The sequence below is a fragment of the Phyllobates terribilis genome, unplaced genomic scaffold, assembly GCF_046119375.1.
Source record: "Phyllobates terribilis strain yellow unplaced genomic scaffold, ASM4611937v1 Scaffold_3__8_contigs__length_932513732, whole genome shotgun sequence".
NCBI classification, from domain to species: domain Eukaryota; kingdom Metazoa; phylum Chordata; class Amphibia; order Anura; family Dendrobatidae; genus Phyllobates; species Phyllobates terribilis.
In genome coordinates, this window is record NW_027362763.1 from 743,557,775 (window position 1) to 743,701,953 (window position 144,179).

The 144,179-nt window shown below is 43.5% G+C and overlaps 1 protein-coding gene across 4 annotated transcripts; it reads right to left on the reverse strand.

The window, feature by feature from the left end:
- Positions 1 to 8,103: 8,103 nt before the first annotated feature.
- SERTAD2 (SERTA domain containing 2) lies at positions 8,104 to 115,244 on the reverse strand. Of its 4 annotated transcripts, XM_073672166.1 has the most exons (3): positions 114,634 to 114,946; positions 54,752 to 54,806; positions 8,104 to 17,060 (listed from the first exon to the last, which is right to left on the reverse strand). In XM_073672166.1, exon 3 carries the CDS (start codon positions 17,054 to 17,056, stop codon positions 16,121 to 16,123), a length of 936 nt encoding a protein of 311 aa, XP_073528267.1. In that variant the 5' UTR covers positions 17,057 to 17,060; positions 54,752 to 54,806; positions 114,634 to 114,946; the 3' UTR covers positions 8,104 to 16,120. The 4 variants fall into 4 exon arrangements, with proteins under 4 accessions (XP_073528267.1, XP_073528264.1, XP_073528265.1 ...); XM_073672163.1 differs by lacking the exons at positions 54,752 to 54,806; positions 114,634 to 114,946 and adding an exon at positions 115,112 to 115,244; XM_073672164.1 differs by lacking the exon at positions 54,752 to 54,806.
- Positions 115,245 to 144,179: the final 28,935 nt, after the last annotated feature.

Here is a 144,179-nt window from a genome sequence, read left to right on the forward strand (position 1 = left end):
AGCACAGACACTCGGTGCACCCTCGGCGTGATTGAGCAGTTCAGACCAATTCACCTGTTTTTTTTCACCCTTTTCTTCCTGGATAGACACAGGAACCAGAGAAGGGCTGGAATAAATGGAAAACAAGTAGGAGGGAAGGTGCACTGAGCTATTTGGCTAGGCCAGGGGTGCACAGAGTGTCTGTGCTTGGTTTGAATATTCATTTTGTGATGACATATTTTCTTTAAAATCTCAGTAGAAAACCAGCTGACAAAGTAACTAAGCCACATTGGTCACATTTTATTCACTGATCTATTAAACTAAATCTTTTCTTTTCCATCCGGTTTACATTTCAGAAATCTGCCCTTTATTTAAGGGGCATCCCACCCACGAGACTTCATTTAAAAATGATGTCAAAGACATTTTGAAGCAGCGCCTCGTGAATTAGCAGGTGATCTATTCCAGGACCGCTGCCACATTTTCCTTTCCTCAATCTGTGCCCTACATATCTCCAGCCATTTGTTCCCAGTGCTGAGCAACAGTTACAATGTTACAGCTACAATGTTAGCAGCAGCTGCTATGACACAGAGTTGCAAGATTGTCGGCTATAGCTGGCTGTGAATTCTGAGACACTGACCGCAGTGCCATCACTAAAGAACATGCAAGACAGGTCCATGCAGACTATAAAGCCCCCACTACAGTGCATATGGCATTGATGCTCTCCTTTACTTATTTCTGAAATACATAAATATCTTCTATTATTACATAAGATTCTGCAAAAAAAAAAATCAACAAAGGACGACATGATGTGCAGAGATGTGCAGCAGCTTCTATATTTATAAAGGGACCAGTTATACGAGTGTTTGGCTGAAAAGTATCTAACGTCTATGATGGGCCTTAAGGCCCCTATATATGTAAAACAAAGATGATCCTATGACAGTTCGTCTATGGTAAAAAAAAACAAAACAAATAAAAACCATCTCAGACTCAGCATCGGCCGTGCTACATATTTTCAGGCCAATGTTGCAGCCAGTGCTTATCACTGACTGCAAAAATGCAAAAAAAATCCAACATGCCCAATTGATGTTTTCTACAATAACGATTATTAGTTGATCAGTCATCGGTCAAAACAAACAATCGTTCATTTCACAGAAAGAGTCGACAATCATTCTTAGGCTAGGGTCACACTGATCAGACTCTGAATACATGTGTCATTAATCACACCAATGTCTGTGCTAAGACATTAGCTCAGAGCAGGGTCTCATTACATCTCACACAGGAGTAACCCAGCACAGACAGGCTCCTCCTGTGTGAGGTATAATGACAGCCCTGATCTCAGATGCAGAGCAATAACAAGTTTCTAGAGCACAGCAGACATAAATGTAATTACTGACACACTCAGTAATCATAGAAGCTGATAGAAGTTGTAACTGCGTGCGCATCTACTCCCCCTCCAACCTCCAATTGGCTGTCATTTACTGCCCCCCAGGACCAGCCACCACCTTCTTTGACCACTTCACCACCTGGCTGCTTCACTTCCTTTCCGTTGTCATCCCCACTATGATCATGGGTGACTTCAACATCCCCATTGACACTTCCCTCTCCGCTGTCTCTAAGCTTCTATCCCTCACTTCCTCTTTTGGCCTTGCTCAATCGTCTTCCGCAGCCACTCACAAAGATGGCCACACTCTGGACCTCATCTTCACCCTCCTCTGTTCCCTAACTAACCTCTCTAACTCACCTCTCCCTCTTTCTGACCACAACCTGCTTACATTCTCTACCCTCTCCTCTCCAGTTCTTCAATCCCCACTCCACAAACTTGCACACCCTTGCAGAAATCACCTACACTCACTCTCTGAATCCCTTCTCACTCCTACAGACATTAGTTCCTTAGACGATGCAGATGTTGCTGCCGCTTTACACAACACAACAACAGCTGCAGCTCTCAATTCGGTTGCCCCCCTCACACATACCAAAGCTCGCACAACAAACAGGCAACCCTGGCACACTGGCCTAACTAAAGTACTGTGACAGGCCTCCAGGGTTGCTGAGCGTAGATGGAAAAGGTCCCACTCCAACGAGCACTTCATCGCATCCAAACAGTCACTCACTACCTTCAAGTCCACACTCACTGCAGCAAACAAACACATACTTATCTCTCATATCCTCCGTCTCACAACCCTAAACAACTATTCAATCCCTTCAATTCTCTCCGTCCCCCAGCTCCTCCTCCCTCTCTTCTCAGCCAAAGACTTTGCCTCATTCTTCAAGCAGAAGATTGACACCATCAGACAAAGCTTTTGCCTAAAGTCCCCACAGCCCCTCATCACATCTACTTAATCCTCCTCCTCCAAAACCAACTTCTCCACCATTACGGAAGATCAACTTTCCTCTTTACTCTCTAAATCACACCTCACCACCTGTGAACTTGACCCAATCCCATCCTACCTCACCCCCACCCTTACCACAGTCTTCATCCCAACCCTAACCCACCTTTTCAACCTGTCACTAACAACTGGTGTCTTCCCCTCATGCTTCAAACATGCCTCGATCACATCCATCCTCAAAAAGCCTTCCCTTGACCCATCCTCTCTGACTAGCTATCGCCCCATATCACTCCTCCCCTATGCCTCAAAACTCATGGAACAACACGTCCATTGTGAGCTGTCCTCCCTCCTCTCCTCCTGCTCCCTCTTTGACCGCTTACAATCTGGCTTCCAACTGCACCATTCTACTGAAACCGCCCTGACTAAAGTCACCAGCGACCTATTAACCGCCGAATCAAAGCAGCACTACTCTGTCCTCCTCCTCCTGGACCTGTCATCTGCCTTTGACACAGTGGACCATTCCCTCTTACTACAGACTCTCTCATCTCTCAGCATCACGGATTTGGCCCTATCTTGGATCTCCTCATACCTAACATACCGGACATTCAGCGTCTCTCACACCACCACCTCATCTCATCCCCTATCTATCTATTGGTGTCCCCCAGGGTTCAGTTCTAGGACCCCTGCTCTTCTCCATCTACACCTTCGGTCTGGGACAGCTCATAGAATCTCATGGCTTTCAGTATCACCTCTATGCTGATGACACACAGATCTACCTCTCTGGATCCGGTATCAGCTTACTAACCAGAATCCTACAATGTCTATCCGCTATTTCATCCTTCTTCTCTGCCAGATTTCTAAAACTTAACATGGATAAAACAGAATTCATCATGTTTCCACCATCTCATTCAACCCCCCCATCTTACCTAACTATCAATGTCAATGGCTGTCCACTCTCCCCAGTCCCGCAAGTTCGCTTCCTTGGAGTAACCCTGGACTCTAATCTCTCCTTCAAACCACAAATCCAAGCCCTTTCCACTTCCTGCTGATTCCAACTCAAAAATATCTGCTGGATCCGCACATTTCTCAACCACGAATCTGCAAAAACACTAGTGCATGCCCTCATAATCTCCCACCTCGACTACTGCAACCTCCTGCTCTGTGGCCTCCTCTCTAACACTCTTGCACCCCTCCAATCTATCCTAAACTCTGCTGCTCCACCTGTCCCCTCGCTATTCCCCATACTCTTCTCTCTGTCAATCTCTTCACTGACTCCCCATTGCCCAGAGACTCCAGTTCAAACCCTAACCTTGGCATATACACTACCGTTCAAAAGTTTGGGGTCATTTAGAAATTTCATTATTTTTGAAAGAAAAGCACATCTTTTTCAATGAAGCTAACATTAAATGAATCAGAAATACACTCTATACATTGTTAATGTGGTAAATGACTATTCTAGCTGCTAAAGTCTTGTTTTTATTGTAATATCTACATAGGTGTATAGAGGCCCATTTCCAACAACCACCACTCCAGTGTTTTAATGGTACATTGTGTTTGCTAACTGTGTAAGAAGGCTAATGGATGTTTAGAAAACCCTAGAAAACCCTTGCACAAGTATGTTAGCCCAGCTGAAAACGGTTTGGCTGATTTGAGAAGCTATAAAATTGACCTTCCTTTGAGCTAGTTGAGAATCTGGAGCATTACATTTGTTTGTTCTATGAAACTCTCAAAATGGCCAGAAAAAGAGAACTTGCATGTGAAACTCGACAGTCTATTCTTGTTCTTAGAAATGAAGGCTATTCCATGCGAGAAATTGCCAAGAAACTGGAGATTTCCTACAACAGTGTGTACTACTCCCTTCAGAGAAGAGCACAAACAGGCTCTAACCAGAGTAGAAAGAGAAGTGGGAGGCCCCGCTGCACAACAAGACAAGTACATTAGAGTCTCTAGTTTGAGAAATCAACGCCTCATAGCTCCTCAACTGGCAGCTTCATTAAATAGTCCAAGCAAAAAGCCGGTGTCAACATCTACAGTGAAGAGGCGACTCCGGGATGCTGGCCTTTAGGGCAAAGTGGCAAAGAAAAAGCCATATCTGAGACTGGCAAATGAAAGGAAAAGATTAATATGGGCAAAAGAACACAGACATTGGACAGAAGAAGATTGGAAAAAAGTTTTATGGACAGACGAATAAAAGTTTGAGGTGTTCCAATCACACAGAAGAACATTTGTGAGACGCAGAACAACGGAAAAGATGCTGTAAGAGTGCCTGACGCCATCTGTCAAGCATGGTGGAGGTAATGTGATGGTCTGGGGTTGCTTTGGTGCTGGTAAAGTGGGAGATTTGTACAAGGTAAATGGGATTTTGAATAAGGAAGTCTATCACTCCATTTTGCAACACCATGCCATACCCTGTGGACAGCGCTTGATTAGAGCCAATTTCATACTACAACAGGACAATAACCCAAAGCACACCCCCAAATTATACATGAACTATTTAGGGAAGAAGCAGGCAGCTGGTATTCTATCTGTAATGGAGTGGCCAGCGCAGTCACCAGATCTCAACCCCATTGAGTTGTTGTGGGAGCAGCTTGACCGTATGTTACGCAAAAAGTGCCCATCAAGCCAATCCAACTTGTGGGATGGGCTTCAGGAAGCATGGGGGGAAATTTCTCAAGATTACCTCAGCAAATTAACAGCTAGAATGCCAAAGGTCTGCAATGCTGAAATTGCTGCAAAGGGAGCATTCTTTGACGAAAGCAAATTTTGAAGGAGAAAATTATTCTTTCAAATAAAAATCATTATTTCTAACCTGGTCAATGTCTGGACTATATTTTCTATTCATTTTGCAACTCATTTGATAAATAAAAGTATGAGTTTTCATGGAAAACACAAAATTGTCTGGGTGACCCCAAACTTTTGAACGGTAGTGTAAATCCATCCACAACCTGTCTCCTCCATACATCTGTGACCTAGTCTCCCGGTACTTACCTGCACACAGCCTCCGCTCCTCACAAGATCTCCTGCTCTACTCCTCTCTTATCTCCTCTGCCCACAATCGCCTACAAGATTTCTCCCGTGCATCCGCCCTACTCTGGAACTCTCTACCCCAACACATCAGACTCTCGCCTACCGTGGAAACCTTCAAAAGGAACCTGAAGACCCACCTCATCCGACAAGCCTACAACCTGCAGTAACCACCGCTCCACCATACCGCTGCACAGCCAGCTCTACCCTCACCTACTGTATCCTCATCCATCTCTTGTAGATTGTGAGCCCTAGTGGGCAGGTTCCTCTCTACTCCTGTATCAGTTGCCGTCAAGTTTTGTTCAAGATTATTGTAATTATTTTTGCTATGTATATCCCTTCACATGTAAAGCTCCAAGGAAAAAATGGCGCTATAATAATATATAATAATAATACATCTGACACACTGAGAAATCTGCTGCAAGCTATGGTGGGGAGGTGTCCTTCTTGTGTTGTTCCCTGCTTATGATTGGTCAGTATCAGAGAGAGAAGTACGCGCCCCCAGATACTTTGATAGTTAATATGTCCACAACGGAGAGGCGAAATAAAAAAAAAAGTTTTATTCTGCTCTTTAGCCACTATTACATGGTGTTTACAGTTCAACATGATCAATTTGGTGAAAGGTCCACTGTAAGATTATCGTGAATGGGAATGCTTGTGCACAATAATCTAGCAGTCTAAACAAGCTGGCAATCACCCAACCAACAAAATGGGCTGCACAATTGTTCTCAGCAGTGCATCATCCTGCGAAAACAGGACGAGCGCTGCTGAAAACAATGGAAGCCTTTGTGCACTGAACACTATCTGAAGAGGGCTCTGCCTGTGCAAACAGGCTACTAAACAACTATCAGGAAATATTTTATGATCGGCGGTCGTTTATTGATCACTCCCCAACTCTTTGATTGACAGCCTGCTCAGCAGTATGTATGTGCCGCTGGGGCTGTCAATCAAAGTGCTGCGGAGTGACTACAGCAAGTGCACTGTAGAGGGCACTGAGACTATAACAGCTCCCTGCAGCGCCCCAATGACTGGAAATGAGCACCTGCAGGATGTACCTTAATTTTCTCCCCGTATTCTCGGCTGCAGTAAAACAGGCAGGCATAATTTAAATGCTATTTACCTGCAGATTAAATCTATATCTGCAGGTAAATGGCATTTTTGGACATGACCGGTTCCCTTTAAAGGACAGAGTGCAAAACCATTCTTCAGATCTCATACATCTACTAGCGACACCCTGCAAGAAGTGTTTCTTGACATGGGGATGTATCTCCTTAATCACTCGGACATTGCTGCTCACTCACGTCATTCATTCGGCATGTCGCATCCAACATTCCATATATCTTTTGCATATTTTTTTGCAGGACACACATAATATATTGCATTTTTTTTTTTAGGTATAGTGCTGCTGAACATACCAAACTAGAAAGTTTAAGGTTCAGGTGTCGTCAGTCTTAAAGTTTGTAAAAGTTTGAATGACTGCAGATTTCTTCCCTCTTACAAGTTGCTGTTCAATCCTTAGGAATACATGTAGAGACAATACATAACAGAGTTGCCCCAGTTTGTCACTTTAGTGGTTAAAAGTTCTTCTGAAGAAATTCCTTTGACACCCTTACATGTTGCCAATACTGTATGATTTGTGGTTGCACATCTGGGCATGGTTTGCGGTCTTGAGCTTTTTGGCAGAATGGAACTTTTTTGAACAAGTTACATTCATTTCACAGAGCAATTCACTTAGTGTTGAGCTTTATTACAAATTATATTGTCTTTTTGGGTGAACTAAGCAACCTTGTAATAGTTAATCCTTATTGCTCATGTCCCCCTAGCTACCCCACCATTTTAAAGAGGAGCTTTAAAAGGAATAGGTCATCAGGTTTTTGCAAAATAATCTGAGAACAGCATAATGTAGCTGCAGAGACCCTGATTCCAGCGACATGTCACTTACTGGGCTACTTGCTGTAGTTTTAATAAAATCACTGTTTTATCAGCAGCAGTTTATCACTATAGGACTAGTAAACCGGCTGCCAGGTAGTCCTCCATATTCATGATCTTTGTATAACTCCGCCCCTACCACTGATTGGCAGGTTTCTGCCTATGCACAGGGTAGGCAGAAAGCTGCCAATCAGTGATGTGAGCAGGTTATGCAGAGCTCAGCATTCAGAGAACTGCTAGATCTGCAGCAGAGAAAAGTGTGATTTTATCAAAACTTCAGCAAGCAGCCCAATAAGAAACATATGCCCCGACATCAAAGTGGAATAACAAAACCCTGGTGACCGATTCCCTTTAACTTGATTTTTTAATTTAAACTCCAGAATCAGTGGATCAGCAACAAATGGAGGAGAGACTCAGTTTCCTCTAATTGCTGCTACTCCACTACTTCTGGAACAGTTTGTCTTATTTTTGTGCCCCTCTACTCCAAAAGGTATGATAAAAAAGGAATGCTCAATATGCCAATTTTTCGTTCAACCAACTGGGTGTTTACCACAGAACTTCTTTACGGATGTTTGCTTTTTCTCCATTGCTAGCCAATCTAAACGCAGCTACAACATAGAGGGGAAAAAGGGAACGCCCACAAAGAAGGTGGCAGCTGCAGCCTGGCTCAGCATCGTCTCCTGACATGAGATTTATCTTACACACTGAAGCACAGAGGAGTACACCTTTTTTCTTACAGCCAGCTTTGCAAAAGCTTGACCAAATTTTTTTTCTTCTTTTTTTATAAAAAGCTCAAGCGTAAAAAAATACAAGCAGCAGAACAATAATACAACTTACAGAAATGTTTCTTTTAAATGTTTATTGTATAATATAAAACTACAAAAAGACTACTCATTTCCATGTACATTTGCCCAATTGTTTTGCTTTACAGCCCATACCTACAAGTGAATACAGTAATTTGATATCAGACGTGTCTGTCGTATTGCATAGAAAAGGCACAGCTGTAAGGTCTGTAGGAGGAAAATGCGGCCTTCATTTAGACAGTGAAAGATTCATGCATTGCCCAATTTAAAAAAAAAAAATTGTACATTTTCTGCAAAGAAAAAAAAAAAAAATTTGCATAAAAGTCAGAAGTTTGGTGTTCTAGAATTCGAAAAACACGTAAAATTATGGAAAACTTTTTTTTTTGTTTTTTTCTATTGAGGGATGTGTCACTCAATGATGATTGCAAACAAATCAACCGCCCGGGATTAGAATTTTTTTTTTCCCCCAAAAAAACAGCGCCATTCTTGTGGCTTTGTCTGGTATTGCACCTCAGCTGCATTCACTTAAATGGGGCTGTAATAACAGGCACTGCCCATGGGGAAAAGTGTGGCATGTCTGGAAGAAAAAAAAAAACTTTTTTGTAAAACAAGGCACAACTTATAATTTGATGTTTGTTATAGATACAGTAATACATATAAGGGTAAACTTAGAAATATTTAAATAAATTTGGGATAAATTTGTAAGTGGTTTTGGAAATATAACTAAAATCCAGTAAAGGGCAGGCACAACGTAATTTGATTTATTTCATACATCATGTATAGAAATGTAATAAAATATTTTTCTATTGATAATTAACAGTTTATTGTGTATAATACCTTAGGCTTCATCAATATAAACAAACAGTCACCGAAAAAAAAGAACCAAAACCGCTAATAAGGCTCCATTCATGATCTGACTTAATGGTTACTATAAGCAACAAGTATGCAAATTGCCTCTTCAGAGAGGAAGACTTGAACTTTATAGCGCCACCTGTTGGAAGCAGCAATCCTACAAGTCACTATCGACCCTTTAACGAGCAATATGACTTAGGATAAAAGCCAAATCAGAATCTCAATTTGCAGACATGGTGTTTCGGGGTTTTGCTCCTCGTCAGTGCAAAGTATGAGAACTGTTTTGGCTAGGTAACCAACAAGTTAAGTTTTTCTAAGACAGTACTTCAAAGTACATCCTGATGGGTTACTCTCGGGCTCTGATGTCAAAGGACCCTCTGCCACATTAGATGACACCAGAATTAAAAATGGCACATAAGAGGTGAGGGGCCAGCTTAAATTAGCAGAAGTCAAGCCGTGGTATTCCCAATGTCAACCTGCATTATTAATGGGATTTTTTTTTAAACATATATTTGGGTAGATCATTTATTAAAATAAAAATGCAATAAAAGCTATAACAATAAATAGTGTTAATATTATATTTTACAATAATAATTTTAATAGCGGAGCTGTTTTGGACAATAAGCAACCAGTATGAGAACTTTTGTAATACTTTGAAAAAGTTTAATAGTTTTAAAATCAGCTGTGTACACATTTGGAAATTCCAACTGTCAAGAAAAAAAACAAAACTTAAAGGGCTTGTCTAAAATAAAAAAAATACATAAAAAACAAAATAGTTCTGCTTTCTTGCAGAAACAGCACCACCCCTGTCCATGGATTGCACCCCAGCTCTATTGAAGTAAAGTTTAGTAGGCAGGCGTGGAGCTGTATTTGACAGCAGCCATGGTTTTTACAATACAGGACAACCCCTTTATCTCTGGGATTTCGAATACTAGAACACCAAACTCTTCTTTTTTTATTACTTATTATTATTTTTTTATTTTAGTTCTGCACCAATGGAAGGGTATGGCAAACATTTTCCTATCCTTGCCTCACACCCACTTTTGAAATGGACTTGCATTCCTAAAACACAGTACATTCCTACCATACATTCTGTACATGTTACAATCCAGATGTTAGCTTCACAATAAAATAAATATATTTACAAAAAAAAAGAAACAAAAAACAACAACAAATAAAAAAATAACTTAGGGAAACATCACTTCAAAATTATAGCTGATCGGCTCTGCTCAGTTCTTGTCATATCATTGCACGTGAGTGTGTATAACATCTTTTAACCCTTACACTGATTTTTCTCCTCAAATAATTTTATATAAAAAAAGTATATTAAAGTAAGATGCTCTTAATGGACTGGATTCGTTCATGTGGCATAAAAGTTAAAAAAAAAAAAAAACAATAAAAAAAATACATATATAATAATTAGAATTTGCCAAGTATCAGAAGAGTAGCCATTTTGTATTTATTTCTTTAGTTTTTATTATTATGTAAAAGAGTTTTCACATAGGATATGTTGGAGAAATGCATTTTCCGGTACAAGGTAGGCAAAATGTCCACCAATTTAGTTTTTTCTTATCCGAATAGGTCTGAAATTCTGTGCAAATAGACAGGATCAAAGCTGTTTTTTTTCTGTTACACCCACAGCCATAATGTTAAATGATACAATCCAGGCTACCTTCAACCACCACTAGAGGGAGATAAGGAGCTTACTGCATACAGCTCCCAGTCTGAACTCCCCCTGGTGGTGGCTTCAGGTAAGCGTAGAAAAATGTTATTTCCTCTATAGTGGTAAATCTCCCATCTGTAATGGGACTGATTCAGAAGACACAATAGGATATTGCAATTTATTTATAGAATATTTTAACTGGCTTTAAAAATGTAGCTTAAATGCCCATTCATCCATTATTGCATATTGCCATAAATGTTGAACTCTCTCCAGTTTATATCACACCATTGTTAGAAAATTTGGAAAATAATAAATATTATAAATTATAAAATTTCATTGCCTTGAATATAAAATTAAAACAAAAAAAAACACTATTTAAAATAGTTTTAAAAATTGAATCATCTATACAAAATGGCTATCTTTCCGGGCCTCAGTAGAAAAAAAAAATATACATAACATAAAATACATAACCATATCACCTTTATTATATATTTACATATTTCAGCATGGTGTTGCCCGGTTGTAAACTCATTTTGTAACTTAAAATATGTCCCTTATATAATGAAATCATACATGCTATAAAATAAATAAACTTAAAAGAAATCTACACGTTTTGTTTAGCAAATCATTTGCAGCTGAGTAATTTCACATTTCCCATGCGCACATATATATATATATATATATATATATATATATATATATATATATATATATATATATATATATATATATAAAAAACTTATCAAGCAAACGTTAATACAAGCCTTTCACAATCATATACTCCGCTCGACCGTAGCCATTTCGTAGGCTCCTTTGTAAATGTTGTCAGTGTGGTGCCTTAAAGTGCCTATCACAGACAAAGCCAAGCTGAAAAGGCAAGAAGTGAGCAGAGACCGCTTTATAAAATCGCCGGATGACATAAAACTTGATTTAAAATTTCTTAAATAAATTAATATAAAAGTAATCAATACACATATAAAATAGTAGGTTGCGATCTGTAGTTAACAGCTAAAAGTACCATACAGAAAGCAAAGAAATACTGCACAGAGTCTGGAGAAAGGTCTTGATACAGTTTTTTTTCCTTTAAAATCAGCAACACTCTTCCAAAAGTTGCATTTGTTTCTGATACATGATTCTTAAAGAGGAGCGTTCACCAGATCAGTTTTTACTTCTATTTTTTATTCCTGCTGCTCTCCTGAGTATGCCATTTTTAGTTTTGTTCAAATCCGACATACGGTTCCGGAGATATGAGCCTTTTTCATTAGTGCTACTTTTTATGGTCTTCCAATGGGGCGTGTCTCACAGGGTAATTATGCAGAGCACGCCCCCAGAGTATCCCGTGAGCCACTCCCCCTTAGTAAAGACCATAAACATTAGCAGTAAATAAAAAGGCTCATATCTCTGGAACCGTATGATGGATTTGTAAAATACAAAAACCAGAATACTCAAGAGAGCAGCGGAAATAAAATAAGTGTGAAAACTAGTCACTTTTGACTTTGTTATCGGTCCCCTTTAAGATCTTGTAGTAAGAAGGTGACCCATTAAAGACGGCCGCCTAATGACATTTTTGACTTGCATCCACCTTACAAACATAGAAGACGACACAGTTTTCAAAATTAAATAGGAAGGATAAATTAAAGAAATTAATATTTTTGTTTACACAAAGTATTGGTAAGAGTGAACAAATATACAAGAAACTGATGTAAAAGTATTGAAACAGCAAAAGACAAGTGATGATGTCACTCTTGACAAACCCATTAAATATGGGAAGATTTGACTTCTTCCTGCTTACAGACAAAATCTCATATACAATGGAAAAAAAGTCTTCTGCAAAGTGACCCAAATGAAGGCAAGGCATGTACTGCAATGGTAATAGTGTGTTGAAAAGTAATGTGTTACCCTATAACAACCAGTACAATTTTTTTTATTTTTCAGTTTGACCACAAATATCCACTGGCTTCTTACAGCATTTTCCTGCTAAAAATTTACCACCAATGCTTTTAGCATCAGATGCGGAGTCACTTCATAAATTTGGTGGGAACCAAAAGAAGAAAAGTTTTTGATCGCGCAAGCCCATTTTATCATTAATAAGGACGATAAATTGTATATAAATTGCATACAAACCCAGTTATGGGCAATTTATGATTCTGACATTGGTTACAGAAGCACAATGCCTGCAAGACATGGAATACAATGTCTATGTTGAGAAGAATGTTGCCTGCTAAAGTTCATCTGTGCCCCTTTTTGCCCTACAAAAATGTGAATGAGGCATATTCAAGACTGATAGAAATATATAAGGGTTTCCCTATAGAATTAAATCAGCAATGGTTCTTATGAGGTAGCTGGGATGTTTATATGCCTAAGAAGACCGAACAGAGTTTGATGAAAAAACATCCAACTAGACTGGTCTGAAGAATTTGCTTTAAATGGGTTCTCCACAATTTTGAAGTAAAACAATCTCAGTTTTGTGGTGGGGAGGAACTTAAAGGGTTATTCCCAACTGGCAAGTGATCATCAATCCACAGGATAGGTGATAATATGCTGATCGCTGGGAGTCCGAATGCTGGGACCCTAAAGAACAGGATTCTGAAATGTTCTGTTAAAAGAATCCCGGGGTGGCCATATGTGCATGCCACTGCTCCATTCATTGTCTATGGGACTGCTAAAGTACAGCGATCAACTATCACCGACAGTCCCATAGACAATGAATGTAGCGGTGGTGTGTGGATAATAACACCTAAATTTACCACCAGTGGCGATAAACTATAAAAGGGCAGATATATTCCCTAACTCCACTATAAACATACCCATATAGGTCAACAGGATGAATTTTGAATTACTTAAGGAAAGCTATTTTGCATACCTTTCCCAGGGAGCATTGCCTTAATGACTCTCTACCTTTAGCTGGATCTTCATATAGCATATAAGTACCTTTTGTGATGCCGGATCCTTATCTCCTCCCAACATCATCTGTCATGGAAGAATTGGGAGGCCTCAATACAAATTTGACTGTCGGCCAAGCCCACCAATATCGGCCAGGCCCGCCAATATCGTCAGATTCGGCCAACGTTAGTTTAATGTGTATAGGGAGACTTAAAGTCTCAAGCCATGTTTTTATTGGAGCTCGCATACAATGAAAATTAATATATGAAGAAAACACTGATAAAGAGTCACCAATGGCAAGCTACAAATATGGAGGGGTAATATTTTTAGGTCATACATGCTCACCATTACAAAAGGTGTATGCTTTATCAGAACTACAGATACAGATGGTCTTTGGTCCGAATTCGGAGGATACTTGACTGGTTACAGCTTAGGTTGTGTCCCTCGTAACACATTTGTTCACTTTGGAGATGAATGGAAAGGCACATGTCTGATGAATAAAAAATGGAAAAAAAACACATGGAGGACATGGCTGTATTTCCCCTACATTATATAGTTGTTCAGGCTTTTCAAGATCAAGGCAAGTAATTATAATTTAGTTGTGTCATATGGCGCTGGACTTTATAAGCAAGTACTTTATTCTGTCAGGCATTCAATGAAGGTGGAGAAACAAAAAGTTGGTTGTGATAACAGTAAAAGTCGGTGAAAACTCTATTTCTTGAATGAACAAACCTTGCCAGATAGCCTATCAAAATTTTAATTTGTGTAACCATTCAGGTTACCTAAACACAGTAGTAAAAGGGTGGTCATGTTTCAAAAACCCAAAGTGTCTTGTCTGGTTTTGAGTTACAAAGGCAACCTATTGATTTAAATAGGCATGATGCAATTTTTAAAGTCCCCTGTGGAGGAGCTGTAGGGAAAGTGAACACTTATCACCCGGCTTGTTCACTCATTGCAGCTGGCTGCTAGTGGTCTCAGCTATTGGAGGCTTCGAGATCTACTTGTTGTGAAGTCGATTAAAATGGACAACCCATTTAATAGCAGAACCACATTGCGTATCATGACTGCCTCTACATATTGCTTATGAAAATTGTCGCAGTTTCCTTGTAACTTGATAACTGTATTGTATGCACTGATATTGATTCAGTCACCAAATGGGTATCAAGAGTGTAATGGTGACAATAGTTCTTGCGTATACATTCATACCGCTATAAACGGGAGATAATTTTAACTTTTTGTTCAGTAAAGAGGGAAGCTATCACCAGAAAATGACCTATTGTTTAATTCATGTTTTTGTGTTCTATTACATGTATTTTTTCTTTATTTGGCAATATTTTTATCACTTTACTAATGTAGTTTTTTCTTTTTAATAATCTTGCAATTTTCACAATGACCACTGGGGCTTTTTTAGGCTCACACTTCCTGTCCTTTCAGGAAGACTTTTCAGCAAGGTTATCATCTTTATCATCAGAGGCAGTATTACAATGACAGGTAATACACAGCTGATAACAGGATCCACCATTCACAATAGCGATGTCACAGCTGACCCTGATTTCACAATGACCTTTGCCCACATTCACTAGACACTTTAATACAAAAACATAGGGTCGGAGTCTGACAATTGTGGCTATGTACATGTGTTGTTTCCTGAAACTACAGGAAGTTAGAGCCAAAAAAGCCCCAGTGGACAGTGTGGAAGTTGCAAGATTCCTATTTTTTTTTTTTTTATTAGATTGTGATATGTAAAAAAAATGCCAAAATTAAAAAAATAAATGAACACAAAAACCTGATTTAAACAATAGGTCATTTTCTAATGATATATCAGGGAAACTGGTGGAAGTCTGTGACCCAGTCAAGTGGAGTCAGGCAAGTGAGAAAATAACACTTTTCACAGGGCGAGCAGAATATTTGCCATTTTAGCAACTACCTCAGTTTCTTTAAACTACAGCTTAAGAGAACCCTACTTTTTAAATTTGCGCTGAACTGTAGAACCTAGAGCTAAAAGGTATGGACCGATATTGTACATTTCAATTGGGAAGGAAATTCATACGCAAATCCCTATCAAAATTACTTTGTCGTTTCAAACATTACTTGTCTCAACACATTTTTTTCTCTTTCTTCTTTTCTAAAAAAATCAATATAATAAATGACAGAATCTGTACAAAAATATAAAAAAACAACATTTGGGCAAGTTGGATCTAAGCAGCCAGGTATATGCAATTCTTACTGAAAAAGCAGTAATTAATGCCTCAAATTTTTCTTCCCAAACTAAAATGCCAAACGGGGGGGGGGGGGGGGGTAACTGATTAGCTAAATAATAAAATTTACCTCTTGCAATAACCCTAATTGAAAAAATAGACAGTTATGCACATGCAATTTACAGCGTTCCCCAACGTAATTTTTGTGCTTATATACGGACAACTTAATTGACGTTTTAAGTTGTCGCTTGACAGTTTTGTATGAAATCTTCAGTGGACTGTGGTACGACCTTCTTTGGAGACGGACTTATAAAGGATCTCCAAAGTGGTCATACGGAAGGCACTCCAATACAGCGTAATGCAATATCTAAACAGGATCCTTGTTTTCCAAAAAAAGGCAAAAGTATGCATGCACAGTGCTGTGAATGTGGGGTAAGGAGTTGAGGAGTATGTAGAGTTCTTTTATGACCCAACCAAAACTTCCATTATGTGATCTAATTCTGTGAGGTCCATCTTAAAAGGCTGATTTGGGGTTACCGGTTGGTTGCTATAAGGAGACAAAGTTTTGAGGAGTTCATCCGGTGCCATTTTCGAGGCTGCTCCAGCATTGGATGTGCAAGGGTCAAAATCGTACATGGACGTGTCAATGTCAGAAAAAAGGATGTCATCTAAAGTTAGGTCAGTAAGAAAGCCGGTGGAGGTTGTTAATTCAAAATTCCCTGGAAGAGAATCCATTAGTTTTGGCTCACTGGTTCTATTCTCTTGCGTTCCCTCAGGCTTAAGGGTTCCTGCTGCAACAGGTTCATCTTTTAGATGGACGGCTGCTTCTACAGCTGCCTCTATGGAGGTAGACGATGGACATAGCTCCTCAATTTCATCCAATGCTGAGGAGAAACTGTCTTTTACTGGCTGGACAAGAGGCGGTGGTGTTAATTTGCTGCTAGAAATATTCTGCTGGACTGTTTGGGAAGTGCAATATGTGTCCTCCTCAAGCAGAGAGGCAGGAGTGAGGCAAGACTCTAGTGGTGTAGTGCTTATTAAGTCAGTGGGTTGGAGAGGCTGGGAGTTGAGATGGCTAAAAGCAGGCTGAGCCTCCTGGAACGTGTCGCCAAGAGGATCAGAAGACTGTGAAGTGCTAATAAAAACAGGCTTCAAGCTGCCTTCTTGTTTTAGCTCCTCCTGTATCCGTCTCAACATGTTATTAATTAAAACTGTTTTCTGCAAGCTTGGCTCCGTCAGTGGCCTGTGGTTGTAGAGTTTCATAATGGAAATGTTGAAGATAGTCTGGCGCTGTAAAGTGTAGGATACTTTCGATGGCCCGTCTGTTGGAGACACCACTTTGCCTTCCAGCCCATCTTCATGCTCGTCAAACTTTCGCTTTCCCGGTTTAGCCAACATATATCTAAAAAACAAGGGCAGAAGAAAAATTAAGCTGTGAATTGTCAAATTGTGAGTGTCTTCTCAAAACAGCCAGAGTCAAAATTAATTTGGTGAAATTAATTAACAGCATATTATTGTAATACAGTCAACAATCGGCCAAGACATTAAATGGGTTGTCCACTACTCTGACAACCCATTCTAAATCCCTTTGTCCCCCCCCAGTAAAATAATAACACCTATACTAACCTCCGATGCGGACGCTGTTCCAGCAGTGTTGGTACTGGCTCTCCTGGTGATTGCATGACCTTGTTATGTCACAAGATCCCTGTAGCCAATCAGCGATTGGTTCACTCTCCCCTCCTTCACCCAAATCAAGACATCTGGAGGAAGTGAGAGAGCCACTGGATGTCAATTACATCTGTAGGATATAAGACTGAAGCCAGCCCTGATTGACAGCAGGGATAGCATGACATAACGATGTCATGCAAGTCCCAGAAGAGCCAGTGAGTATAAGTGTTATGAAAAATAGGGTACTGTCGGAGTAGTGGACAACCCCTTTAAACCACTCACAGGTAAAGAACGTACATTGATCATCTTCTTACAATTGCACTTGACAGCAAATTATGGGAATGGTCACACGACGTCTTTGAAACAGAAGAAAATGCCAGCAACGTTTTTCCTGCAGCATCTGCTTTGTCGTATTTTGCGTCATTTTTGCTTTGCTGCTGGTGTCTTTTTTATTTTATTTTAGATTTTATATATAATATAGTGGCAGCTGGTGGGTGAAGAATAATCAAGTAACTCCTTTTAGCCGCTTCTCAGCTTTTAAAGCCTGAAGGGGTTAAAAGAAGTTACAAAAGATGGAACATATCTACAGCAAGTTGTTTTGACATTGCTGTGCATTATATTTATTATTTTTTAATGAATGCGAGTTACAGGTGTAATCTGCCTGAAAAAAACACTGTGTGCACATACCCTAACAGTTTTTGAAGCAGATGTGTGGAAGCAGGAAAAGTGGGCAAGCGTAAGGACTTAAGCAACTTTGACAAGTGCCAAATTGAAGGTGTTCTGACCCAGTCGTATATTCCTCACAAACAGAGATGTATTATGGGGTGGCCTGCTACACAGAGTTAGCACCAAAGAAAAGTGGTCAAAGAAATGACAACCCAAGGATAGCTGATGCATGTAAGGAATGAAGGCTATCTTACCTAGTAAAGGTCCACATAAGAGCTACTGTAATATAAATTTCTGAAAAAGTTATTGTTGGACACATTTACAGGTCTTGTGGAGTCCATTCCTTGATAGGTCAAAACTTTTTCAGCGCCACAATGGGGACAGTCACAATATTAGGTAGGTGGTTTTCATTTGACAGCTTAAATAGGTTATAATGCGTTAAAACAAAAAAGCGTTGTATTTTTTGGTCTATGAGTAAAAAATTCCAGGGGTGTGATCATACTCAAATTCCAAGAAAAACAGAATAATTACCCGATGACTTTATCTGGTTATGTCATGTAATACAATTTAGTAGTGAGCTTGTTTGTTCTATAATCTGAACCAAGTTATATGTCAGCAAAAGTATTTGTATGCAAAATGTTTGCTCAGACAGGCTCTTCTGGTGTCGACAGGGCAAACGTTTCAAACTCCTTGATGATGTTTATGATCATACTTCTGTTAAGGGAATGCACAGGAGGTATTCTTCTTCTAGTGAAAGCTTTCACAGTGGTTCTGACACTTTACTTGTCCGTCCCCCGAGAATTATGAAGAAGATTAAAGGAGTTTGCCGCTACGTTACTCATCCCTCCCGGGTTCAGCATTGAGTCTCCGCCACTGGTCCCAGTGTTGTCTGCATCGGTGATGTTACGTCTACAGCGCTGAAGCCGATAACTGAGCACTGAACAGCTTACACCGTCGATCTTGCAGAGCCGCTTAGTTACTGGCTGCAGTGCTGTAGACGATATGTCAGTGCTGTAGACAAATAATGGACACTGGGAGCAGAGGCGGTCCTGTGAGCTGGACCCGGGGAGGGTAAGCAAATCACAGTTTGTCTTTTTTATAAACAAGCTGTAGCTGAGGGACATGGGTTTTCCAAAGCCGCTATACCCCTTTAATGCAGAGATTGTCCTCAAATGATATTCTATGGGGCTGTGCACATGTCCAATTTTTTCCTTGGACTGAGCGGTCCGCGGAAAAAATGGGGAGTCCTGTCCAATTTTGATCTGGGGGATCTGATCAAAATAGGCAATGCAAGTCTATTGGTCCGGGAAAAAAATCTGACCGCACTCAGATTTCACCGACTGTAGTCGAATTTTCATGGACTGACAATATGGAGAAGGTGGACAAACTTTATTTTGTTCTCTCCACGTACAAGAAAAAACTGATGCCAGTCTGATCACACTCTAATCAAAGTCTGATCAGAATAAATTGGTCCGTTTTTTATGTATGTGGAGAAATCGGTTGTGTGAACCTATCCTTACTAAGAAACTAACATGTAGGGACTGAACATGACATTAATTTTTGTTTTCACTGTTAATTGGATTTACAGTGCTGCACATTTCTAAAAACCAAAAACACTTGAAATTTTTGCCAGTTAGTTCTCATTTTTTTATTTGCATTAGAGAAAAAAATGGGGCGTTCATCAGTTTAGTGAATCCAACTTTCATCCGTTTTGGTCATTGTGTACATTTTTGCCATCAGTATAGCATCAGTTTGTCTCATTTGCAAAAAAAACAACCCAACAAATCCAGTCTTCTCTTACCATTTTTGAGTTTATCCAATCAGCAGTGCCCCTTCGTGACCTACAACCCCAGAGTGTCCATTTTTACATACAAACAAGATAACACTAATAGGTATTTGTGACTTAATCCATACAAAAATAGCAAATGATTGGTTCTGAAGTCAACTCTAAATGTGCCAGGGTCTAGGTCCACTGGATGACCCTCTGGAACTTTATCCCCTACAGCTATTCTACTATGCGCTTTTCAAGTGTTTTTGCTGCGGAATTTCCGCAGCGTAAATGCTTGCAAAACGCTTGGTAATACGTGCCCCATGAACCCCAATGAAAATCTGCATGTTCTGTGCCCATGCTGCGGAATTTTCCGCAGCGGATTTTCCTTGCGTAAAAATCCGCAGCATGTCCATTATTTGTGCGTTTCTGCATGCGGATTTGAGGTCCCAAAGCATTTGAAAAACGCAAGTCAAATCCGCATGCAAAAACGCTGCAAAAATGCGTGTGCAATCCGCAAGCGTTTTTTACTGCCAAGAACATGCAGAAACGCTGCAGAAATTTTCTGCTTCAATTCTGCATCGTGGGCACATAGCCTTGCTTAGACTTTTGTTGGCCCCAGTCATGTGGTGCCAGTGACGACCTTCAGGGATGCCAAGACTGCTGAAGCCAGCGATTGGCTGCAGTGGTCACAGCATTTACAGCCAAAATAAACAGAGACTGATACTGACCACTGGAGCAGCTATGGGGGGAGGAGAGTGTTGCTTATTCTTTTAATTGCTAGATATTTTTTTCAATCTTGGACACCATATTTTCTTGAAAAAGTAATTAGTGTTGGAGAATTTTTTTTCTTGCATGTCGCATTCCATCAGCCACGACAGTAATCTATGGGCACTGCAGAGGAGAATGAGTAACGCCTCTTACCTCCTGACCGCGGCTCTTCTTTTGATTAGTCGGCCTGGTCCGACGTCATATTTCCATTGAGATGACGTCATGCTAGCCAAGATAATCAAGAAGGAAAGCCACGCATGTCAGCATCCATCTCCTGTGCGACGGCCACAAACCATGTCGTGGCTGGAAAGGGACGCGCAAATTGATTCTAAAAGTAATGTTTCTTCGGGGAAAATACTTATAATGGAACATCAAAGCTTTAGGAAAAAAGAATCTTCATTGTATCAGTGTATTAGATTGGAGGGACCTTAGCAGCCCATAGGTGCCATGGTACACATCCTGTTAGAACCCTCCTGTTAGTTTTTTCTATCTTGTGTTTTGCGGTCACGTGACCACCTGCCTTTATGACTCACCCCCTGGGCCAGTGCTGTATTGCGGCGCGCGTGCGCGCGGGGGATACCCGGAGCCGGATCCGATGGGGGTAGTAGTCTTCGTGTGGCGGTGACCCGGTCCGCGCCCAGGGTGGTCAAACTAAGTGGCGGTTATTGGTATGATGGTATTAGTGTCCGACTACGCCACCCGTTGAATGCGGTTATGAAACCACCGCTGCAGGGCAGACCGCTGAGGCCGGTGGTATAGGTGTGCAGCAATGTTGATATAACCCCCAACGGGAGAGGTATGGCCTCAGGGCAGCGGATGTGGATGATGTTGGGAGTGATGGTGTGGATGTCCCAGCACTAACGGTGCGACAAGGAAGCACGGAAACGCGAGGGTACAGTTCAGGGTCTTTACTGATGGTACAAGGCAAATTCCCCCGGGAGTACTGGCTAGTAGTTGGGGCCTGGTTAGTCTGCGAGTAAGCCGGAGTTCCCCTGGCCAGGTGGAGTTGTAGGCCTTCCCGTTAGTCTGTACCCTTCCTGGCTACCCTGCTTTCGGCGGTTACAAGTAGCCCACGTCCCTGGGTATACCGTGTGGTGCTCACCCGTATGGCTGGTGACCTGGGGCCTCCTGTTAGCCTCCGCTCCGGGATGGCAGTGCTGGTCCCTTCGTTGTGACTGAGCCTCCGGGCTTTTATGGCCAGAGGACCTGGAATCCCCTGCCGGATGGATTCTGCTGCTGGGTATATCTTAGTCCCCACAGCCTCGGACTCCTGTGTCCGGTTTTTGTACCTTCTCCCAGGGCGAGCTCTGCACAGCTCCAGCCCCTGGCGCTTCTCCTTGGCTCCTACAGAGCTCCTGATGTCTATCTGTCCCTGTTTCTGCGTGTCCAGACCAGACTCCGTCTCTGTCTGGAACTCCTCTCTCTAACCCTGCCTCAGCCCCAGTTTATATAGGGGAAGTTCTTCCCCTCCCAGGACTGGGCAGGAGGTGTGGCATGCTTAGGATTCCTGCCCAGGAGACCTCCCACCTGCTCACAGACGTAATACTGCTATTACTGTGGAAACCAGACCCCTGGGGTGCCACATTCCCCCCTAGTGAAATTTAGTACTCCCGGACTAAACATAACAGGGTATAAACAATAACAATTAAATACATGAGATGGTCACTGCGTGTCCGTAACCGGGAAGCAATAAGGGTGTCCATTTCACCAAAGAACAGGGAGCCGTAACCAGGTAGGGGTCTGTCCTGCCCCGAGTCTTTAACAGTCTGTAGTCCATTCCTGGGTTACGCTCCAAACATATTTACAACAGAGTTCCGGTTACTCACTGTCCATAACCTGTCAGTCCATATAAAGAAACCTGTAACTGAAAAACATAATTAGCAACGGCTACAACAAAACAGGTAAACATAAAATAGTTAAAGCAACTAGCCAACTTAGATTCTCCAACGTACGGGCATCTGGCCTCTGGTAACCCTAGTGGACCTACGGAGCTCACTAACTGGTCCTGCACTACAGGGTGTAGGAGGTGTTATGGGCAGGCTGGGCAGCTTTCTGCGCACTCTTTGGCTCACTAGGGGCACGGCAGGCTCACTAATAGCAGAGGGTTGATCCTCCTGTACTGCTGGTGTGGACTCTTCTGCCTCTTGGGTCGGCTGCTCTTCCAGCTCTACTGGTTCTTCTGTAGGCACTTGCGGGGCTGGCTGGAGAAAGGTGAGGACGGGTACCACGACAGCACCGTTTACTTGTGTCCAAGACCGGGGGAAGTCTCCGAGTACAGTCCTGATCATTTCTTCCCTTTCCTCTGCGGGTCGAGGGTTTTCTTGATCTTCTTCTTCAGGGCTTTGCAGCTGCTCGGGACACTTCTTCAGGTGGTCTCTGGAGACAACGGCTGTGGTTTCTCCTCCATCCTTACTGATCACGCAAATCTTTGGGCTCTCATGGCTTGATGGCAGTACGGTGTACGGGTCCTTCTCCCACTGGTCGTCCAACTTGTGGAGCCGTCTTTTCCTCTTCAAGACCTGCTCTCCAGGTACCAGGGGAACAGCGGGAGCATACTGATTATAAGCCCTCTCTTGCCTTTCTCTAGCTTGAGACAGACTTCGCTCCACGCTCTCCTGCACTTTCCGATACTGCTGCTGCCGCCCTGTATCCCAGTCTGCCTCTGGCGAGGTGTCCTCGGGCGTCAGGACTCCCATATCCAGGTCGATAGGCAGCTTACCGGGTCTCGCTCTCATTAGGTAAGCCGGGGTATAGTTGGTAGAACCTACAGGGATGTGGTTGTATAGGTCCACCAGATCAGGCAGCTTCTCAGGCCACATACTGCGTTCTTCCAGGGGCAATGTTTTCAGGAGGTCTATCACCACCTGGTTCATCTTCTCGCAGAGTCCATTAGTTTGTGGGTGATAGGGCGTTGTTCTTATCTTCGTGCAGCCATACAGGTTGCAGAACTCCTGGAAGACTTCCGCTTCGAAGGCTGGCCCTTGGTCTGTCAGCACTTGGTCCGGGTACCCGTGTGGACGGCAGAAGTGCTGCTGGAAGGCTCTAGCTGCTGTTTGAGCTATTAAGTCCTTGACCGGGACCACCACCAGGAACCGGGAGTAATGATCTACGATTGTGAGGGCGTAGACATACCCAGATCTGCTTGGAGCCAGTTTCACATGGTCCAGGGCTACCAGTTCCAGTGGCTGTCGGGTGATGATGGGCTGCAAGGGAGTCTTCTGGCTGGCACGGTCCTTCCTTCTTAGGTGGCACGGTCCACACTCTCTGCACCACCTCTCGATGGCTCCTCTCATGCCTACCCAGTAGAACCGTTCACGCAATAAGAACTCCAGCTTCTTCCACCGGAAATGTCCTGCTCCGTTGTGGTACGCCTCCAGAATCATAGCCACGTCTCGTCTGGGGACCACTACCTGCCAGGTCAACTCATGCGTTCGAGAGTTAACCATTCTCCGGCACAACTTCTCCCTGTAGAGGAACAGCCTACTTTTCTCCTTCCACAGTTGCTTAGTCTCCTCTGGGGCGTCTGGGTCCAGACTGGCATCGGCTTGGGTCAGCATTTCCTTCACCAGGCGGACTGCAGGATCACTGTCTTGCGTCTCCGCCCAGTTGTAGTGGGGCAAGGGATTGAACGTCGCGGAGCGCCTGTCCTTCACACGGTTGGAATACAGGGTAATCCCATGACGGTGGAACGCAGGGAGCTCAACTTCTTCCAGATCTTCTGGATCTTCCCCTATGTCCGGTAAGTTCGGCATTCTAGACAGGGCATCCGCGTTGGCATTTGAGCGTCCTGCCCGGTATTTGATGGTGAATTCAAAGTTGGACAGGCGAGCCATCCATCTCTGTTCCAGAGCACCGAGCCTTGCAGTGTCCAGGTGTGTCAACGGGTTGTTATCCGTGTACACGATGAATTTGGAGGAGGCAAGGTAATGCTTGAAACGTTCGGTCACTGCCCACACTACTGCCAGGAACTCCAGCTTGAATGAGCTATAATTCTCAGGGTTCCTCTCGGTGGGTCGTAGCTTTCGGCTAGCGTAAGCGATTACCCGTTCTTTTCCTTGCTGGATCTGGGACAGCACGGCTCCTAGCCCGATGTTACTTGCGTCCGTGTGGAGGATAAAGGGCTGGCTGTAGTCTGGATATGCCAGGATTTCATCCCCCTGGAGGGCCATCTTCAGCTGGCAAAAGGACTCCTCTTCCAGCTTTTCCCACCTGAAGGGCGGCTTCTGGTTTTTGGCTTTCCGAGATTGACCTATCAGGAGGTCCTGCATAGGGGCTGCCATTTTGGTGAAACCGGGAATGAATCTTCGGTAGTAGCCTACCAACCCGAGGAACTGCCGCACTTCCTTTATGCTGGAGGGTCTTGGCCAGTCCTCAATTACGGTGATCTTATCAGGGTCGGGAGCCACTCCGTCAGCACTCACCACGTGTCCCAGGTATTGCACCTTTGGTTTCAGGAGGTGACACTTGGAGGGTTTCACCTTTAGGCCGTAGTTTGCCAGAGCTTCGAACACTTCCGCCAGGTGTTTCAGGTGATCCTCGTAGGTCTTGGAATAGACGATGACATCGTCCAGGTATAACAGGACCGTCTCGAAGTTCCGGTGTCCCAGACAGCATTCCATCAACCGTTGGAAGGTTCCTGGTGCGTTGCAGAGCCCGAACGGCATACAGTTAAATTCGCTGAGACCCATCGGGGTGGTGAATGCGGTCTTCTCCCGGTCCGCCTCTGCTACAGGAACCTGCCAGTACCCGCTAGTGAGATCCAAAGTAGAGAAGAAGTTAGCAGATTTTAATGCAGCTAAGGACTCTTCTATCCTTGGTAACGGGTACGCATCTTTGTGTGTGATACGGTTGACCTTCCTGTAGTCTACACACATTCTCATAGGGTTGTCTTTCTTTTTCACTAAGACTAGTGGAGCTGCCCAGGGGCTACAGCTGTCCCTGATTACCCCGGCCTCCTTCATGTCTCTAAGCATCCCCTTGGCGTGTTGGTAGTGTGCAGGGGGTACGGGTCGGTATCTCTCCTTTATGGGAGGATGGTCTCCCGTGGGGATGTGGTGTTCTACCCCCTTTACTCGCCCGAAGTCTAACGGGTGTTTACTAAACACTCTCTCGTACTCTTGAACCACCCGATAGACTCCCTGTTTCTGGTGTGAGGGAGTGGAGTCAGTACCCAAATGTAGTTGCTGACACCAGTCCTCCATTGGTTTCTTAGAGCCGTTACCTTCCTCTGGTTGAGATGGAGGCAAGGGTTCCACGGCCTGTACAGAATTCTGGTTTATGGTGAACAATTTGGCTAGCGTGGCATACCGGGGCAGGTGTACTTCTCTCTCCCCGATATTTATGATGCGAACGGGCACCCTCCCATGGCGTACATCGACCACCCCCCGTGCTGTCAAAATGGTGGGCCTACTGTCTGAGTAGACGGGTTCTACCATTGCTTGGTAGTCTCTACCTCTTAGACCAATAGCCGCCCGGCACCAAATCATCATCTCACTTTTTGGGGGCATGGCAATAGGGAACGGGTCACACATTCTCACGCTACCTATCTCACCACCAGATAGTTCCACCTGTTGCCGCTTCATCAGTGCCCGGATCTCTTTTTGGAGCACACGCTGCTGGCCGGAACTGGCGTTCTTGGCCACCTGCTGTAAAATGAGAATCACCTCTGCAAGACAATTTTCAATTACATTGGTTCCCAGGGTGATTCTAGGGTGACTCTCATGACGGTCTATGTCCACTATAATCAGTCCTTGTGCCGCCAGTTCGACTTTACCGATCTTAATGGTCACCTTTTTGAATCCCACCTGCAGCACGGGCTGACCATTGCTGGCGATGATACTCAGGTCGTCATCTGGGTAGCGGGTTATGTCCGAGTCATTCCAGTACTGCTTGAAGAGCACGTACGGGATGGTGGTGATCTGTGACCCGGTGTCTAGTAGGACACTCATAGGAATGCCATCCAGTACCACAGGCAAGATTGGACGTCCCCCTACGTATTTATCACGCCAGTTTGATGGGCCTGATGGTCTTATGCCTGGGGGTTGGCCCTCTACCCCAGGTTGTGCCCGTTTAAATGACAGTACCTTGCCACATGTCCGGGTTGATTGCAGCGGCGGCAGATGGGTCGTCCATCCTCGTTGTATCTGTCGCTGGGTCTTCCTCTGGCCGGTGGGGTCCTCCTCAGTCGGCGCCACGGGACGTCCTCCGGTCCGGATGCCAGCTGGATCTTTCCTGGAGAAGAGACCTGTAAAGACTGCACAGTTCTGGTTAGCGCGGCAACGCTCTTAGTCAGCTCTTGGACCTGATGGTGCAGGTCTGTAGCCGGGTCACTGTTTAAAGCCTGCGCATCAGCTCCCACAGGCTCTGCAGACAAGGGCGCCGTCCCCTGGTGGTAAGTGATAGCAGGGTGCCTGTGGGTCACAGCGCCACCTGGTGCCGGTTCTCGGAGCACCCGGATGGCTCTGTCCTTGAATTGTGCAAAGTCCAGGTCAGGGTCCTGTAAGGCCATTGCCCGCAACTGGGTCCGGTGGGCATTGCACAGTAGACCCTCAATAAATTGTTCAGTCAACAGCTTATCTTCATTTCCCACGCTGTCAGGGTCTGCCTGCTTAATGGCTCTCAGGGCCTCTTGTAGGTTTAAAGCATAATCTCTTATACTCTCATGTGCTTGCTGTTTGCACCCGTAAAATCGGAGCTTTATTTCGGCTGAGGTGCGGGTGTCAAATGTGTCTTTCAGCCGGGCTAGTATCTCTCTGACAGTCCTCTTCCTCCCAAGTGGCCAGGACTTTACCTCCCTTTGGGCTGCCCCGATTAATTGGGCCACCAGGATGCTCACTTTTTGCTCTTCTGTGAGGGGGTACACCTGGAAGAGGCTATCCAGTCTTTCTCTAAAGTCATTTAGGGTATGTGACTCCCCTGAGTACTGGGGTAGCCAGGCTGCCCCCGGGATATAGGGCATGGTGAATGGCATGACTGCTGCAGCGGTTGCGCTGGCGGTGGCTGTGGCAGTGGAGCTCCCCTCGGTGTCCGGCATCCTCCTCCCCCCTAGTGGACCGTGGCCTACCTTGCGATGCTCTTCTTCCGTAGGCCGCGGCTCCGCAGTCGATCGTCGGGGTTGAGGACCTGGCATCGCGCTCCGATGACGTCAGCGTCGCTCTTCCTCCCTTCCAGGACCTTGCGCAGCGTCAGCGTGGGGCGGAGCTTCGGATCTCGCGCGCTTTCGGCGTCCACGCCCCTCTTCTTCCTGCTCGGCGTCCCGAAGATGGCGTCCGATGGCGGGAAGCAGCTGCGGATGGCGGGAAGAAGGCAGAAGACGGCGGGAAACGGTCCAAGATGGCGTCTGATGGCGGGAATCGGCTCCGGATGGCGGGAAACGACTCCGGACGGCGGGAAACTTCACCACAGGTAAGTATAAAAGTCTCTTTTTCAGGCACGCAGTACCCGGTGGTTGCGGGCATGAAATCCTGCCGACTACGCCAAAGTTGACTCACCCCCTGGGCCAGTGCTGTAGTGCGGCGCGCGTGCGCGCGGGGGATACCTGGAGGCGGATCCGATGGGGGTAGTAGTCTTCGTGTGGCGGTGACCCGGTCCGCGCCCAGGGTGGTCAAACTAAGTGGCAGTTATTGGTATGATGGTATTAGTGTCCGACTACGCCACCCGTTGAATGCGGTTATGAAACCGCCGCTGCAGGGCAGACCGCTGAGGCCGGTGGTATAGGTGTGCAGCAATGTTGATATAACCCCCAACGGGAGAGGTATGGCCTCAGGGCAGCGGATGTGGATGATGTTGGGAGTGATGGTGTGGATGTCCCAGCACTAACGGTGCGACAAGGAAGCACGAAAACGCGAGGGTACAGTTCAGGGTCTTTACTGATGGTACAAGGCAAATTCCCCCGGGAGTACTGGCTAGTAGTTGGGGCCTGGTTAGTCTGCGAGTAAGCCGGAGTTCCCCTGGCCAGGTGGAGTTGTAGGCCTTCCCGTTAGTCTGTACCCTTCCTGGCTACCCTGCTTTCGGCGGTTACAAGTAGCCCACGTCCCTGGGTATACCGTGTGGTGCTCACCCGTATGGCTGGTGACCTGGGGCCTCCTGTTAGCCTCCGCTCCGGGATGGCGATGCTGGTCCCTTCGTTGTGACTGAGCCTCCGGGCTTTTATGGCCAGAGGACCTGGAATCCCCTGCCGGATGGATTCTGCTGCTGGGTATATCTTAGTCCCCACAGCCTCGGACTCCTGTGTCCGGTTTTTGTACCTTCTCCCAGGGCGAGCTCTGCACAGCTCCAGCCCCTGGCGCTTCTCCTTGGCTCCTACAGAGCTCCTGATGTCTATCTGTCCCTGTTTCTGCGTGTCCAGACCAGACTCCGTCTCTGTCTGGAACTCCTCTCTCTAACCCTGCCTCAGCCCCAGTTTATATAGGGGAAGTTCTTCCCCTCCCAGGACTGGGCAGGAGGTGTGGCATGCTTAGGATTCCTGCCCAGGAGACCTCCCACCTGCTCACAGACGTAATACTGCTATTACTGTGGAAACCAGACCCCTGGGGTGCCACATTTATATTCCAGCTCCGCCCTTTTGGCTGTGCTGGACTTCAGTGTTTGACTGTTTTGCTAGCCTTGTGCTTCGGTGCCTATCTCTTTCAGTTCGCTTGGTCCTCTTGGACCTCTAGTACTTTTTGTCAGTTTGTCTTTTGTTTTCTGCAACAACTTCTGTTTAGGAGGTGTATCATTTTTGTCCCAGTCCTTAGTTCTTTTAGGGACCCCTCCCCTTACGCTATATGTCTTCATTCAGACTAGCCGAGGACTAAGGCGGGTCTGTTCGCTAGGAACAGGCAGCCCGCTACATCGTAGGTATTCAGCTTAGTCTAAAGCTAAGTGCCCATGTTGCGGAACTGAAGCATATTTTTTACGCTTCTCCCTGGCGGGAACATCGCATGCGGATTTTACATGCGGTTTTCCCGCCAGGTAGAAGCGTTTGTGAGGCGTCTTTGCATGCATTTCCGCATGCGGGTTATCAAGCACTTCTCCAAGTGATTTAAGCATCACTTGGAAAAGTGCTTGACAACTTGTTCACACTATATAAATCCATGCAACCAGCATGGATTTATATAGTGTGACCAAGTAATAGTTAAAAAAAAAAGAATCAGAATGGTAAAAAATAAAAAAATAAACTTTATACTCACCTTCTGATGCATTCTCTGCCCCGTCCGGAGTCTTGAGCGGCTCACGCTGTTGTGTGCAGGACCTGCGGTGAAGTCATTGAGTCATGTGATGGGTCACATGACTCAATGACGTGGCAGGTCCTTCACACAACAGCGCGACGGAGGGAAAACATCAGAAGATAAGTATAAACTTTATTTTATTCTTTTTTTTACAGGTTCTTTGGTACCCAGGTCTGGATGAGAGTCTCCTCTCATCCAGACTTGGGTACCATCTGCACATTGATTCCGCTGCGCTTCCGCAAAATTAATGAACATGCTGCGGATTTTTGAAAGCAGCATATACGCTGCGGAAAAATCCGCAGCATGGGCATTGACACTGCGGAATGCCATTGGGGACCATGGGGTGCGGATATACATGCGTTTTCGCTGCGGAAATTCCGCAGCATATATGCTTGTAATACGCAACGTGGGCACGCAGCCTTACTGTAGGGACAGCTTTCCCCTATCTTTCCTTAGTACTTGTTGCAGATCATAACACATCCGCCATATGCTTTTTTTTTAAATATTTTTTATCTATTTTGCAATCTACCTGCCATTGCCCAAATCTAACACCACGTCACTTCAGTTTGAGAATGTAGCCTGGTCACACTTACTATTTTAATATTTTAAATCAATTCTATAATGAGGAAAGGAGAAGAAATCCGTTTTCAGTCTTGATTATTGTACAAACATGTGGTAGGTAAGAGGTTAAAATGAAATGCTCTGTAGAAAAGGGACTAATATCTTCACTTGACAGAGCCGGCTCTACCAAGGTTACATTCAGTCTTAGTCAGCACAGTACGATTTCTAGCCCTAATGCACAATCGTTTTTTCCCACCACCGTACTGAACGGAAGTCTGAAGTTCCATCGAAACCGGTAATTGCCTACTGTGATACTGCTCTTGCAAATGCAAAAAATCACTGCCGTTAACGACAGATTTAGTGATACCATATCACCCTTACAATTTTAGCTCAAAGTGATGTCTAGTTTAAAAAATCATTTTCATGTTCCCTATGAGTAAAATCTCTCCTATCTCTTAGACAGATAGGAGAGCAGTTAATTTCAGTAGGCACGGTGTAATGCCCAACATCACCTGTGGTGGCGCTGCAGGGAAACTGAATACTTACTGCCAGGGAGTCCCAATCCATTAAGGGTGATCACTAGAGATCCTAATAGGGAAACACTGCTTATTTTCAAGGTAATGTCTAATATCTAAGGCGGGCAGCACTATTGATAATCACAGTCATTGGTAATCATTCTTAGCGAAAAAAATTCCTAAAACAAGGATTTTCCTTACCAAAGAAGAGACTCATAGAAGTACCCAAAAATAAGTTATTGTGTTACTTGCATATTAGGAACAGGAAAGAAGCACAAACCATAATTGTTAGTCTGTAATCAAACAATTGAGATTTTTTGCTTGAAGGATATGCAATGTATTAACGAGTAAGGTTATGTTCACATGAGGAGTCATTCTCAAAAAAACACTTCAAAATCTCCCTATTCATTTCTATTGGAAATTTACTTTGCAGTTCAAGTGAATTTTTTTTTTCATTTTTTCTAAAGAGGTTTTGAAAAACACCTCATGTTGAAATAAAAGTGCATGTCACTGATTTGAAGCGGATCCTGTTTTAATCCGCCCCAAATTAAGCACTGTCAAATCAAAAAGCTGCTAAAAAAAAAGCGCTTCAGAAGAAAAACCTTTACAAAAAGAAAAACTGTTCAACAAACTCCCCAAAAAAGGAAAGTATCCTCAAAATGTTTTCCACTTGAAAAAAAAGTCTAAGACTATGTTCTCATGATGAGCTTTTGGTGCGTTTCTGACGCAGCAAAAACACACAGCGTCTTATAGTTCTAGCAAAGTGGATGGATTTATAGAAATCTCCTGTCCACTGTGCTTCTTTTTAACGCAGGGTAAACTAACCTGCTTTGCTTTCTGTGCGGATTTTCTACATAGACTTACATTAGATGCGGAAAATCCGCTACGTTCCCACGATGAGATTTTGGTGAGTTTTTCAAGTTGCAGATTTTCTGCACCCATTTTTTTAGAAAATTTGCAACATCAGAAACTTACCAGAAACTCATCGTGGCAACTTAGCCTAAAAGTTATATGCACAGAATGTCTTTTTTCAGGCAGATTCCGCCTGAAACTTGACTAAAAAAAAGCGTTAAAAAACAATGAACATAATACACTACAATGTCAAAACAACTTGCTGTGCACATGTTCCGTCTCTTGTATCATCTTTTAGCTGTTTCAGGCTTCAAAAGACGTGAAGCAGCTAAAAGAAGTGACCGGTCCAATATTCTGTCTCCCTCCAATTGAAAACCAACAATATGTTACATATGAAATAAAAATAAAAAAAATCTCTTATCTGCACTGCCTCATTGAATAACAGAATAACATTGATTCGAGTGCGGTCTGGTTTTTCCGCCGACAGCACCGAAAATAAGGGCAAAAGATGGACTGAAGAGAAGAAGACCGAAGCTGGAGGGACAGGGTCAGTGGTGGACAAGGAGAGTGGTGAGGGGAGTATATTTTTTTTTATATTTTAAACCTTTCATGGCCTAAAAACAACCAAGCAAGATGGCAGCAGGTTACCATTTTGCTAGATTGGAAGAAATTGAAGTACAAAAAAAAAAATCAGAAATCCAAATTTTTGTGAAATTTATTGTGAATTCAATTCACTTCAAATTGATTTGCTAATCTCTGTTTAGACCGTTCACCAGTAAGAGAGCTCTGCTGAAAATTAGGCCAGGACTTTCCTCAAGCAGGGTTCTGTGGTCAGGGGTTCCCCAGAATACAGCAGCGCCTAGAACTTTTTACAACACAGATGGGAGAGTTTAAAAAGTTCCCCGAGAAAAAGAAAATTGCATGAGCTTCACTATAATAACCTATAGAACAAATGGAGTTCACTAGCACACAAGTAAGAAAATTGTCCTTTTTCTATTAAATGCAAATAGGATTAAATTGAGATCACAAAGGCACAATGGACACAACATTAACATCCCAGGGACAATGACTGGAGAGTAGAACAATGTTCTAATAATGATAACGCAATTTATAGGGATGGGAAATAAATATTGGCATTATCATGTGAAATAGAACTTATTGTATCAAGTAAACCTTAATACAAAGAATATATAAAGCACAAGTGCGTGTGTGTGCTACATGCTAGTGAACTCCATTCGGTCTATAGATCGCACTCGTCATTATACTGTTTATTCCATCAGTGCTATTACTGTGACTGAACACATACATATATAGATTTATTTTTTAATGCATACTATTGTTCTTTATTCTTCTTCACCTTGTCTCCTGACATCACATCTGCATTATTACAAAATACCAGTGATTGTCTTTCCGCTGTCTCTAACATCATGTCCTCCCTCTACCTGGAACTGAACCTGTCAAAAACTGAACTCCTTGTGTTTCCTCCCTCCACTAACCTACTTATGCCTGATATTGCCATTTCCGGGTGTGGCTCCACCATTACTCCCAAGCAACATGCCCGCCGTCTTGAGTTCATACTTGATTCAGATCTTTCATTCACTACCTACATCCGATCACTCGCTCATGTCAGCTACACCTCAAAAACATCTCTATAATGAATTCAACCTTTTCTTACCTTTGACTATGCAAAATCTCTTACTTTGTTCTTATTCATTCTCGTCTGGACTATTGCAACTCTCTGCTAATCGGTCGCCCTCTTACTAAACTCTCCCCTCTCCAATCTGTCCTGAACGCAGCAGCCAAGATCATATTCCTCGCCAACCACTACACCGATGCCTCCACCCTGTGCCAGTGATTGCACTGGTTACCCATCCGCTATAGAGTTCAATATAAACTCATCACCCTCACCCACAAAGCGCTCCATGCTTCAGCACCGCCCTACATCTCCTCTCTCGTCTCAGTCTACCACCCTACCCGTGCCCTCCATTCCGCTAATGACCTAAGACAAATATCCTCAATAATCCCAACCTTCTATTCCCATCTCCAAGACTTCTCGCGAGCTGCGCCAATTCTCTGGAATACATTACCCAGGACAATTCAATTAATTCTCAATACCCACAGTTTTAAGCGCGCCTTAAAAATGTATTTCTTTACACTGGCCTATCGCCTCAACATACTTGTCTAACTAGCTCTGTTTTTCCTATACAACATTTTCATCAAAATCAGGACCCTCGTATCATCTGTTCACACCCCCTCATGTACTTAATAAACCTCTGTGTCCGAACACATACTGGTTGGTGACCGGTTAATTCAGAATTATGTGATTACCCTATTTATTACATTGATGGTTGAGAACATACAATACAAGCTATATTTGTTACCATCCACCTTTCGTGTCTCCCCTATTTCCTCCTAAGTTGTAAGCTTGCGAGCAGGACCCTCACTCCTCCTGGTATTTATTTATTTTACTCACTTATATAGTGCCATTAATTCCACAGAGCTTTATGTGATTTATGTGATTATTGTTATTCTGTAATGTCTGTACAAGTCCCCTCTAAAATGTAAAGTGCTCCAGAATATGTTTGTGTTATAGAAATAAAAAAATATTATTATTATTCATTGGAGTATATATGAGCTTCACCATAGTAATGAGGTTAGATTGGGGATTGTCTGAAAGTATACTAAGCCTTCAAATCTTATAATAAAGACCATCAAAATGCCTAACATGACAAATTTTTATTGGCCAAATAAAACAGTTAAAGGGAACCTGTAATGTCCCTAAATGCTATTAACCTTAAGGTATAGGGTTAATCTGCAAGTTAATAGCATTCCAAAGCTGTGCGGCCATGATACTGAAAGTGCAGCCACTGGGTAGAAATGTACTTTTTTCCTCTCGCCAGCCTCCGGCTTTCAGTCATAGAGGTGCGGCTTTAGTCGCTGCTCAGTGCATAGTGACTGGCAGCTGTAACCGCACCCCGGACACATTCACTGACTGCTGTCTCTGCACTGATACACTGCAGAGGCGACTTCCAATGTTCTAGGGTGTGCTTACAGTCGCCACTCACTGCATACTGAGCGGTGACTGAAGCCACACCGGCCGCGCCATATGACTGAAAGCTGGAGACTGCTGGGAGGAATAAAGTTCATTTGCTCCCAGTAGCCATGCTTTCAGTATGGTGGCCACACAGCTATGAAACACTATTAACCTGCAGATCATCCCTTCATCTCCATGCTAATTTTGTTTGGGGACATGACGGGTTCTGTTTAAACTTCATCCACTACATTGGGTCATGCAATCAGTTTACTGATAAGTGCACGGGATCTAAATGTATATTTACATTACTTTTAAAATATGTGCTGATACCTACTAACCAGTCTGGATACACTCATGACTGGTAAACGGCATATAATAGTACAGCTAAATGAGAAACTGAAAGCTCTCACATCACTGTCAAATGGTATAGGGTTATTCACAAGAAGTTAATTAGTACTGCCTGACCAATATAAGCAGCATTCACACTTACAAAAGAAAAGGTAAACAGAGCCAAACACACTGAACTTTTTAACATGGTTTCACGCATTTCACTGCAGGCTTTGATGCAGTTTTAATTTTTAGCCAAACCCAAAAATGAATCCATAAAGAAGTTTTAGTGCCTCCCGCTTTGGTTTCGACTGAAAATACTGCATCAAAACCTGCAGTAGAAAAAAAACCCTGCTAAGAGTAAAACCACCCTAAGGTCAAAGTGGTAGTCTTATACCTAAAATGCCCTTTAAAAATATCTATTTTTACACCCTAAGCACTTTTGAAATTTGTTTCATTATACAATATCCTACACTTCTCTCTATCCTGCTAATCCCTGCAGCTCTATCACCCCATCTGGAACAGGACATCATCAGGAGGCGGCACTGCAATCACCCAGTTCCTTTCATTGCCGTCCTCTGAAGATGTCCTGAATTCATGGCACGGATAGAAGCTGTCGGAGAAGTGATCGTTGCACTGACTCTCTGCTTCTGTCCCGGCCAGCTGAAGCTTTTTACTGTGAAAGGAAATGTCATCAAGGTGCGGAGATAGAAGCAGGATGAGTGACAGCAATTCCACCTCACAGTTTCTATCAACAGCCTCAAATGAACCATAATTGGGGGTAATGCTGGTGTCACCCACCCTGCTTCTATCACAGCCACCTTCCTAGTGGAAGTGACCAGTGAATGAACACTCTGCTTCTTTTAACTCCTTCACGGTTTCCAAAACCTAAAGCAGTTATAAGAGCCAATAAAAGATGGAACATGTGCACAGCAATGTTGTTTTTACATTGCAGTGCATTGTGCTAACTTTTGGCAGCAGTTTTTCAGTGCTTTTCAGGCAGGTTACAGACGGAATCTGCCTAAAAAAGACATTGTGTACACGTACCCTCATTGCTGTAAGGTATAGTCTTACATGATGTGAATAAAGGGTAGCCTTTAGCCTCAAAGATGTAAATACAACATAATACTAAATAATTTCATATAAAGTTTCCAAAAGTAAAAAAAGGAAAAGGATAAAAAAAATTCCACTTTGCCTCAAGTTAAATGCACACAAAAATACAAAGTAGAAAAAAATTAAGCGTTTATGCTGTGGGAACATGACCTTAGGATGAGAGACTATGCTGTCAGAATGAGCTCTCTTATAGCTTCACGGTTAACTTATTCTGCAGTTTGCTGTGTACAGTGATACACAGAAGCTGTAGAAAGTTAATGGTTTAAAATTTTAAATGCAACCCTATTAAAAAAAAAGGTTTAAGCCAAAAATAAAAGCATTGAGAGAAACAAAATGGCACCAAAAGGTATCCAAATTCTATTTTTTGTCTTTTTACTCTACATATAATCGAAACCCAATAGTAAACAGGCTTTCAGCAGCTGAAACCAGGTTCACACTCATTTTTAATCCCACTATTTTACATTCATTTTTTTAAATCAAATTTATGCTAACCAAGTACCCTATGTTATTTTCATGTACTATTGCTAATTATTTATTTACTACTGGGTATTTTCTCATTTTGTTTTTTATCTTGGATTTTGTCTGTTTAGTGGCCAGTGTGAATGTACATGTTGAATGTATACCAATTTATATTCCAGTTCATTTCTTTAGGTTTTGCTTTCTTTCAGTTTTTTGAACTCACTGCAAATAATGGTGTGGCCTTCCTTTTCCTTGAGCTGGAAATTACGTTTATATAGCTTCCCATGACTGGGTGTACATTAGTTGGGGCTCCGGTCCTGCTCGGCCCTTAACATTTACGTCATTTGACATATGGTAAGGTTTTAATACTAGAGGTTAGGACGGTCCCAAATAGGGTCACCTTGACGCAGTGGGATGGCTTTTACTTTTTTTTTTAAATCAAAATTAAGTTAACCAAGTACCCTATGTTATTTTCATGCTCTATTGCCATTTATTTATTTATTTTCATGCTCTATTGCCATTTATTTATTTACTGCTGGGTATTTTCTCATTTTGTTTTTATTTTGGGTTTTGTCTGTTTAGTGGCCAGTGTGAACAAGCGCCTACACGCTGCATGCATACCACCTTATATTCCAGTTCTTTTTTTAGGTTTTTGTTTTGCTCCGTCATATTAGTAGAATAAGAAAACAAACAGTGACGGACACCAGCAGGACCTGACAGACCTCACCGACTATAATGGGGTCAGCCGGGTTTTGTCATAGTGTCATTTTACCAGACAAAATGAGGTCTCATATTTTTGCTTGAATTTTCAATGCAGATTTGAACAAAGCCCCAGATACAAAATAAAGTGAAAGAGCAATAAAAAGGTTCCTGCCATGGAGATGATAGGTGGCTAGTGACTGTATGTGCTTTTATTTATGGGTTCACCTTGGGATTGTGCTACTACGCTATTAAGGACTATCATATAAAAACTGATTTTACTACTCGACCCTCGCGCATAATATGTGCTCCTGATGAGCCAATAGACCATGAAGCACATTGGAGAAGGGATTGGTGCGAGTGCCCTCTGTACCGTGCTGCTGTATATGGCGGTGCAGCATGAATTACGTATAATGAGACAATCAATGTATCCGTTTAATTTTGTTTAGGCAAATTAAATACTGAGAAAACAATTCATGTGTATATAATGACTCCATAAAACGACACACTGCTCTGAAGTGACACCACTGTAACTGTCACACAGAAAGGTCAAGTGTTTTGCTGAAGTTCATCAGAAAATAAAGTGGTGCCAAGACTTATTCCAATTGAAATGGAAACAAATATTTTTCTCATCCTTTCCTTCAGGGTTCCCCATTTAACCCTCCCTCATATTGTTTACTAGTCCTATAAAATTTTCATGACATGGTCATTTACCAATTACACAGAAGCACGAGTTCCCTTGCAGTCTTTTGACTAATGAATAAAGATTTCCAACAAACTGATTTTCAGCATATAAAGGTTAGCATCTTAATAAAGAAAAAGATAAAGAGCACACAACAAAGACCAGAAAGAGAGCAGGAATATATTCATTTTCATTATCTAAAATATGAGGAACCCCCCCCCACACACACACACACAGATTTGACAATACAAACAATTAAAAAGATCTCTTAGACCTGATGAGACTAATGTACTTACTTTAAAAAAGCCATGTTACAATGGCTGGATAATTCTTTTTGAAAGTTCTAACTTTAGTCTCCACTCACCTAGCCTGATTGTCAGCTCCTCAGTGCACCTCCTCCCTGCTAAGATCTCACACTGCTCAGTACAAGCTACAGCAGTCAGTCAGGCTGGGTAGGCAGACACTATATACCAGTGGTGGTGAACCTGTGCCACGCGTGCCATTGCCTCAGCACCAGGGCCGTGGTAGCCGCGCAGTTCGGTGGTGCAGCGTGCATCCCGCACAATTTCCCCTCCAGCCAAGCGCACATGGAGCCGGAGCCTGCACCAGCTCCTCACAGGCGGGCGGCAGGAGGCTGTGGGGCAGGCGGCCAGGGTGCACTGCGGGCAGCGGAGCAGGATAATGCCATCAATGCTGGGAAGACACATACTGCACACTATCTGGCTGTCACTTCCTGCCCATGTAATGTGCTGGTCCCTTGGGGGATGGCCTCACAGGCACAGTACACACCCAGCCACTGACAGTACTCATAGACCCGAATGATAGAAACAGAAGACCCCACAAGCCCCGATGACAGATCGGAAGACAAGCCATCGCCGCACGGTCACAGGACAACATGCCAGCCGTGCTCACTGTCGCTGGTGATCCTCTGGATGTTGCCGCTGCAGGTCAGGATGATGCTGAAGTCTTGCCCTCTGACTGTGCTTTGTGGCCACTGGCCCGACATGATGCCGTCTGTTTGGCCTGGTTCTCCTTAACGTGGTCGCCCACTGAGGACAAGAGCAGCAGGTGCCCGGGGAGATACATCCTGCAGCGCGCATGGAGGCCACTGCCTGTCAGCAACCTGACCTGTTCTGCACTGGGGATCACACGACGGCCCCTCTCCCTGCCTGGCACTGGGTTCTGCCTGTTACCCCTCTGCTCTTCTTTAACGCTGCTCTATTTCTTCTCGACACTCTCTACCTTGCTTTCTGCTATCTTTTCTCTTTCTTGATTCTGCAATTTACCACTGTCCCTCCTCTGCCTGCACTTTACTGCTCTTTATATCATCAGTCTGGTACCCGTCTCCTGTCTGTGGCTGCACTAAGTTGCCTCCGCCTGTTCTGCTGCCTGTCTTCTCTGTTGCCCCTGCCTGTTCTCTGTTGACCCTGCCCTGTTCTGTCCCCCTCCTGCTCTGTCGCCCCACCTGCTTTCTGTCACCCCATCTGTTCTGTCGGCCCATCTGTTCTCTGTTGCCTGTCTGCTCTGTGGGCCCCTGCCTGTTGTCTGTCACCCCACCTGCTCTCTATTGCCCCTGTCTGCTCTCTATTGCCCCTGCCTGCTCTTTGATATGCCTGCTCTATTGCCCCTGCCTGCTCTGATATTCCTGTTCTGTTGCCCCTGCCTGCTCTCTGATATGCCTGTTCTCTGTTGCCCTTGCCTGCTCTCTGATATGCCTGCCTGCTCTCTGTTGCCCCAGCCTGCTCTTTGATACGCCTGCCTGCTCTTTGATATGCCTGCCTGCTCTGTTGCCCATGTCTGCTCTCTGATATGTCTGCCTGCTCTGTTGCCCCTGCCTGCTCTCTGATATGCCTGTTCTCTGTTTCCCCTGTCTGCTCTATAATATGCCTGCCTGCTCTCTAATATGCCTGTTCTATTGCCCTTGCCTGCTCTCTGATAGCCTGCCTGCTCTCTGTTGCCCTTGCCTGCTCTCTGATATGCCTGCCTACTCTGTTGGCCCTGCCTGCTCTCAGCACGAGTTGTTTGTTCTAAAGTAAAACCTCAGTATTCAGGTTAGATTGCTGTGTTGGCACTTTGCAATAAAGATGTGGGTTTTGGGTTCCAGTTTAGGCACGCGATCTCTAAAAGGTTCGCCATCACTGCTATATACACTTGGACTCATGAGTTCTCGCCTTCTTTGGCCAGGCTCATTTTAATATCAGGATTATTCAGCCATTTTGACATATACTTACTTTGAAAATCTACCAGCCTTCTCAGGTATACATCTATATAAAAGGTTTTCTTATCATTAATAATTATCAGTGTCACCTATCTACAGAATCGATGATAACTTATAGACCAGCAAGGGTTCAACCCCTGGGTTCCCCATTGATCCCAAGAATGGGGCTCTGATATGCCTCATTGGAATGGAGTGGCCACTGTCTCTACAGGACTGCTGTATCTAGCCAAGTTCATCGCCTGACTTTGAATGTAGTGGCAACCACTTCGCTATTCCAATGGGCATTTCCACAATAATGGTGGTCCAGAAGTCTATTGCATAGTTGAAAACCATTGATCATGAGAATAACCCTAATGTATGCAGTTAGTATTGTGAAATCTGGTGACAGATCCGCTTTAAAATGAATCTCCAGCTTCACATGTAAGGCCACGGCCCCACTATCAGTATTTGGTCAGTATTCAGTCAGTATTTTTTCTCAGGAGTGGGAGCCAAAACCAGGTGAGGAACAATCAGAGAAAAGGTATAATAGAAACAAGTCACCAATTCTGCATTTATCACCCACTCCTGAGAAAAAATACGGACCAAATACTGATAGTGGGGCCGTGGCCTAATGGAAAAAGTTGGTATGTTTATTTGCAGGTTTGGTCTGCATTGCAAATGGATAAATCCTCAGTGAAAATCTGCACAAAGAATTGACTTACTGTGGATTTCAAAATCGAGCATACAGTAGTGGTGGCGGCTGCAAGGAGCAAGAATGTGTCTGTATATAAAAAAGACCCTATATAAGTAAAATGGCGAACAAATTATATATATATATATATATATATATATATATATATATATATATATATATATATATATATATATATATATATATATATATATATATATATATATATATAAGCATTTGTAAAGGTTATATACACTGTGCCTTGAAAAAGTATTCATACCCTGTGAACTTTTCCACGTTTCACCCACATATGCACTATTTTTCAAAGAATAAAAGACGCACCGGACAATAAGATGCACCTAGGTTTTAGAGGAGGAAAATAGAAAAAAACTGTAGCAAAAAATGTGGTCATGACGCACTGTTATGGGGGGGGGGGGGGGGGGGGGGGGCGACACACTGTTATAGGGGTAATGCCCCCCGCCCCCAATTCTGTACTAATATCCCCCATCCTGGAATATATATGTCCACCATCCTGATATATATGTCCCTGTCCTGGTTTATATAATATATATAATCCCCATCCTGGTATTGGCCCCCAATGCAGGTATACATGGCCCTCCATCCAGGCTCACTTGGCACCCCGCCCTGATATACATGGCACCCCCATCCTATCCTCATCCTGGTGTACATGGCACCCATCCCATCCCCATCCTGGTATACATGGCACCCATCCCATCCCCATCCTGGTATACATGGCACCCATCCCATCCCCATCCTGGTATACATGGCACCCATCCCATCCCCATCCTTGTATACATGGCACCAACATCCTGGTATACATGGCCCCCATCCTCATCCTGGTATACATGGCTTGCATCCCATCCCCATCCTGTCATACATGGCCTCCATCCCATCCCCATCCTGGTATACATGGCACCCCCATCCCCGTATACATGGCACCCCCATCCCCATCCTGGTATACATGGCACCCCCATCCTGGTATACACGGCCCCCATCCCATCCCAGTATACATGGCCCCCACATCCTGGTATACATGGCCCCCAGATCCCGGTATACATGGCCTCCATCTCATCCCCATCCTGGTATACATGGCCCCCATCCTCATCCTGGTGTACTGTACATGGCTTCCATCCCATCCTCATCCTGGTATACATGGCCCTCATTCTCGTATACATGGCCCCCATCCCATCCTGGTATACATGGCCTCCACCCCATCCCCATACTGGTATACATGGCCCCCATCCCATCCCCATCCTGGTATACATGGCCCCCATCCTCATCCTGATGTACGTGGCTTCCATCCCATACTCATCCTGGTATACATGGCCCCCATCCTGGTATACATGGCACCCCCATCCCATCCCCATTCTGGTATACATGGCACCCATCCTCATCCTGGTGTACATGGCCCCATCCTGGTATATATGGCACCCCCATCCTAGTATACATGGCTTCCATCCCATCCCCATCCTGGCATAAATGGCCCCCATCCCCATCCTTGTATACATGGCCTCCATCCCCATCCTGGTATACATGGCCTCCATCCCCATCCTGGTATACATGGCCTCCATCCCCATCCTGGTATACATGGCCCCCATCACAGCACACACATAAAAAAATAAAAAATAATACTCACCTTCCCTCTGCTCCCTTGCATCCTGTTCTGATGTCAGCAGCTGATTTCAGCATGTAAGCAGTGCATGACATCACTGCCATGCGCCCCCACACGCTGAGGTCAGCTGCCGGAATAGTCACTGCTCCCCAAGCCCAGGACTATGGGCATGCAGAACAGTGAATATTCATTCTCTTTATTAGCGAGCACACTGTTAGAAGCAGCCACCGGCTCCTGCAGCGGCTAGGCAATCACGTGTGCCCACTATTAAAGAGAATGAATATTCACTGCTCCACACGCCCATAGTACCCCCTCTCGGCATCGGCTTCAGTGCATAGAGGTGGACGGGACTATGGGTCTGGGGAGCAGTGAATATTCATTCTCTATTAGCGGGCACACGTGTACCTATAATTGGGTGCAGGGGTTTTTGACCCTAGAGGGGTCTAAAAGGTGCCTTTGGCTCATATTAGCCGACCAATTTTTATAAGGAACCGTGACACACGATGGCTCTATTAGAGATTTTGCATTGCATCCTACAAGCTTGAAGTTATGCCATTGTTTGGCAGCGTTTTTTTATTGGGAGAAATAGCTGTTGTCCAAATCGAGTATTTAGCCGACAGATATCTCGTGTAATATGTCTTATATTCTAGGTTCTTCAAAGTAGCCACCTTTTGCTTTGATGACTGCTTTGCACACTCTTGGCATTCTCTTGATGAGCTTCAAGAGGTAGTCACTGGAAATGGTTTTCACTTCACAGGTGTGCCCTGTCAGGTTTAATAAGTGGGATTTCTTGCCTTATAAATGGAGTTGGGACCATCAGTTGTGTTGTGCAGAAGTCCGGTGGATACACAGCTGATAGTCCTACTGAATAGACTGTTAGAATTTGTATTATGGCAAGAAAAAGGCAGCTAAGTAAAGAAAAACGAGTGGCCATCATTACTTTAAGGAATGAAGGTCAGTCAGTCCGAAAAATTGGGCAAACTTTGAAAGTGTCCCCAAGTGCAGTTGCAAAAACCATCAAGCGCTACAAAGAAACTGGCTCACATGAGGATCGCCCCAGGAAAGGAAGACCAAAAGTCACCTCTGCTTCTGAGGATAAGTTTATCCGAGTCACCAGCCTCAGAAATCGCAGGTTAACAGCAGCTCAGATTAGAGACCAGGTCAATGCCACACAGAGTTCTAGCAGCAGACACATCTCTTCAACAACTGTTAAGAGGAGACTTTGTGCAGCAGGCCTTCATGGTAAAATAGCTGCTAGGAAACCACTGCTAAGGACAGGCAACAAGCAGAAGAGACTTGTTTGGGCTAAACAACACAAGGAATGGACATTAGACCAGTGGAAATCTGTGCTTTGGTCTGATGAGTCCAAATTTGAGATCTTTGGTTCCAACCACCGTGTCTTTGTGCAACGCAGAGAAGGTGAACGGATGGACTCTACATGCCTGGTTCCCACCGTGAAGCATGGAGGAGGAGGTGTGATGGTGTGGGGGTGCTTTGCTGGTGACACTGTTGGGGATTTATTCAAAATTGAAGGCATACTGAACCAGCATGGCTACCACAGCATCTTACAGCGGCATGCTATTCCATCCGGTTTGCGTTTAGTTGGACCATCATTTATTTTTCAACAGGACAATGACCCCAAACACACCTCCAGGCTGTGTAAGGGCTATTTGACCAAGAAGGAGAGTGATGGGGTGCTATGCCAGATGACCTGGCCTCCACAGTCACCAGACCTGAACCCAATCGAGATGGTTTGGGGTGAGCTGGACCGCAAAGTGAAGGCAAAAGGGCCAACAAGTGCTAAGCATCTCTGGGAACTCCTTCAAGATTGTTGGAAGACCATTTCCGGTGACTACCTCTTGAAGCTCATCAAGAGAATGCCAAGAGTGTGCAAAGCAGTCATCAAAGCAAAAGGTGGCTACTTTGAAGAACCTAGAATATAAGACATATTTACAGTTGTTTCACACTTTTTTGTTAAGTATATAATTCCACATGCGTTAATTCATAGTTTTGATGCCTTCAATGTGAATGTACAATTTTCATAGTCATGAAAATACAGAAAATCTTTAAATGAGAAGGTGTGTCCAAACTTTTGGTCTGTACTGTATGTTATGGGCACCTTCACACGTCTGACTGCTGAACTTGCCCAAGGACAATGGACGCTATGGTCCATATGACATAGCTATTCTGCTATATTTGCACCACATCAGAAAACATGGCATAAATCCCTGGGGTGACATCCACTATATCACCCCTCCTCCTCCTATTCCAGGGTCTTCTTGTAATGTTCATGTAGTAATGTCCTAATGCAATGACTACACGTCAGTGTCACAATGCACTTACCCCTCAAGTGAACGACAGAGATTAATCGATACAGTATTCCCCAGATTACCTACAGTGGTGGTGATATTAATCCCCATGTTCATACCACATTTGCATACAATAAATGGGCTCATAAATCTATGTGACAAGTTGTAGACTAAATATAATGGATCTGTGATTGCTCGCCAGTATGTAACATAAATTCTCCGGTCCTGTAATACAGATGCAAATTATGGAAAGGTTAGCAAGAGTTAAACTGAAGCAAAAGCAGCTAACTAGACAATCGCGGGTGGTACTTACATCAAAGGACTGCCTGCTCGCAGAATCCACCGGTTCTAGAAAAGAAGAGCGGGCCAGCCCGAGTGCCTCATTGTAGGAGAAAGAACTTTAACCCCCTTGTGTATACGGAAATTTTTCATTTTTGCGCTTTCGTTTGTGGGATTGATTTTTGTAGTTTTGAATGCCACCATTAATGTTACCATATAATGTTCTGAAAATGGGAAACAATTCCAAACGGGATGAAATTGAAAGGAAACTCAGCAATTCCAGGTCAGTACAGGTATTGTAATGTCAAATTTGTGTGGGGTTTGTTTTTATTTACTACTTTTAAAAAAAATTAACGAAAGATGCAAACATTAAAATTTGTCTTCAGAACCCGTATTCTGAGACCAATCACTTTTTTTTTTCTTTTTTGGTCGATAGAGTAGGATGAGGACTTGTTTTGTAGTGCGAGCTGAAGTTTTATTGGTACCATTTTTGGAGTCTTTACAACTTTCCAATCTCTTTTTTTTTTATTTAATTATTTTTCTGGATGGTGACATGACCTCCCCAAAAAACCAGTGAATCTGTGTTACGGTGTTCATCGTAAGGGATAAATGTTTTTAGATTTTATTAGTTCGGAGACATAAGCGCTCAGCGATACCAAATGTTAATTTTTTTTTTATTTCTCAGATTTCACTATTTACGTTTTGAGACAAATGGGTGATTTAATTTGTTTTTTCACCTCGAATTTTAATAAAATATTTTTTACATTTGTAAATATTACACCTCTTAGGGGATTTGAACCTGCAATAGATTGATCGCCAATACATTACCCTGCATACCGTAAATTAACAACCTCTTTCATTAGGCACTTGGCTGCCATATTAACCCATCATCCCGTCACAATCATGGCACAGGGTAACATTGGTCAATGGGCGTCAAAAGTAACTGCCCCCTTGGTCCTAACTTCTTAAATGCATGTTTGACTGCGGCATCTATGAGGTTTAAAGGGGTTTTCCCAAGAACAAAAGTTCATTTTAATCAATAGCTCTAGGAATAATAATAATTTCCACAATTGGATGTGTTTAAATAAAATGTTCCTGTGCTGAGATAATCTTATAATTGTGCCCCTGCTGTGTACTGTGTAATGGCTGTGTCTGACCGTGCAGGAACATGGTCTGATCATACCACATCTCCTGGGCAGAGGAGGAAACAAGATAGAGTATACAGACATTACAGCAGGGGATCACAGCTGATTCTTTATTTGAGATAAAACATTGTTTTAAAACAGGAAAGGAAATGTTTTACATCACAAAAAGAATCAGCTGTGACCCCCGGCTGTAATGTCTGTATACTCTTTCGCTCCCCCCTCTACCCAGAAGATGCGGTATGATCAGACTATGTTCCTGTACGGTGAGACACAGCCATTACACAGTACACAGCAGGGGCACATTTATAAGATTATCTCAGCACAGGAACATTTTATTTAAACACATCCAATTCTGGAACTGATTATTATTCCAAGATCTATTGATTAAAATGAACTTTTATTTGTGAGAAAACCCCTTTACGTGTCTCTTGGTACAAGCTACGAAATAAGCAGTTACTCTAGGGTACTGGCTGTATAACACAGCAGGCACCCATGATGTTTGGAGCCAGCACAGTTCCTGAGCCCACTCCATACATTGAGGGTGCACTTCCATGATACTAGCATTGCTAAAGGGTTAAGTATATGTCTCACATTGTGAATACACTTTGGCTTTGTGAACGGAAAATACAATACCAGCAAAGTGGATGAGATTTAATAAAAATCTGTAGAAAAGCTGTAGTATAAATTGTCCCGAGGTCTGGATCTTACACGTCGGCTGGGACTGTGGGTGACATTATGTATATTTATTCCTCTGCATCCTTGTGTTATTCCGTGATCTTACATATCTGCATATCTCATATGACTACTCCTCTACTCCTCCATACTTGATGGGAGCGATCGTCTATCTAGAAGAAATACATTCTATGTTACCTTTATAATTAATTACTATGTTTAAATCCTGGCCTCATTTTTTTCTTCAGGGCCTGAATGAACATACTGTGCTTACGGAGTGAAGTGTTCCAGGGCTGTTGTTTAATAAGCCGGGCCGTCGCTTTAAATGAGAGCACAAGAGCCTATTCATAAGTACATATGGGCAAAAGGTCAACTTTTTTTTCCACTTTGCAAAAAAACTTTCATGAAATTGTCGTCATTTTCCAAGAAAAGGTTTCTCTTCATGTATCGACATAGCATTTTTAGGGTTAAAAAAAATAATACACACCTCTTCTTATACCATCGAGAATTCAGTGCTGACGCTCCGACAGTCCTCCTGTACTTTTTTTTTCTTTTACAAGATGTCAGCATATAACCACTGTAGCCAATCAGTGGCAGCAGTGTTCACGATCCATACTACTGGCATCATGGCTTCCACCCTTTAGCCAGCAATTACCTTATGCACATGGGCAGCTTTAACGAGGAACTGAACTATCAAGTGACTTTTCAGAAAAGGTTGATCTGTGTGTGTTGTAATGCAGCGGCTTGCGGCATTACTGTAATGGTCCAGGGTGTGTTTTGGCCGACCATGTACCTCCCCCAGGTGACTGGTCACATGACTGTGACATCACACAGGTCCTGTGCACACACAGAAGGTCTGATCACATGACTGACATCAGCACAGGTCCTGTGTGTGCACTAGAGGATATATAAACCCTGGTAGATTTGAGACAGGTGTGAAAGGCGTGAGGCCTGTTCCCCGTGTGGGACACCGTTAGAGTGTGAGGCCTAGTGAAGCCTGGAGTAGTCCTGAAAGGCAGAGGCTGGATCCTTAGGTGTAAGCGATACCAGTAGCCTTGGAGGGCCAGAGGCTTGGAAGGCAAGAGTCCTGAAAGGCAGAGGCTGGATGTTAGGTGAGAAAACATACCAGTAGCCTTTGAAGGAACGAGGGCTGGAGACCCCCATCTGGGAAGCCGGAAAGCCACAGTGGTGGCAGAATAAATCTGACTGAAGCAGCTAAAACCCGGCAAAGGTAAACCACTGCATTACATGGACGTTGATATAAGTGACTTTGCTGAAGGCTGTAACTGGAGCCAAGTGGGCCTGTCTGCCACTTGAAAGGCTCCTGGACATTATATGTGTATGTCGGCGAGCCACTGAGTTGGACTCGGTGATAAGCAGTAGTGAAGTGTAATAAACTGCTGGATTGTGAAATACTGGAAAACGTGGCTGGTGTGCTTTAATTGACCCGGTGCAGCGAGTGTCCCCCAGCATGATGACTAGCGCTGCCTTACAGTGTGTACATGAGGAATACCATTGTATCTGGCTACTGTATGACTTTTATCCTGCTTTTTATAAGTTTTCCTCCCCTATATTATCAACCTTATTATCTTTGTCTTTCTCTGTTACTGTCTCCTTCTATCTTCTTCCTCATTCCCTCTCCAAATTGTTTTTATAGGCAATGGGTATAAATTGATCCCTTACTGCTTGCAGATGCTATACACCTGTCCTGGGTTCGGACTCTGCTCTCGTCACCCCAGTCGGCTAAACTCTGTTGTGTTCCACGTTGGGCTTTGCAAGTAGCCTGGCGTGCTTCTATGTGATCATCTACCTAAGCCTGAATAATGGCCACCAAGACACACACACACACGTCTTGGTGTTGACTCTTAGTTTGACTGTGCACCACTACCCGCGTCATAGCCGTTTGCGGTCTCCAGGACCTCCGCTACCCGCTTGCGGTCTCCAGGACCTCCGCTACCCGCTTGCGGTCTCCAGGACCTCCGCTACATGCTTGCAGTCTCCAGGACCTCCGCTACATGCTTGCAGTCTCCAGGACCACTGCTACCTGCTTGCAGTCTCCAGGACCACTGCTACCTGCTTGCAGTCTCCAGGACCTTGGCTGTTTGCGGTCCACCCTCTGCTATTCTGCATGCCTCACCTGCCTGCTGCACAGACGTCCATGGTCTGTGTGTCCACCAGGACCTTGGGCTTGCAGGATCCACCTCACCCGGTGAGCCTAACAGCAGATTTGTGCAGTTTTTGTAAGTGAATGATCAGTGCAGGAGAAAAAAAAAGTGACTAATAGGCATTTTATTACAAAGTTTCTTTTCTTTTCTTGCAGTATTGATTTGTGAAAAGAAAAATATATATCCATAGTTATTATTTAAGACAATTTACAATAAGCAACTATTGTAAGGATTCGCTGTTTTCTTCGCAATTGTTATATTAGGCACCCGATGAGAATCCTGAATGCCTTGCACTGATATAATGCCAGGAGAAAACTTCTCCCTGTAGAAGATGATCCTAATGATGAAAATGTCCATCAGGTACTCGCCAACAGTTGATATACTTCGTGAACATAGATGTAAATGCAACTTTAACAGTGAATGGTATCTCAATTCTAAGCCAGCTGCTTGGTGCAAAATAACACAAGGCACAATATATAAATTTGCAATATTATATTATATATATATATATATATATATATATATATATATATATATATATATATATATATATATATATATATATATATACATACACATATACAGTCATATGAAAAAGTTTGGGCACCCCTATTATTCTTAAGCTTAATGTTTTCTAAAAATTGGTGTTTTTGCAACAGCTATTTCAGTTTGATATATGTAATAACTGTTGGACACAGTAATGTTTCTGCCTTGAAATGAGGTTTATTGTACTAACAGAAAATGTGCAATCTGCATTCAAACAAAATTTGACAGGTGCATAAGTATGGGCACCCTTATCATTTTCTTGTTTTAAATACTCCTACCTACTTTTTACTGACTTACTAAAGCACTTTTTTTGGTTTTGTAACCTCATTGAGCTTTGAACTTCATAGCCAGGTGTATGCAATCATGAGAAAAGCTACTTAAAGTGGCCACTTACAAGTTGTTCTCCTGTTTGAAGCTCCACTGAAGAGTGCCATCATGGGCTCCTCAAAACAACCGTCAAATGATCTGAAAACAAAGATTATTCAACATAGTTGTTCAGGGGAAGGATACAAAAAGCTGTCTCAGAGATTTAACCTGTCAGTTTCCACTGTGAGGAACATAGTAAGGAAATGGAAGAACACAGGGACAGTTCTTGTTAAGGCCAGAAGTGGCAGGCCAAGAAAAACTTCAGAAAGGCAGAGAAGAAGAATGGTGAGATCAGTCAAGGACAATCCTCAGACCACCTCCAGAGAGCTGCAGCATCAACTTGCTGCAGATGGTGTCACTGTGCATCGGTCAACTATACAACGCACTTTGCACAAGGAGAAGCTGTATGGGAGAGTGATGCGAAAGAAGCCGTTTCTGCAAGCACGCCACAAACAGAGTCGGCTGAGGTATGCAAAAGCACATTTGGAGAAGCCAATTTCTTTTTGGAAGAAGGTCCTGTGGACTGATGAAACCAAGATTGAGTTGTTTGGTCATACAAAAAGGCGTTATGCATGGTGGCAAAGAAACACAGCATTCCAAGAAAAACACTTGCTACCCACAGTAAAATTTGGTGGAGGTTCCATCATGCTTTGGGGCTGTGTGGCCAATGCCGGCACCGGGAATCTTGTTAAAGTTGAGGGACGCATGGATTCCACTCAGTATCAGCAGATTCTTGACAATAATTTTCAAGAATCAGTGATAAAGTTGAAGTTGCGCAGGGGACGGATCTTTCAGCAAGACAATGATCCAAAACACCGCTCCAAATCTACTCAGGCATTCATGCAGAGGAACAATTACAATGTTCTGGAATGGCCATCTCAGTCCCCAGACCTGAATATCATTGAACATCTGTGGGATCATTTGAAGAGGGCTGTCCATGCTCGGCGACCATCAAACTTAACTGAACTGGAATTGTTTTGTAAAGAGGAATGGTCAAAAATACCTTCATCCAGGATCCAGGAACTCATTAAAAGCTACAGGAAGCGACTAGAGGCTGTTATTTTTGCAAAAGGAGGATCTACTAAATATTAATGTCACTTTTCTGGTGAGGTGCCCATACTTATGCACCTGTCAAATTTTGTTTGAATACAGATTGCACATTTTCTGTTAGTACAATAAACCTCATTTCAAGGCAGAAACATTACTGTGTCCAACAGTTATTACATATATCAAACTGAAATAGCTGTTGCAAAAACACCAATTTTTATAAAACATTAAGCTTAAGATTAATAGGGGTGCCCAAACTTTTTCATATGACTGTACATACATACATATATACACGCACACACGTATTATATATATAGATAGATATATATATACACACACATATATATATACATATATTATTATATATATATATATATATATATATATATATATATATATACACACACACACACACACATACATATACACACACACATATATTATATTATACATACAGTGCCTACAAGTAGTATTCAACCCCCTGCAGATTTAGCTGGTTGACACATGCGGAATTAACTTGGCATTGTGACATTTGTACTGTAGATCAGCCTGGAAGTGGGAAATGCACTGCAGCAAATTTTTTATTTTATTTTTTTTTTAAAAACGTTAAAAGTTAATTCAGAGTGTCATTTATTATTCAACCCCTCAAACCACAAGAATTCTGTTTGGTCCCCCTAAAGTATTAAGAAGTAGTTCAGGCACCAAGAATAATGAGCTTCACATGTGTGGATTAAAGATCTCTTTTGCCAGCCTTTTCTGACTATTTAAGACCCTCCCCAAACTTGTGAACAGCACTCAGACATGGTCAACATGGGAAAGACAAAGGAGCATTCCAAGGCCATCAGAGACAAGATCGTGGAGGGTCACAAGGCTGGCAAGGGGTACAAAACCCTTTCCAAGGAGTTGGGCCTACCTGTCTCCACTGTTGGGAGCATCATCCGTAAGTGGAAGGCTTATGGAACTACTGTTAGCCTTCCACGGCCAGGACAGCCTTTGAAAGTGTCCTCCCGTGCCGAGGCCAGGCTTGTCCGAAGAGTCAAGGCTAACCCAAGGACAACAAGGAAGGAGCTCCGGGAAGATCTCATGGCAGTGGGGACATTGGTTTCAGTCAATACCATAAGTAACGTACTCCACCGCAATGGTCTCCATTCCAGACAAGCCCGTAAGGTACCTTTACTTTCAAAGCGTCATGTCAAGGCTCGTCTACAGTTTGCTCATGATCACTTGGAGGACTCTGAGACAGACTGGTTCAAGGTTCTATGGTCTGATGAGCCCAAGATCGAGATCTTTGGTGCCAACCACACACGTGACGTTTGGAGACTGGATGGCACTGCATACGACCCCAAGAATACCATCCCTACAGTCAAGCATGGTGGTGGCAGCATCATGCTGTGGGGCTGTTTCTCTGCCAAGGGGCCTGGCCATCTGGTCCGCATCCATGGGAAGATGGATAGCACGGCCTACCTGGAGATTTTGGCCAAGAACCTACGCTCCTCCATCAAGGATCTTAAGATGGGTCGTAATTTCATCTTCCAACAAGACAACGACCCAAAGCACACAGCCAAGAAAACCAAGGCCTGGTTCAAGAGGGAAAAAGTCAAGGTGTTGGAGTGGCCTAGTCAGTCTCCTGACCTTAACCCAATTGAAAACTTGTGGAAGGAGCTCAAGAATAAAGTCCACATGAGACACCCAAAGAACCTAGATAACTTGGAGAAGATCTGCATGGAGGAGTGGGCCAAGATAACTCCACAGACCTGTGCCGGCCTGATCAGGTCTTATAAAAGACGATTATTAGCTGTAATTGCAAACAAGGGTTATTCCACAAAATATTAAACATAGGGGTTGTATAATAATTGACCCACACTTTTATGTTTAAAATTTAATAAAATTCAACTGAGCAACATAACTTTTTGGTTTGTAAGATTTATGCTTCTGTTCATAAAACCTACTCTCGTTTGCAGTTTGAAGGCTCTAACTTATTTGCATCTTATCAAACCAGCTAAATCTGCAGGGGGTTGAATACTACTTGTAGGCGCTGTATGTGTATATATATTATATATATATATATATATATATATATATATCTATATATAATATATGTGTGTGTGTATATATATATCTATATATAATATATGTGTGTGTGTGTGTGTGTGTGTGTGTGTGTATGTGTGAATAATATATATATATATATATATATATATATATATATATATATATATATATATATTTTGCAAATTTATATATCAATGATACATGATACCGGGCAGGTAAAGTCGCATAAGACATCCACCAAGAAATAATAGGCATCCTTGGAACAAGATTACACTCCCAAGAAGCTCAGGTCTTACTATTTGCATTTTAATGCTCTTCTAGGACAAATGGAAACTTATAAGGAGGAAGGAAAAATCACCTTCAGAAGAAAAGGAATTATAGTGTGCAGCTGTGCAGTACAGGGACATTTCCACCCACAAATCTGCTAAATCTGTGACCGTCCCTTGTTATTTGGAAGAGCTACAAACGGACTTGATCCTATCTACAGAATGTTTTCAGGGCTACAAAATAAAAGGAGAGATTCAGGTATATAATGTTTTAGCCTTGCTTAAAGGGAATTTGTCACCAGATTTGCCATTTCATCTGAGAGCAGCATAATGTAGGGAAAAAAAAGACCCTGATTCCAGCGATGTATCACTTAGTTGACTGGGTGCAGCAGTTGTGATACAGTTTTTAGATGCAGCAAGATAATCTCATGTTGATAAAACCTTCATTGTAAGTAAACAACAGCAGACATCCTAATAAGTGACAAATCTCTGAAATCTGTGTTTTAGCCCTTACCTCATCCTGCCCTCAGAATACATATCAAAACGGATTACACTTAAATGGAACCTGACCGGAGATTCATGCTGCTAGGACCCTCGGTGCTCCAGAGAAAACATTCTTTAAAAAGCCAACAGGAGATGATGCATTTCGGATGACTAGTCTGAGGCTGGTCCCTGACAGCTTCTCCTTGTCCGGCTTCTCTAGACTGACTGGTCTCATCCTATACACACAAATAGGGAGAGACCTGCCAGTCATGGAGAACAGGGGTATGAGGGTAGCAGGACCATGCCTTTCTACAGGTTTTATCTGAACAGGATAAATACACTTTACGCCTATGTTCACACATGTTGTGTTTTTTTTCTGCTGCAAATCTGCTAACTTGTCTCTGGCAGGAAAACAGCTGCGTTAACGCGTTTTTTGTTGCGTTTTTTTGACTACCCATTACTTCATATGGGTGAAAAAATGCTGCAGATACGCATCAAAAACGCAGGAGCATTTCCTGCTGCAAAAACTCTGAAAGAAGTGACATGCTCTATTTTCCAAAAACACAACCAAGTCACAAAATACGCAGCAAAAAAAACAAAACAAACAAAAAAACGACATGTGTGAACAGAGAATTCTTGTTTCTCATAGACTTTGCTGGTACTGCTAAACCCAACGTGTGTGAACATAGCCTAAAATTATAGTAAACATAGCAGTAATAAAATGTAAAATGATTCAAATGATAAATGTTTGCATTTATCTCGGTGTCCTAGAATTGCCACCGCTGTATCTTTGTATTTGCTTTTGTACTGCAGTCACAGCAGATTTGCATCTGCACAATCATTTGTTAGGAAGTGATGAATAACTGTATTTTAGACGCCTAGGTGCTTATGACGTGAGATAAGACCCTCCTTACTTACATCACATGACAGCTCCATTGATTTCAATAGCAGAACTTGGAAATCCAAGCATCTCCTAAAAGAAGAGGTTTGCAGTGATCAGAACAACTAGTTCAGCCCATTGAAATGATTGATGGATCAGTTACCTTTACAGAAAATGAAAATACTATTGTAAACAAGGCTATCCTGTTAAAGAAACTGATGGTTCCATCTATATCGACAACTAGTCCATGCACAGCTTTTAGCATAGCAGCACAATTATTTGTTGGGACCTGGTTAACATGACAGCTTGCACCTCCTATTATACTATATGAAGAAGGCGCAGGAGTGAGGAGCACTCTGCACAGTGAGAGACCAGGCAGACATGGGCAGATCGTGCTGCAGATTCTAGCAAATTTATTTAACTTAAATGCTGGATTCACAGCCACGCAGCTCAGTACTGGTGTAATGTCATCCATGCTGCTGCTGCTGCTTCTGTCTGTGTGTTGCAAAGCAGAGCAGGAATCCCTCATGTCTGTGTGTATAGGAGACCTCATAGCAGCCAGTCTCCTCGCTCTAGTTCAGAGAAAATGGAAAATTAGAAATGGAGTCTCCTAGAGGAGAAAAATGCAGGATACAAGTAATACAATGACCAGGAATGGTGCAGTTCATCATGTACACAAATGATTGCTCATTTTGAAAAGTCGCCTAAAATGACAGGTTCACTGCCGTTCTCCCAATCTGTTCACATCCTTACACTTATATATTCAGTAAATACATAAGCAAATGCAGTAAGTAATTAAAACCAAATTTGGCTGTAAAATGACTTCTATTGTTATAATATTAAAAAAGAAAAAAAAAAGAAGGCATAAGTGCAGAATAAGCTGATATAGTGTAGCCTATCTGCTATATGATATATAGGGGGGAGGAAGGGGGTCCGGTCCACGACTCCACAGACCTGGTAAACATGTGGGTGACTAGAAGACGCAACTACATCCCTCCTCTATGGTGGATTATGGAAGAAACCTTCTGACCCCAGATACAGTAGGCAACAGAGCATGATTGAATTGCTGCCTTGCATGCTGGGGTCCTTGGTTGGTATCCAACCAGGAACAAAAACTGCATGGAATTTGTAAGATCGCCTCGTATTTATGTGTTTTTTTCCCCCAGGTACTTTGGGGTTCTCCGCATACTCCAAAAATATACCAATAGTTAGTTTGGAATTCAGATTATGAGCCCCAATGGGGACAGGCACCAATCCTTACACAGTGCTATAGAACAAGGCTATGTGCACACGGTGCGTTTTTTATGCGTTTTTGATCCGCACGGATTTGGCCCCAAAAACGCATTGCAAACCTTATCCCAGCATTTCCTATGAGATTTGGAAAGATCTGTGCACATGATCAGGAATTTTCCTTACAGAATTTCATGTATTGAAAAAGAAGCAGCATGTCCATTCTTTTAGCGTTTTTGCCTGCGTTTTTCCTATCCAATACATTGGAAAAAACGCATGGCAAATCTGCATGCAAAAACGCACAAAAAACGTATGAAAACGCATAAAAAACGCTACAGATTTTAGGCAGCCAAGAAGTGCAGAACCTTGCAGAAACGCTGCAGAAATTTCTGCAAGCAATTCCTGATCGTGCGCACATAACCTTAGATGTATAAATATAATAAATAAATATAATAAAAATATTTATAAGGAACACATGAAAGTTTTAGCATTTAGGCAAAGATGCAAATCCCACGTCTCTCCCCAAAATCTTGCTGATCTGTAGAGATATCTACGTTTCCCCATATTCATGACACTTGACTGTCGGCACGAAGCTGTGCCATTGTCTGCTCTGTCCTTATATCACATGCTCCCCATGCCGCATCCTACAGTATCCAGCAGAGGGCGTATTTCATTATTCAGGACACACTGCTAAGTTATGGTTAACCAGAGACACCAGGCATGGAGAACCAGATGTGCACTGCAGGACTTTGAGGAAGAAGGATCATTCTCTAATCTCGCCAAATACAGAAAAATTCTGCATTGAGTAAAATCGCGCTTTAAATCTGAGTAGAAGAGAGAATGCAGAATTTCTAATTGCAATGTAGCAAACAACAATAAGAAGCTCATTCTGCTGAATGGATATTACACGAGTCTATTAAGAACTTTTTAGGAATTAAGCATAATTATCAGAATTTAAAGCAGCACCACCACATGTTCCCTGGTAGCTCAGTCCCAGCAGTCACATCCATGTTAATTGGAAGGCAAGACAAGACCTTCTTTAACAAATAAGCAATGTAATTATAAAGGGAGTTAATAGCGTAGAGCCAGCTAATGTGTTCCAGCGATATTTTGAAACTGTAATCCGATACTACTGTTTCCATCCTCGCTGCTCCCCTCTCCCTTGTTGCATGCTGTACTATTTGGAGCCCAGAGGGCAGAGCCAGCCGCTCGCGCTGTTTATTAATGTTCAGACACTGCGATGTACGCTGCGCGCCACCCACGCCAGTCTGTACGCGGGCACTGCCTGACAGCTCCCATGGTTCACTTTTGAAAGGGTTAATGATGGGCGCTGCTCACTGACTATATTCACACACGGCAGATTTTTTTTGCAGACGTTTCGCCTATTCATCCAGAGCGATCCATGTATACAGCGCAGCAACAACTTCATTCAGATGTCACAGAAATTTCTGCAACAAATCTGCCTCGTGTGAATATATACTAAAGGGGACGACTGCATTTAAATAGGCGATTCCATGCAATATCTACATATGGCAGGAGTCCAATTCCATATATGAAAAGTTCCCCAGGGTTCAGGTGTATAATTATGCCCATAGGGGGCAGTATTAGGCCTTATTCCGAAAACATACTTTATATCAATAATAGTTCCCAAGTTCCACCAGATCTAATGTCAGTCAATGCAGCTCCTCTCACTGTCAAAAATGTCACCATGAAAATGCCGTCCATTCTACAGGCACCATGTTATAGATCAGGGGGAGCGGAGAAGATTGATATATAGTTTTGTGAGAAAAGATTCAGTATAATCTGTGTTTTAATAATTTAAACTCTGCTCTTTTTGGCCTGTAAGGTCCAGTGGGCGGGGCTATCAGTGCCTGACAGCTACTTCTGTGCACACTTATACAAAGAAAACCGTCAGTCACTGATGGGACCGCCCACTGGACTTTAAAGCCCAAAACATTAGCGGTTTAAATGATTAAAACACAGATTATCCTGAATCTTTCCTCACAAAACAATAAATCAATCTGCTCAGCGCCCCCTGCCCTATAACATGGTGCCTGTAGATTGGATGGCATTTTCATGGTGGTGGGTTCCCTTTAAAGACTCTGCAGGTTTTATGATTTTCCTCTTGGTACTTTATAGAAATCAATGGAGATTAAAAAGGACCTAGCAACAAGTCAAAAGTGGCCAGTATGTGCTCCTATTTTATTCATGCTGCTCCTCTAAGTATCACGGTTTTTGTTTTGGCTTTTAAAATCTGTTATACGGTTCCAGAGATATAGGCCCTTCTATTTAAAGCTCATTTTTATGCTCTTTCAAGAGGGCGTTGCTCACAGGTTAATTATGCAGAACAGCCTAAAGACATGCCCCAGATGAGCCCAAGCAGCCACGCCCTAGAGGGTACCGAGCAGCCCAAAGACGCGCCCCAGAGGGTACCGAGCAGCCCAAAGACGCGCCCCAGAGGAGCATGAGCAGCCTAAAGACACGCCACAGAAGAGCATGAGCAGCCTAAAGACACGCCACAGAAGAGCATGAGCAGCCTAAAGACACGCCACAGAAGAGCATGAGCAGCCTAAAGACACGCCACAGAAGAGCATGAGCAGCCTAAAGACACGCCACAGAAGAGCATGAGCAGCCTAAAGACACGCCACAGAAGAGCATGAGCAGCCTAAAGACACGCCACAGAAGAGCATGAGCAGCCTAAAGACACGCCACAGAAAAGCATGAGCAGCCTAAAGACACGCCACAGAGGAGCATGAGCAGCCTAAAGACACGCCACAGAAGAGCATGAGCAGCCTAAAGACACGCCACAGAAGAGCATGAGCAGCCTAAAGACACGCCACAGAAGAGCATGAGCAGCCTAAAGACACGCCACAGAGGAGCATGAGCAGCCTAAAGACACGCCACAGAAGAGCATGAGCAGCCTAAAGACACGCCACAGAGGAGCATGAGCAGCCTAAAGACACGCCACAGAAGAGCATGAGCAGCCTAAAGACACGCCACAGAGGAGCATGAGCAGCCTAAAGACACGCCACAGAAGAGCATGAGCAGCCTAAAGACACGCCACAGAAGAGCATGAGCAGCCTAAAGACACGCCACAGAAGAGCATGAGCAGCCTAAAGACACGCCACAGAGGAGCATGAGCAGCCTAAAGACACGCCACAGAAGAGCATGAGCAGCCTAAAGACACGCCACAGAAGAGCATGAGCAGCCTAAAGACACGCCACAGAGGAGCATGAGCAGCCTAAAGACACGCCACAGAAGAGCATGAGCAGCCTAAAGACACGCCACAGAGGAGCATGAGCAGCCTAAAGACACGCCACAGAAGAGCATGAGCAGCCTAAAGACACGCCACAGAGGAGCATGAGCAGCCTAAAGACACGCCACAGAAGAGCATGAGCAGCCTAAAGAAACGCCACAGAGGAGCATGAGCAGCCTAAAGACACGCCACAGAAGAGCATGAGCAGCCTAAAGACACGCCACAGAGGAGCATGAGCAGCCTAAAGACACGCCACAGAGGAGCATGAGCAGCCTAAAGACACGCCACAGAGGAGCATGAGCAGCCTAAAGACACGCCACAGAGGAGCATGAGCAGCCTAAAGACACGCCACAGAGGAGCGTGAGCAGCCTAAAGACACGCCACAGAGGATACCGAGCAGCCCAAAGACACGCCCCAGAGGAGCATGAGCAGCCTAAAGACACGCCACAGAAGAGCATGAGCAGCCTAAAGACACGCCACAGAGGAGCATGAGCAGCCCAAAGACACGCCCCAGAGGATACCGAGCAGCCCAAAGACACGCCCCAGAGGAGCATGAGCAGCCTAAAGACACGCCACAGAAGAGCATGAGCAGCCTAAAGACACGCCACAGAGGAGCATGAGCAGCCTAAAGACACACCACAGAGGAGCATGAGCAGCCTAAAGACACGCCACAGAGGATACCGAGCAGCCTAAAGACACGCCACAGAGGAGCATGAGCAGCCTAAAGACATGCCACAGAGGAGCATGAGCAGCCCAAAGACACGCCCCAGAGGAGCATGAGCAGCCTAAAGACACGCCCCAGAAGAGCATGAGCAGCCTAAAGACACGCCAGAGAGGAGCATGAGCAGCCTAAAGACACGCCAGAGAGGAGCATGAGCAGCCTAAAGACACGCCCCAGAGGATACCGAGCAGCCTAAAGACACGCCACAGAGGAGCATGAGCAGCCTAAAGACACGCCACAGAGGAGCATGAGCAGCCTAAAGACACGCCACAGAGGAGCATGAGCAGCCTAAAGACACGCCACAGAGGAGCATGAGCAGCCTAAAGACACGCCACAGAGGAGCATGAGCAGCCTAAAGACACGCCACAGAGGAGCATGAGCAGCCTAAAGACACGCCAGAGAGGAGCATGAGCAGCCTAAAGACACGCCAGAGAGGATACCGAGCAGCCTAAAGACACGCCACAGAGGAGCATGAGCAGCCTAAAGACACGCCCCAGAGGATACCGAGCAGCCTAAAGACACGCCAGAGAGGAGCATGAGCAGCCTAAAGACACGCCAGAGAGGAGCATGAGCAGCCTAAAGACACGCCACAGAGGAGCATGAGCAGCCTAAAGACACGCCACAGAGGAGCATGAGCAGCCTAAAGACACGCCACAGAGGAGCATGAGCAGCCTAAAGACACTCCACAGAGGAGCATGAGCAGCCTAAAGACACGCCAGAGAGGATACCGAGCAGCCTAAAGGCACGACACAGAGGAGCATGAGCAGCCTAAAGACACGCCCCAGAGGATACCGAGCAGCCTAAAGACACGCCACAGAGGAGCATGAGCAGCCTAAAGACACGCCCCAGAGGATACCGAGCAGCCTAAAGACACGCCAGAGAGGAGCATGAGCAGCCTAAAGACACTCCACAGAGGAGCATGAGCAGCCTAAAGACACGCCAGAGAGGATACCGAGCAGCCTAAAGGCACGACACAGAGGAGCATGAGCAGCCTAAAGACACGCCCCAGAGGATACCGAGCAGCCTAAAGACACGCCACAGAGGAGCATGAGCAGCCTAAAGACACGCCCCAGAGGATACCGAGCAGCCTAAAGACACGCCAGAGAGGAGCATGAGCAGCCTAAAGACACGCCAGAGAGGAGCATGAGCAGCCTAAAGACACGCCAGAGAGGAGCATGAGCAGCCTAAAGACACGCCAGAGAGGAGCATGAGCAGCCTAAAGACACGCCAGAGAGGAGCATGAGCAGCCTAAAGACACTCCACAGAGGAGCATGAGCAGCCTAAAGACACACCAGAGAGGATACCGAGCAGCCTAAAGGCACGACACAGAGGAGCATGAGCAGCATAAAGACACGCCCCAGCGGATCCTGAGAGCTTCACCCTTTGGTGAAGACCATAAAAATAAGCACCAAATAAAAAAGGATCATATCTCTAGAACCATACCATAGATAGATAAACAACAACAACAAAAATAATAGGGAAATCAACAAGATAAGAGCAAAAACTGGACACTTCTATAAAGAAAATCTGTAACTTTCCGTAAATATGCAATATTTTTCCTGGTGTAAATTCCACTGTTCTCATGAGTTTTGGCACTGGTGTTTTTTTCATGTGCCTCTGTGTTCCTGAGATAGGGCTCCATTTTCCATGTATACAAATCTAGTTTTTTTTAGCCAACGGGGCGTGATCCTCAAGAAGATGCACAGAGAGAAGAGTTGATGACCAGATTTACATACAGGGAACAGGGGGACTATATCTCAGGAACAGAGACGCAGGGACAAAAGAAAAACAATCCTGGATTCAGCAGAATAGTGGTCTTTACACCAGGTAAAAACTACCTACCGTATTTATGGCAAATGTCAGGTCCTATTGAAATAATATACAGCCTTTTGGTTTATCTGATTATATCCATATTTACTCCGTACAAATTTTCTGATATGTACGACAACGTAATACAGCAACTATAAGATTGCCTACCTTATGTCTGTCATTATTTCATATGGAGGAGCAGTGGGTTTCTTCCAAATAAATATGACAAAATCCTCAAGGCCTATTTTATTGCATTGTATTTCTGTCAATTGCTTGCAGTCATGTAAAATAACAAAGCCAGATGAAACTCACTCTCCACGAGTCTAGTGACAGGAAATCTGTCACCAGGCTTTTGCTGCCCCATCTGAGAGCAGCAAGATGTAGGGTCAGAGACACTGATTCCAGTGATGTGTCACTTACTGGGCTGCTTACAGCAGTTTTGATAAAATCACAGTTGTATCTGCAGCATATCTACCAGTTCTCTGAATGCTGAGCTCTGCATAACCCCGCCCACACCACTGAGTATTAGTGTTTGTGTGCACTGTGCATAGGCAGAAAGCTGCCAATCAGTGGTGGGGGCGGGGTTATACAGAGCTCATGAATATGGAGGACTACATGGCAGACGGTTTAGTAGTCCTTTAGTGATAATATCACTGTTTTACCAGCAGGAGATTATCAAAACTACAGCAAGCAGCCCAGAAAGTTACACATTGCTGGAATCAGAGTTTATTTTTGTATATTATTCTGCTCTTAGATTACATGGCCAAATTCCTCTTAACAGGCTGGCGGAGACAAGACATTTGTCCCCATCAACCGAAGAGCAGTTGGTCTTGTTTCCCAAAGTTCAACTTTCATTTCCTAAAGTGCACAGGGACCATAAACCTAGACTGATTGCAATGGACAACTTTCAGTGGCCAGTTCAGTTTTGGACACTGAAGACAGTATCTTGAAGGGCTGAGGCAGTGATGATAGTGACTTTTTATATTAAAATAATTTTCAGAAAAGTTTCCTTATTTTTTCGCTCAGGAATGCTTGCTGACATTTGATTTTATCATGTTTGCATTATGTAAAAATCTCATCATCCAGGTATCACGTGTATGCAAATATAAAAGGTAATTTCAATCTATTTCTTTGCTTCCAGAATTTCTATTGGATTGCATATTCTGCAGCACTAACACATAATGAATCACTCACATTGGACCTCGTCCCTGTCTTATTTCCTCATCTCAGAGGCACATGTACAGTCCAGACCAAAAGTTTGGACACACCTTCTCATTTAAAGATTTTTCTGTATTTTCATGACTATGAAAATTGTATATTCTCACTGAAGGCATCAAAACTATGAATTAACACATGTGGAATTATATACTTAACAAAAGAGTGTGAAACTGAAAATATGTCTTATATTCTAGGTTCTTCAAAGTAGCCACCTTTTGCTTTGATGACTGCTTTGCACACTCTTGGCATTCACCAGAAAAATGGTGCAGTCTTTAAAATAGTATTAAAAAAACACTACTTGGCACAAAAGTGGCCACCAAAAATAACAGGAGGCAGACCCCAAAGTGGGACTCATAATAAGATGTGGACTGTCCCTGTTGTAGGTGCCCAAATAGCCAAGATTATGGTGGCCACCAAAAAAAAGAAAGGAGCAGCTGCTGGGGATTAAGGAGAAGAACCAAAGCGACACAAGGGAGGAGGTGTTGGTTGGTGGCTTTTATGTTTAATATTATTATTGATATTATTTATTTTTACAGCACCAACATATTACGCAGTGCTGTACATGGTCTACTCTGTCCCCACTGGGGCCCACAACCTAATTAAGATTGTCCTAATAATGAGAGATTGAGGGCACGTGTCATATAAATAAATACTTAATGCTTGAACTCGTAAATAAAGTTTTCATTGCTGCAAATGTTAACCCTGTTTCCACCTGCTTTAGTTGCTGCACCCTCAAAAAAAGTCCTGCATTTTCCCATCTATCTTTACAGTCTCGCAACCATGGTGGGGACAGAGTGGAATCATCCATGTAAACTCGGCCTCACACATGTTGGATTCCCACATCTGGTTTTCTGAAATTCTTGGATAACTTTTGGAAGCTTAGTGAAGAACAGACGAAAAGCTTCCTATGACTTAGCAGCAAGGGCCGCAGGTCGGAGGACCAGAAAATAAACAGTGTTGTGTTTGTCCTGAGCGCTGTACGGTTACTCGTAGAAAAAAGAAGAACTCCCTCGCACTGTGTTTCAGACACCGACACAGATAAGCACATGTCCTGTCACACAGTTTACGAGATGAGACAGAGGTGGGCGTTTTCGTAAAATAGGAAATCAAATAAATAACAGTCTGCTATCCTGTTACAGACTGGCAGCCCATGGTCTGAGACCTATACGGGCACCCAAATATCTACAAATAAAATCTCAGATAAACAACAGAATAATAAAAAAAAAGTGAAGAAATTAAAAAAATGTACTTTCCTATGCCACACCCATAAGGCAAAATGAATACCAGGTCTAATATTTGTTTATTTTACTCACTTATATAGCACCATTAAGTCTGCAGCGCTTTACAGACATCATCATTGCTGTCCCCATTGGGGATCACAATCTATATTCCCTATCAGTATGTCTTTGGAGTGTGGGAGGAAACCCCACGCAAACACAGGGAGAACATACAAACTCCTTGCAGATGTTGTCCTTGGTGGGATTTGTACCCAGGACCCCAGTGCTGCAAGGCTGCAGGGCTAACCACTGAGCCACTGTGCTGTCCTAATAGAAGGATTTTTTTTAATATATACTGCTCAAAAAAATAAAGGGAACACTTAAACAACAGAATATAACTCCAAGTAAATCAAACTTCTGTGAAATCAAACTGTCCACTTAGGAAGCAACACTGATTGACAATCAATTTCCCATGCTGTTGTGCAAATGGAATAGACAATAGATGGAAATTATTGGCAATTATCAAGACACCCTCAGTAAATGAGTGTTTCTGCAGGTGGGGACCACAGACCACATCTCAGTACCAATGCTTTCTGGCTGATGTTTTGGTCACTTTTGAATGTTGGTTGTGCTTCCACACTCGTGGTAGCATGAGACGGACTCTACAACCCACAGAAGTTGCTCAGGTAGTGCAGCTCATCCAGGATGGCACATCAATGCGAGCTGTGGCAAGAAGGTTTGCTGTGTCTGTCAGCGTAGTGTCCAGAGGCTGGAGGCGCTACCAAGAGACATGCCAGTACACCAGGAGACGTTTAGGGGGCCTTGAAGGGTACCTCCGCCTTTGTGCAAAGAGGAACAGGAAGAGTACTGCCAGAGCCCTGCAAAATGACCCCCAACCGGCCATAAATGTGCATGTGTCTGCACAAACGGTTAGAAATCGACTCCATAAGGGTGGTATGAGGGCCCGACGTCCACAGATGGGGGTTGTGCTCACAGCCCAACACCGTGCAGGACGCTTGGCATTTGCCACAGAACACCAGAATTGGCAAAGTCGCCACTGGCGCCCTGTGCTCTTCACAGATGAAAGCAGGTTCACACTGAACACATGTGACAGACGTGACAGAGTCTGGAGACGCCGTGGAGAGCGATCTGCTGCCTGCAACATCCTTCAGCATGACCGGTTTGGCAGTGGGTCAGTAATGGTGGGGTGGCATTTCTTTGGAGGGCCGCACAGCCCTCCATGTGCTCGCCAGAGGTAGCCTGACCGCCATCAGGTACCGAGATGAGATCCTCAGACCCCTTGTGAGACCATATGCTGGTGTGGTTGGCCCTGGGTTCCTCCTAATGCAGGACAATGCCAGACCTCATGTGGCTGGAGTGTGTCAGCAGTTCCTGCAAGATGAAGGCATTGAAGCTATGGACTGGCCCGCCCGTTCCCCAGACCTGAATCCGATTGAGCACATCTGGGACATCATGTCTCGCTCCATCCACCAGCGTCACGTTGCACCACAGACTGTCCAGGAGTTGGCGGATGCTTTAGTCCAGGTCTGGGAGGAGATCCCACAGGAGACCATCCGCAATCTCATCAGGAGCATGCCCAGGCGTTGTAGGGAGGTCATACAGGCACGTGGAGGCCACACACAATACTGAGCCTCATTTTGACTTGTTTTAAGGACATTACATCAAAGTTGGATCAGCCTGTAGTGTGTTTTTCCACTTTAATTTTGGGGGTAACTCCAAATCCAGGCCTCCATTGGTTAGTAAATTTGATTTCCATTGATGATTTTTGTGTGATTTTGTTGTCAGCACATTCAACTTTGTACAGAACAAAGTATTCAATGAGAATATTTCATTCATTCAGATCTAGGATGTGCTATTTGAGTGTTCCCTTTATTTTTTTGAGCAGTGTATTTGTAAGATATAGAAACCATACATGAATTCGCAACTGACATCTTTTCTTCCCACATCAGCCTCAAAGGGGCAGATGAGTGACAACTTGGGCAACCGCAATTCACATAGTGGGGAGATTGCTTCCAGTGCCACCCTTGACCTGCAAATTGAGGAGACCGATCAGTAGCCCCAATGGTCACATACCGAACTACTGTCATCATGGATCTGTTATGACAATATAGCATGTGTTACTGCTGTAGGGAACCTTATGGCAAGGGGGAAACAATTTCTCCATCTTCTCCATTGCGTCAGTCTGTTGAAAACAGACTGCACTCAGATGTCATCTGAGTGCAGTCCGATGGTTTCCATGGACTCATTGACTTGCATGGCTAACTGCGATTCGAATATCAGATCAAATTCGGGCATGTTTCGATTTTTGTAAGGAACACTTTCATAGTCCCATAGAATTACATGGGGACAAATGCTTTCCGTCAAAACAACGGATAGCACTTGTCTGATTATTACGGTTGTCTGCGTGAGCAGTTATACTGGGACTCATACATGGATGTCTTTAGGAGTGGCAGTTCAAGCGCCAAAAATGTGCTGACAGGTTCCCTATTAAAAATGTCAGCACATGAAATTTTGGTAGGATAGATGCAAAATGCAATGGTTCTAATTTTATCTTTTTTTTTTTTTTTAATCATGAAAAGAACCTGACGTGTATTTTGTCACAGATTTCTACATGTGTCTATGGGATATTTAGTCTAACATAGTGCTATTCTACAATGTATTGGGAAAAACAAGATATCTTTAGGGAAAAAAAAGATACATAAGGGCTGTAAACTAGGATCAACATTCTGATATAGACAAGGTAAACAGCTGGGATGAATTTCTATTTTTTATTAACAGATCATCAAGATTTCGAGTCATCTAAGGTCATTACGTGGGTCACATAGTAAATAACGTAAAATAACAGATAATACTATATGTAATAACTGTATGCTGCTAATATTAAAGGGGTTATCCATGACGTACAGCCATGGCTGAAGGTGTTGGCACCCTTGAAATTGTTCCAGAAAATGAAGTTCTCCCAGAAAATTATTGCAATTACACTTGTTTTGTTATACATGTGTGTATTGGAACAACACACAAAAAAAAAAAAACGATAACAAAAAAGCAAATTGGACATAATTTCAGACAAAACCCCCAAAAATAGGCAGGACAAAATTGTTGGCACCTTTCCAAAATTGTGGATAAACAACTTTGTTTCAAGCATGTGATGCTCGTTCAAACTCACCTGTGGCAAGTAACAGGTGTGGACAACTTGAAAATCACACCTGAGACCAGATGAAAAGGGGAGACGTTGACTCAATTTTTGCATTGTGTGTCTGTGTGTGCCACACTAAGCATGGAGAACAGAAAGAGAAGAGAACTGTCTGAGGACTTGGGAATAGTGTTGAGCATTCCGATACTGAAATATCGGGTATCGGCCGATATTCGCGGTATCGGAATTCCGATACTTTTAGAATATCGAATACCGGAATCGGAAGTTCCCATAATGCCTGCGCTCTGCAGTGTCTCTGAAGGATGACAAGCTGGATGGCAGCGCTCAGCTGCGATCCAGCCTGTCATCAGAATGCCATCCCAGCGTGAGAGAATTCTCCTGATTGTTTAAAAGCCGGCGGGCGATAAAAAGCCGGCTTTTAAACAATTACACCGCCCCATACTGCTTCCCCGCAGCCTCCCACTCCGATCCTCCGCTCCCCCCATCCTGATCGTAAGTTAGGACCGGGCGGGGAGCGCAGCACCAAGGAGCGGGGAGCGAAGGACCCGGGTGGGGAAGCCGGCAGTGAAAAGACTTCACCGCCGGCTTTCCCGTTCTGTGCTGCGCTTTACCGCCAGTTATTTCAAATGAACAGCTGAGGTATCAGGTGATGCCGATCAGCTGCTCATTTGAAGTACACGCTGTGCCCTCAGAGGGTTCATGTGAGTTCATGCTTGACTGCATGAACTCACATCAACTTTCCCACAGCCACACAGGTCAGCCTCACCTCCCAGACCCGTCATGATTAGTGTGTGTGCGGTGTCTGTGCGATGTCTGCGGGTGTGTGCGGGTGTGCGCAGTGTCTGTGGGATGTCTGCGGGTGTGTGCGTGCAAGCAGACATAGGCCGATGTGACACTACTACTCCCATCGGCCTATGTCTGTCCCCCGTCCACTCGTGCCAGCAGGATCAGCTCGATGGGAGCAGTAGTTCCCATCAGCCTGATCCTGCTATTTAAACTGCCCCATATGTTATTTTTACCCCTATACCTGTTTTATTCTTTTAGGCCCCCATATATATATTTTTTTTGTTTTTGGTCCCCAATAAATTTTAAATACATTTCATTGGTGGCCAGTGGTTACCTAAAATAAATTCGTTTATACATTACCTGTCCTCGCCGATCGCCACCTAAAATAAAGTAAAAAATAAAAAACTACACCTATACTCACCTAGACACCTAATTCCCCGAAGCCATCGATCTCCTGTAATAAAATATAAAATAATAAACCACAACCTTATCCTTACCCCTCCGTAGCAGTCCAGGAGTGTCCCACGATGATCTCCAGTTTAGAGCAGCCACATAGAATGTGACCGCTCTGAACCGCTGCCGCCGCTAGAATGACGAGGCCGTAAAGCAGCCCCGTCACTGCATAAGCGGGCTCGCCAGAGTTCAGGCAGCGCTGCTCCGGTTAGCTCCTTTACGGCCCTGCTGTACCGTGAGAAATTCCCACGGTACAGCAGTGCCGTAAAGGAGGTCTCCGGAGCAGCGCTGACTGAATGCACTCCGGTGACCTCAGTCAGTGGCTCCCGCTGCCGGGAGCGGACGTGTTCCCGGCAGTGTGAGCTTACAGCAGCCATGCACAGCTGTCACCATCTCCAGATGTGACAGCTGTGCATGGGAGATCAGCGCAGGAACGTGGACAGGTAACTATTTTTGTTTAGTAAACTAAGAATTAAATAAAATGGTGTGTTTTATTTCAAATAAATTATTTTTTTCTGGGTGTAGTGTGTTTTTTCTTTTTAAACACTTTGTAGGTTAGTAATGGGGGGTGTCTTATAGACACCCATCATCACTAACCTGGGCTTCATGGCAGCTGGCGCTGACATGAACCCCACCACTATTACCCCCTGCCACCGCACCAGGGCAGCGTGGAAGAGCGAGGCTAAGTGCCAGAATTGGCACATCCTATGGATGCGCCATTTCTGGGGCGGCTGACGGCTGGTGTTTCTAGCCTGGGAGGGGGCCAATATTCATGGCACCCTTCCTGGGCTATTAATATCAGCCCCCAGCTGTCTGCCTAGCCTTTGCTAGCTATTAAAATAGGGGGACCACGTCATTCTTTTGGGGGGGTCCCCCATTTTAATAGCTAGTAAAGGCTAGGTATTCAGCTGGGGGCTGATATTAGTAGCCTGGGAAGCTCCGTGGGTATTACCCCCTTCCCAGGCTTCAAACATCTGCCCCAGCCGTCTGCTTAACCTCCGCTAGAGACTAAAATTATAGGGGATCCCACGCCAATTTTTTTTTTTAATAAATCCTTTATTTTAACACTAAATGACACTTGAGGGGTTAATAAAGATGCAGTCCCTAAATTATTATTTATTTTTTAATTAATTTTTCCCAAAAATTTTGGCGTGGGCTTCGCCATATTTTTGTATGCCAGCCAGGTACAGCAGGCAGGAACGGGCTGCCCCCAACTCCCAGCTGCCTATTTGTACCTGGCCGGACACAACAATATAGGGAAGCCCTTTTTTTAAAATTATTTCATGAAATAATTAAAAAAAAAAAAATACATGGGGCTTCGCCCTATTTTTGTGTCCAGCCAGGTACAACTAGGCAGCTGGGGGCTGGAATCCACAGCGCAGGGAGGCCCAAGCTTTCTGGGCCCCACCCGCTGCAAATTGCAGTCCGCAGCCACCCCGGAAAATGGCGCGTTCATAGAAGAGCCATCTTCTGGCGCTGTACCCAACTCATCCAGGGCCCTGGTGCGGTGGCTCATTGGGTAATAAAGGGGTTAGGGCCAGCTTGGCATTATCAGCTGGCCCTAAGCCCGAAATTCATGGGGTCACGCCAACATTAGACATGACCGCCATGAATTTCTAGTAAAGTATTTAAAAAAAAACACAACACCCAGAATAAAGTCCTTTAATTGAAATAAACACACAATTCTTTATTGTTCTAAATTAAACCATACTTACCATCACGCCCATTCCAGCTGAAGCCAACGATCTCCTGCAATAAAAGAAAAATAATAAAGCAACATCATCCTTACCTTTCCATGGTTCCCAGGACAGCTTCAGCTCTGCTACATCGAGATGACAGGCTGGACCGCAGCAGAACGCTGCCATCCAGCCTGTCATCCCGCAGACACTGAGAAGCGCAGGCATGCTTGCGCTCCTCAGTGTCTGGCTGTGACGGCATCCAGATGAGCCGAGTCTCTCACGCTCACCGCATGCGCAGGAGAATTCTCCCACGCTGTCAGTGACGTGCATGAGGTGAGCTGAGTTCATTGTCGGCTCATCTGGATGCCGTCACAGCCAGACACTGAGGAGCGCAAGCATGCCTGCGCTTCTCAGTGTCTGCGGGATGACAGGCTGGATGGCAGCGTTCTGCTGCGGTCCAGCCTGTCATCTCGATGTAGCAGAGCTGAAGCTGTCCTGGGAACCATGGAAAGGTAAGGATGATGTTGCTTTATTATTTTTCTTTTATTGCAGGAGATCGTTGGCTTCAGCTGGAATGGGCGTGATGGTAAGTATGGTTTAATTTAGAACAATAAAGAATTGTGTGTTTATTTCAATTAAAGGACTTTATTCTGGGTGTTTGTGGGTTTTTTTAACTTTGACTATGGGGTTAGTAATGGGGGTGTCTTATAGATGCCTCTCCATTACTAACCTGGGCTTGATGTCAGCTGGCATTATAAGCTGACATCAACCCCAGCCCTATTACCCCACTGCCACCGCTACAGGGCAGTGGGAAGAGCGAGGCTAAGTGCCAGAATTGGCGCATCCTATGGATGCGCCATTTCTGGGGCGGCTGACGGCTGGTGTTTCTAGCCTGGGAGGGGGCCAATATTCATGGCACCCTTCCTGGGCTATTAATATCAGCCCCCAGCTGTCTGCCTAGCCTTTGCTAGCTATTAAAATAGGGGGGACCCCACATCATTTTTTTGAGGGGGTCCCCCATTTTAATAGCTAGTAAAGGCTAGCTATTCAGCTGGGGGCTGATATTAGTAGCCTGGGGAGCTCCGTGGGTATTACCCCCTTCCCAGGCTTCAAACATCTGCCCCAGCCGTCTGCTTAACCTCCACTAGAGACTAAAATTACGGGGAACCCCACGCCAATTTTTTTTTAATAAATCCTTTATTTTAACACTAAATGACAAGTACAGTAATCAACACTGTCACTGTACTTCATATATATGTGACTGACATGTTTCTATCTATCTAATCTATGTGTGAAGCTCTATTCTTTCTGTTCTAAATTGTCGGGTACCGGTGTATGCCACTGCTGAATTGCCGGCTTTTCATGTTTCACTGTGAGCACTGTTCCCATCGATTTGGGCAACCACCTCCCCCAATACATTCTACATTATTGTTAGTTGTTTTCCTTCATGTAGAATTAACCTACAAGGAAAGAAAGGGTTTAATTTTCATTCCGATATTTGTGTCCCATTGACTTGCATTGGTTTCCGGTATAGGAATCGGCGATATCCGATACTTTTTGGGTATCGGCCCGATCCAATCCGATCCGATATTTCCTGATATCGAAAGGTATCGCTCAACACTACTTGGGAACCAAAATTGTTGAAAAATATCATCAATCTCAAGGTTACAAGTCCATCTCAAGAGATCTTGATGTTCCTTTCTCCACGGTGTGCAACATAATCAAAAAGTTTACAACCCATTGCACTATAACTAATCTCCCTGGAAACGGATGGCAGAGAAAAATTCATGAAAGGTGGCAACACAGGGTAGTCCGGATGGTGGATAAGCAGCCCCAATCAAGTTCAAAAGAAATTCAAGCTGTCCTGCAGGATCAGGGTGCATCAGTGCGAACTATCCATCGACATTTAAGTGAAATAAAACGCTATGGCAGGAGACCCAGGCGGACCCCAATGCTGATACAGCGAAATATAAAAGCTAGACTGCAGTTTGCCAAAATGTACGCAAGTAAGCCAAAATCCTTTTGGGAAGGAGTTTTGTGGACAGATGAGACCAAGATAGCTGTTTGGTAAAGCACATTATTCTACTGTTTACCGAAAATGGAATGAGGCCTACAAAGAAAAAAACATAGTACCTACAGTCAAATATGGTGGAGGTTCAAAGATGTTTTGAGGTTGTTTTGTTGCCTCCGGCACTAGGTGCCTTGTCTGTGTTCAAGGCATCATGAAATCTGAAGATTACTAAAGGATTTTGGGTTGCAATGTAGTGCCCAGTGTGAGAAAGCTGGGTTTGCGTCCTAGGTCATGGGTCTTCCAGGAGGACAATGACCCCAAATATACTTCAAGAAGCCCCCAGAAATGGATGGAAACAAAGAGCTGGAGAGTTCTGAAGTGGCCAGCAAGAAGTCCGGATCTAAATCAGACTGAACACCTGTGGAGAGATATTAAAATTGCTGTTGGGAGAAGGCGCCTCCAAATATGAGAGACTTGAAGCAGTTTGCAAAAGAAGAGTGGTCCAGGATTCCAGATGAGAGGTGTAAGAAGTTTGTTGATGGTTATAGGAAGCGATTGATTAGTTATTTATTCCAACAGGTGTACAACCAAATATTAAGCTGAGGGTTCCAACAATTTTGTCCAGCCCATTTTTGGGGTTTTGTTTGAAATTATGTACACCAGCAAAAAATAAGCAAAATGCAGTATTTTTTTTTCCAGAAAATGCTATCTGAAACCACGGCAAAGCATGCTAGTAAGTAAATGCTGCAACCAGAATGGTGGAAGTGAGCATCCCTTACTTTCATAGAAACATCCTACTCATGTCTGGTACTGGATCTGCCGGCAACCACATACAGTGTGAAATTCCCTGAAGATCGGCAACAATCTCTCTATTGTTCTTTAAAGGGTTTTTTCCGTTTTATGTAAATAGAGATTAATCATTGCATGAATGAAAAGTTAGAAACCTATTGGTTTGAATTGCTCAAGATCTCTGCTTGCTCATCAGAGAAGTAAACATCAATTTGTTACATACAGAAGTTACTACATTCCAGTGTTGTGTGGAACAAAACTGGCCTTCAGTCAACATTGCAATGGGGTAAAGCTGTGCATTTTATTAAAATAAAAAAAAAACAACAAGGTGTATGCACGCTAATATTTGTTCCAGGAAATAAAATAAATCATAATGCGCCGACACAATAAATAAATAAAATAAATTGTTCATTTCCAGATAAAATGTTGCATAGTTTGCAGAAGAGACAGAGGAAAGTGGGCGAAAGAGGAAGGAAGTTCTCTGACTAGCCGGAAGATTTTCTCTGCAAATAGTGACCAGACGCTAGGGGAGACAGCTGCCGAAAGCATTAGCAAGCACAAAGAGCTCCTCTAATGTAGGCACCAACATAAATGAGCAGCATATACGAGAAAATAGTGTAAGCCAGCTGCTAATATCATTTACACCCATGTATGTAAATTTTGTAAACTTTCCCAAAAAGTCTCACAACTTGACAGATACAAGATAAAGCAGTGATCAGATGTGGGTATCGGATATTACTACGTCAGCATTAGAGAGGAGTGAACTCGAGCATAAAAGATCGGGGTTAGTAACGGACAGTCCCGTGCCAAACATGGACTTTCTCTGAAAGTAAATTGAATGTTCGGAGTTCCGGGGAAGTCCGCTGCAGAGAAAGAGAATGATTTTTTTTTTTACCCAGTCCCAAAGTTCGGGTCTCCATTATTTTCAATGGGCTTTGGGTACAGTTCTAGTACCGGAACAGAACTTTGGAATTGAGTACCAGAACCCGAACTTCCACAAGTCCGCTTATCCCTAGTCAGCATCCAATAATGAACAAAGCTTTGTGTTTATGTCCATCTATACTGGCAATTTGTAGCAATTACATAGAAATTCAGATTAATAGGTCAAGCACATAAGGCCTTATTCAGACATCCGTTTTTTATTTTTGCTGTAAAACTGACTGTTTTTCACCAGTGTGCGGATTCAATTTTCATTCCTACCTCTGTGGCATGTGGCACCGCTTTTCTCATATGCAAAAAAGCTTCTCCTTCCCATTAAACCATAAAAATGGACACTACACGGATGAAACATGAATGGTATCCGTGTGCTATAATTTTTTGTTCACTTGAATTAACGGATTTGATCTTATGCTTTGCACTGAGGAGTGGCATAACCCCAAAACACATGTCTATAAATTGAGATTCTGGCTTTTATCCTAAGTCATGTGGTAAGGCTCGTTAAAGGGAAGATATTGACTTTTAGGATTGCTACTTTGAAAAGGAGGCACTAGAGTTAAAGTCCTCCTCTCTGAAGAGGCAATTTGCATATTAGATCAAAAACGGACAAGTCTCCACGTCTTACTTTTGCAGACATATGAACAGCCCTGTAGACTATAATGGCTAGTGACCTACTTGTGAAAAACAGCTGTCAAAATAAGTCCTAAAGTCTACCAGTTGCTGAATGCATGGAGGTAATCTCCTATGGTAAAAGATTGGACACATAGAGATGCACATTAAAGGGCCATATACTTCTGTGGAGTCCCAATACAGATCTGCACAAAAGTGAGCAGAAAAGTGAGCAATGATACAGCCGTGTGAAAAGCCCTGCATTTTTGTATTTTTCTTTTTAATTAGGAATACCTTTGTTTTTGGCAACTTTTTGAAAGCGCAGGGTGACAACCGTCATGGCCTCCATTTCATCTCATGCAGTGGGTGTCACTGTCACTCAGCTGGATGAAAAGAAAAGCTGTCATTCAGGAAAAAGCTATGGAACAAATCAAACCAAAAAAATAATAGCCGAACGCAGATTTTATCAACACAAAAATCAAAAATTTACAGTAACATTTTTGGATTTTAGGGTTAATAGCTCTTTGGTAATGCATGATTTCCAACAGAAAGCTGATAGACTGTAATTATAACTCTGAAGTCATGCTATTTTTAGCCTAAGTGCATTAACAATCACTTCCTGTAGAACAGGTGATGTTACTTTAAATGCCTTATACTTGACTGTACAGAGTATATGGCCGACTCCACCAAAATAACACTTTCATTATTCAGAGCATCACTTTATATTACACACCATATCAGCTACTAGAGTAATATGTCAGTGCGGTCATTTCGGATTTTAAAAAAAAAAACCTATGTATATACCTAAAATAAAAAAAATGTATTATATAGTATATATTATAATTAAATATATGATATATAATTTTTCATTTAAAAAAATAAAAAAAATGACCGTGCAGTGCGGTCATTTCGGACTTCTAAATAAATGTATTTATTGATAATAATACATATATATATATATATATATATATATATATATATATATATATATACATACATACACAGTACATACAGTGCCTACAAGTAGTATTCAACCCCCTGCAGATTTAGCTGGTTGACACATGCGGAATTAACTTGGCATTGTGACATTTGTACTGTAGATCAGCCTGGAAGTGGGAAATGCACTGCAGCAAATTTTGTTTTTGTTTTTTTTTTTTGTTTGTTTTTTTAAAACGTTAAAAGTTAATTCAGAGTGTCATTTATTATTCAACCCCTCAAACCACAAGAATTCTGTTTGGTCCCCCTAAAGTATTAAGAAGTAGTTCAGGCACCAAGAATAATGAGCTTCACATGTGTGGATTAAAGATCTCTTTTGCCAGCCTTTTCTGACTATTTAAGACCCTCCCCAAACTTGTGAACAGCACTCAGGACATGGTCAACATGGGAAAGACAAAGGAGCATTCCAAGGCCATCAGAGACAAGATCGTGGAGGGTCACAAGGCTGGCAAGGGGTACAAAACCCTTTCCAAGGAGTTGGGCCTACCTGTCTCCACTGTTGGGAGCATCATCCGTAAGTGGAAGGCTTATGGAACTACTGTTAGCCTTCCACGGCCTGGACAGCCTTTGAAAGTGTCCTCCCGTGCCGAGGCCAGGCTTGTCCGAAGAGTCAAGGCTAACCCAAGGACAACAAGGAAGGAGCTCCGGGAAGATCTCATGGCAGTGGGGACATTGGTTTCAGTCAATACCATAAGTAACGTACTCCACCGCAATGGTCTCCGTTACAGACGAGCCCGTAAGGTACCTTTACTTTCAAAGCGTCATGTCAAGGCTCGTCTACAGTTTGCTCATGATCACTTGGAGGACTCTGAGACAGACTGGTTCAAGGTTCTATGGTCTGATGAGACCAAGATCGAGATCTTTGGTGCCAACCACACACGTGACGTTTGGAGACTGGATGGCACTGCATACGACCCCAAGAATACCATCCCTACAGTCAAGCATGGTGGTGGCAGCATCATGCTGTGGGGCTGTTTCTCAGCCAAGGGGCCTGGCCATCTGGTCCGCATCCATGGGAAGATGGATAGCACGGCCTACCTGGAGATTTTGGCCAAGAACCTCCGCTCCTCCATCAAGGATCTTAAGATGGGTCGTAATTTCATCTTCCAACAAGACAACGACCCAAAGCACACAGCCAAGTAAACCAAGGCCTGGTTCAAGAGGGAAAAAGTCAAGGTGTTGGAGTGGCCTAGTCAGTCTCCTGACCTTAACCCAATTGAAAACTTGTGGAAGGAGCTCAAGAATAAAGTCCACATGAGACACCCAAAGAACCTAGATAACTTGGAGAAGATCTGCATGGAGGAGTGGGCCAAGATAACTCCACAGACCTGTGCCGGCCTGATCAGGTCTTATAAAAGACGATTATTAGCTGTAATTGCAAACAAGGGTTATTCCACAAAATATTAAACATAGGGGTTGTATAATAATTGACCCACACTTTTATGTTTAAAATTTAATAAAATTCAACTGAGCAACATAACTTTTTGGTTTGTAAGATTTATGCTTCTGTTCATAAAACCTACTCTCGTTTGCAGTTTGAAGGCTCTAACTTATTTGCATCTTATCAAACCAGCTAAATCTGCAGGGGGTTGAATACTACTTGTAGGTGCTGTATATATAATTTATTTTTTTAAATCCAAAATAAAAATAAAAAATATTTTTATTTTACATATATAAAAAAATGTTTTTATATATATTAAAAATATATATTTTTTAACACAGACAGTACGTCATATCAGATGCCCTTTTTTTTTTTTTTCATATGAGAAAAAAAAAAATGGTCCGTGTGTGCTGGATCCAATATTTTCATCAGTGTTTGGACAGTGTGTCTCAATGTATCATCAGTGTGGTATCAGTTTTTCTCATATGCAGAAAAACAATTTTTTTTTCCCCAATGACAACGCTCAGATGCTATACATTTTTTTCATAGACCCATTGATTTGAATGATCAAGTTTAATCTGTAACTCGGATCAATAATGAAGAGGTCTCGTTTTTTTTTTTAATGGAGACACTCAGTCCGCAAAAAAACACGGGACATGTGATCATTCCCATAAACTATAAATGGGTATGTGTAAAATTCGTGAAAAACATGGATACAAAAAGGTGAAAATAGTCATCTGAATGAGATAAAAGCGGAGTTGTTGCATAGTAATAAATTCAGGGATTTTGTGCGTACACATCGCCAAAAACATGCTACACTACGATCCCATGCCAACATGCAAGTAGTAGGATAAATATAGAAAGTTGGAGGATAAATCAGTTGGGTTTTTGCAATAAAACACAGCACTGCTGAACTGCGAAAACACAAGTAATTTCATGTGATTTTATAGACCATCATTGCAGGTGATATTGGCAGGGCGCTTGTGATCATCGCGTGACTATTCACATTGTGTAGACCTGGCGGACATGGACAGAAGAGGAAGAACAGTGCAAGAACAATATATGGGCCCTTTACAGTCCCATAGCTCCTTATACACTGTGTTCCAAATTATTATGCAAATAATATTTTCTCAGATTTTCCCAAATTACCTACATGAATTGCAGTCATTGTAATTTTCCAGTCAAATAACTATTAGAGTACAATTGAAAGGTTTTTGTACAAACTGCCTATGATAACAGTATATTTTTAAAAAAATAAAAAACTCAAACTGCACTCAAAATGCATGTTCCAAATTATTATGCACAGCAGAGTTTTCAACCTTTTCAGTTTAATAAAGAACAAAAAAATGGTCATTTTTGAAATTATAAGCATTAGCAGGTTATTACAAACTGAAATCAAACAGTTTTCAACTCAAAACTTTATTCTAGGTGATGTTACATTTGCACATAGGACCCCTTGTTCGAAAGGAGCTTCTGAACTCTCTCGTCCATTGAATTTGTCAGGTTTTGGATGGTTTCTGCTTTAATTGTTTTGCATGAGGACAGAATACCCTCCCAGAGCTGTTGCTTAGATGTGAACTGCCTCCCGCCATCATAGACACTCCTTTTGATGATGCTCCAGAGGTTCTCAATGGGGTTGAGGCCAGGGGAGCATGGGGGTCACACCATAAGTTTGTCCCCTTTTATGCCCATAGCAGCCAGAGATGCAGAAGTGTTATGTGCAGCATGAGAAGGGGCATTATCATGCATGAAATGATCTCGATGGTCCAGATGGATGGAGTGGAGGATGGCTGGTTGATGGACACCCGATGCAAACATGGCTACGGCGCTAACAAGGAGGAGGTGGAGTAATGTTTTGGGCTGGAATCATGGGGAGAGAGATTGTCGGCCGTTTTAGGATCCCTCAAGGGGTAAAGATGAACTTCATAATGTATGTGGAGTTTCTCAAACAGCACTTCCTGCCATGGTTCAAGAAGAAGAACCGTGCATTCCGCAGCAAGATCATTTTCATGCATGATAATGCACCGTCTCATGCTGCACATAACACATCTGCATCTCTGGCTGCTATGGGCATAAAAGGGGACAAATTTATGGTGTGGCCCCCATGCTCCCCTGACCTCAACCCCATTGAGAACCTCTGGAGCATCATCAAAAGGAGTGTCTATGATGGCGGGAGGCAGTTCACATCTAAGCAACAGCTCTGGGAGGGTATTCTGTCCTCGTGCAAAACAATTAAAGCAGAAACCATCCAAATTCTGACAAATTCAATGGACGAGAGAGTTCAGAAGCTCCTTTCGAACAAGGGGTCCTATGTGCAAATGTAACATCACCTAGAATAAAGTTTTGAGTTGAAAACTGTTTGATTTCAGTTTGTAATAACCTGCTAATGCTTATAATTTAAAAAATGACCATTTTTTTTGTTCTTTATTAAAATGAAAAGGTTGAAAACTCTGCTGTGCATAATAATTTGGAACATGCATTTTGAGTGCAGTTTGAGTTTTTTATTTTTTAAAAAATATACTGTTATCGTAGGCAGTTTGTACAAAAACCTTTCAATTGTACTCTAATAGTTATTTGACTGGAAAATTACAATGACTGCAATTCATATAGGTAATTTGGGAAAATCTGAGAAAATATTATTTGCATAATAATTTGGTACACAGTGTAATGCACAATTCCACCTGTTTTGCAGGTGGTAGTGACCCACTACCTCTTGGGCCCCAGTTTGCACCAATGATATGACCGCCCCTGCTGTGGAGCCCTGGCCTGGAGCACATTTAGACTGTGTGCCCACTATGGTTTTTTTAAGCGTTTCCACAGCATGATTTCCACCGCAGAAATGCTTAAAAAACGCTTGGTAGAAGGTCTGCAATGGTCCCCAATGATAATCCGCATGTGCTGTGCACATGCTGCGGAAATTTCCGCTGCGGATTATCATTACGGAAAAATCCGCAGCACAACCATTAATTTTGCGGAATCGCAGCGTTTTCACCGCCATTGACTTGCATTGGACCGCGTAACATCCGCATGACTACACGTACACATGCGGATATTACGTGATTCAATGCGCAGATGGTACCCGGGTCTGGAGAAGAGGAGACTCTCCTCCAGACCCGGGTACCATGGTACCTGTAGTTAAAAAAAGAATTAAAATAAAAAATAAAACATATACTTACCTTCTGATGGCTCCCTGTCTGCTCCCGGCAGCGCTGCTGGCTCTTCGGCTGCTCGCGACCGCTGACAGTCGGCGGTCGCGTGACCTGTCACATGACTAAATGATGTCATGGAAGGTCCTTTTACACCACCACGAGCCGCTGAAGACACCGGACGCACCGGAGAAGGAGACCAGGGGCCATCGGAAGGGGAGTATAATGTTTGTTTTTTTGTTTGTTTGTTTTTTACTATTGATGCTGCATTTGCAGCATCGTAACTTGGTCACACTATATGAATCCATGCCGTTTGCATAGATTTATAAAGTGTGACTAAGTTGTCAAGCACTTTCCAAGTGATGCTAAAATCGCTTGGCAAAGCGCTTGACAATCCGCATGCGAAATCGCATGTGAAAAACGCTTCACAAACGCTTCTACCTGGCAGAAAAAACGCATGTACAATCCGCATGCGATTTTTCTGCCAGGGAGATTCAGAAACGCTCAGGAAAAATCCGCAGCATTTCTGCATCGTGGGCACATAGCCTTACAGCATTTATGCTAAAGAGTAAGTCAATGCTTCTAGGCAAATGTGCACCTTCAAGAAATGCCTGCAAGGGAAAACTGACCATTTGGGTAGGACCCAAGGGCTCGGACTCTTGCACTCCTTGTAGTGTTTAAAAAAAAAAAAGAAAAAAAGTACTATTTCCCCCATTTAAACGTATCATGACTATAGTTGTTGATGTAGACGGCATGATCCTCTGAGCCCAGGGATTGGCTGCAGCAGTCACATGCACTGTAGTCGTCACGTCACTGCTGCAGCCTGTCAACAAAGACCTGGATCAGCAGGCAGCGATGGATGAGGTGAGCAAGAACTTTTTCAGATGTCCGTTTTCCATGTATGAATCATATCCATGTTTTTCATAGAATATGTATCTATTTCTATGACATTTTTCATGTCTGCAAAATTTCTCACTAAAACACGCAGACTTGTCCCATTTTGATCCAAGTCACGGGTTACACTCGGCAATATAAGTTTTTGGGAAAGTTGTACAGTACTCCTACAGTGAGGAAAATAAGTATTTGATACACTGCCGATTTTGCAAGTTATCCCCCCTACAAAGAATGGAGAGGTCTGTAATTTTTATCGTACGTACACTTCAACTGTGAGAGAGACAGGATCTAAAAAGAAAATCCAGAAAAACACATTGTATGATTTTTATATAAATAATTTGCATTTTATTGCATGAAATCAGTATTTGATAACATAGAAAAACAGAACTTAATATTTGGTACAGAAACCTTCAGACGTTTCCTGTAGTTTTTGACCAAGTTTGCACACACTTCAGCAGGGGTTTTGGCCCACTCTTCCATACAGATCTTCTCCAGATCTTTCAGGTTTCGGGGCTGTCTCTGGACAACATTGAGTTTCAGCTCCCTCCAAAGATTTTCTATTGGGTTCAGGTCTGGAGACTGGCTAGGGCACTCCAGAAGCTTGAAATGCTTCTTACGAAGCCACTCCTTAGTTGCCCTGGCTGTGTGTTTCGGGTCATTGTCATGCTGGAAGATCCAGCCATGACCCATCTTCAATGCTCTTACTGAGGGAAGGAGGTTGTTTGCCAAAATCTTGCGATACATGACCCCATCCATCCTCCCTTAAATAAATACAGTGTAGCCATCCTGACCCCATTGCAGAAAAGCATCCCCAAAGTATGAGGTTTCCCCCACCATGCTTCACGGTTGGTACGGTGTTCTTGGGGTTGTACTCATCATCCTTCTTCCTCCAAACACGGCAAGTGGAGTTGATACCAACAAGTTTTATTTTGGTCTCATCTGACCACATGACTTTCTCCCATGCCTCTTCTGGATCATCCAGATGGTTACTGGCAAACTTCAAACGGTCCTGGACATGTGCTGGCGTGAACAGGGGGACCTTGTGTATCCTGCAGAATTTTAATCCATAACGGAGTAGTGTGTTACTAACGATAATGTTTAAGACTGTGGTCCCAGCTCTCTTCAGGTCATTGACCAGGTCCTCCCATGTTGTTCTGGGCTGATTCCTGACCTTTCTCAGAATCATCCTTACCCCACGAGGCGAGATCTTGCATGGAGACCCAGACTGAGGAAGATTGACAGTCATCTTGTGTTTCTGCCATTTTCTAATAATTGTGCCAACAGTTGCTGCCTTCTCACCAAGCTGTTTGCCTATTGTTCTGTAGCCCATCCCAGCCTTGTGCAGGTCTACAATTTTGTCCCTTGTGTCCTTAGACAGCTCTTTGGTCTTGGCCATGGTCGAGAGGATGGAGTGTAATTGACTGAATGTGTGGACAGGTGTCTTTTATACAGGTAACGAGTTCAAACAGGTGCAATTACTACAGGTAATGAGTGTAGAGTAGGAGGGCTTCTTAAAGAAAAAAATAACAGGTCTGTGAGAGCCAGAATTCTTGCTGGTTGGTAGGTGATCAAATACTTATTTTGTGCAATAAAATGCAATATAATTAGTTAAAAACCATACAATGTGATTTTCTGTTTTTTATTTTTAAATTCTGTCTCTCACAGTTGAAGTGTATCTACGATAAAAATTACAGACCTCTCCTTTCTTTGTAGGTGGGGAAACTGGCAAAATCGTCAGTGTATCAAATACTTACTTTCCCCACTGTTGATGCACCCTAGTGTTGTCCTATTTTCATGTTTTTTTTATAGGAGAAGCTTAAAAAACACTAATGAAACTCTGATGGTGAAAACTGACACATCAACCAGACTGTAATGAAATTCTGATCCAAAACACTGATGAAAAATCGGTCCATTTTTTTTTTTTTGCGCAAAAAAAAAAAATCATTGCAGTCTCAGTCCTAATGTTGAGTTTTTTTAACATAAGCATTTAAAAATTATAAATGGAAACCCCCTTTAAATCACTGGGGTCCAAGATGACTGGGTTTCCATCCACCTTAGCGGGTAACTATGTGAATGAAACAGAGAATTTTTTGTCTTTGCAAATATTCCTAAGGAATTTGTGCATTAATGAAATTACCGTCTGAAATAAAGCTTTACCACACAGCACAGTGGACCCCAATTTCACGAATTTAGTTTAATAAGTTTATGAAAGCGTTCAGCAGCCTATTGCTACGACTCAAAAATGGCAGATGTGACTGTCTGCAGGGGAAGGATACACATTTAAAAAGCTTAAATGTTCTCCAAAATGTACATGCAGCCAAACACTAAATACAAAGTCGCCTTGTTCTTCCTTTAACAAAAATTCCTAAAGAAGAAAGAACTATTGATATTTCCTATTTTTATTTGGCTTAAAGAGGAATTGGCAGATGTGTACAACGCTCTTAAATGCTTTGGAAAAGGGCTAAAATATTTTTATTCTCATACGTGTGCCACAGTGGTGTGTGTAGAGAGGTTCACACTACGTGGAGCACAGCAGGGCTCATGTTGTCTCTGTGCAAGCGCCCAGAGATTTCAGTGATGTCTGGTGCAACGTTACATTGAAAGATCATAGAGGCAGGACTGTCTCCTACTAGAGTTGTTAGGTTGGCTTCACAATTATCCTGTGCTCTACACTATATCAGGGATATCCATCTGAAGCCACAAAAAAAAATGATGTAGATGGAACCACTGATTGAGCCACTTTGGACTCTGTTTGGCCTCCATTGAAAATCCAACTTTAGTCTACTATGCTATTGTGTCCATCTAAAAGAATACGCTGCCATAACAAAGGTCAAATGGCATCCAAAGTGACTCTTGTCTATCTCATTATATTGAATAGGTCTATTATTCTGTCCGAATCCCGTTTTTCAGGGAGAGCCAAGCATAGAGCCATCTATAAACTGGACCCTCGATGGTATGTTGAAAACTTTTTTTTTTTTTTCTACAGCCTTCGATTTGATCTTGGGCCATGGCTACCTGATGGATGAACCAAGTCAACCAGGGTCTTCTCCGCCGTTATCTTGATAGTATCAAGCCTTTGGGTTGCTGGTCTTTCTCTTCACCTTGTTCCTTCTATTTTTCCGACCATGATGTCCTTCTCCAGTGATTGCTCTCTCAGTATGATGTGTCCAAAAAAGGCAAGTCGTAGCTTGGTGATCCTTGCTTCGAGTGACATGTCTGGCTTGGTTTGCTCCAAAATTGATTTGTTTGTTCTACTTGTCATCCATGGCATTGATAACATCCTTCTACAGCACCACATTTCTAAGGTGTCGATTCTTCTTCTGTCTTGTTTCTTTGTCGTTCAGGTTTTGCATCCCTATGTTACCACAGAAAAGACCAAACTATGTACTAGCAGTGTCTTTTTCACTAGTGAAATGTTCATCGATTTGAAAACTAGAGATGTGAAAATTGATTGAACGAATTCACTGCAAATTTTTTCACAAATTCAAGCTCTAATGAATTAGATTTTTTAGGGATTTGATTTGAGCATCCCACTGATGCTGCTCCCTGCCTGGTCCTCAGATCGGCTCCTCTCCTGTCTTCTCCTGCCTCTGGGTCTTCCGGCATGTGAGTCAATGATGTGACCACGTGGTGCCTATTCAACAGCGATGCCGCATGAAGACTGCGAAAGAGGAAAATATCAAAGAGGAGCAGATCAGAACACCAGACATGGACTGGTGATCATGATCAGAGGTTTGGGCAGATTCGATTAACACTTGATTTGATGCAAATCGAATCTACCTTCCAAATTCCAACTGAAATTCGAGAGATTCACTCAACTGTATTCAAAACAGTTTTATACTGTATAAAGTGCCACAGAAAACATTTGGGCTAGATAAATAAATTAGCACATACACTGTGAGCAGAATTATTAGGCAAGTTGTATTTTAGAGGATTATTTTTATTATTGATCAACAACTATGTTCTCAATCAACACAAAAGACTCAAATATCCAAGCTTAATATTTTTGGAAGTTGGAGTGTTTTTTTTTTAGATTTGGCTATCTTAGGAGGATATCTGTTTGTGCAGGTAACTATTACTGTGCAGAATTATTAGGCAACTTAATAAAAACCAAATATAATCCCATCTCACTTGTTTATTTTCACCAAGTAAGCCAATATCAGTGCACAAAACTTAGAAATAAACATTTCTGACATGCAAAAACAAAAACCAAAAAAATTAGTGATCAATATAGCCACCTTTCTTTATGATGACACTCAACAGCCTTCCATCCATAGATTTTGTCAGTTGCTTGATCTGTTTTCCATCAACATTGCGTGCAGCAGCCACCACAGCCTCCCAGACACTGTTCCCAGAGGTGTACTGTTTTCCCTCCCTGTAGATCTCACATTTTATGATGGACCACAGATTCGCTATGGGGTTCATATCAGGTGAACAAGGGGGCCATGTCATTATTTTTTCTTCTTTTAGACCTTTACTGGCCAGCCACGCTGTGGAGTAGTTGGATGCATGTGATGGAGCATTGTCCTGCATGAAAATCATATTTTTCTTGAACGATACAGACTTCTTCCTGTACCACTGCTTGAAGAAGTTGTCTTCCAGAAACTGACAGTAGGTCTGGGAGTTGAGCTTCACTCCATCCTCAACCCGAAAAGGTCCCACAAGTTCATCTTTGATGATACCAGCCCATACCAGTACCCCACCTCCACCTTGCAGGCGTCTTAGTCGGAGTGGAGCTCTCTGCCCTTTACTGATCCAGCCTCTGGCCCATCCATCTGGCCCATCAAGAGTCACTCTCATTTCATCAGTCCATAAAACCTTTGAAAAATCAGTCTTAAGATACTTCTTGGCCCATTCTTGACGTTTTATCTTATGTTTCTTGTTCAAAGGTGGTCGTTTTTCAGCCTTCCTTACCTTGGCCATGTCCCTGAGTATCACACACCTTGTGCTTTTTGATACTCCAGTAACGTTGCCGCTCTGATATATGCCAAAACTGGTGGCGAATGGCATCTTGGCAGCTTCACGCTTGATTTTCCTCAATTCATGGGCAGTTATTTTGTGCCTCTTTTGGCCAATACGCTTCTTGCGACCCTGTTGGCTATTTGCCATGAAACGCTTAATTGTTCGGTGATCACGCTTCAAAAGTTTGGAAATTTCAAGACTGCTGCATCCCTCTGCAAGACATCTCACAATTTTGGACTTTTCAGAGCCCGTCAAAACTCTCTTCTAACCCATTTTGCCAAAGGAAAGGAAGTTGCCTAATAATTAAGCACACCTTATATAGGGTGTTGATGTCATTAGACAACGCCCCTCCTCATTACAGAGATGCACATCACCAGATTTACTTAATTGGGAGTTGGCTCTCAAGCCTATGCAGCTTGGAGTAGGACAACATGTATAAAAAGTATCATGTGATCAAAAAAACGCATTTGCCTAATAATTCTGCACGCGGTGTATATACAATATTTTTTTTACTCCAGTACCAATTGAACTCGATAGGTTAGCTGGATAATTATACAGGCAAAAAATAATTAAAAAAATACACCCGATTCACTTATGAGGGTGGAGATTATTAATAGAGACAGATCTACACAGCATGTTGCACAAAATATGGTGTCGTTCTAGTGTAATATCCTTAAAAAAAAAAAGTAGCAACAGTATCTGATAGGTCCTGGATTATTACAATCTCGATCTTGGGACAGTTAAACAAAAAGTAAAAAGGAAAAAATAAAAATAATATAAACTTTGTAGTAATTTATAAAAATAAAGTCTTCAACATAAAAGCAATTTTGCCACAGTGGAGTATAAAGAGAGTAGGTTGTGGAAATGATGACTTAGAGGTAACACATTGTCTAAAGTGTCTTTCTCGAGATCTTTCTTTGGACAAATCGACATGATTTATAAGAACAGGGTGAATGAACCCTGCTCCTTACAGAATAATTGGTTATCTTGTGAGCCTTGAAGGTCAAAAGGGATCTATTACGTTCTGAAAATTCTGTTTGAGTCAATCTCGGGCTATAAAAGTCAGAAACAATCACCTATAAATAACAACAAGCCAGTGCATATGAAATGCCAAAGATAGGTAGATAAATAGATAGAAAACTCTAAAGTAGTATTGCTGCAATTGTTTTTCGCATATATTTCTCTAGTTGTGTAATTGGTTTCATCCCAGATAAGTAAGGCCTCATTCAGACATCTATTTTTCACGTACGAGTTCTATCCGCATTTTTCACGAATAAAAGACGTACCCAATATTGGATGTTGTCCTTGGTGGGATTTGAACCCAGGACCCCAGTGCTGCAAGGCTGCAGTGCTAACCACTGAGCTACCATGCTGCCCAATGAGCTTCAGCTAATCTTCCCTGTATCATGTAGGATACACTAGGACTCTGCAGTGCAAGTCAGGAGATAGCAGTTCTAGGTCACTGTCAGATCACGGGCTGCCACTAGATAGGATTCAAAGCTGAGCAATGTGATGAAATGGGAAATATAGGCCACAATAAGGGAACCAATAAGTAACAATAACTGGACCTTTTCACTCTATGCCCTTTCATTGATACCAATTATCAATGGTTGATGTATTTAACCCCTTTACCCCCGGGCCATTTTCTGTTTTTGTTTTTTTGCTCCCCTTCTTCCCAGAGCCATAACTTTTTAATTTTCACTCAACATGGCCGTGTGAGGGCTTATTTTTTGCAGGACAAGTTGTACTTTTGAATGACACCATTGATTTTACCACATCGTGTACTGGAAAACGGGAAAAAAAATCCAAGTGCAGTGAAATAACAAAAATATTCCACAGTTTTTTGTTTTTATTTTTTACAACGTTCACTAAATGTTTAAACTGACCTGCCATTATGATTCTCCAGGTCATTACAAGTTCGTAGATACCAAACATGTATAGGTTCATTTTGATTTAAGTAGTGAAAAAAAAAAAAATTGTTAAAAAAAAAAGTCGCCATTTTCCGGGACCCGTGGTGTCTCCATTTTTTGGGATCTGAGGCGGGTCAGGGCTTAATTTTTGCGTGTCGAGCTGACGTTTTTATTGATACTATTTTGGGGTAGATGCAATGTTTTGATCGCCCGTTATTGCATTATATTGCAATGTTATGACCAATAAAACGTAATTCTGGACACTGATGAGCGGGACTAATGACGTTCTTCCGGCGCAGCCATGTTAAATGCCGCTGTCAGAGATTGACAGCACCATTTAACATGTTAACAGCCGCGCTGTTAGGGGCACAGATCAGATAAGCTGTCATGCCCCCGGAAAGGTGCAGGCTCTGGCGAGGAGTATACTAGGGGGAGCAGCGGGAATAAGGTAGGATGAAACACTGGTCACTTTTGACTCAGTGACAGGGCTACATTAACATATCTTTCCAATAAACTGTTGTTTTCCGCTCATGAATGCAGTATTAGTTTTATTTAATGGAAGATATGAGTAATATTTTGGAGTGATCTGATTCAGAATGACTCAGAGATAAAAGATCATTAGTGAAAAAAAAAAAAAATCACTAATGTATAACATTCACTGAGGTATAATAAATCACCATACAGATCCTAAAAACTACTTGTACCTGCACAAAATGCCTACATATGATCTATACATACAATCCATACTGGGGTAGACTGTATGAACTTTCCAGAGAAACCATTTAGGATCCATTCACTGACAACCTACACAGGGACTGTCTGTCTTTACAGAAAGAAAACGAAATGTAGAAAAAAAAAAATCAGTGTACTATGCTTTCTGCAGGCATTGCTGCAAAAGGAGTGAAAGGGACATTGTTCTGCTAACCTGGACTGTGCGGGGAAGGTTCCTGCTGCAGCAAGCAGCTCCCTAGGAGCAGTATAATGGCCCCTAAGTCGATCGGCTGTTAAATGACCACTGATCCATTATATACAAGACAATAGACGGTCGCTTACTGGCCGCATAGGACTGGCTGACAAACGAACATGTGCGGCCAATAATGATGATTTTAAAGCCAGCTTAAAGGGACTGTCAGCACCGAATGACTGTTCAACCCAAATGCTGGCGCTTGGTGCGTCACGGCAGCCAATCATTTATTTACACCTTCCCACCTGCTTGGTTTCCATCCATCTCCGCCTTTCTCTGGCCCTATGAAGCCAGAGCTGTCAATTAAAGAAGAAGGGGTGGAGATTGAGGGAAAACAACTAGTTAGGAAGGTGTGTATAAATTATTGGCCTCACCATGAAGCACCGGGACTTAATTTGACCAGTCAGTCAGTCATTCTGTGCTGACAGTCCCTTTAAAAACAATAGCACCCAACAAACGAGCCGGCCTGTTCAGATGGGCCAATAGTCAGGAAAGAGCTTGCTACTCTATTACTGGCACCTTTATATGGGCCATAAAGCTGACCGTACATATTATATTGCTCATTTAAAGGGAACCAGTCACGTGAAAAAACATTATTCAACTATATATATATATATATATATAGAGTTAATATGCAGGTGAATTGCGTTCGGATGCCGTGTGGCGCCTGCACTGAGGAAACTAACTTTATTCTCCCCGGCAGTGTTCAGCGTTCAGTCATGGGGGGGTGCCAGCGCTGGTTAAGTCACTGCTCTGTGTAAAGAGAGAGGCGGCTGTAACCGCACCCCCAACACTGACTGACAGCAGCTCAGCATTAGAGCCAGCTGTCAGTCAGTGCCGGGGGCGCGGTTACAGCCGCCGGTCTCAGTACACAGAGCAGTGACTGAACCCGCGCCGGCGCCACCCCCATGACTGAAACACGACCGCTGCCGGGGAAAATAAAGCCGCATTTTTCCCGGCAGCAGGGCTCTAAAAACAGGCGTTGGGCAGGTTCAGAACGCTCTATTAATCTGCAGATTAATCCTACATCTGCAGGTTAATAGCATTTTTTCACATGATAGGTTCCCTTTAATTTTACCAACGAACTATACACTCTAAAGAAAAAAAGGATCAAGTTTAGAAGGCCCCCCACACACAATATATGGTCGGTCAGGATCCGCCATAATTGTTGGGTTTCTGTAAAATGCATTTAATATGTATTTCCTGCTTAAATCTCAACTCTTTATTAAAAATACAAAAAATATTTGACATGTACATAAATGGAGAGAGGAAGGGGGAAGGGACACAAAACTATTGCTTTTCGGGATGCAGAAGTTATTTTTCTTAATCTTTTGGAATTGAGACAACAATAATAAGGAAAAAGTTAAATGTCGCTAGCATTTTGACTCTAATCGCAGTAATGCTCTATAAAGTACAAACAGTTGTATGTAACAAAGTAATGAACTGATAAAATATCCAAAAATGTGACATATTTTATATTGTACTTGTGGAGGCTTTGCTATGGAGTCCCTGCTCATCTATGTATCGTCTGGGTAACTATTCATATTGATTATGATCCAGCCAAAACTACAGTGATGGCAAATAGTGGACATAATAGTTCATGAAGGCAACCCCTGTCCATATGTCCTATAAGGGTCCTGGTAAAGTCCTTCTCTATGAGCTAGAACGGAGAGAGGGGCTCCGATTCTGGAGGACTCCAGGTGCTCTTGCAAATCAAGCACAGCCATTCATTCCAATGGCCGCCACATATTACTATATTTCCCCAGGGTTTCCCAATGTAAAACAGCTGTTTGCCGGCAGCGGGAGCGGGAGCTGTCAGCTGCATTTTAAAAGGAAGATTTATATTCACTTCCGTCTGCACCCGTTGCTTGGTAGCATCATATATATATATATATATATATATATATATATATATATATATATATATATATATATATATATATATATATATATATATATATATATATATATATATATATATATATATATATATATATATATTTTTTTTTTTTTTTTTGAAAAATGCAAATAAAAATAATAAAAGGATAAGAGCATTTTGTAAAACTAGTAGTAAATTCAAAGGGGTGCATTAGAAAAAAAAATCAGACCAAAAAAATGGGATCCTGCTATCTCTGTCCCAAATCTTAACACACAAGCACCCTCCCATTGTTTTTTTTGTAACAGATCCCATTGCAAACATCCGATTGTTTCTCCTCCTGAACTGATCTTTCATTCTCAAAATTCTTAATTCACAGGTAAAATCTGTTTCCAGTGAAAACAGATTTTCCCATTAGTGAGATAGGAGATGACAGTTGGTGCTCATAACATTCTATGAAGAACTGTAAGGCTATGTTCACACACTTTGTGTTTTACTGTGTATTTTGCTGCAGATTTGTATGCAAATTTTCAGCTGCGTTTTTCAGTACCAGAATTCTCTGTTCACACATTTTGTTTTTTTTTTGCTGCGTATTTTGTGCCTTGGTTGGGTTTTTGGAAAATAGAGCATGTCACTTCTTTCAGCGTTTTTTTCAGCCATAGGAAGTAATGGGTGGTGAAAAAAAAAAAAAACGCTGAAAAAACGCAGATAAATGTTTTTCAGCGTTTTTGATGGCTAACTTTTTTTTCCACCAAACTTTATGTACATGCATAAATAGAGACAGAAGGACAGTGAAAAAAACGCATCAAAAAACGCAGCAAAACCGGCATTTTTTCCTGCCAGAGATCAGTTTTGCTTCAGATTTCTGACTGAAAAAAAAAAACACAACATGTGTGAACATAGCCTAATTATCGCTTCAGGAGAACTTGCAACAGAATGTCTGTCTGTCTCTAGCCCTTTTCAAGCCACTTGTTGCCCATTTTCACTATATGTATCTTTAAACTGATATATTTATATCTTTTAAATATTGATATAATCAATGGGTCATTTTAACCTTGACCCATCTGAATTGGTCCCATTGAATTTATTTATTGGGCTTTGATCAGTACCAAGAGATGGTGGTACCCTGGGCCATATTAGTACGAGTTATGAGGTTTGGTACTAGAAGAAGTTTTGGTAAGTTTGGATTTCTTAAATTAGGATATAGTGTATATAAGGAGCTCTTTCACGATATATCCTATTATTGAAGTAGATAATATGGATGGAACACACATACATAAATAAATAACAAATAACATCCATCTAAATAAAACAGTACATATTGGGAAGTGCTCTGATATTTTATGGCATTTTCTAAAATCCCTAATAACTTTTATAGGACCTGCCGATCCTTAATAGATTATATGGGTGACGGGAAGAATGTAGTTAAATGGACACTTAGCTGCCCCATTCTGCAAACAGACGGGCGAGTGGGTTTGATTACACGCACTTTGTAGTTCTCTGTAATAGAAGACTCCTGTAATGCAGGGAGACAATGGAGACCACTGGTGATAAAGGTGTTCCGACTGCAACACAAGGAATATTCCCAAAAGGTTAAAAAAGTAAAAAAAAAAAAAAATAATAATCTTATTATTAGGTTTATAATGGACCTGTCAAATAATAAAAAAATATACATTTACATTCTACTAATTTTAGTCCATGAGTTGTATGTATATATATATATATATATATATATATATATATATATATATATATATATATATATATATATATATATATATATATATATATTTTTTTTTTTTTTTTTTTTTTTTTTTTCATTTTTTTTTTTACAGTGCAACATAAAGTACCATGCATGACCTCTGTGTTTTAAATAACCAGGAACATTTTAAGAACTTTTATGTGTATATTTTAATATTCTTATTATGGTCTCCAAAAGTGATATTGTGGCGAGATTATGGATTAGACAAAGGCCACGCTTCTTTGCCCCTTTCTACAGCAGAGCCAAGTGGCAAACCTGCCTCAGATTCATTAGATGCACAATGTCCTTAGTTTAAAAGGGAATCTGTCACTAGATTTTTTCTACCTAATCTGAGAGCAGCATAATGTAAAGACAGAGACCCTGATTCCAGTGACATGTCACTTACTGGGTTGCTTATTGTAGTTTTGATAAAATCACTGTTTTATCACCAGGAGATTATCACTGGACTACCAGTACCATGAAATCCTCCATACTCATGAGCTCTGCATAACCCTGCTCCCACCACTGATTGGCAGCTTTCTGCCTATGCACAATGTACACAGAAAGCTGCCAATCAGTGGTGTGGGCGGGGTTATACAGATCTCAGCATTCAGAGAATTGGTACAAGATAAAACTGTGATTTTATCAAAACTGCAGTAAACAGCCCAGTAAGTGACACATCACTGGAATCAAGGTCTGTGCCACTAAATCAGGCTGCTAACCGAAGCGGTAGCAAAACCCTGGTGACAGATTGCTTTAAAAAAGGCCTGTCACTTGCGATAAACAAAATGTACTTTTTTTTTTCCTCTGGTATAAAAGCAGCTATTTGCCTGAATCTGGTGTTTTTATTCTTCCTGTATGTTTATATTCCTGAGATATGGTCCCTTTTTTCTTGTATGTAAATCTAGTCTGGTTTTCCAAGTGGGCGTGGTCCTCCAGAGAATGCACAGAGAGAACAGTTGATGACCACACCCACTTAGTTAAAAATCCCAGAAATGGAGATACATATATTACATACAGATAGATAGATAGATAGATAGATAGATAGATAGATAGAGAGGTAGAGGAAAGAGAGGGCCATATTTCAGGAACAGAAAGGCACTGGAACAAAAAAAACAAGAACAAAAAAAAAAAACACCAGATACAGAGGATTTCGTGGGGAAAAAAAAAGCTGTGTATTTTCCATAGTATTTAAGTAAATCCCATCATATTTGTATAACCAGCATTACACTTTCATATCAGCACTTCTGGGTTTCGGAAAAGGGTTTTCAGCATTGCTCTGTAGTGAGCGAACTGTCACCATCTAGTTAATGACAGATTTCCCATCAATTTGATATTTACTGTAGTTTACTTGGTATGACCTCCCCAATAAAAAGGATATAACCCTACTTTTATGAATGTACTGCACATTACAGACAAAACGAACCCATACAGTAATGGAAATGATCATAAATAGATGTAAATTGGAGCTACTTAGATCCCGAATTCTCTTACTAACAGAGTACGGACGGACTCGGCCCCTAGGACTAATAACAATTTGGGCATTTGATTTGAATAATTGTGCACATGGGAAACCAGAACGCACTTCCGACTGTAATTCTATTATTTCACTATTTTACTGTCTTTTTAAATGTAGTGGCACTAACGCGTTCCAGGACTGCAGCCTAAGAAAGAGATAGCTCTTTAGTTATGAATCAGGCAGAAATACTTCAGTCTAGCAACTCTGCAAATCTCCCTCAAGGCAATTAGAACTAGTCAGACCTGCTGTGGCAAGCTTGTGTCGCACTACAGAAAATCAGAAGGATAGCGAAAAAGAGAGAGAGAAGTAGCGTCCACAGTTTTCCAGCTTCCACCCACAGTGATCTGCATAGGTTACCTCCAGTCATGGGCGTTCTTATACTGCTGCAGCTTGGGGAACGAGAAAAAAAAATGCTCAGCGTGGAAAATACTAAGACTTCCAAACCTAAAACAGGGGAACGACCATGTCTGTCTTCACAGAGCCCCCAAAAATTTAAAAAACTAGCATTCAAATTAATAAAACAATCACAGAATGTGTATTAATAACCCACAAGATTAATAAAACCAATCCTCAGGGTGCTAAGGGACGCCTCGGCACTATTCTTGCTACCATTATGATGAACCCCATTACAAATCGTTGGGGTCCTTTGATCGTCACAGAGGGTATAGGAACACTATTCTGTTACAGTTTGGTTACATAAAAAGCAATTCCGTTATATACCACTTATCAGAATTGCTCTAATTGTAATAAAACGTACAGTACAGACAAAGTTTGGACACACCTCATTTAAAGATTTTTCTGTATTTTCATGACTATGAAAATTGTACATTCACACTGAAGGCATCAAAACTATGAATTAACACATGTGGAATTATATACTTAACAAAAAAGTGTGAAACAACTGAAAATATGTCTTATATTCTAGGTTCTTCAAAGTAGCCACCTTTTGCTTTGATGACTGCTTTGCACACTCTATATCAATGCACTAGCAGGAAAATTAAAGGGGTGCACCACAGAATTAAAATTGTTTCTAAACTGACAGCAGTTGTTAAAACAATAATCTTTGTAATTCAGTTCCATTAAAAATTCTGCATTATTTTAACCGTTGCTGTCCTACTAGCAGACAACCTAAAAGGTCTCCACTTTCCTTAGTCTCAACACAGGAGGAATCAGATTCTGTGTTGTGATGTCACAGTACCATGTAACCTGGCGCTTGTAAGTCTCCGCCCCCTAACCAGCACTGTTCACTGTAGGAAGGTAGCCCTCTCCACATTACTCTTGTACTGACCCCTAATAATCATGTGCCGCAGCGGTGTCCTGGTGCTTTAATCGTTCAAGTGACGCAGATAGCAGGGATGATGATGATGTCACAAGAATAATGTGTGGAGGACCGCCTCCTCTCAGGGAACAGTGTTGACGAGGGGCGGGACATAGATTTAAAGGGGCACGGTATTGAGAGGTCTTTACACAGGATCTGTTTCTCCCTCTGTAAATTAGAAAAAAAAGGGGGGGGGCAACAAGCGCAAATAGGCTATGTTCACACATGTTGGGTTTTTTCAGCGTCACAAATCTGCAGCAAAACCTAAATCTCTGGCAGGAAATCAGCTGCGTCAAAAACGCAAATTTTGCTGCGTTTTTTTTCTGCATTGTTTGTGCTTTTTATCAGCGTTTTTTTCACTGTCCTTCCATCTCTATTTATTCATGTTCATAAAGTTCTGTGAAAAAAAATAACCCCATTCTATTTTGTCATCAAAAACGCTGATGCAAATTTTGGTGCATTTTTTTATGCATTTTTTTCACCACCCATTACTTCCTAAGCTGAAAAAACGCTGAAAGAAGTGACATGCTCTATTTTCCAAAAACCCAACCAAGGCACAAAATCCTGAACAAAAAAAAAAAATGTGTGAACAGAGAATTCTGGTTTCTCATCGACTTTGCTGATACTGCAAAACGCAACTGAAATTTTGCAGAAAAATCTGCAGCAAAAAAAAGCTGAAAAAACCAACATGTGTGAACATAGCCTTAGGGTCTTATCCGGTAGAAAAGTGAAACGTGAAGGAAAAGGTAACTGCTCACCTTTTGGGGTCGTGCAACTGAGGAATTAAGGCAAAGATGGCTGCTGCAGCACGCTCAGGACAGGAAAACCTGCCATGTATAGCAAGCGCTTGTAGAATAGGAGTGGTGATCTGCTCTGCCGATGAGGTATTCCAAATAAAAATTCAGCGTGGTATAAGGACAATGAGGTTTATTCTCAACGCGTTTTGAAGTTGGACTAACTTGTTCATTACTGTACTCCTGATGAAGTTAGTCCAACTTCGAAATGCGTTGAAAATAAAATGCATTGTCCTTATACCACGTCATCTGGATTTTTATTTGGAATACTTCATTGGCAGCACTGATCTTCCTCTGTAAAGGCTTCGGAAAGTAGCCCACTACGGCCCACCTCTACGAGGACAAATTTTTTTTTTTTTTTTTTTAAATAATTCAGTATAGATGTAAAACTTGTGTCAGTTTAGGGACACTTTTTATTCCTGCGAACACTCCTTTAAAAAGCCTCTGGAGACTCCCGGACAGAGAACGTCATGTGACAAACTCATCCCGATGTGTTTCATCATTCTTGAGGAAGCTGAGCAGTAGATTATCCAGAAACATGACATTTTTTCTCCTGCACTTGCCAGTTTTTGATCATTTTCAGACGATAGGCTTGCACATGTTCACTAAAAAAAAAAAAAAAAACCTACAGCCAGGGGCCAGTGTAAAATCTATGAATAATGATCAAGGATATGCTAACCCGATCACATGAATTCACAGAGGATGGAAAAGATTGAGGTAGTGTACATCTGAGAGATGGAAAAGAATGAAAAATGACAGTCGTGTATAGAAGTGTCTGAAACTAGTTCATTCATATTCAAGAATAGATGCCATATTTCTTCTATTGAGAGTGGTGCTGACATGACTATGTTAAAAAAATTCAGTCGCACGTGTATAGAAATATACAAAACACAAACATGTAACACCGTGAGAGTGAACAGAACCTCAGTAGATAAAACGGACTGGCCACGGAACCACACAGCCTCCCGCCATCGGGGGCAGATGTGCATCTTACACCGGTCAGAGGTCAAGTGGAAGTGCAAGAGGTGAAGTGCATCTCAAAACCGAAGGTGGTTCAGTCCCTAAACTCTACCCAGAGGCACAAGCTGAAGATTCTAGGCCACTATGCAAAAACTGTAGGACACTGATAAATATCATAGGCTATTTATATATAACTTTACCTTCCTCGTTAGTACATTTTCACTAGAATTCTTCTGGAAGCGTTTTAATTTTGGGGTGAAGCTTGGTGGCAACCAGGAGATTAGCCAACTCTTTATTAAGTCAGGGAACTTTGGTATGTATGAGTTAGAACCATGACTCCACTCTATACATAAACAGAACTTAAAGGGTTATTCCCAGAATTGAAGGTAATCCCTTAACCAAAAGATGATGGGGGTTTAGATCCATTGGAATGCCATCATAATTGGAGCGGAGGTGCGCATGCTTGACCTCCACTCCATTCATTGTCTCTTCAGAGGCCAGTTCTGATGGTTCAAGACCCCACTTCTCAGAAACGTTAGGGGTCCCTATGTTCATACCCCCAGTGCTCAATAAGTTATTCTCCATCCACAGGATAACGAGTGACCGGAACCATGAGAACGGGGTTCTGCATACCTCTGTCTTGAATGCAGAGGAGTGTGCAAGCCTGACTTCTGCTCCATACATTTTCTGTACAGAGAACCATTCTTGTGGTTCCAGACCATCATTCTCAGAATGGATGGAGTGCCTGTGATTGTACCCCAAGTGATTAGCAAATTATTCTCTATCCTTAGGATACAAGTGACCGGAATCATGAGAACGGTGCTCTGCATAGCTTGAATGTAGAGGAGATGCCTATGCTTTGACTTCTGCCCCATACATTGTCTATACAGAGATCCATTCCTGTGGTTCCAGACCCTCATTCTCAGAATGGATGGGGGTCCTTGTGTTCGTACCCCCAGTGATTAGTAAGTTATTGCCTATCCTTAGGATAATGAGTGACCGGAACCATGAGAACGGTGCTCGGCATAGCTCGGTCTTGAATGTAGAGGAGGTGTGCACGCTTGACTTCTGCCCCATACATTGTCTGTACAGAGATCCATTCTTGTGGTTCCAGACAATCAATCATTCTCAGAATTGTTGGGGGTCCCTATGGTCGCACCTACAGTGACCAGTAAGTTATTCCCTCTCCAATGGATAGGGTATACCTTACAATTCTGCAAATAATTATTTAAAATTGACAGCTCATGGATAATGTCCTTGTGTGTTTCCATGTCTTCTAATACAACAGCGTGAGTTCGGTTCTCAATGCTACTATGAGCCCAACAGATATCTGAGGGTATGTGTGGGGGGACGGCTTTATTTTTTGAGGGTTTTTTTGTAGATCTATTTTTTTATACATATCTTTGCACATATTTCTGATGTACAAGTGAGAAACTTGCTAACATATAGTACCTGACCCTGCATCAGTGGGGTCCTCAAAATCAGGACTCGGACCAAAAATTCATTCATCCCTTTCCACTCCTCAGGTTCTCTATTCGGCATTTGAATTCTGTGCATTTTTTTTTTTTTTTTTAAAAAGAAAGAACAAAAAAAATCCTAATGCTATGCTGTAAGCCAAGGGATTCCTTCTCAATATATGAAGAATATATTACGAATTTTCTGCAAATGTAATCCACTAATACCTGTAAAGTTTCCGCAAAGGACAGACCTACGTTCGCAGTACTTTCAATGCGGAGCAGTGATCCAGGTCTATTTTGGGGTGTCTGCAATCTCCCTGAAAGTGAGTGAATGAATGTCGACAGCAGGGAGAGAACATGATGTACTTACTGGAAGGAGAAGTAGCAGCCCTCCTCCTTGTGCTGGCTCCCTGCTCCTTACTGCTACCTCGGCCGAACGTGAACAAGAAATGCTGAGGATCTAACAATGGCCACCTAAAGCCCTACAGAATTTCACCGTATGATTCCTGTAAGGCACGGGCGTGAATCTCCAGTAATAAACACGTGACTCACTCATGAATCAGTTATTTGTTCTTACCCAAATGATTCACCTGCAAACTAGCCAAGAACAGCATCTTTACATCCTCAGCCTCATCCTTCAGGTTGTTACTGTCGTGTGGATACCTAATAAAGTGTAGGTTTTCTGTGTTTTTTTTATGCACAACAAAAAGGTTTTCTATCGCTTTTTTCTAGATATATGTTATTACTTGTTATATCGTTACCTACTTCTGTACACTGGACTTTATCCTCTATGTAAGGCAGACTGCGGAAAGGATCCCCAGCTTTTAATTGGGTCACCTGGCGACTAGACAAAAAGGGGGTCATGTTATGGTCATGGATCACACAGAGACCAAAGGGTTAAGTGGTCAGGGTAACAATATTGGGTCTATGTTGGAATTCATTGTCCAGAAATTCCAAAAAGTTCAGCCTAGAACACTGGAAACCCAAACACAAGATTCACTTCTTTGTGAGTTACCATTGTGAATTAGTCAGTCTTGGGTATTGGATTTATACTATTTTCAAAGGGGAATAAATATAGTGTATGCAGGGGTTACAGTCACACCCGGATCCATGAGCACGGGGGGATCTAACAGGTCACTTTGGCCCAGATAAAAAGACCAATACTATTAAAGAGCCATAATTAATGGGAGCCACGATGGAGATTTTGCATTGGGGCTCACAAGCTTTAGGTTACACCATATTTCCTATAACTGTCTGATAAGCCTAAATGTTTAATAAATGTTTGGGCTATTGTTGGATTAAAAACATTTTTCTGTACTACTCACTTTTCAGGTAAGCTGCAAACATTATTCACTGACACAACAGCAATTCTCTTTGGTAGTGGGATTCGCCAATAGGGGTAGGTGATGGTGATAACTTAGGCTATGTTCACATGCAGCATTTTTTCCTGCAGCCAAAACCTGCTCTCTTAGCAGTAAAATGAAGAGTTCAAAACGCCAGTTTTTCAGCATACTCTTAGCATTTTTTTATGGGTTTTTTTTAGCATTTTCGGGTACGGATTACATGCGTGCTTTGTCTACATGTTTAATAAAGTTAGTTTTATTCACCAAAATGCTGCGAAAAACGTTTTTCTTTTTTTTTCCCACTTTCCCGCTGCTTTCTATGGGTGAAAAATGCTGCAAAAATTTACACGCTGAAAATTTTAAAAAAACGTTCTCAAATTCAGTCAGGGAAAAAATAAATAAATAAATAAAAAAAATGCTGCATGTGAACATAGTCTTAGTCTACAGTCACACCACCGTATTTTCTCTCATCCGAGAGAATCGGGCACATTATCCAAATCACACTCTGATCAGACTGTGAACCGATTCCCTCGGATGCGGAAAAGATAGAAAAAAAAAAGGTCTCCATCTTTTCCATTCTGTCAGTCTGTGAAAATCGGACTGCACTCAGATGTCATCCGAGTGCAGTCAGATGTTTTCCACAAACTCATTAACTTGTATGGCCGAGTGCGATCTGATAATTGGATCCAACTTGGGCATGCTGCATAGTTTTTCTTAGACCGGGGAAAAAAATTGGACATGGTCACGTCCCCATGGACTAACAATGGTCCGAGTGTGATCCAATGCTTTGTCGGATCGCACTCGGACCGAAAATATGGACATGTGCATGAGCTCTTACAGTGAGGGGGGAGATGATCCGGACACTGGCCAGCAGAATATGATTACACAATGGCAGTATAAAAGAGTACTAAGGCCTCATTCAGATGTCAGTGATTTTTCTTATACGCAAAAAAAACAGTGCATCAGTATTTTGGATCAGATTTTGATGACTATTTGGTCAGTGTGTAAGGTTTTACTATCTGAGTTTCATCAGTTTTTCTCATATGGAAAAAAAACTGCTGGAAGTTCCTCAAGCTTCTTCTATTAAACAGTATGTGAAAATCGGACAGCACACAGATGGCTTCTGTTTTTTTTGTGGACTCGTAGACTTGCACTGGCGAGGTTAATCCGAGACTCGGATCAAAATGGGACTTGTCTCCGTGCTTTGGTGCTGACCACTTGGTCCGCAAAAATACACAGACATGTGAACAGCCCCATAGACTATAATAGGTTCTATCTGTGAAAAATACTATGTCTGAACGAGTCCCTACTGATCCATACAGCACATCTCATTCCTGAACAACTGTCTTTCCTACCGGCGTGCCTGGTGCTTTCATGTAAAGCACACTGCCATGATCAACCCAAAGAACAGAGACCATAGTGGTGAAAGAAAGAAAAAAACTGGATGACATGGTTTCATAACTGCATGACTAAAGAAATGAGGTTTTATTTCACCGCAAGGCTCTGAAGTGCGCGATACAATGGCAGCTGTACTGGTCTCTTGGTTGGATGCTACAGTCCAGAAACTTAATGGAGGCCTAAGTGCTCTGAGGCAGTACCTGTGAAAAATATAATTTTTTTTAAGGGAGTCTGTTAGCACAAAATGACTGTTCAAACCAAGCAGAAGAGCTCGGTGTACCCTTGGCGTCGCCGTTAATTTCAATACACCTTCCCATCTGCTTGTTTTGCATCTTTCTGTGCTCCCTTTTCCTTGAAGGACAACCCTAATTATACAGAGCCAGAGAAGAGCACAGATAGATGAAAAAGAAGAAGAGGGGAAGGTGCACTGATCTGCTTGGTGATGCCAAGGGTGCTTGGTTTGAACAGTCCTTTTGTGCTGACAGATTCCCTTTAAGTTACACTGCGATGAAACAGTACAGGACAAGATGTTTAAGCAAGTTTTCAATTGATATAGAAGATTTGAAGCCTGCTTACTGACAGACTCCATTTGAAGAACATTAAACTATGTATATATGGTCGATTCTCCGCCATGTCGGAGCTGATGATGGCCCCCGTGGTTGAACTTCTAATACACAGAACCCCTTTCAATTAAATTCTTTCAAATCAAATTATTGTTTTTTTAAATATGAACCTCAAAATTTGTTGCCTTGTACAATGTGATCTGAGATGTAAGTTACGATTTTTAGGCCATGTTCAGTATTTTACATCAGTATCTGTAAGCCAAAACCAGGAGTGGAACAATCAGAGGAAAAGTATAATAGAAACACGTCACCACTTCTGGATTTATCACCCACTCCTGGTTTTGGCTTACAAATACTGAGATAAAATACTGACTGTGTGAACGTGGCCTTAGTTCCAGTTACTCAACATCCAGGACATCGATGAAAATGTCGAGCCACTTTCCATGTGTTTCTTGCTAGTACATCCATTGATCTACAAAGTGTGTGTAGCCACAGCCGACGAGGACGGCCCCGTGCGTCACATACAACTAGCGGACGCAGTTTACGTCACGACAATGCAGCTGTCAGAGAGAGTCCGCGACAGCTGCTCCCTGTGCAATTAGGGACCGGCCGTAGAGATCAGTGGCCCCCAGCTGCTGTTATTAGAGCCATGGCCATTTTGTATGGTAAAGGCAACTTTTTTTTTTTAAATTTTTCTTCAATAGCAAAATAGCAAGCAACGCTCTAATAAAGCATTCGCCCCAGTAGATTGCACCAGTCCATACTGGTCGGCAGCGATTATTTTATTTCCCGTCTTTAAATAATCAAATCGAAAGCAACGAAGTGAATGGTCTTTCTGCCTATTGCACCCGCAGACATACAGTGGAAGGAAACTCTAGATCCTCTGGCAAGCAACATGTTACTGACAGCCCAGGGGAAGAGCACAGCGCTCGGGATACTGCACATAATGCCGGCAGCCGGTCTACATTTAAATGGACCTTGCCCCTTTTCTTCTGGCTTGTAGAAGTGCAGCGTGCGATCTTTGGACTCGGTAATGAGCCAGTTTTCTCTACTACACTCTCTGTATTGCCAAGTACTGTTGCAACTGGAGCCATCTCCTCTTGTGTCCAGCACACAGAAAACAGAGCGGCGGAGCTGCAAAGAATCACTGCAGCCATTATTTATAATCCGCCACACAATGATACCATGCGTGGCCACCGCTCCATCAATGACACCCAGAGCCGTCATATAACAAAACCTTCCCATACTACAGGCTTGCATATTAAAAAGCGTACATTCAAGATGCAATAATTACAAATTAACTAAAAATATATTCATGAGAAATATCTGATCTGTAATGCTAATAATCTGCAAAATGATATCACGCCGGCAGCAATCAAGCTGGGAAACGCTTGGATTTACGACCTTGGCATAGGTCACATCACCTTTAATAAAGGACCCTGAAATAATGCTATGGATGCACTCAGGCCTCATTGTGACGTCCATGTTTCACCTGTTTCTATCCGTGTTCTTCAGGAATAGAGCTCGTTCTCATTATAGTCTATATTTCTTTGCAGGCCGACGGGCTGAGTGTCCTCAAAGAAAAAAAAAAAAAACATGACATGTCCGCTGTTTTTGATCTGAGTCACGTCTAAAATTTGACCATTAAAAATCAATGGATCTGTAAAAAAAACAAAACAAAGAGAATATGGCTGCCATCCGTGTTTGATCCAAGTGCTGTCCATTTTTTAAAGGATATTCCCATCTCCAAGATCCTATCCCATTATTTTGTAGGTGTAATAATAATAATATTAGCAAATACCTCCAATTAGAAATGTAGTATAGTTCTTCTGATTCACTATGTCGCTTACCCCATGTACAGGGCATTGCAGTAGCTTAGGTATCCATTGTACAACCACTACCAACTAGCTAATACTATATGAGTGGTTGCAACCATGGATACCTAAGCTACTGCAATGTCTTGCACATGGGGTAAGCAACATAGTGAATCAGAAGAACTATACTAAATTTCTAATTGGAGGTATCAGCTAATATTATTATTGCACCTACAACATATTGGGATAGGATCTTGGAGATGGGAGTTTAAGACCACGTTCAGACAGCCATATTGAAAAACAGGACAATCGCGTCCACAAATTGCAGATGTGACTGGTTCAGTGTGCCAGAGCTGCTTTATATTTTTGGGACGGTAACACGGACCAGAATAGCGCATGCTGTAATTTTTTCCATGCCGACCATCAGTCCGTGGGGAAAAATTGGCCATGTGCACTGGTACACTGGCTATTATGGGTCCGTGTGCTCACTGTGTGTGCTCTGCGGCACACACGGACTGATTATATGCCTGTCTAAATGAGCCCTTATGGTTGGAGAAGCTTGGAATTTGTTTTTATTATTTTAGCATATGAGAAAAACGGACGCCACACCAATGGGAACAATGGACGCATTGGCCAGAAATGGATGAAAATCAGATCTAGAACACTGGTGAAAAACAGTCCGTTTTTACTTGTATGCAATAAAATTGATGTGTAAATTAGGCCTTGCAGTCAGCCCTCAAAACAGATGACAAAAAGTAATAAATCGGAGCTACATAGGCTGAATAAGCCTTTCAAGTATTCACACGACCATACAGCAACCATGTTATCTCCACAAATCCTGCTGCTCACTGCATCGTGTAAGCAAGAGACATGGTCTGCCCAAGACTTGCAGCCATTATCCTGATAAGAAAATATGGTCGCTATTTGGCCATATGAATTAGCCATAAGTAGCAGGTAGATGGTATTTGAAGGGATTTCACTGGGGAACGTTTCGGTTTCCATCAGAGCAAGTGAGAGTAGAGGAAATGAGAATGAGTCGGTGGAAAACATCGAACTGCACTCGGATGACATCTGAGTGCAGTCCGATTTTCATGAACTTACAGAACGGAGACTTTTTTTCTCCATCTTCTTCTCATCCGAGAGAATCGGATCACACTGTGATCAAAGTGTGATTAGTATAATCAATCTGATTTTCTCCAATGAGAGAATACACAGTCGTCTGACGTGCCCTATGTCTTAGGTCTCATTCAGACGTCTGTTTTTCATATACGCGTTTCATCCATGTCTTGCACTAATAGAACACATACCCCTTATATTCTATGGGGTCCTCCACATGTCCGTTTTTTTTTTGCTGAGCGAGTGTAGGTAAAAAAAACTAAGACATGTCCATGTTCGATCTGAGTCATGGATTAAACATGCTCATTCAGCTCAATGGCTCCGTGAGAAAAATGGTCTTCGTCTCTGACTGTTGCCCGTTTTTTTCCTCATTAGAGGTTAGAAGAGGCTTGGACTTTTTTTTTTTTTTTTTTTTTTTTTTTTTTTTGGGATATGAGAAAAACAGATGCTACACTGATGGTAAGGCTATGTTCACACGTTGAGTGTTTGCTGCGTTTTTTTATGCAAATTTTAAGCTGCGTTTTACATGAACAGCAAAAGCTAAGCCTATGAGATTTCAGAAACACATTGTTTTTTTTTTCCTGACTGATTTGGAAAACTGCTGCATTTTTCGCAAACTGCAGCAGCATTTTTCACCCATAGAAAGCAATGAGTAAGGCTGTGTGCCCACTATGCGTTTTTCAAACATTTTTAATGCAGAATTTCCGCAGCAGAAACGCTTTAAAGACACTTGGTAATCTGTGCCCCATGATCCCCAATGAAAATCTGCATGTTCTGTGCCCATGCTGCGGATTTTTCCGCAGCGGATTTTCCTTGCGGAAAAATCCGCAGCATGTCCATTATTTGTGCGTTTCTGCATGCGGATTTGAGGTCCCAATGGACATGAAAAATGCATGTAGAAACGCTGCAAAAAAGCATCAAAAACACGTGTAAAATCCGCAAGCGTTTTTGACTGCCAAGACCATGCAGAAACACTGCAGAAATTTTGAATGAAGCGAAAAATTTGTGTTTCATTTCCGCATGTCCTTTCCCGGAAAAACGCATGCGGAGTTTTGCAAGCGTTTATCGCGTGTTTTTCGCGCGTTTTCCACATGCGGAATTGCCTTGCGTTTTTTATTGCATTGCAAAGGCAATTCCGCATGCGGAAACGCAAAATTAATTGATATGCTGTGGATTTTTGTGCGCATCAAAAACGCTGCAGAAAAATCCGCAGCATGGGCATAGAACTTGCGGATTCTCATAGGGGACCATGGGGTGCTAAAATATGCTTGTAAAACGCTACGTGGGAACATACCCTAAGTGCAAAAATGCAGGTATCAGGTTTTGCTGCGTTTTTGGTGCCAAAACTTTAAGGAAGTTGCATCATCTTTTTTTGGTGGGGGTGTGTGTGTGGGGGGGGGGCACTAAACTTTATCAGTATGCACAAAAGACAATAAAAATGCAGCAAAAAAACCGCAGCAAAACCAGTTTTTTTTAAGCGGCTTCTTTACTACCAAGAGAGCAGCTTTTACCTGCGGGAAAAAAAAACACAGCAAAAAAGCAACATGTGAACATAGCCTAAAAGTTTATACATGGCCCAAAAATTAAACGATATTGGATCCGGCACACTGATGTCAAAAGTCAATTTTTTTCTCTTATGCAAAAATAACATGAAGTCCTTAGGGCAAGTGCACACTGAGGTATGGGGAAGGGGATTTACGATCGAAAAGTACTTGCACTACATCCACAATGAAACACGTTTTCCCTGCAGCAGAAATGCACATAGCCTCAGATGTTAGGACTCTGCAGCTGTGGTGGAACAACAAATGCAAGCATGCCGTTACAGCATCTGGCTAGTCTGATGCACAGGAGTTGGTGAAAGAATGTGATGTAATATGCCTGAAAAAGCTGGTGACATCATTGCATCTGAGAAAAAGAATCCTGGCAACCTCGGACAGACGAAGCAGTATTCTGCCAAGAATTATGCCAGTGATGATATGAAAATCAGCAGCTCTTCCACTTAACCCAAAGTGCAGCGTAGTAGCGGCTTATCAGGTCAGATCCAGTGTTACTTCCTACCATTTATTACAGAGCAACACAAATGGATGATGCTGATAATCAGTACAGCCACAAATATGCCCTGAATGTAGAGTAGATGGGGGTCCCACCTATGGGACTGGTATTTTTTTTTTTTCGTGTTTGGTATTTCACCAATATTGTCTTAGTTATATGTGCCGTTGTTAATCAGTTTTAGACCAGTGTTATTTCCAAACTGGCAAAAATCAGTTAGTGTATGTTCACACTGCATATTTTTCCATGTTTTTTTGTTTTGTTTTTTTAAAGGGGGCCCACTCAAAAAACAATTGCCGAAAAAGTGCTAAAAAAATTGATCAAAGAACGGTCCTATTGATTTGTATGGGAAAATAACTCGCTGTTCATACATTTAAAAAAAAAAGTTTTTCTGCTATGAAGATGCTCAATAGAAGCCAATGGGAAGGTTAAAAACGCCCAGGTGTTTTTTTTAAACATTTTGTCAATGTTTTCTTCACTGTTTAATGGATTTAAAAAAAAATGTCCGAAAAATGACAGTAAAAAGACAGCCAAAAAGCTATGAAAAAACGCTCAATAAAAACACCAGCTTGAAAAAAAAACATTAAAAAAGCACTTGGGAAATAACAAAAAAAAAAAAATTTCAGGTTTACAAAATTCCCTTACGAAAGGAGTAATTACTAAAATGTCTTGTCCTTGAAAAACAGACATTTTTGATCGTCGGAAAAAGTCACAGTGTGAACTTACCCTAAGGGTATGTGCCCACGTAGCGTTTTACAAGCGTATTTGATGGGGAATTTCCGCAGCGGAAACGCTTGTAAAACGCTTGTTAATCTGCACCCCATGGTCCCCTATGAGAATCCGCAAATTCTATGCCCATGCTGCGGATTTTTCCGCAGCGTTTTTGATGCGCACAAAAATCCGCAGCATGTCCATTAATTTTACGTTTCCGCATGCGGAATTGCCTTTGCAATGCAATAAAAAACGCAAGGTAATTCTGCATGCGTTTTTCCGGGAAAGGACATGCGGAAAAGAATTTTCCGCTTCATTTCCGCAACGTGGGCACATAGTCTTAGGCTATGTTTACACTGAGTTTTTATTAAGAAGATTTTGACGTGGATCTGATTCAAAATCCATGCCGAAAAACATACCCTAAAGGAAAACTGCCTGTGTGGGTCTCAGAAAGGTCCGGAGCGACTTCCCACTACAGAGCGGATATATAATATAATATAAGTGCTCTAGAATTCTGCATTGTCTCCTCCTATTGAGAGTGCACAAATGTTACATATGTTCACTGCTACGTCGCCAGGCCTTTATTCTAATGATGAAGGCTTTTCTTTGCCAAGCCAGCTGTTTTTGAAGTACTTTCCAACTTTTTCACAGGCCACAAATATGGCATTACTAAATATTCATGAGCAGTGTAGTTCGCAGAGAGAACGAGGCCGATATAAAACATCCAGCCCTACTGAAATATGGAGTGACAGCTGGACGACCTCAAAGACTGGAGATTTCTTTATACATGGAAATGCTCTCAAAATTATATTTATAAAGAAAAAATAATAAATCCCTCTGCTGTATTGTTGCATTAGGAGACACATTTTACCATTCGGTATTCTAGATGGCAATGCATGTCCAAGGTAAAACATTGTTAAAGGGTATTCCAAGACTTAAAGGGGTTGTGCAATGAAAACACAGTATCACCCATCCTCATAGGATCACTCAGAATACCTATTCAGGATAGTTTTCACATTTTTTGGAATTTTTGGCACTTTTTAAAATTTTTTACAAACTTTTGTGTAGCCAGATGTGCACTATGAAACACATCACTGACAAAGTATTTGTTTTCTGAAAGGTGTGAACGTACTCCAAAGGGGACATTCCCACTGCAAATTTTTTGCAATCTACGGAGGCAACTGGAAAGAGTGAAATCAGCAGTAAAAACCCACATAGCAAATTGACAGGCGGCAGATGTCAAATCCGCAGCACCGCTCAATTTAGGCTGCAAGTATTTTCTGCAGGACGTGGCTGAGATTTCGGAAAATGGCATCAACAATGCGGCTACTGTAATAAGTAGTGGATTTTCCATTCAGAAAATCTGGACTGAAAATTTGCTGTGTATGTGACCCCTGTAAACATTGCAAGCTGACAAAGGAAGAGAGATTAAGTAACCCGTGTTCTTTAAAGGGGTCCTTTCCTTTCAATTTGTTTTTTTACCCTGGCACAGTTTGTTATAAAACAACAAACTGTGCTCTACTTACCTTCACCAGGTCCAGTGGTGAGCCTCTGCTGCTACCCCCGATGCCTGGCATTGGCTGCTGCACTGACGTATTGTCGACAGTCAATCAATGTGTTTAGCAGAGCTGAAAGGGGCGTCCTATCTAGTATCTACACCGGCAAAGCCATTTAGTTCACTGTCTGTCAAGGTAACGTCAATGCAGCAGCCAATACAAGACACCAGGAGTAGCGCCGCAAACTCACAGTGGACCTGGGGAAGGCGAGTATAGCACTTTTTTTTTTTTTTTTAAATAACAAATAGCCTGGAGAGAAACTTAATTGGAAAGGGAACAACCCCTTTAAGACACATTATAACATTTTTATATTGATTATTTTGCATGTTTTTAAAAATGAACAAAACAACAATTCCCAATTTATGGAGCAGATTAGAGCGTCAAGAGGGAAATGAAATGTTCTCAATCTACTACATTATCAGGATTACCGGTGTCCGTAACATAACAGTAAATGTAACATCAGATCATAGTAACCATCAAGTTCAACCTATTCCCCTGCAATGTATCCAGAGGAGGTAACATTCCCCCCACGACAACAGAGTATTCCACCTATGACTGACAATCCAATACACAATACTGTAAAATGTGCGCCGTCTGGAAACAGAAAAGGCTTCATATCCTGACAGGCAGTTAGTTACGGCATACTGAGCGCCTACTTCCCATAGAAGTGGATGGAGAAAGACGTACATGCACCGCCACCTCCCCATTACTGTGCACAGACTGGACCCGCATCTATCACACATTTATGTCATATCCTGTACATGTGGCATAAATACTCGAAATGAGAGAATACCCCTCTGGGCATTTTGAGATTTCCGCTCCTCTACAAGTTACCTGAAACAAGTACGGTAAGTCATTCCCAAAAAACTATTTTGTGATATCTTGTTGTCAGACAGTTCCATGTACAATGAGTAGGGATGGTTGGATCCGTGGATGTTCGGAATCGTCTACTTCGGCCAAACTTTATAAAAAAGTTTGGTTCGAGTACCAGAACGGTACCCGAACCCCATTCAAGTGAGGTGGGGGGGCCCAAACAGCCGGAGGTTCCCATGCAATCCTCTGTGTGACAGCGTGGGAAACAGCGGCTCTGAATGGCGGTAATCTGACTGAATTCACCGCCGGTAATAGATGCTGGGTATCGAGGACAGAGTGTGAACCGGCGGCTGCGACAAGGTTACCGCCGGTCAGGTGTCGGCTGACGACTACTACTGTTGACTGACTACTGCTCTCGCTGCAGCCTTCCAACAAGCTTTGGCTGCCGAACCCGAACAGTAACATGAACTTCTGTAAAAAGTCTGTGTTTGAAGAACGTGCACGGACCCCGAACTTTACCGCTCGGGTTCGCCCATCACTAACAATGAGGCAACCAGATTACTTGGTCATTACTCTTCAAATCAACGACTGACTCTCCAGAGAGCTAAAACTGGAAACCATAATTGTTAGGTAACAGTGACCATAACCATCAGAATAAAGCCCCCCATACAAAACAGACAGCGGCTCTCATAGAGAAGGCAGGAGAGCTGTCAGACTCCTCTGGTAACAACTTATGTGCCGGAGAACAAAAGGATTGAGTGGTGAAAATCCAACGTGGCAGACCCTTCTCTTCCCCAACATCATCTGTCAGAGTAGAGTCAGGAGACCCATACACATTAGACCGTTAGCTGATCATGCCAATGTCAATGGGTTTTGACGATGTGGGGCCTTAAAAGCAGAGCTGTGGAGTCGGAATAAAATGGACCAACTCCAACTCCTAAAATATATAATAAATTGGGTACAGTAGTTCAATGCAGTTTGTGGGGAATATTTTTTCATAAGAATTTGGGAAAGTTATGAAATGTCCTATAAATGTCTGTCCTATTCCTGATCTAAGGGTCTAGACTTTTAGCTGAGATGAATCTGTGCTACAGTGAATTTATCACTTAAATATGAGCCATGTATGAGGGAGTCGTGGAGTCGGAGTTATGGAAATTGAGGAGTCGGAGGTTTGGCTTACCGACTCCACAGCCTTACTTAACAGACATCTAAACCCACCAATTTTGGAGGAGCCAACCATATAATGTGTATTAGGTATACGGCCAACATTCTTTTTGCAGGTAACAGGGAACAAAAACTGGACATGCTGAATTCCAACATGCCCAATTCTATGTTTCCATCTTTTCATTGAGAACACATGCACATATGGTCGTATAGAGTAGGCATGTGTAAGGGGAGGTCAGGAGAAATAGCTGTTGGCTAAATGAGTAATCACTGGACAAGTATTGAAAGTGTTTGGCTGTCTTACAGGGGTTGTCTGGTCTTAAGTTACAAGTCTGCAGTCACTCTATGTGAATGCAGACTTGTGAATCCTCAAATTGTGCACAGTGCGCGCTGTGAGGATTGTACGGTGCCAGGAGTGGCGGGCGCGTGATTGCAGGTATGTGGTTTGCATAAATGCGGTCATTAGTGTTGAGCGAGTATGTTCTGTTCCGAGTATGCTCGGGCTGAGCTCTGAGTATTTACAGCTGCTCGGTGATATGGTTGAATCGCTCCCGTGTGCATGATTTGCGACTGTTTGACAGCTTTATTACATGTGAGGAATGTGGAAGAAATAGACATTCCTCACATGTAATAAAGCTGTCAAACAGTTGCAAATCATGCACACGGGGAGTGATTCAAACACATCACCGAGCAGCTATAACTACTTGGAGCTCGGCCCAAGCATACTCGCCAAAAGGGTTAATAGAACATACTCGCTCAACACTAGCGGTCATGTCTCGACTAGATAGCCGCAGCCTCGCTCAATGCAAGTGTATTGAGCAAGGCCGGATACAGTCTAGTCGGAATGTGACCGGAAGTATGCAAATCACATACATAACCACCTGCTCCTGGCGCATCCTCACAGGATACTGTCTCAACTAAAGTAATGTAGTAGATTTGCTCTCAGTCCTATGTAAAACTGCAAAAAAAATACATTGTGATATGACAGCAATTACAATCCCTTGTCCACTCTGGATGAAAATTTAATGATCAATTCCCCAATATCCAAATATTCACTGCCTCTAACCGTGGGTGCGTGATAATGATATTGGTGCTTTGTGACCAAATTTTAACGTATAGTATATATCTGTTAGACGGAGGACACTATTACTTTGCATCACTGTAGAAAAAAAAAAAATCAGCTGATAACTAATTCTATTGTGCTGTGATTACAAAGTTTGAGGAAGAAGAAAAACATTTAACTTAAAATAAAAAGTAAATAACAAAACAAAAAACAGTAAACATTAAAAGTAAAGTATAACATTACATACACTATCGTATCAGAATAGAACATACTGTGGAAAAACACAAATCCGGGCTCTGTCAAGTCACACAACATTCCCACCTGTTTTATGGTCTTCTAACATGTAGTCACTGGGGCGATGGCAAAGTCTTCTGACAAATATCTACCAAGACTGACCCTACAGTTAGCAAATGCTGAAGATACTCAGAAGAAAATGCAGTAAGACGGAGCCATACTGTTGAAGCCTACACGCTGGTGATTGTCTAGAGAATCCTAACTGGAGACAAAAGGTCCAGGAACACATTGTGGATTTCTGGCCATCTGTCTACAGCTGCGGATACCCAGGGCTCGTCCGCCTGAGCCCCCCGAACATGAAAACACACCACCAGGACGGCCTTTCCTGCAATGGGCAGATCCACAGGACGGGTATTTCCTCATCTGTAAAGCGGAAAAAGACTTTAAAAATTCAGGACTATGTAAATACACAGCATTTAGCTGGAGATGGCGTTCGGCTTTATTAACCCTTGTGTCCACCTACAGCTGCAAAGTGCACCGATGACATCGCATTAATGACGGCAATACACATGGCAAGTTAAAAAAGAAATAAATTAATAAAATAACATCCCATCAGTCTTTACCTATTGAACTAAACAAGGAGGTTTAATAGGAAGATTAGAAAGAGAAACTAAGTTTCCAAGCAGTCACAACCGACTGTAGTAGCTGAACCTAGAAATTGTTGAGAGCCAACCCCTGTCCTGTAACTCAAGGGAAGCGCCTAAAGTAGCTGACACGGTCACACAGCCACCACTGGCGGTGTCATCTGACATTTTCCTACGTCTTGTCTGTCAACGACAACTGCAAAAATCCTCTCGCTTCGTTCAATGAGAATTGTCTCCCTGAGGAATGTGGCACCCAGAAGAGCAGGTCATCTGGACGGGGGATTGCTGCTTCAAGATCATGCAGTGGAAAATACGATGATAGATAGATAGATAGATAGATAGATAGATAGATAGATAGAGAGAACTGTAGGTAGTGGGAGGGGGCAAAGGTTGAGTTTACTACCCAATACAAAGTGGCCTGCTGGCTATCCCTGGCTCTTAGTACTCTGGGTACATGCCCCAGTAGCCCGCTCCTAACTATACTACTGGATAGATCGATCGATCGATTGATATGTGATTTGATAGATATACTTCCATTCAGGGGCAAAGGTTCATTTAATACCTTGGCCAAGGCAAAGTGGCTCGTTATCTCCTGGTGGCTCTTAGCATTTTGGGTAGATGCCCCAGTAGCCATCTCCCAGCTACACTCGTGAATGGATGGATGGATGGATAGATATATAGATATTTAGATAGACAGACAGAAAAATGTAGGTAGAGGGGCAAAGGTTTAGTTTGCTACCCAAAGCAAAGTGGATTGTTAGCTCCCTCAGGCTCTTAGTACTCTGGGTACATGCCCCAGTAGCCCCCTCACAGCTACACTATTGGATATAGACAGACAGACAGAGATAGCCTTCCATTTACCAGAGGTGAAGGTTCAGTTTACTACCCTGGCCAAGGCAAGGTGGCTTGTCATCTCTCTGTGCCTCTCAGCACTCTGAGTAGATGCCCAAGTAGCCATATCCTGGCTACGATAGATAGATAGATAGAAAACTGTAGGCAGAGGGGCAACCGTTTAGTTTGCTACCCAAAGCAAAGTGGATAGTTGGCTTGCCTTGGCTTTTAGCACTCTGGGCACATGCCCTGGTAGCCATCTACCGGCTGCACTCCTGGATGGATGGATAGAGAGAAATTATGAAGAACTCCTTTTGATTTGAGATATGCTTATTCTGTATTGTCTGTATAAGTCCCCACTAAAATTGTAAAGTGCTGTGGAATATGTTGGCGCTATAAAAAAAATATATATATTATTAAGAACCTATGTCCATTTCATCATTAGTAAATGTGAATATCTGTATCAATGTTTCTTGTTCACACCTATAGCCCAGCACTCCATAAATAACAGACATGATATATTTCCAACTATGAACATGCACACAAGTACAACTACACCCAGCAGAGACCGGAGGAGAGGACAGCACACCAGACTTGCAGAAGAGCTGTCACAAATCAATGTACAAGCTCCAGCAAACACTTGCAAAAAACTCCAATCCAAACGTATCCATTAATACAAGTGCTGGAACTTTACAGCTCTCCTGCTGCCCAGCCTGTGCCAAGCTGCCAGGGGGCACCCACAAGAGTTTGCTCCTATATGGAAAAAAAATTAACAAAAAAAATCCAGAGCAGGGATGAAATGACTGGGACTTACCACATGCAGTTGCACCTGAGGTCTAAAGCATCAGGATGGCCAAAGTCCCCTAATCCAGCACCAGATCCATAGGTCCTTGGTGCTGAACAATTATGAAGCCAGTGCCTTTTGCATAATACAATGGAGGAGGTGAGGAGAAGAAGCCTCTGGCTGTGAGGCTGCCTGTGCTCCCAGCACTTGCCATGAAACAATATGACGTGAAGTAAAAGCTCTTGCAAGCTCCTTGCCCTGTAGCTCACGTCAAAGCTCCTCCTATGTCCCTGGCAGAACTCCCTCCTCATAGCTCTCTCTTGTCACCCTCCCTCCTTGTGTTGTCTCCCTTCCCCTCCCCCTCCTCCTCCTCCTCCTCCCTTCAGCCTCTGATCTGCAGCTTCAGACTACAAGGCTAGAAAGTAGCAGCTCCCAGCCACAGCCTAGCACATGCCCCACTTGGAGGGATGGCCAATGGCTGAGGGGAGGCCTCTCACATATCACTTACATGTGTCTTTGTCCCAAGAGATGAAGATATGTTAATGCAAATCTGCTGCAAGGCAGTGAGTGCTGTAGACAGAGGTGCACACACTCCATGCTGACCTGTCAAATCTCACTCTCCCTCATCTGCTGCAATGTATGAGGGAGGGGGAAACCTACAAAAAAAAAATATGGAGAGGTTTATTTTTGCTTCAGCAACTTCTCCTCAGCCACTACTGCTGTTATTTTAGGAGAAGGCAGCTTCATTTTTCTTGCATTATTCATGGGTAAGGTGCAGTTCTTCGCCCAATACACTGTGTCCTCATTATACCCCATCACTGTCAGGGGCTGGGAAAAAAAATGGCCATTTAATGAGAAATTTGGGAAGTGTGGAGTTTGAAGTCAAAATCCCAGAGTGGTGTAAAAAAAAAAGTGTCTGACACAGCTTGTATGGCTGTAACATGGGGCTGCCAGATGTGTCCGAGCCTGTCCTGTGTGGGGTATGGCAGGGGTGACCTCTGTCAGGCCGTATGATGTCCATATGCCTCCGATTGATAGAAGTGTTTTCCAGAAGCAAATGTAAAGGTTTATGGAGGCACCATATGACAGCACATGGACACCTGTCTATAGGTCCATATTACACACCTGTAGGCTGTGTGCTGCTAATGTAAAGGTTTAAGGAGGCACCTTATGGCAGCACATAAGCGACTGTCTATAGGTGCATATTACACACCTGTAGGCTATCTGTGTCCTGCTAATGTAAAGGTTTATGGAGGCACCGTATAGCAGCATATGGACACCTGTCTATAGGTGCATATTACACACCTGTAGGCTGTGTGCTGCGAATGTAAAGGTTTAAGGAGGCACCTTATGGCAGCACATAAGCGACTGTCTATAGGTGCATATTACACACCTGTAGGCTATCTGTGTCCTGCTAATGTAAAGGTTTATGGAGGCACCGTATAGCAGCATATGGACACCTGTCTATAGGTGCATATTACACACCTGTAGGCTGTGTGCCACTAATGTAAAGGTTTACGAAGGCACCGTATAGCAGCACATGGACACCTGTTCCATATTACACACCTGTAGGCTACCTGTGTGACACTAATGTAAAGGTTTACGGAGGCACCATATGGCAGCACATGGCCACTTGTCTATAGATCCATATAACACCTGTAGGCTGTCTGAGTGCCACTAATGTAAAAGTTTACGGAGGCACTATATAGCAGCACATTGGGAGCCTGTCTACAGCTCCATATTACACACCTGTATGCTATATGTGTGCCACTAAAGGGCAGTGCTCACTGTATTGCCCATTGGTGCAACGTAAAGGGTTGTCTGATGCTTTTATATTGATGACCTATCAATATCAGGTCAGCGGGGATACCACAACAGGCTCCCCTGTCGATCAGCTATTCCCAGTACCTGCGGCAGTCGGATGTGATCAGTTGTGGAGCAGAACAGCACAGTTCTGTCAACTGTGTAGTGGTCCATTTTAATGAATACTGGTACCCCAATACGATCATTCTACCATTGACGTAGTTGTGTTGTAATGCTCCACAACTCAGAGGAAGACATATTATTGGTACAACCTGTGAGGCCGCACAGGGGCCCAAGAGGTAAGGGGACCCATTTCTACCTACAAAGCAGGTGCAATTTTGCATTTTTAGGAGCTCTTGGGCTGCAAAGGGCCCATATATTGTTCTTGCACAGGGGCACTTTTCTGTCTGGTCCGCCAGTGCTACAACTGATCATATCAGCACCGGGAACAGCTGTTTAGCAGGGGGTAGCATCCCCACACCAATCTGATATTGATGACTAAAGATAGGCCATCAATGTAAAAGTTTAAAGTTGCTTTCCTACCATAGTTAGGTTTTTGGATACACCATCACGTAAAAGGAATCTGTCACCAGGTTTTTGCTACCCCATTGGAGAGCAGCATGATGTATGGGGGAGAGTGTTACACCGCTAGGTTCAGATAGGGTGAGACAGGTTACATGAATTCTTTGGAATCCTGGGGGAACCGTTACTCAGGGCGACCACAGACCATGTGCTTCAGCTTCTCTCAGGCACACAGGGGTATTGACCCTCAGGCACAGACACGTAGATTGTTTCACTTGCTGACCTGACACACTTGACAAAAGTCCTCATAAACGGTAGAACAGTAGCATTTAACAAGAAGCCGCACGGCCAGTGCAAGTTATGTCTTATGAGCAACAGGCTCCAGTGACAAACAGTACAGTTTCCTTAGCAGCACAGCAGTTCAGTCTTCCCAGCAGTACAGGACAGTACAGTTCTAATGCAAAAGCACATTAATGAACACAGCATTCTTTACAGCACAGTGAGATGGAGGAGGGGGGGGGATTGCTGAGGGAGATAATCCATGTGACACCATTTCTTCCAGTCCTTATCTTTCTGCCTGACAATACTCTGCACTGCTAGTTCAGGAACTCTACCTGACCTGTGCTTAGCTTCACTCCTGACTTGAATCCTTTTCACATGCAGGGGTGCTTCTGTGAGATACAGAAAACACACACCACCTTTCTCTTTGCTCCAGCCAGACAGTAAACAACTTCCCCACAATACTCCTGGGGCTCTGCTAAAACCCTCCCTGTCTCTTGTGACTGTGTTAACCCCTCTAGTTGCTGGATGCTTCTGGAGCTCAACACTTACTGTCTACTGTGATTGTGTTACTTCTAATAGTTGCTGGATGCTTTTAAAGCAACAGCGCTACTTCTGCGTGTCACACTCTTCCCTCCTTTTTGAATTTCGTCCTCGACATTCGCCTTAATTGGTCAATCTGACCAATTCTGAGACAGTGGTGAAAGTTGGATAGCTTTATATACAAATTAGCATTGACAAATTGGTATAACGTTCATAAACATTGATAACAACCTATTCTTACGAACTTTTTCTTGTAGGATGCCGGGAGAAATAAATAATTAACACAATTGGAACAATCAGCATCTCTTCAGCTGGAGCTTTTTGTACGTCTTCAACCAGCTCGCTCTCTCTATGCTTTAACACAGTGGTCCCCAACCTTTTTTGCACCAGGGACCGGCTTGAAGCAAGATCATTTTTCCATGGCCCAGCAAGGAGTGGGTGGGGTGGGCGGGGCTTTGGTCATATGGGGGCGGGGTAATGGAGGGATTTGGAGTTTAGTGCATACTTATCATATAGTGTAGACCAGGTCCCCGCCAGGAGCTATGCCAGGAGCCCCACATAATGTGCTGTGCCAGGAGCCGCATCACTGAGGCCCCATCACGCCCTGCAGCAGGACAGGGCAGCTGTCCTGACAGCTGCTGTTCAGCTGCATTTACTTCATCCCAGGGGCGGACACAGACTGTAGTGGGCCCCTGTGCAAGAAATTTTTGGGGGCCCCCCCCGCCCTTCATAAGGCAACAAAGTTATGTAAACATAACCCCCCCATGTGCATCTCTCACCCCCCCATGTGCAGCTCACCCCCGTGCATCTCTCATCCCCCTCCGTGCATCTCTCATCCCCCTCCGTGCATCTCTCATCCACCCCCCGTGCATCTCTCATCCCCTCCGTGCATCTCTCATCCCCTCCGTGCATCTCTCATCCCCCCCGTGCATCTCTCATCCCCCCCGTGCATCTCTCACCCCCCCGTGCATCTCTCACCCCCCCGTGCATCTCTCATCCACCCCCCGTGCATCTCTCATCCCCCCCGTGCATCTCTCACCCCCCCCGTGCATCTCTCATCCACCCCCCGTGCATCTCTCATCCCCCCCGTGCATCTCTCACCCCCCCGTGCATCTCTCACCCCCCCGTGCATCTCTCATCTCTCCCCTCCCTCCCATGTGCATCTCTCATCTCTCCCCTCCCCCCATGTGCATCTCTCATCTCTCCCCTCCCTCCCATGTGCATCTCTCATCTCTCCCCTCCCCTCCATGTGGATCTCTCATCTCTCCCCTCCCCCATGTGCATCTCTCATCTCTCCCCTCCCCCCCATGTTGATCTCTCATCTCTCCCCTCCCCCATGTGCATCTCTCATCTCTCCCCTCCCCCCCATGTGGATCTCTCATCTCTCCCCTCCCCCATGTGCATCTCTCATCTCTCCCCTCCCCCCATGTGCATCTCCCATTCCCCCCACTCCTAGTTAATTGTATTTAAAAAAAAATAAAACTTGTTATACTTACCCCCATGCGATCCCTGCAGAATCCTGGCGCTCGTCCAAATCGCTGACACCAGGTTCTCCTGACTTCCGGCCATGTGACGGCGCCGTCACATGACCGGAAGTCAGGGGAATCATGAAGGTGCTGCCGCAGCAGCGCAGCGCTAAGATGTCCCGGACCCGGCGCTTAGCATGCGGCCGGGGGCCCCATGAGGAGAGAGACGCACAAGAGGGGGGCTCCGAGGGGGCTCCTACCGGCCGGGCCCCATACTGGAGTCAGGGCAGTCATGCCCTGATGGCGGCCCTGCTGGAGGCTGGAGGGGCCCCCTCTCCCCGCGGACCGGCTGAAAAACCCCAACGGCCCGGTCCTGGTCCGCGGACCGGCGGTTGGGGACCTCTGCTTTAACAGTTCTTTGTTTCTACAAAGTCTTTTAAGGAAAATCAAAGCATGAAAACAAGTCTTTCCACCAGGCAACATCTTCCAGACTGCCTCTCGGTGGTGAATACCACTCAAGTGGGCTTACCTGGTCCACAGGCAGAGATACCTGTTTCCAGTTGACAGTCCTTGGCACTTGACAAGGTTTACCAAGTGTCTCATACGTCAGCATCACAGGACTCCTCACTTCTCGAGTCGACATCCTCCTGGTGGGTTGTTCCTCAGAAACCACGGGTTCTTCGGTCACAGAAGTTTCTTCTGCCGCACTCATTTTCCCGTGCTTCCTCAGATGCTCTTGAAGCTGCCTCTGTAAATTCCTTTACTTCTCCTGAGTTGCTTGTTTCCGCACGGTCTGGTAATTCCGCTCCTCCTGAGTGTCAATCAGTGTCTTCAGGGGCCGGTGTTCGATCATTAGATCTGAATTGGACTTCTTCTGTACTCCTTGGTACGAACTCTGGAGCCTCAGGACTTAGTTCACTCTCCTGAGGATGGTACATCCCTCTCCTTGCCGGTCCGAGAAACAAAATGGTGTGTTCTTCTCCATCGGAACTTTCAAGGTCACAATCCACTTCCAGAGCTTCAGTCTGTGGTGGTCCCTTAGTCGTTCTCGGATGATGTCGGTCTATTTCTGGGAAGTCTTGTTGTGATGGGAGATAATCACAGGGTAGCAGTAAATTCCGATGGACTATTCTGGTTTTCTTGTCTCCCGTTTCTAATCGTCTTTCATACACTGGGCTGTCATCAGCGTTCCTCCTTACGACCACATACACCTTGTCTTCCAAGTACGAAAAAAGTTTTCCTGGACCGCCTTTCTCACGTACGTACTTGACTAGCACCCGGCTTCCCGGTGACAATTCTGCTCCATAACATTTTCGATCATAGTACTCCTTACTCTTGCTCTGTCCTTGCGTGACCACTTTGGACGCTATATTGTATGCCTCTGCCATCCGTTCCTTCCATATTCGAACGTACTCCGAATACGTTCTGTAAGTCTCTGACACCAGAGTATTGAACATGATGTCGATTGGCAATCTTGGCGATTGTCCATACAATAGGAAAAAGGGTGAGTAACCCGTTGCAGTCTTTCATCTCATCAGCTGTTAAAGTGCGCAACATCGACAATAATGTCAGGTTAAAATGTTCCACTTGTCCATTACCTTCTGGGTGATAGGGCGTTGTGTGGGATCTCTGAATTCTACAGTATTTTCCTAGCTTGGCAAAGAGCTGGTTCTCAAAGTCTCTTCCTTGGTCGTGGTGTAAACTCGTAGGGAACCCAAACCTCAAAGCAAAATCATTGAAGATCTTCTCTGCCGCTGTTTGACCTGATTTATTGTTGGTGGTATGTGCTTGAGCAAATTGAGTGAAATGGTCCATCACCACCAAGATGTATTCGTAACCACCCTTGCACGTCTCGAGATGTAGAAAGTCTATTGAGACCATCTCAAATGTATACGTAGTTTGGATGTTGCCCATAGGTGCCTGGGTTGACGTGTTGGGACGTTTATCTTTCAGACACCCACACTCCTCACGTTCCTCTCAATATCTCTCTGCATGTATGGCCAGAAGAAACATTCACGGATCAAGTTTGTTGTCCTTTCCACTCACAGGCAGGGTCGTACTGGGGCGCCGGGACACTGGAGAATTCTCCTGTGGGCCCGGGTCCTCAGCGGGCCCCCGAGCAAGACGCACGGGGCCCCTTGTTAAAATGGCCGCCGGTGTGCCGCACTGCAAGGGCCCGAAGGGTCAGGAGGGCCCTTGCAGTGCGGCTGATGATGGCAATCTGGCCTGTTTCTCGGACCCCCAGGCTCTGGGGGGGCCCATGGCCAGATTGCCCTCATCCTGTTTGGCGGGCAGGGAGCGATCCCTCCAGCTCCGCTGCTGACAGTAGGAAAATGGCAGCGGGGCTGCTGGGATCCGTCCTCACCTCTGCTTCCTGCCTGCGCTTCTTCCCTGACACAGGCTCGCGCTGCTTGATGACGTCATCATGGAGCGCGAGCCTGTGTGAGGGAGAAAGATGCCTGGCAGGAAGCAGAGACGATGCTGGGGGGAGCGTGCTGAGAGGTAAGTGTTTTGTTTTTTTTTAACTAAGATTGGAGATGGGGGGGAAATGGGAACAGCAATGGTGATGGATGAAGTGGGGGGAGATGAGGAAGAGCAATGGTGATGGTGGGGGGAGATGAGGGAGAGCAATGGTGATGGTGGGGGGAGATGAGGGAGAGCAATGGTGATGGGGGAGGCGCGGGGGAGAAGAGGGAGAGCAATGGTCATGGAGGAGGTGGGGGGAGATGAGGGAGAGCAATGGTGATGGAGGAGGTGGGGGAGATGAGGGAGAGCAATGGTGATGGAGGAGGTGGGGGGAGATGAGGGAGAGCAATGGTGATGGAGCAGGTGGGGGGAGATGAGGGACAGCAATGGTGATGGAGGAGGTGTGGGGAGATGAGGGAGAGCAATGGTGATGGAGGAGGTGGGGGAGATGAGGGAGAGCAATGGTGATGGAGGAGGTGGGGGGAGAAGAGGGAGAGCAATGGTGATGGAGGAGGTGGGGGGAGTAAAGGGAGAGCAATGGTGATGGAGGAGGTGGGAGGAGATATGGCATGGTGATGGAGGAGGTGGGGGGAGATATGGCATGGCACCGGGGGAGGTGGGGAGATATGCATGGCATGATGATGAAGGAGGTGGGGGGAGATATGCATGGCATGGTGATGGAGGAGGTGGGGGAGATATGACATGGCACTGGTGATGGAGGAGGTGGAGGAGATATGGCAATGATGATGGAGCAGGTGGGGGAGATATGGCAATGATAATGGAGCTGGTGGGGGAGACATGGCAATGATGATGGAGCAGGTGGGGGAGATATGGCAATGATGACGAAGGAGGTAGGGGGAAATATGGCAATGGTGATGGAGGAGGTGGTGGTGGGAGATATGGCAATGATGGAGGTGGTGGGGGGACATATAGCAATGATGATGGAGGATGTGGGGGAGATATGGCAATAATAATGGAGGAGGTGGGGTAGATATGGCAATGATGGAGAAGGTGAGGGAGATATGACAATGTTGGAGAAGGTAGGGGAGAGCAATGATGGAGAAGGTGGGGGAGAGCAATGATGAGGATGGGAGGGAGCAAAGATGGAGGAGGTGGGAAGAGAGAAATGATGGGGATGGGGGAGAGCAATGATGGAGGTGGGGGAGAGAAATGATGGGGAATTATCTGAATGCTATATGCTATTAATATCTGGTCAGGTCACGGTGTGGTGGTATTTCACCTTTGTATATAGTATTATTCGGTCACTATGTGGTGGTAATATGTGGTCTGGTTATGGTGTGGTGGTATTTCTCCCTTGTATGTAGTATTATTCGGTCACTATGTGGTGGTAATATGTGGTCTGGTCATGGTGTGGTGGTATTTCTCACTTGTATGTAGTATTATTCGGTCACTATGTGGTGGTAATATGTTGCCTGGACATGGTGTGGCAGTATTTCTCCCTTGTATGTGGTACTATTGGTGTTGGAATAGTGGATTGTGATGTGTGTGGCGGTCATTTGTTCTCTCTGATATTAATTAGGAGAAGATTCTTTATTTCCATTAGTGATTAAATACTTGGAACAAGATGCATTTACAGGGGTTCTCCGGGGAAAACAAGTAATCACTTCTCCACAGGAGAAGTAATAAATTATTGATTAGTGGGGATCTGACTGCTGGGACCCGCACCAATTGGTAGAATGTGGAGCTTTTATCCCCATTAGACTGGAGCTCATGTGCGACTTGACCACTGACCCATTCATTCCCTCAGTGGCTGTTCTTGTTTTTTTTCTGGAAGCCCCAAAGAGAATGAATGGAGCTGCGGTCAGACGTCCCACCTGCAGCTGCATTTTAAAATGGGGATAAGTGTCCTGTCAGGGATAAAACTTCCGGTAGGTGCATTTTCCAATATTCGGACCTAAACGATCAATAAGTGATCACCGATCCTGTGGATCCCATGGATCAGTCATAACTTGTTTTAATCAAAACCTTTAATGCAAACTACCAGAATTTTACATCCCAGTTATGGTGGTGCACAGTATATGTGCAGGAGCTACCTATGATTTATAGTCGACGCTCCACTATAACAGGGATATCGGCTAACAGTTATTTGCATATTGCTGTAGGGTGGGCCCTGAGGATCAATTCCTCCTGTGGGCCCCAGACACCCCAGTCCGACACTGCTCCCAGATGTCCCATGTTTTCATGGACTTCTTTGAAGACCAACCTACGGAATACTCTGGCTAGTACCAACTTCCGGTTTTGTCCTCCTTTACGATACAGGATACCGTCTTCACTGAGGTAGAGCTTCGTCCATTCTTTAACTAAAACAGATACTGCTGGTGACTCATTGTCTCTCTCCCGTTTACTTGGAAACCGATTTTGGTCCACATAAAGTAGTATTCTACCAATTATCTGATCTTCCCGTACTGCTCTACGGATTTTTCCTTTTGGTAGTTGTTGAATAGACAGGGGGTGATCTTGTTCTCTCGCTCTTATGGTGGTTTCCACCGTCAACGGACAGCACAATTTTGTGTCTTCCTCCTGATAAGCTTGTACTGCTTGGGTAGTGCTCTCAATTGCTTCCAGACTCACTTCCTCCGAGCATTCTTGCATGAACTCCTCAGGCTCTAGTGGCATTCTCGACAATCCATCAGCATCCGCATTGCATTTTCCTGGCCTGTGTAGCATCGGCGTCCCTGCCCTCTGCTAGGCAGGGACGCCGTCCCTCTCACCTCCGCGCTCCTCACGTAGGTCCCTCCAGCGCTCCTGTCTCTGTCGGCGCAGCGGCGTCCCTGCCCCATGTCAGACAGGGACACCGTCTCTCTCGCCCCCCGGCTCCTGGCGCGGCTTCTCCCTGCGCTCCGTTCCCTGCTGTGGCCGGCGCGCGTTCTTCCTCCAGCAGAGTGCTTAGGGCGCGCGCGCGCGCACTCCCCACCCTCTTAAAGGGACAGCGCGCGTCTTCCTAAAGAGTCCCCGGCCAATGGCCAGAGGACTTCCCACATTTAAGGCACCTCCTCCAAAATGGAGGTGCCTGAGCAAAGTTGTTTGCACTGTGTCTGATCTGTGCTTCAGCCATCAGGTCCCGCTGCTAGCCTGACTTCTCGTCCTGCCTGCTAGCCCGTTATCCGCCCATTACCTGTCGAGCCTGCCAGCCTGCTCACCTGGTGCGCTCACCTGTTACCTGCCTGTTACCTGCCTTGGCTATCTGTCCGCTCACCTGGGAGCATCCGCCTGTCCTGTCTGTCAGACCGCTCACTTGGGAGCGTCCACCAGTTACCTGCCTGTTACCTGCCTTGTCTGTCAGACTGCTCACCTGGGAGCGTCCATCAGTTACCTGTCTGTTACCTGCCTCGTCTGTCAGACCGCTCACCTGGGAGCGTCCACCAGTTACCTGCCTGTTACCTGTCTCGTCTGTCTGCCTGCTCACCTGGGGGTGTCCACCAGTTACCTGCCTGTTACCTGTCTCGTCTGTCTGCCTGCTCACCTGGGAGCGTCCACCAGTTACCTGCCTGTTACCTGCTGTGTCCGTCAGCCCGCTCACCTGGGAGCGCCCACCAGTTACCTGTCAGTTACCCGCCTCGTCTGTCTGCCCGCTCACCTGGGAGCACCTGCCTGTTTCCTGCCAGCCTGCCTGGAGACCCTGCCGTCACTTGCTGTGACCACCTTCCTGGTAAACCTAAAGACTGCTACTTGCCCTGCTTTCTCGAACTTTGACCACCTGTCGGCTACCAGAGACTTCCGCCTGCTTGCCGTGTCCATCCGCCATACCGGTCAGTCCCAGCCATCTGACCCGTGGGAGCCACCTGCTCTCTTACAAGGTCATCCCCAGAGTAGCACCTGGTCCCTCAGCCAGGATCCTCCCTGGTCACGGTGTCGTTAGCTGCCGTACGACCAGGGTCGGTTCGGGTGGATACTTAGTCACGCCCCTCTGGGTCCCTCCTTGCACCTTGGCACAGAGGTTCCACCTCCCGGACCCGTAACAGCCTGTACTTGATACTGAAATTGAAGTCAGCTAGTTCAGCGACCCATCGCTGACCCGTTGCATTCAGTTTGGCTGTAGTAAGGACATTCAGTAAGTCAAAGGGTTGTTGTCAGTGTATACCTCAAACTCTTTGCTGTAGTAGAGATAATCTCTAAATTGTTCACAGATAGCCCATTTCAATGCCAGGAACTCCAATTTTCCGGAATGTAGATGGTAATTCTTCTCAGCAACTGTCAACAGTCTAGAACTGTAACCGATGACTCTCATTTTTCCATCTTGATGCTGATACAGGGCAGCTCCCTGTCCAACTTCAGAAGCATCACAACGAAGAATAAATGGTAAATTGAAATCAGGATATCCCAAGATGGGTGGTTTTACCAGGTAGTTTACTAGTTCTTCCAACACCTCCTGGTGGTCTGCTGTCCAGAGAATGGGCTGTTGGGACGAAACGGAGTTGTTTCTTTTCAGCCCAGTCCTATCCGCGTTCTTCTTTTCCTCCATGGGTGTTGTTGTCATTGTCTTCCCCCCCAAGAGGAGGTATAGTGGGGCAGCAATCCTGAAGAAGTTCCGAACGTAAGTACGATAGTAGGAGAGGAATCCTAAGATCTGCCTCAACTCCCCGACAGTAGAGGGCCGCTTGTCTTTTAAGGTCAGTACCGAAGCGATTTCTGCTGGGTCCGTGTTATATCTTTCTCCGGACACAATTTTCCCTAGAAATCGGACTTGTCTTTTGAACAGTTTACACTTGTTTGGGGTCAACTTAATTCCGTGTTGTTGATACCGTTGTAATACGGTCATCACGTGTTCAACATGCTCCCGGAAGGTTTTGCTGTGTACCACATTGTCATCCAAGTATGGATGGCAGATATCATCCCTCAGTCCTTCTAAACATGTCTCCATGCTCCTCTGGAATTCTGCTGGAGCTGAACTGAGCCCAAACGAAATGCGGATCCACTCATCTAATCCCCACGGTGTGATGAATGCTGTCAAGGGTATACTGGACTATTAGACAAACCCTTGGTGGTATGCCTTACCCTGATCGAGGACAGAGAACCAGGTGCTTCCTGATAGGCTATCCATCATACCTTGGATCAGGGCCGGCTCCAGGTTTTTCTGGGCCCCGGACGAAAGAGTCTCAGTGGGCCCTTTTAACACATACACGATTCATGATGCACAGATATGGCGGAGAAATATATATATATATATATATAGTACACAGGGCCCAGCCTGCCACCTCATCCTTCACATGTGCAGACATGCGCACGCACACACGGTACGCAGACATATGCACACGCACACACGGTACGCAGGCATATGCACACGCACACACGGTACGCAGGCATATGCACACGCACACACGGTACGCAGACACGCGCACGCACACACGGTACGCAGACACGCGGTACGCAGACATATGCGCACGCACACACGGTACGCAGACACGCGCACGCACACACGGTACGCAGACACGGTACGCAGACACGCGCACGCACACACGGTACGCAGACACGCGCACACACGGTACGCAGACACGCGCACGCACACACGGTACGCAGACACGCGCACGCACACACGGTACGCAGACACGCGCACGCACACACGGTACGCAGACACGCGCACGCACACACGGTACGCAGACACGCGCACGCACACACGGTACGCAGACACGCGCGCGCACACACGGTACACAGACACGCACGCACACACACGGTACACAGACATATGCGCGCACACACGGTACACAGACATATGCGCGCACACACGGTACACAGACATATGCGCGCACACACGGTACACAGACATATGCGCGCACACACGGTACACAGACACATGTGCGCACACACGGTACCCAGACACATGCGCGCACACACGGTACCCAGACACATGCACGCACACACGGTACCCAGACACATGCACGCACACACGGTACCCAGACACATGCACGCACACACGGTACCCAGACACATGCACGCACACACGGTACCCAGACACATGCACGCACACACGGTACCCAGACACATGCACGCACACACGGTACCCAGACACATGCACGCACACACGGTACCCAGACATATGCACGCACACACGGTACCCAGATTTGTACACATACAGACATACACATATTTTTACACAAATTCTTAAAGACATATATAAAACAGACAAATATATATACACAGTTATACACACTGACATTCACATACATGCACTCACACAGACCCATTACAAATATTTTTAATATGGGGATTGGGGAAGCCTCACTCACCTGTCCCCGCTCCAGTGTCCTGTCCAGCAGCTCCTCAGGTATGGGGCAGTGCAGGGCCCCCGGCATGTCACAGACATCATGTCCCTGGACCATCAGAGGGGTCCACTTGCGGTCGGGTCCAGGCCGCTTCCCCCCATCTGTGCAGGACCTCCGACGGTGTTTGATTGCCGGCACTCCCCCAGACATGGCCGCGCGCTGCGCGGCTGTGTCTGCTAGTAATGACGCGGCAGGAGCGACACACAAGCACAATTAAAGGTGCAGTGCCGTCGACCCTGCCGCGTCATTACTAGCAGACACAGCCGGACAGCGCGCGGCCATGTCTGGGGGAGTGCCGGCAATCAAGCGTCCCTGAACAGGTGCCGAGGAAGCTGCCAGGGCCCCGACAGTGAGTGGGCGGGTGGGTGTGTGGGCCCGGCCCCGACAGTGAGTGGGCGGGTGGGTGTGTGGGCCCGGCCCCGACAGTGAGTGGGCGGGTGGGTGTGTGGGCCCGGCCCCGAAAGTGAGTGGGCGGGTGGGTGTGTGGGCCCGGCCCCGACAGTGAGTGGGCGGCTGGGCCCGGGCCCCGACAGTGAGTGAGCGGTGGGCCCCTCTGATTTTCCAGGGCCCCGGCACTTGCCCGGGTACGCCGGGTGCTGACGCCGGCCCTGCCTTGGATCTTTGGTATCGGGTTTCGATCAGGTACTGACTTTCAGTTTAGTTCCCGGTAATCACAATAGAGTCTCAGCGTACCGTCCTTCTTCCTAACAAAGACAATAGGAGAGGAATAAGACGACTTTGACTTTTGGACCCAACCTCTGTTGATTAGGTCTTGTAAATACTCTTTCACTTCACGGTGTAATGATTTCAGCACAGACATATAACTTCTGGTTACTGGGGTCGTGTCTTTCAAATTGATTTTCAACTGCAACGGCGGGATACAGCCTATATCAGAGTGATCTTTGGAGAATGCATGACACTCTTCTATCGGCATCTGTTTTGCTACCGCTCGATCTTCAGCACACAAGTGTTCCAGGGGTACTGGGGGATCCTAGGACCCCGAGGTGGGTCATGCAATTTCTTCCCCTGAGCAACTCGTGTTCCTTGGTGGGGAGACTGAATTCACGGTAGACCCCTGGGCAGGTCTCACACTGGCTGGATATACCGTTTTAACGGTTTAGATGTGACCTTGCATAGTCTTTTGATCCAGTCTAATTTCGTGTCTTGTAGTATTCATCACCGGTACTGTCACTCGAGAAAACCAACCAGTAGGAATCGTAAGCACAGTCTCACCTTGAACTAGGCCTTCCGGAAGTTCTGAGGAGTCTTTTGGCACGAACAGTCTTTTCTGGACTTTTCTTTCCGGTTCAACCCGGACACACCTCACCCCCACCATTTGGTTTGCAGGGATAATGGTTGGGCGCAAGCCTACGTTGACTTCTTTTAGGTCCATTGTATTCTGTGCTTTCTTTACTCTATGAATCACGTTTTTCGCCACGGTGTTGGGTATGGCGAGCGATGTGGCGATTGCATCCACCACCAGCGCCCCTGCCTTGTGTTTCATGATGAGCTCACTGATTACATTATAACCCAGGATAGGATCCTCTGCCACGTTCTGATCACTGGTCACGAGAAAAGGTACCAAAAGCTCGATGGTGTTGCTGTTCTTTGTGGCCCTGAGTTGGAAAGTCACTTCCACCCAGCCTATGAAAGGGATGTTGGTCTGGTCGACGGCTTTGCCGTGGAGTTCCACTGGTCCCAAGAGTTCTTTTAGTGACCGAAGGAAAGTGTGTGATAGGTAGCGTCTTCTCCATTCTTCATTTAAAAGGCTCGTTTGGGCTCCTGTGTCCCACAGTGCTTTTACTAGGAGGGAGTCCATCTAGCTGGCACTGTATAAAGCACCTTTCACCAATTAGGCTGATGAGGCTATCTTTACTGACCGAGGAATCCTCCTCCCAGGAGTACATCGTTTGACCTCAGCACTGGGCATTAAGTAACTGATTCCCCTGTCTCCATTGCAGCTGTTGTAGACGGGAACACACTTGGGTATAGTACTGATGCAGCCATTTTACCTCATGCGCCATTCTTTGGTGAGATTTGGATTTGCTTCTGGGGCCTCCTCCGTGTCACGGTTACCAGTTGCCCCGCACTGGCAACCTCCTGTCTTTTAAGTCAAACGACCATCACTATTGGCATTCCTTGGCATAATGTCCTTCCTCACCACATCTTAGACAGTGGACACACACCATACTCTAATTTGATGAATGGCACGCTTCACAAATCGGGTATCTTCTGTTTTGGAACCCACTCCTGGGTCTGAGGGATACAGGTTCTGGCCTGGAACGAATCAACTTTTTCACCTCAATCAACTCGGCTCACAGTTCTTCTATTACTTCCTCCCAGTCAGCGCTGGCGGTTCTCTCTTTTATTGGTGACTTAAGGTTCCCTCTCGGAAGTGGCACTGGAGGGTCTCCATGATGATCTTCGGACTGGCCACTGGGGGTCTCCAACTTCAGCTGACTCATTTTGGTGATTTTAGGAGCAGAGCCTTTCATTAACTTCTGTTCGCTCTCTGACTCCAAACTTGCTGCCTCATTCATTTTTTCAATTAGGACTTCGTCCAGAATGACAGGATCTTCTAGGTACTGTTTCAGTTGCAACTTGATGTCTTTGCTGATTAATCCCGTTCCAAATGATCTCAGGAACTTCTTTTGGACTAGTCCAGCATCAAACTTCTCTTCCGCTTCTACATCTCTGGATGCAAACAACAGTCTAGTAGATTGTTTCACTTGCTGACCTGACACAGTTGACAAGAGTCCTCATAAACGGTAGAACAGCAGCATTTAATAAGAAGCCGCACGGCCAGTGCAAGTTAAGTCTTATGAGCAACAGGCTCCAGTGACAAACAGTACAGTTTCCTTAGCAGCACAGCAGTTAACAGTCTTCCCAGTAGTACAGGACAGCACAGTTCTACTGCAAAGGCACATTAATGAACACAGCATTCTTTACAGCACAGTGAGATGGAGGAGGGTGGAGGGTTTGCTGAGGGAGATAATCCCTGTGACACCATTTCTTCCAGTCCTTATCTTTCTGCCTGACAATACTCTGCACTGCTAGTTCAGGAACTCTACCTGACCTGTACTTAGCTTCACTCCTAACTTGAATCATTTTCACTTGTAGGGGTGCTTCTGTGAGATACAGAACACATACAGCACCTTTCTCTTCGGCTCCAGTCAGACAGTAAACAACTTCCCCACAATCCCCCTGGGGCTCTGCTAAAAACATCCTTGTCTCCTGTGACTATGTTAACCCCTCTAGTTTCTGGATGCTTCTGGAGCACAACACTTCCTGTCTCCTGTGCTTGTGTTACTTCTAATAGTTGCTGGATGCTTTTAAAGCAACAGCGCCACTTCTGCGTGTCACAAGAGACATTCCAGAGATGTCACTTGCTGGGCTGCTTACTGCAGTTTTGATAAAATCACTGTTTTCTCTGTTACAGATCTACCAGTTCTCTGAATGCTGAGCTCTGTATAACCCCGCTCCCACCACTGATTGGCAGCTTTCTGTGTACACTGTGCATAGGCAGAAAGATGCTAATCAGTGGTGGGGGCGGGGTTGTGCAGATTTCATGAATATGGACAAATACATGGCAGCAGGTTTACTAGTCCTTTAGTGATAATCTCCTGCTGATTAAACTGTGATTTTATAAAAACTACAGCAAGCAGCCTAGTAAGTGACACATTGCTGGATTCAGGGTCTCTGTCTGTACACTACGCTGCTCTCAGATTAGGTGGCGGTTTATCTCTGAAGGAAACAAAAGCCTAGGAAGTAATAATATAACTATGCCAAGTCTTTTTCTCCCCACAAATCATGAGGTTAGGAGGCAGCAATACACATTAGATGGTCAGCCAAAACTGGCAGGTTCAGCTTACATTATCCTAATCTGTATGTGTATTTGCAATGAAGTTTCTTTGTAAAGTGACTGTGACTCCCTCTGGCACCTGCTGTGCAGGGACATACAACATGTTCCCATTAAAAGTAGATGGCGGGGAAAACTGCTGTGTAGAAGAAACGCCATGAGGACCCCAGTAAATAACAATTTACATGGGCCAATAATTGATAAATTCCTAAATGGGTTGTCCGATACTTCTAAAAAAATGTCAGTGTGTTTTAATGATAAATACAACCTTCTTGCGCTGTTGATACTGCCTGCGAGTGGCGCTATTGATGGCTGCTCACAGGCAGCACCTGACCCCCGGCTACAGCCTGCGCAGACATCTGCTGACATCACGACATGTTGCGGCTGCAGCTGGGGGTCTTTGTCTTCCGCGTTCCACCGGTGGCTGCTGGGTTGTGGGCGGGGTTATTCCCCTGCGTCACACTCGGCATCCACCGCGCGCTCTCCCTGTCCTCATTCACTGGGAAAGCGCGCGGTGGATGCTGGGTGTGACGCAGGGGAATAACCCCGCCCACAACCCAGCAGCCACCGCGGGGACCGCAGCACTGAGTCACGCTTCACTTGTCGTGACTTCAGCGTGGGGTCACGTGCTGCCTGTGAGTGGCTACCGATAGCGCCGCTCACAGGCAGTATCAGCAGCGCAAAGTAATTAAAAAGAAGGTTGTATTTATCATTAAAACACAATGGCATTTTTTTAAAGTACTGAACAACCCCTTTAAGGATTCTCCAGCAATTTGGAGAGTTTATGCAAGTTATTAAAAAATCATTCTCAGCAGCACATCGCCCGGGGAAAACAGGGGATCTGCTGTAGACGACATGATGCTGTGTGCAGATCATACTGACAATCGTTCCATCTGCAAACTATTTTGTCTGCCCATAACGAACACCATTCGACTTTTATATAGTCGATCGGCTGTCCTTTATGGCCATAGATCAGACCTGGGCAAAGTGCGGCCCATGGCCCACATCCAGCCCTCTGGCTGTTCCAGTCCGGCCCGTGGAGCAAGACAGCCGAGGAACTGAAAACAGTGGCTCACAGGCTGCACACTTCCCTTTGCCGCCCGCTGTCGCTGCTTTTTTCATCTGATGCACATAGCAGTGAATACATTGGTGGAGCAGGGGCCACCGGCTCCATCTTCCAGCAATCAGCATGTGAGACAGCTGACGCGATGGCGTCATTTCATCGCGTCAGCTGTGTACTGTGGAGAGTCAGTGCATCGGAGACGGGGGCGAGGTGAGTATGTGTTTTTTTTTTCATGTGTATGGGATGTTTTTATGTACATAGGAGGCTATGTGGGGGCTCATAATTTATATAGGGGGACTCAAGCAGTATATAGGAGGCTATGTGGGGCTCATGCTGTATATAGGTGGGCTCAAGCTATATACAGCCATACAGTGGGTACGGAAATTATTCAAAACCCTTTAAATTTTTCACTCTTTGTTTCATTGCAGCCATTTGGTAAATTCTAAAAAGTTCATTTTTTTTCTCATTAAAGTACACTCTGCACCCGAACTTGACTGAAAAAAAACCCAGAAATGTAGACATTTTTGCAAATTTATTAAAAAGGAAAAACTGAAATATCACATGGTCATAAGTATTCAGACCCTTTGCTCAGTATTGAGTAGAAGCACCCTTTTGAGCTAGTACAGTCATGAGTCTTCTTGGGAATGATGCAACAAGTTTTTCACACCTGGATTTGGGGGTCCTCTGCCATTCTTCCTTGCAGTGCCTCTCCAGTTCCGTCAGGTTGGATGGTGAACGTTGTTGGACAGCCATTTTTAGGTCTCTCCAGAGATGCTCAATTGGGTTTAGGTCAGGGCTCTGGCTGGGCCAGTGAAGAATGGTCACAGAGTTGTTCTGAAGCCACTCCTTTGTTATTTTAGCTATGTGCTTATGGTCATTGTCATGTTGGAAGGTGAACCTTCAGCCAAGTCTGAGGTCCAGAGCACTCTGAAAGAGATTTTCATCCAGGATATCTCTATATTTGGCCACATTCGTGTTTCCTTCAATTGCAACCAGTCATCCTGCCACCACCATGTTTCACTGTTGGGATTGTATTGGCCAGGTGATGAGCAGTGCCTGGTTTTCTCCACACATACTGCTTAGAATTATCACCAAAAAGTTCTATCTTCGTCTCATCAGACCAGAGAATCTTATTTGTCATAATCTGGGAGTCCTTCATGTGTTTTTGAGCAAACTCTATGCGGGCTTTCATATGTCTTGCACTGAGGAAAGGCTTCCGTCGGGCCACTCTGCCATAAAGGCTTGACTGGTGGAGGGCTGCAGTGATAGTTGACTTTGTGGAACTTTCTCCCATCTCCCTACTGCATCTCTGGAGCTCAGCCACAGTGATCTTGGGGTTCTTCTTCACCTCTCTCACCAAGGCTCTTATCCCACAATTGCTCAGTTTGGCTGGACAGCCAGGTCTAGAAAGACTTCTGGTGGTCCCAAACTTCTTATGGAGGCCACTGTGTTCTTAGGAACCTTGAGTAATGCAGAAATTTTTTTTTAACCTTGGCCAGATCTATGCCTTGCCACAATTCTGTGCTCCTTGGGCAGTTTCTTTGAGCTCATGATTCTCATTTGGCCTGACATGCACTGTGAGCTGTGAGGTCTTATATAGACAGGTGTGTGCCTTTCCAAATCAAGTCCTATTAGTTTAATTAAACACCGCTGGACTCCAATGAAGGAGTAGAACCATCTCAAGGAGGATCACAAGGAAATGGACAGCATGTGAATTAAATATGAGTGTCTGAGCAAAGGGTCTGAATACTTATGACCATGTGATATTTCAGTTTTTCTTTTTTAATAAATGTTCAAAAATTTCTACATTTCTGCTTTTTTTCAGTGAAGATCAGGAGCAGAGTGTACTTTAATGAGAAAAAAAAATGAACTTTTTAGAATTTACCAAATGGCTGCAATGAAACAAAGAGATTTACAAAGAGTAAATTAAACTTTACTTATGTAATGTTCTCATGTGGTATATTTGTACTATTATTTCTGTAGATAATCCACATAAAAGTATGGCACCGTGCATATAAGGCCACATTCAGACGTGATTCTTATTGATGTAAAAACATGGACTATTGTTCAGTGTTTGGATCCAAGTGTCAGTGTTTAGTCCATTTGTCACCTTTTAACATCAGTGTTTCATGAGTGATTTTGTAAAGAATAAAGAAAAACGTTTTTAACCCCTTCTCGGCTGATGACGTATATTTACCGTAGGCCGTGTCCCTGCCTTGTCTCAGTGCTTGAAGGCTGTTAACCAGTAAAATGCCGCTGTCAATCACTGACAGCGGCATTTAACATGTGCAGACAGAAAGTGCTTCATTGATCCCGCCCATGAGAGCGCCCGTCACGTCATCACCGGGCGCCGATGGGTTGTCATGACAACCGGGGGTCTGCTGAAACCCCCGCGCCTCTTCATAGAAGATCGTGATTTTTGCTATACCGTGCTGAAGCACTGCTATGTGTAGCACAGGTGATTGGACAATCACAGCTTCAAGTCTCCTAAGGGGACTATTAAATACAGTAAAAAAAAAAGATTTAAAAAATATAAAAAAATCAAAAAAATCACAAACGTTCAAATCACCCCACTTTTGCTCCATTAAAAAATAAAACAATTAAAAAAGCATAAAAAATAGACAAATTTGGTATCATTTGGTATCGCTGCGATCAGAGATGTCCGATCTATCAAAATATAAAGTAAATCAATCATATAGATAAATGGCGTAAGAAGAAAAAAAAATCAAAGCTCAAGAATTAAATTTTTTGGGTCACTGCAACATTGCAATAAAATGCAATAAAAGGCAAACATCGTATCTACCCCAAAATGGTATCAGTAAAAACGTATAGGGCTGGAAAAATAAAAAAATTATGGCTGTTGGAAAAGGGGAGGAAAAAATGAAAACGAGAAATGGAAAATTGCCCGGAGGTGAAGGGGTTAAAAACATAATAAATATATATATATAAAATATATATATATATATATATATATATATATATAAAGTTGAAATCGCCCTTCTTTTCCCTCAGTAATGATAAAGAAGGAAAAATGAAATAATAATTTGGGGTATTACCATGTTCGTAAAAGTTTGATCTGTTAAGATATGGAATAATTAACCCCATCAATAAACGCCAAAAGGAGAAAAAACAAAAACACCAGAGTTACAGTTTTTTTGGTCACCTCACTTCACTAAAAAAATGTACTAACAAGCAATCAAAGCATCATATGTACACAATATTGGGTTAAATATAAGCATCAATTCAACATGCAAAAAAGAAGCCCTCGCTCAGCCCCATCAACAAAAAATTAAAAATGTTACGGGTCTCAGAACATGACGACATAAAGCAATATTGTGAGGTTTTTTATCACTTAAAAAGAAAAAAATCGTTGCATGAAATCAACCCAACATTGACAATCAGGTCATTTTTACTTCACAATGACCCCCATAAAAAAAACAAAACCCTAAAAACAATGGCGGAGTTGCATTTTTTTCACCATTTTATTGCACTTACAAATTTGTTTCAGTACATTACTTGGTAAAATGCCATTCGGCACTACAACTCATCCCGCAAAAACAAGCCCTCACACGTCATGTCAATGGATTAATAAGAAGGTTATGGCTCTTAAAAGAAAGAAAGAGTGGAAAAAAGAAAAATTCCCTGGTCCTTAAACGGTTAAGTACCCACAATGATTTTTTCCCCATAGAATTTCATTAAATGTGGACATTTTTTCACAGTTAAAAAACGCACATGTTGGTGCGTTTCTGCTGCTGCAAAACACTAAAAACACATGTAATCTGCACATGACTGTATCAATAAAATTTTGTCAAAGCCAAATACCATAAGTATAAAAAACAAAGCAGCTTTATTTAAAACATGACATGCCAAAAAGAGACAAAAACCGCAGAGCCAAAAATGCAATAAAAATGTAAGTAACTTAAAGGGGTATTTCCATCTCCAAGATCCTATCCCAATTTGTAGTAGGTGTAATAATAACAGTATTAGCAAATACCTCCAATTAGCAATGTAATATAGTTTTTCTGATTCGCTATGTCTCTTTCCTCATGTGCAGGCATTGCAGGACCTTAGGTATCCATGGTTACGACCACTAGCAACTAGCTGTCATTATGTCAGTGGACTTAATCATAGATACCTAAGGTCCTGCAATGCCTGCACATGAGGAAAGAGACATAGTGAATCAGAAAAACTATATTACATTTCTAATTTGAGGTATTTGCTAATATTGTTATTATTACACCTACTACATATTGGGATAGGATCTTGGAGATGGGAATACCCCTTTAATTTAACTACTAGGTGCAATCTGCGACATCAAAAACTCAGCAAATACTCATCATGGGGACGAAGCCTTTAAGGCATGTGGCGGATTTTTAAAACCAAGGCATGTTGTATTTGACTTAGATATCTTCTTGAATTTCTGTGGATTTCACCCATGGTATAAAACATGGAGAATCTGTTGCAGAGTATTCAGCAACAAATGGGACATGTATATTTTGTGCCAAGGGCAGGATCAAATGTCGTCAGAACAACCATTGTCCTATTTAAAAAATTCTTATTTTTTTTCTCAAAGCTGGGGGAGTATTGGTTATTGAAATTGTTTTTGCTTTACACTTCTTTTTTTACACTTTGTTGTGTAACCTCACGATTGCACAAAAAAAAAATCAACTTTTCAAAGCTTTTTCTGCCAGAAACAAAAAAGCCTTAAAAGGGTATGATAATAATAATAATTTTTATTTTTGTAGCGCCAACATATTCCGGAGCACTTTACAATTTTAGGGGGGATGTGTACAAACAATACAGATGTTACAGAATAAGCATAACTCAGATATCAAAATGAGTGAGGGCCCTACTCGCAAGCTTACAGTCTATGAGGTAATAGGGGGGACACAAAAGGTAACATGTACATATGTTGTATAATACAGCCATAATATACTAATAGGGTTAAGTACATAATACTACACGAACTGGTCGCCAGCCAGTATGTGGACTGTACAGACAGAGGCTATTAATTCCCATCTCCAACATCCTGTCCCAACATGTAGTAGGTTAATAATAATAATAATATGAGCAAATACATCCAATTAGAAATGTAGTATAGTTCTTCTGATTCGCTATGTCACTTACCCCATGCGCAGGAGCTTAGGTATCCATGGTTACGACCACTAATGGCTAACCAATTAACTAACTGTCACTATATGAATGGTCGTAGCCATGTATACAGTGCTGCTCACGATTATTGGCACCCCTTAATTTTTTTCATAGACTGTACATTATCTTCAGAAATAAATGTAAATGTATCAAAGTTATATCCTCAGGATTTTTTAATTAGTGGTCCAAAGTAATGCAACAATAAAACATTGTTTTTCAACTTCCATGTTGCAATTTTCAAAGAAGAAACAGAATAAACAGCATGTGTAGCAATAAAGGCACCCCTAATTAATACTTGGCCGCACACCCTTTGGCATTGCTGACATCCTCCAAACGTTTCTTGTAGCCATCTATAAGCTTCTTGCACTTCTTAGCTGGAATTTTCTCCCACTTTTCCTTTGCAGTTTGTTCAAGCTCTTGAATGTTTGCCAGTGTCAGGTTCCAGCTCACCCCAAAGATTTTCAATGGGATTGAGGTCAGGACTCAGTACTCATTGCTGGCCATATTAAAACAGTCCATTTTTCTTTTTCAACCATTCCTGGGTACTTTTGCATGTGTGCTTTTGGTCATTGTCTTGCTGGAGGACTCATGATCTTCGACTCAAACCCAGTTTTCTTACACTGGGTAAAATCTCTTGATAATTTTCTGATTTCATGATTCCTGTGATACGGTCAAGGCCTCCAGTACCAGACACAGCAAAGCAACCCTGCAGCATTATAGATCCTCCACCATGCTTAACTGTTGGTAATGTGTTCTTTTCCTTATAAACTTCATTGCGCCATCTGTAAACAAACTGTTGCTTTTCATTGCCAGAAAGGTCTATTTTAGTATCATCTGTTCACAGAATATTTTCCCAGAACGATTGTGGTTTGTAAAGGTATTCTTTGGCAAAGATCAGTTGTTCCTTTTTATGTCTTTTCTTCAGCAATGGTTTCTTCCTTGGCCTTTGCCCATAAAGCTCTGCTTGATTTAGTATGTGGCGTATGGTAGTTGTTGAAACTATGACCCCAGAATGTTCCAGGTTGGCCTTCAGGTCTTTGGATGTTTGACGTGGTGTTTTTTCCACCATTTGCACCAACCCTCGAAGACATTTCTTGTCAATTTTCCTCTTTCCCCCACGTCCAGGAAGGTTATTGATGGTTCCATGCTTGGCAAACTTTGTAATAACATTGCGCACTGTTGAAACTGGGATGTCAAGGTCTTGGGAGATGGCCTTATACCCTTTGAAAGGCTTATGTTTGCTAATAATAGCAGTTCTGATGTCCTCAGACAGCTCCTTTGTCTTCACCATTGTGACAAAGAAACAGGGCCTACCATGTGGCTTTTTAAAACACTGAAGTCATCTTTCATTGGCTAATTCATGTCACATGGGCATCGACAATTAATCCAAAGTGAATCTCTTTTGTGATTTACAACAGACAAGTCAAATTGTGTTAATGTAAAGGGTGCCAATACCAGTGACACAGCAAGCTTTAGGTTTTTCTTTGTTTCCCTCACATTGTTTTTTGTTTTAAATTATTGTTTATCATTTGCTCTTTTGTTTTTAACACAAGGGCTCTATACAAAAAACTGTTTCACTTGATTCATTTTTTTCAGGAGATATTCCACATTATGTAGTTAAACTTCATGGGTGCCTATAACAATGTTATGGTAAAATATCTACAACTTATCCTGAAAAACAAGGTTTCAAAATCTGCATAGCCTTAAAAACCAAAAGATTAGCAAGAAAAACATTTTTTGGTGCCTAAAGGTTTTTTCCAGGGTCACTGTTTAGGGAATTTGTACACTGATCTCTTTAAGGTGGACTCTGCCTAGAATCTGTCTGAAAAAGCACCGCAAAATCTCTGCAAAAAGTGAACATAATGCACAGCAATGTAAAAACGACATTGCTGTGTACATGTTCAGTCGTTCTTTACTTCTTTTAACCGCTTCAGGGTTCGAAATTAGACTGTTAGTCAGTATGCACTGAGCGGTAACTGAAGCCATGCTGGCGCCACCCCTATGACTAAAATCCCAAGCCTGCCGAAAGGCAGTGGGGCGCTCAGAGCAGGCGCCCGATAGCTTTAACCTGCAGATGAACCCCATATCTGTTAAGTTAATAGCATTTTTTTTACTTGATAGGTTCCTGTTAATGAATTTTTATCATCTTTCAGTAATTTACACCACTTTTTTGGCTTAAACTATGATGCTTCCTCCTCCAGTCAAAGCCATGCCCACTTTTCAAAAAATTGCCCGAGCTGGCCAAGACTGGCATAAAGATGCCAAATGTCTTTATGAAACAAAACTGCTATGGACTTGTCCTCTGTAGTCTGATTTGTGGATCAAATTAGTCCATTAAAGTTTTTAGCTCTGCAGAAAAAAAAATGGACAGCATGAACATGGCATCGATTCAAAGACCTGTTTTTAATGCAAGTAAAAAACGGACGACACAAAAATATTAAAAATGGACACCCAGAATGGAAATAAATTTAAAAATGATTGTCACAAAGAAAAAAAGATGAATATGTGAATAAGGCCTAAGTCAGAGATATTCATTATGAATCATAAGGTCAATTGCCCCTTATCACAAAAATATATTAACTCGACGGAGCCAATTATGTCCTTCATGACCAGGCCAAATTTTACAATTCTGACCACTGTCACTTTATGAGGTAATAATTCTGGAACGCTTCAACGGATCCCACTGATTCTGAGATTTTTTTGTGACATATTGTACTTCGTTATAGTGGTAAAATTTCTTCTTCACAAATGACTTGCGTTTATTTGTGAAAAAAAAAACGGAAATTTGACGAAAATTTTGAAAATTTAGCAATTTTCAAACTTTGAATTTTTATGCCCTTAAATCAGAGAGTCATTTCATACAAAATAGTTAATAAATAACATTTCCCACATGTCTACTTTACATCAGCACAATTTTGGAACCAACATTTTTTTTGTTAGGAAGTTATAAGGGTTAAAAGCTGACCAGTGATTTCTTAATTTTCCAACAAAATTTACAAAACCATTGTTTCATCACATTTGAAGTGACTTTGAGGGGTCTACATGACAGAATATACCCAAAACTGACACCATTCTAAAAAATGCACCCCTCAAGGTGCTCAAAACCACATTCAAGAAGTTTATTAACCCTTCACGTGCTTCACAGGAACTGAAGCAACGTAGAAAGAAAAAATGAACATTTAACTTTTTTTCACACAAATTTTACTTCAGGCCCCAAATTTTTAATTTTCTCAAGGGTAACAAGAAAAAATGGGCCCCAAAATTTGATGTGCAATTTCTCCTGAGCACGCCAACACCCCATATGTGGGGGGAAACCACTATTTAGGCGCACGATAGGGTTCGGAAGGGAAGGAGCGCCATTTGACTTTTTGAATGTAAAATTTGCTTGAATAATTTGTGGACACCATGTCGCGTTTGGAGAGCCCCTGATGTGCCTAAACAGTGGAAACCCCCCACAAGTGACACCATTCTGGAAACTAGACTCCTCAGGGAACTTATCTAGATGTGTGGTGAGCACCATGAACCCCTAGGTGCTTCACAGAAGTTTATAACATTGAGCCGTAAAAATAAAATTTTCACATTTTTCCCACAAAAATGTTTTTCAGCCCCCAATTTTGCATTTTCATAAGGGTAACAGGAGAAATTGCACCATAAAATTTGTTGTGCAATTTTTCCTGAGTAGGACGATACCCCATATGTGGGGAAAACCACTGTTTGGGCGTACGGCAGTCTTCGGAAGGGAAGGAGCGCCATTTCACTTTTTGAATGTAAAATTTGAATGAATAATTAGTGGACCCTTATGTGCCTAAACAGTGCAAATCCCCCACAAGTGACCCCATTTTGGAAACTAGACTCCTCAAGTATTTTATCAAGGGGTATAGTGAACATTTTTAACCCAGAGGTACGACACAGAATTTGATAACTTTAGGTCATCATATTGAATAAGTTGTCACTAGTGTTGAGTGCAAATGCTCGCTACTTGAGTTTGCATCGGGTACTTGGGTATGCACCATGTATCGCGGGTGCTTGAGTGACATGCTGGAGTCCCCGCCCGCATGTTTCACGTTTGTTAGACACCCAAAAAAAAACAACATACCGGGATCGCTCGGGTATGGCAGGCAATCTCGGCGTGTTTTTATTGGCTGTATAACAACCGCGAAACATGTGGGGCAAGGACTCAAGCATGTCATTCGAGCACCCGCGATACTCTGTGCATACCCGAGCACCAGATGCAAACTCAAGTAGCGAGCACTTTCACTCAACACTAGACGCCATATCCTCATCGTTTTTTTTTCTTTACTTTTGAAAAAATCCCAACCCCAACACAACACTAACAAAACCATAGCCCTAATCCTAACCGTAATCCTAACGCAACCCTAACCCTGGGATAACCCTAACCCTAACCCTGGGCTAACCCTAACCCTGGGCTAACCCCAACCCTAACCCTGGGCTAACCCTAATCCTAACCCTGGGCTAACCCTAACCCTGGGCTAACCCTAACCCTGGGCTAACCCTAACCATAACCCTGGGCTAACCCTAATCCTAACCATGGACTAACCCTAACCCTGGACTAACCCCAACCCTAACCCTGGACTAACCCTAATCCTAACCCTGGACTAACCCTAACCCTGGACTAACCCTAACCCTGGGCTAACCCAAACCCTGTACTAACCCTAACCATGGGCTAACCGTAATCCTGGGCTAAGCCTAACCATAACTCTGGGGTAACCCTAACCCTGGGTTAACCCTAACCCTGGGCTAACCCTAACTCTAACCCTGGGCTAACCCTAACCCTGGGCTAAACCTAACCCTAACTCTGGGCTAACCTTAACACTGGGCTAACCCTAACAAAAAATATATTTTTTATTTTAGAATTTTTATTTACCTAAGGGTGGGACAAAAGGGGGTTTGATTTATTATTTTTTTATTTTGATCACTGTGATAGGGTTTATCACAATGATCAAAATGAACCAATAGGGAAAATTCCCTGTTGTTGCTGGGCACCGGCCGGCAGATCTCGGCGAGCGCACTGCGCATGCGCCCGCCATTTTTTTCTGCCGCAAGATGCCGGAGAGCAGGGGGAAGATCCGGGGGTGATCAGAGGATGACGGAGGTACCGGGGGGCTTCATTTCTCTTTCTTCTGACATGTATATCATGTCAGAGGAGAGAGAAATGATTGTAAACTACAGGCACACATTTTTCTTTTGTGATCGCCATTATTCAGTGAATAACGGCGATCGCGTGATAGGGGACCGCAAAAAATGGCCCTGATCATATTCTCCAGGGTCTCAGCTACCCCCGGTAGCTGAGACCTCGGAGGATTTCCGACTGTGGGGGGCGCTACAGCCTTATTCCTCAGTGACGCATTTTCACAGCGCTGAGGAATAAGTATCCTTAACTGCCGCCGTGAAAATGCGTTGCGGCGGTCATTAAGGGGTTAAAGATCCATGAACACATCAATGCTGTTCGCTGGAGCCTGTATGTAGTCTGTATTATGTGTATGTGCCACCATATAGTGCCTCCTTGGTTATGTATGGCATGTAAAAGACTATGCAAGATATAAAGTCAGAGGTACTCAGTGTTATGAACTGCAACAAGTACTAAGGAAACATAGGGGAAAGCTGTCCCTACAGCTACAGTAAGACTAAGCTGAATCCCTATGATGTAGCGGGCTGCCTGTTCCTAGCGAACAGACCGGCCTTAGTCCTCGGCTAGTCTGAACAAAGACATATAGCATAAAGGGACTAAGGACTGGGACAAAAATGGGACACCTCCTAAACAGAGAAGTTGTTGCAGAACACAAAAAGACAAACTGACAAAAAGGTACTAGAGGTCCCAGAAGAACCAAGCGAACTGACAGAGAAAGACACCGAAGCACCAGGCTAGAGAAACAGTCAAACACTGAAGTCCAGCACAGCCAAAATGGCGGAGCTGGAATATAAAGGCAGATGGTCAAGTGACCGCAAAACACAAGATGGAAAAAACAAACTGGAGGGTTCTAACACTCAGAGATGTCCAGTATCGGCTCAACTCCCATTGCTCCCATCCTGTTTGCTACTGGGTGGATGATCCTGTGCAGGTCAGGACACCCTGCCTTGAAGAAGTGCAAAAATGGGTCTAAAGTTCATTTGGATTCCGGAGT

Coding starts and splice junctions, on each gene's coding strand:
- SERTAD2 (XM_073672163.1), bottom strand. CDS start 115,200: ATGGAGTGTGTGCACCTCTGTCTACAGCACTCACTGCCTTGCAGCAGA. Junction 17,061..115,111: donor CTCTTGGGACAAAGACACAT/GTAAGTGATATG, acceptor CTTGTTTTTTAG/ATATATGTTGGCTAAACCGG.